We start from the raw sequence: 103,501 nt of genomic DNA, 5'->3' as shown, positions 1-103,501 counted from the left end.
GGCCCATTGCTCCAAAAAAGGCTGCAGACCCCTGAAGTAGGAGATAGCTAGTGTATTTTATAATCAGATTGGCTTATAACTCCTACATTCAGATAGAGCCCCCTATTTGTCACATCAACCCTTTCCCTTTCCTTTTATCTCATACATGTTAGCTCAGATCAGACTGCATCTGAACTCTTCATGTATCCTACCCACCCTGATCAAAGCCCAAATATTACTTAAAGTTTAAAAAGGAAACATCACCAAAGCCAACCTATACTGAATGAAAAAAACAAACAAACAAACAAAAAACTGGATAGTCTGCTCCTGAGAAACCTTTAAACAATCAGGATTAATTGTACAAAGAATCTTCTTCGCTGATAGGTTGCCAGTTCAAGACATAGGAATTGGAAATGAAAAAGGCTTGTGTCATTTAGTACCACCTCTCATTGTGGGTTTTGCTGCAGGATCATTCCTGCAGTATAAGTTAGTGCCTTTTCTAGTCCAACTTTAAAGGTTTCAATCAATGTGACACTTTTCCACAGCCTACTTCATGTCATTGCCAGAAAGCTTTTTTTGATGTTCAGCCTACATTTTCCCATTCTTAATTTCATCTCAATACTCCCAATTATACAGTATCAGTCCTCTCCTTCCTCATTTACTCCATTCAGGCAATTCCCCATTTAGGTCTTTATCTTGCAAGAAGCACAATTTGAATGAAATCAGTTTCATAGTAGTTTCATAGTAGCTAGGGTCAGGAGGGACCTGAACAGATCATCTAGCCTGACCCCCTGCCACAGGCAGGAATGAATGCTGGGTTCACAAGACAGTGTCTGTGCTGTGTCTGTCTGAAGGCTATGGCATCACCTGGGGGCACAGGGGTTTGGCTTGCACAGAATTTTTGCACAGCCTGAGTAGCCACTTAGGCAAATGCAAAAAAATGTAGCTCCCAATGTTCTCATTTACAAGTCCTTCTATTTTTTTATGTTTGTTGCCAATTTATCTCTACCTTATGTGCTTAAACCAGGGGTGTCAAATTATTCTGGCCCCATGGGCTGGATGATGGTTGCTGGGCCAATCTGCAGGCTGGACCAGGACCAATACCCTGCACAGTGCCCATGATGCTGAGTCCTGCCTACATGCCACATGCAGCATTCTCCAGCCCCAGGGCTTGCTATGCACACAGTATGAGGGACTAGCACAGGGTGTGCAAGCAGCCTGAGCCCCAGACCCCTTGTGCCACATACAGTCCTGGGTCCAGCCTGTCTGTCACCAGCAATGCATAGCCCCTGTCAGCTCTGCATGCTCATCAAGCCCTGCGGCTGGCACATGCTGCAGGCTGCAAGCAGGGCTGGACTGTCCAGGTGTCCTGTACAGGGGATCGGCAGGGGGGTGTGCACTGTGTGCAGCATCCAGCTGGATTAGCTCTGTGCACAGGCTCCCGCCCAGCCTGATCAAGCCCAGCCCTGGAGCCACTACCTAGGGCTGGTCCAGTGGAGCGCTGCATACAGTGCGTGCCCTGGACTGACATCTTGCACTGTGTGCAAGATGCAGGCCTGTTTGATATGGTACGCAGGCCGTATGTTTGACACCCCTGGCTTATATGGCGCTTGTTACCCTAGTACTTAGGCCTCTGAACTCTTCCCGATTTGTCAATATCTTTGGGCACATAGTATGTCAGAGATGTTTGCACCAGGGTACTACAGAGAAAGGTCAATTACCTCCATTATCTTTGACATGACACCTCTGTGTACACAGACCCAAACTGCACTGGATTCTGCTGATGCCAAAACTTGTATTACAAATAGAGGCATACTTTGCTTTTTTTCCAACTCCCTTAAGTCTTTCTCCTTTTACTGTCCCCTAGGTCAGTGGTTCCCAACCTTTTTTATACTGCATGGGAGCAGGACTGGGTGCAGGGAGCTGGCTGCCTCCTTCCGGGGCTGCCTCACTGCCTAGCTTTAACCCCGCATGTGACTGCCGATGATGGAAACTGCTCGCCTGGGCAGACAGATGGGGGTCCGACAAGAGTGCTCCTGCCATGACAGGCAGCCAACCGTACATAGCCTGGTACCGGGCCACGGCCCGATAGCTGAGAACCCTCTGCCCTACGTCTCTCCATCCCATTATTGTTGGGCTGCAATACTTTTCTCTCCAGGTGTACTGGCTTTCATTTTTCCAAGCTGATTCTCATTCTGTTGCTCAGTACTTATAAATCCAACCTCCCCTTCAGTGAAGTCCAAAGCTCACTGAAGTCAGTCAGTCTTTTTGATGCGAAGCCAACTAACTTCAGTTGGCTTTGCATCAGGCCCTAAACCTTTTCCATCACTTCTTTGTCCTTGCTGGCACTTGTCTTTCCTTTGAAATTACTCTGATTTGCAAATGTTCTCTCTCTCTCACACACACACACACACACACTTTTTGAGAACTTACAGAGGACAAGGCTCCCTAAAGACTGCACAAGCATTCTATCTTTTAAAAAAGGAGTAGCTCAGATCAGTCAGTCCAACTTTGCTACCTAGAAAGATTCTGGAACAAATTATTGTACAATGACTTTGTAAATAACTAGAATTCAAAACTGTATTGGCCAAATGACTGGGTAAAGGATCTGAAATCAACAAAATAAAATTCAGTAAAAAGAAGTTCAAAGTGCTACACTTGGGAAGAAATCAAACACACAAATAGAAAATGGGGCATAACTGATTACGTGGCATGACGGCAGAAAAGGGTCAGGGGTTTAAGTGAAGCACAAGCTAAATATCGGGGGAAAAAAGTGATGCTGGTGCTGACACTGCGAAAAAGAAAATCTTATTTTAGTATGTTTTAACAGCAGCGTTATATGTAAGACACAGGAGTCCATCACTCCATGATACTTGGTCCGAGCAGGGCCTCAGCAGGAGAACTGTCCAGTTTGAGGCACTGAACTTTAAGAAAGACGTGGACAAAATGGAGAGAATCCAGAAAACAATAATAATAACAGGTTTCAAAACCACAACCTAGGAGGAAATGCTGAAATATTGGGTTTGTTTAGTCTAAAAAGAGAAGATGGAGGGAGGGGGGAGGAGGATGGAAACAGACATAATACCAGTGTTCCAGCAGACAAAAGGTTGTTATAGCTAGAATGGTGATCATTTGTTCTCTCTGGACACTGGGAGAAGGCCAAGAAGAAATCACTTTAGCTTGACCCCAAAAATATTCAGGTTAGATATTAAGAAAAACTTCCCATCTCTTGAGTTCCACTAGAACAGGCAACTGAGGAACGTTACGGAGTCTCTTTTATTAGAGGTTAAGAACAAGTTAGATAAAGGTCTGTCAGGTTAGTCTATGTAACCTTGATCTTATCTCAGCGGATGATCTTTTGAGGTCCCCTTCAGCCCCTACATTTGTATGACTGTGTGTGGAGTTTATTGCATTATCTCTGATCTCTTGATTCAATAAATTAATATGCTGCTTTTTTAACAGTAGCTTAATTTTTGAAGCACAGTCCCTAAAACACTCACATGCAGAGCTGTCTCGGGGGGGGGGGGGAGGGGAGTCAATTGGGGGGACCACCCTGGGCCCCATGCTTTAGGGGGCCCCACAGACAGTGCTATACAGGCCCTGCCACAGCCAGCTCTGCCCCCCACCCCCCTCCTTGCACAGGCTGATATCCCGCACACCCCTAGGAATGACTCTGCTCACATGTGTAGTACTAAGGAGAAGACCCAAGAGAGGTGAAGATAAACAGCAGATAAAGGAACGTTTGTAAAGTTTGATCCTATAACACACGCACATAACAAAAAGGTAAGTTGGGGGTCATAAAGCATGCACATTGCATGAGAAAAGGAGTCAGTTTTGAATCTACCATGAACCCTGGAGGACCAGGGGAAAGGAGAAATATGTCCTGGCCCAGGCCTGTGCTGCTACATCCCCTAATGGTAGCAGAGTGGCACTGCCTATTGCCTTTCTCTTAGTACAGGGCTGGGCAATTAGTTGGGCTTGAGGGCCATTTAGGGAGTTTTAGTGAGCTGTTGCAAGCCGAAGGCCTGGGCCAGTCTCTATGGAGACCCCACCCACTCACTCTGCCCTATGCCCCTGGCGATGGGTATGGGGCAGATGGGCCAGGGTGTGAGCAGTGGGGCTGGCAGCAGTGGTGACACAGGCAGTGGCAGTTAGAAGGAACTGCACCAGGGCTGCAAGAAAGCTGAGTCTGGCCACCGCGCCACTCCAGCCTTCATGGTCCCTCACCTAGGACCAGCCACATGCACCATGGCCCAGGCTGCCCCCCAAGCTTGGGTTGGGCAGGGCTGAGGGACCCACTGTGGGTGGATAAAATCCCTTGCTGGCTGGATTTGACCCACGGGCCACATTTTTCCCGCCCCGTCTTAATGCCTACATTTTCAGGAAGGGGGATAGATAGTTATGCTTAGGCTGGTCCACGGTCATAAAGCCAACTTATTTTTTTTCCCTTACTCCCCTGTGCAGGATGCATGCCATCTGGCTTAAATGTTTGTCCTTGTTATGAGTGCAGTATTATTTAGCATTAGATTCTGCTGCCCTTCTTCATAGTGTCTAGCATCTAGTTTGGCAATAGTATACTAGACTTTATTAGGCCTCTTCCATAACAAGAATGAAGGTAGCAAAACCACCAGAATCTAGATCCAAAGAATAGATTATGCCTCCAGATCCAGCTCTGAGCGAGGACTGGTAGCAGTGTCCCAGAAGGCAATCCGATTCAAAGATACCCGCACAGGGTATTTTTCTTGGCTCCTCCTTCCACAGGAGTATTTGTTTGCTGGAAACCTATATCATTGGCGTATTGTTTTAATTCCCAGATGGCTCAACTACATTGACCAGTGCATGGAAAGGCAAACTCAAAGCTCCTCCTGCAGCCTGCCCTCCTCTCTTCAGCTGCTTCAAGGAAGGAATAATTGGCCTCCAGTATTTGTTTACCTTTGTGTGCACAGATCCAATGTCCAGCTACCTCCTTTAGGATATAATGCAAGCTCTTGTTCCTACCCATTGCACCCGCCTGCAAATGCATATTCCAAATCACAATCTAGCCCACAGTTAATGGATGAGGTAGCTATATTGTATTTGACTTTCATTAAGGCATGTGATACTATCTTATAAATCTTACTCTTGAAATTAGTTCAAGTAGGCTTGAATAGGAATTGTTATAAGGACTGGAAACTGGGTGAAGGACCGTAAACAACCAGTAATGACAGAGAGTACTGGACTGAGATGGGGGAGGATTTTCATGGGTTGTATTAGGTCTCATTTTATTTAACTTCCTCATTGATCTGGAAACAGGGTAAAGAGAACACTGGTAAGCTTATTATGCAACACTGAATTGGGAAGAACTGTACATACCTGGAAGCACAGAGAAATAATGAAAAAAGACCTGAGGTATGAATAAAAGCTCATTGAAGTCACAATGACATTAGCAGGCTTTGGATTGGGACCTTAAAGAGATTAGATAAGGGATGTTAAACTCATTTGCGTCTGTGTTCTAAATGAGTGTCATAGGGCCAGTTCAGAGGCTGGACTGGACCCACGGACTCCCCTTCCCTCCCATATCCCAGATCCAGCACCTGTGGTGCCTGCTCTGGGACCTGCACTGCATGCGTGCAGCACTCACCCTGGCTGGTCCAGGATTTGCATCATGTGCAAGGCCCTCCCTCAGCCAGTCTAGGACGTGCACTGCATACAGTGCTTGCTTCGGCCAGTCTGGGACCCATGGTACACAGACCAAAATAGTTGTTGTGCAGTATGTGGGTCAACTCAGATCCACAGGCATCACTAGGGGCCAAATGATGGGGCTCTGCATGATAGATATGTAGGAATACGACAATAGCATGAGGTCCAGTTTAGAAAAATAAATGTTAGTATACCGGGAGAATAATAATTTACAGCAATATCCAAAGGGAAAGAGAAATCTAAAAAGCAGATAAGAAACTGAAAGCTGATAAAATATGAGTTTGCTTTGTGATTTGGTGAAAAGGCCAGGGAAATTTGGGTCAACATGCACAAAAGAAGCATTTCACAGTAGGGTAACTAACACACAGTTCTTGTGTGACCACACCTGAAGCGTTTGGGGGGCGGGGCAGGGCACAAATTATCTGAAAAGCATTAACAAACTTCAAAGAAATGCAACAAAATTGGAGTTGGCAGAATCAGTTTACAAGGGGAAGTGTAAAATACAAAGCATCTCCGATGCGGCTAACAGAGAACTAATGGCGATACACGTAGAGGTGAGAGGCTTAAACTCGGAAAGTGAAAATCTGAAACAGGAATGCATGCAGAAACAGGAATCTTCGTGACTTGTGATACTTAAAATGAACCAGAAAAAACACTACAGAATGTAACAGGCAAGAATTTCTTATGATGATACCTTTTATTGGACCAACAGTATAACTGGGATAAAGTCAGACAAGCTTTTGAAGTCTGATCAGTACAAGCCAAGCACAGTATAGTGAAAAAAAGAGTGCTTGGCTTGTACTGGTCAGACCCAATCAAAAATATCTTTCATTTGAAAGCTTGTCTACTCTATTGCACAAGTATCAAACAGATTGGCCCACATCCTGGATCCACTGCATGTCCTGGACTGGCCAGAGTGGATGTAGTGCACAGTTGGATCAGGCTCTGGTTGCTCCAGGGCCATGCAGCACATCGCTGGAGCTGTCACCACTGCTACAGGGCTGCGCAGCAAGGCCCCGGAGCAGCCACTGCATGCTGCTCTGAGATTCAAGCTGGAGTGGGCACTGCATCTGGGGCCATCCAGCATGACCTGCATTGCTGCCTATGGGTCACTCTGGGATGCAAGAGCAGCCCCAGGGCTGGATCTTTGACAACCCTGCTCCAATAAAAGATACCACTCTAGGACACCCTTGCCTCTGGCATAGTTTCTGGACCATCATGGCTACACTGTCACTCCAACGCAACCGCAAAATGTAACACACATATCAACCCCGTCTGGAAGATATAAGAATATTGTAATCGGCGTTGACCGCCTCTTACCTCGATGCCACTGAATCACAGGCGTGGGAGTGGGGAGAAGACTCCTGATTTTCACCCAATGTTGTCTGAGGACTCAACAAATTGTTCAGCCTTTGAAGCGGCAGCACAGTCTGGTGGTCAGGGTACAGCTCAGGAGGCCCCATTTCTGCCACTGACTTCCTATGAGACCCGAGGCAGGTCTCTTGGCTTCGGTTTTCTACCTGTAAAATGGGGATAAGGCCCCTCTACACCTGAAGAGGATGCTGGACTAACTTCTTTATGCCACCCCAAGGGTGGATGTGCCACCCAGAGCCCCACCTCAGCTCGTACCCAAGGGCCGGGGGGTTTGGATTTGTTTTCATACATGCTTTGGGCTCTGGGGCCCCCTAGCACTGCAGGGCAGCAGGTATGCGGCCCAGGAGGCGTGTGCCCAGCCGGGCCCGCAGGCTGCGGTGTGCTGGGGCGCTCAGGGGCCTGGCACTGAGGGTGGACACTCGCCCTGCAGGGCGGGACACCGCATTAGGCCGGACCGACTTTGGCCTGCGGCTCAGGAGCCTCATCCTGCTCCTCTAGGCCGCCAGGACCAAGGCAGGAGCAAGGGCCGGGGCCGGGGCTGACAAGACGCTGGGGCCGGGGCCGGGACTGACAAGGCGCTGGCACTGGGGCCGGAGCCAGGGCCGTGCCCAGGAGCGGGGCAAACCCTGCCACCCACGCGCTCTACCTAGGCCGGGGAAAGGGGGCGGGGCTTTGGCCAATAGCGCAAAACCCTCCACGCGTCATTCTGGGTGCGCAGCTTGACCAACCAGCAGCGCCCGTTCGGCCCCGCCCCCTGGAGGGACGCGGGCCCCAGATTGGGCGGCCCTGCCTTGTTGCCGGAAGTGCGCGCCTCTGATTTCCGGAGCGTGGAGCCGGCTACGGCGCGGCATGTGAGTGTCCGTTTCCGGCCGGGGCGTCTTCCGGGTTCGGGGCACCATGAGCACCATGTTCGCCGACACGCTCCTCATCGTCTTCATCTCTGTGTGCACCGCGCTGCTGGCCGAGGGTGAGCGCGCTGCGCCGGGCCCTCCGTGCCGCGGCGCCCGCTGCTGCTCTGGCTCCGCGTTCCCCGGCTCTTTCCCGTCTCCGCTCCAGCAGGCCGGCGGGGCCCGGCGCCGAGCGGGAGTCAGGGCGCGTGACTAAGGCCGCTGCTACGTGTTACACTTACTGGGCCATTCGTGGGTCAGTTGTGCAGTAAATGCAGGCAGGTCACACGTGCAGATTACCATAAAAAGGACTGTTTGGCTATCCAAAGAGCCAACCAGCTGTAAAGTTAGTGCTTGAAAACGTGTAACAAGTCTAGAGCTGGCTTCTGTCCTGGTTTCATTGGAATGTGTAGCAGGTCCCCGGGGTGGAAAGGACGAGGTCCGAATACGTCACACCTTTTCAGGGACGCACAAGGCAGCAAGCGGGTGTTCCCTAGAGCAGCATTTCTCAACCTGTGGGTTATGACACACAAGTGCATCACAAGAATGTATGAAAGGGTGGCAGACAAACTTTTTAAAGTGGATTCTTCTTTAAAGGAGACATACCTGGGAAACTGTGGCTCTTCCCTTGCAGGCTGGTGGGGTTCCAGCCTGTGAGGTCTTGCTTAGGGCCCCCCATGTCCCACAGATATGGGGGGGGGGGGAGAGGGGCAGTAGGTCAGGAGTGTGGGGCATCAGCAGGGCCAGGGGGCTGTTTTCTACCTAATCTATTTACTGAGTTGGGGCTGGTCACTGATGTTTGCAGATGGGTCTTGGTACAAAAAAGGTTGAGAATCACTGCCCTAGATGCTCTGAGAGCCAGGGAACCAAGGCAAAGGATAGGTCCATTACGAAATGGGGAAGAAGCGTTCACAATAACAAAGACAGAGAAAGCAGAATTCAGTGTTTTCCTTGCTTCGCTCTTCCCACAGAAAGATAAATTGTGACCATACAGAATAAAAGTTAGTAAGAAGAAAGCTTGCATCCCAAAATAGGGAAAGAACAACATAAACACTCCTTAAGTAAATTTAGATGTGTTCAAGCCTGAAGAAATTCACTCTGTGTTTTGTAAGGAACTATTTGCAGTAAGCTGTGATCACTTTAGCAGCTGTTTTTGAAAACTCATGAAGGGATAGGAGTGTCCCAGAAAACTGGAGAAGAATGAATATAGTATCTGCCTCTTGAAAAAGATGTGGAAGATCTAGATCACTGAGTCCAGTTTAGATTGCTGGAGAGATTCTGGAACACATTGTCAGTCAATACATTTACAAATAGAGAGAAGATAAGATGACAGTATGCTGTGTCAAACACAGGTTGTGTCAAACTAATACTTTTTTTTGTGACTGGGTAACCGGTCTCGTGGATAAGTAGGATGCAGAAAATGTGATGCCTCTTATCTTCAGTAAGGCTTTTAAGACTTTCATGTAACATTCTCATAAGCAAACTGGGGGGATTCTGGTATAGATGGAATTGCTGTAGTGTGAGTGCACAGCTGTTTGAAAAAAATCACTATCAGAGTAGTTATCACTGGTTCACTATCAAACTGGGAAGATGTTTGATGTGGAGTCTGACAAGGGTTTGTCCTGCGTCCAGTTTTCAGTATTTTCATGTACGATTTGGAGGCTGGAATAGGACTACTCCTGTGCAATTTGAAAATGACAGGATGCAGGTGGGGGAATTGCAAGTATCTGGGAGGACAGGATCAGAATTCAAAATGACCCTGACAAATTGAAAAGATAGTTTAAAAATGGCAGGGTAGAATTAAATAAAAAGACTTCAAGTGGGGAAAAAGAAATCAAATGTACAAATGCAGAATGAGAAATAACTATCTTGTCTGAAGTATGACAGTAAAAGCTCTGTAAAATAGATTTCAAGATGAAATGAGTCAATATTGTGATGCATTTGCAAAAAAGGGGACTCTCATTTTGGACTGTATAAACAGGAGAATCCTATGTCCACACTTTGTTCTAAGAAAAGCATAGAGAAATGAAAGTTCAGAGGAAAACAATGTCAAGAGGTTTAGAAAACATAAGAGGACAGTTTTAAGGAACTGGGTTTCTCTTAATCTGGAGAGAAGAAAGGGTGGAATATAAATCTTCCAAAACGTAAAAGGTCACTATAGAAGAGGACTATGAGCAATTGTTCTACATAGGCTCTGGAGGAAGGAGAAAAGGAAGTTAATTTCATGTTAATATTAAGAAAAAAAACCCCTTTATAATAGTTTTGGTGAAGGACTGGAGCAGGTTGCCTATAAGTTGTGGAATCTCCTTTCTGGGAGGCATTAAGAGTACTTCAGACCAGTGGTGCTCAACCCATCTGCCCCTGCATGTTGAATGAGTAGCATGGGATCAGACCACGGGCTGGATCCTGTGCGTAGAGTTGGTTTGCAGGCTGGATACAGCGCAGGGTTGGTCTGTAGGTGTGACTTGGCGTGCCAGACCAGCCCTATGCACTAGATCCAGCTTCAGAGCTATCCTGCATGCTGACCCAGACCCTACACAGCAGATCCAGCTGTAAAACACCCCTGCATGCTGGTTCATGAGCCTGTCATTTGGTCCATGGGGCTCCCCATGACTGTTTAGGATTGCTGGGAGGTCTAGAAATTTGGCATCAGGGGAATAGTGTCATCACCCAGAGCTGTGGCAGTTAATACTGCCATCACTTCCCTGCCCCTCACAAAATTCCAGATCCGTAGGGATCTCCACAAGCTAGATCTGGCCCACAGGCCATGCCCCCCTGCTTTAGACAAATACCTGCAAGGTATGGCATAAGTATGATTGATTGTACAAGGTGCAAGGGGTAGGCTGGATGATCTGAGATCTCTTCCCTACATTTCTATATTTCTGTGCCCTAGAATTTATAATTATTTGTGTTGGTGTATTGTGAGGGAACTCTTAGCCTGTTTCAGTACTCCTTTTTGCAGTGAAAAGTGAAAACAGGAAATAAGAAGTTGCACACAACTCCCTGCTCCAAAAATGTAGAATTGAAAACAGGAGACGGGTGAATGTGGAGAGTCCGGGGAATATGGATAGATGGGGAGCAGAAAAAAAAGAGAGACTGTCTCAGTCAGCAGGATTGCCAGCAGTTTCACTGTGCCATCAGCTTAACTTTTAAGTTTTTGAAGGCATCGTAGCCAATGAAAGCTTAAAGGAGAACAGCTGAGTGGCTCCATGGTGGTTTACAGGATTCTATTTTACCCCATCGCAGTGTGCTTTTCATAGACTTCACCAAGTCATTGCAAATGTAACAGTCATTTGTATTTGTCTTGAGAGCATTTAACCTTCCTACTGATTTTGTGTGATTTTTTTTTTTTTCAGGTATAACATGGGTGCTAGTTTACAGAACAGACAAATACAAAAGACTAAAAGCTGAAGTGGAAAAACAGAGCAAAAAATGTAAGTGCTTTTTAAATCAATAATATGCTGCTGCTTATTTGCTCATCCTGTCCTGCTTCAGGAGCTTTCACATTAGGGTCTTCTTTCTGCAAGATGTTCCTGGTGTCCTTTTTGCTTCTAGGATTCTTCGCTTCACCCTAGAGTTCTTGGGAACCTAACAGCATGGGCAGTGTAGTTCTTTTCTGAGGGGAGGTAAACATCTTGATTCAGTTGAGACCAACATACAGAATTTGCACCAGTGTAAATGAAAAACCTGTTTTTAAATGGTTTGGAGAAGGCAGGATGGAGTGGCACCTTACAGATGCTTTGATTAATAGCCTCTGATGAAGTAAGCTATTGGTAGTGAAAGCTTACGCCTGCCTGAATTACTTAGTCTAGAAGGTGCCATTCTACCCTGCCTTCTGCCTGTCTTTAGACTAACATTGCTAAATACCTTTGTCTGCAAATGGATTCTAGTTATTCTGGTGCATCTTCTTTATCTAGAGTGGACTTGAAGGAACTAGGAAATGAATGGAGAGGTGACTCCAGTGCAGTAAGAGGGGGAAAGGAAATGAGTGATGGAAATGGAGGGGAGAAGAGAGCAAAGAATCATAAGACACAAAATAGAAGTTAATGGTGGGGAGCCAAAGCACTGAGTTAAGTGAGCTGAGCTTTCAAGCTTGGCCTATACATACTCCTATGCTAGTTCCCTCAGTAAGGGCTTGCTTCCACAGTGGATCTACTGCAGAATTCACACTCTGCCTTGCTTTGCAGAACCTTTCCTTTGTAGACAAAATCCTAGAGAAAGCAGAGTAGCCATGGATGAAATACGGTTCATGTCTGCCCCATGAGTGTTTTACAGGTGTGGAAAGGCAAAATGGGGACACAGATTAATCTAACAAAACTGTGTTTTTTGCTGGTATTGTTTATTCCAGGCCTCCCCTGTGTGAAGTAAGCCTTCAGTGGGCAGACCTGTTGATGTAACTGTCAAAACTAGGGGCTTCTCTTGCATTTCTATGGGGTTGCAGCTCTTTAGACCCCAGCTGATGGAGTTCTCCTGGCAGAAGTCTAGAGGGAGGGCATAGGCCCAGGACTGCAAGTTACCAAAGTAACTGTTATTCCAGCAGAAGATGAATGGTAATGTTTTAGGCAGTGGACAGATGTATAATTAAATGTTATTAAAGATGGGCCAGGGAGCAGTGATTTGCTGCTCAGAATGAATCATATGTCTGCTGAACTACTGTAACCATTTTGTCTGGCTGGTCTTACACTGGTATAAATGGAGTTAAACTGCTGTAATTTATACCTGTATAGGAACAGACAGATGAAAAATTTACATTGAATCAGTGAGGACTTTAGGTAAACAAATAGAATTATTTTGTTTCTCTGCACCGGTACTGGCTTGGATGCTGTGAGATAGGTAAGAAACTGGTATGAACTAATCTCTGATTACTCGAAAGTCTTAGAAAGACTTACAATATATCAAGGTTATCTCAAAGCTGTAGTAAAGTTGGGACACGCACGCAGGTGGAAACTAGTTGCTAATTTTGTAGTTATGATATCTAGAGGGAAATATGAGAACAAAATGCATGAGGTAAAATTTCAGAGTTGATTAGTGTTTGTTACAGATTATCTATGCATCCATTTAAAAAAGAACACTTGTGTGTTCCTAGCCAGGCAGTAGCCACTCTTGAATAGAGAATCTGTAAGATAGACTGCCCCGCCACTATTAATCTCCATATCCATACCAGGAAAAACCACACTGAAGATTAGTAAGTGCTCCTGCCAGAGTCTTATCAATCTCTTGTGGCTTGAGAAAACAAGTTGGACTTGCAGTATGTCTTAAAGGTAGAAAAAGTTGGCTATTATAATGCCTTCCTGAATCTTTCTCCATAAACATACTTGTGCTAAATGGCACAAGCCTGCCTCGGAACTGATCGTGCAGAGGTTGCAAGGTGTAAGTCTGGTAATGTGGCAGTGGTAAAGTTGCATGATCTTGGGGCATGGCTGCAATGACAACTTCAGTAGAAATAGTATTGTTCAGGGCTTTATATTCTCCCCATGGCCTTGCTGAGCAAACTTGCATAAGCTCCTGGCCTGTTCACCGGAGGAATAGTTGTTTTATGGATTAGTACACTTCACTTTTAACCCCTTCAGTACATTAGGAGCAGATGAATACATGTGCCTGGGTTGGTACTAGGGGTGCACCAATAGAAATTTTGGGGGCAAATATCGATAGCCGATTTTTAAGGAGGCATATCAGCCGATACTGATCCAATTTCCAATACAGCTATGTGCAGCTGGTAAGTCCATTGTGGTGGATGGGGAGGGGGGAGGGAAGGGTTGGAGGGGGCAGATCAAGGCCCCCTGCAGTGAGGGAGGGAGGGGATGGGGGCAGGTGCTGCTCCACCATGACAGGGCAGCATGTGGGATGGAGCTTATTGCGGGTGGGGGAGGGCAGCTCTTGCTGCTGCATACACCCCAGGAGGCCTGGGGGGTGTTGCCACTGGGATCTGTGTGCGGTGGGCTGCTGCTGTGGGCTGGAGCCAGGGTTGCGCTGAGCTCTTCTTGGAGGGGGCGGGTCTCAGAGCGAGGAGAGGGGCTGCAGCCACCCCCAAATTTTGCTGTAGCCCTGCTCCCAGTGCTGCTGCTGCTCACCTGATGCAGCCCCAGTTCTTCCTGGTGTGGGGATGGGGATGGGGCGTTGAGCTGGGGCTGTGCTGGGTGCACGGTGGTGGCAGCACTGGGATCAAGGCTCTGTCCCCTGCCCCGTCCTGGCTGGGCAGCCCCTTCCAACTCCCTCCTTCACCGCAGGGGTCCTTGATCTGCACCCTCCCCACATCCCTTCCCTCCCCCCTCCTCTTCTACCACAGTGGACTTACCAGCTGCATGCAGCTGTCTACGCTGCAGGGGTCTGCTCTTAGCTGCCTGCGTGCTGCGCTGTGGCTGCATGCATGCAGAGGCATTTATTGGCGAAATTATCAGTCCCATCAGGACAATTTCCGACGCAGCCAATTTTCTTTATCTCTGTACTGATCTGATATTGGACCAATGTATCAGTGCACCTCTAGTTGGTACTTCTTTGCAATACTGTATGATTGGCTTACAGGTTGCAACATTGTTTTCTGCTGCATGCCAACCCACCCTTCCAGTATTACAGATTTTTTGCCTCAGCTATCACCTGAATTAATGATTCTGACATTAAAATGGAGTTGATGTCTGAAATGTAAGTGAGATTTAAGTGAAATGTAAGTGAGAAATCTTTGGTGCCTAGGCTTCTAAAGCTGATTCTATAGAGCCAACCAGTGTCAATAATGGGGTTTATTGGTAAAGTAAAAATGCTAAGATATGCAAGGAACATGTATGTGATTCAAAATGGGCCCTTATTGCTCATTAGGCTACACCCCATGCTTTCATCAACCTATCTTAATATAGCAAAGTTGGCTAGATAAGCCTTAAACTAAAACTTGGCTTTTGCTTTCTGAGAATGTTGGGCAATTTGAATGCCTTCAAATTGTAGAGTTTTTCACCAAAGCTTTGGGATGTCTTTATATATGGATCAAGGGCAATAAGTTCCCTAAAATTTGACTAAATACATGTCCAAAACCTATATGCTACAATTACAATTCCATTTGTAGTTTGAAAAGCACAGTTGCTGGGTCACAGCATAAACTCATCAGGTCAGCTCTCAGCTTTGTGAACATCTGTTGACTTTGCCTGCAGCAATACTGCATGCTGCTTGCAGATGTCTGTGGAGTCTCCTGTCTAGGCTGGCTTTGTGGTGGCTGTCGTAACTAAATTTAGACTTGCCATTTATTGGATGCTGGGGGGGGGGGGGGGTGTACTTTAAGATTTTGGAAATGTTTCTGTCCTAATTGGAAGATGAACAAGAATGGAGCAGGTTGTGCCAGACTGCTGGGGCAGCACTTCAGCTGGGAATGCCTGCCTACAAAAAGGGGATATCAAAGAACACAGGCCACCCTGTATTCTACTTCCCACTGTAGATGGCTGGGGTCAGAGCTTACCTTGTAAAGCTCTTTTCATCACACTTGCTGAATCAAAAGTACAACTCATTATGACAAATCAGCCAAGGCTGTCGGAGCCAAAATGGTACTTGATCACTTGGTTAACAGTGTAATGAGCTTGTCTCTGGTCAGCTTTAAAGTCTGGGGTTTTGAAATTTCCCTGTCCCTCATCTAGGATCTGTGCTCACAATAGCTTCCTGGTCTTCACAGTCCTACTAACCACTAATGATAATTAGGTTATGTGATAGGTTAGATACTAACTACTACGGTGTCAGTATCGGCTTGCTTCCTTTCTCTTCCTGCCTCTATTCTTTTGGAGGTTTTGGTTGTATTTCCATCTGGGAAAGGAAAACAGTCAGTAACTTAATTCCATTGGTTATGTGAAAGTGATTCAGTGTTTTCCTTGCACTTTGCAGTGGAGAAGAAGAAGGAAACAATAACTGAATCAGCAGGCCGACAGCAAAAAAAGAAAATAGGTAAGAACTGTAGGAGATGTGTGATACTCCAGAAATGAAGATGGAGTATTGGCAAGACTGTGGTTTTGTTGTGGCAGTTATGGACATCTCAGAAACTGCACTTGGAAAAAACTGAAATCTTGTAAAATTGTATCTAATTTAGTAAATCATTTTATGTAGTTTAATTTACCCTACCCCGCATTGTGCATTCAGGTGGGAGATTGCATTGCCTGATAAGGAGTATAGTTCAGCCAGAGGTGTTCTCCTCTAAAAATGTGTCCAGTAACACTCTCAAACTGTAGCTTATGTGAGACAACACACCTCTGTAGGAAAATGAACTTGTAGGTTATTGCTCAGTTGTGAGGTTTGGCAGTGTACTGAAAACTACATGAGTTAGTAACTGTTCTGTAGTTGCTATTTAGCCCACAGTTCTGCTGTGAAATTCATTAATAATTATTGTACTAAAATTGTAGCATTATTCATAAGCATTCAATATAGGTGTTGCTATTATTTTACTTAACACTTTCCATTACAGCCCCCTGTATTTAAGAACTTTAGCACTTAAAAGACTCCCTTGGTGTAGCTACCCCACAAAAGAGCCATGCTGTAGAAGTCTTTTGTTCTGATGCTTTAGGGCAAAAATACCCACTGTGCTTGCACAGCCCATTTTCTCCAGGGTCTCTTCTTTCTTGCCCCTTCAACTTTTCTTGGTCTTTCCATCCATATTAAAGCTCCATATTCCCTGCTTGCCTAGACTGCTCTTCTAGATCTTTGTGGTATATCTGAGTGGAGCAAAGCTGGTAAGGGGATGTGGCATCAGAAGTAGATATGACAAAACATCATTGTTCCATTGGGTAATCTTGGCGTAACTTAAGGCAGCTCTTCTGAACAAGGGTAGCAAATAACTCCTCTAAAATTTTGATGTGGCCCATTTGTTGCATTATCAGATTCCAAAGCTTGGAGTTTGTGGTATCTTTCCTGGAAGGTTAAACAGTGTTCCAAAAAAAAAAAAAGAAGAAAATTCCAAAATGTTTTCTGTAACATGTTAATAGTGCATGTTTTACTTAAATATTCCAGAGAAAATTTAGGTGGAAGGTAGAGCTGATGGCACCTTACAGACTGAGTAGATCAGAGAGACATGAGCTTCTGTGGGCAACAAGCTGCTTTGTCAGATGCTAGAAATGGTGACAGAGAATGTAGTTCTTCTGTGAGGAGTTCTTGAGATGTTTCTGGAGTCCAATTCATTAAGCATGAACAGTAGGATTTTAATCATATGTAAGAGCAGCTCTCGGAGTAATTTAAAATTTGAAGTTGCCGTTAACACCTCCATGATAAAATCCTTGTTAACATAGTACATCTGTGGTTGGGACTGTTCCCGTAAATAATCTAATTAGGTTGACACTCCGTGAGATATGCAATACAGAGGTAATATTTATAGTTATGTTCATATATTGTGGGACCTTTTGTCTGAATCGGCAGTCTTGAAATTCTGCACATTGCCTTCAGAAGGGCTCAAGGTTTGACTCTAGCCTTCCCATGATTTTTTTTTTTAATGCCTGCTCTGCTGCATGTTGCTCTGATTGCCCGAAGCCAATTGTTCTTGAGTCTGTAATGTCTGCATACAGAGGCAGACTAGACTGTCTTAGAGCTGCTGTTGGCTTAAAGAGCAGGAAACCTGAGCTTTCTTGGAAGTGAAACCTCTCTGGTTTTTGGATTGGCGCGGCCTACAGTAACCTCTGTTCTTCATTACTTTTCAGAGAGGCAAGAAGAAAAACTGAAAAACAACAATAGGGACTTGTCTATGGTAAGAAAACTGTGAATTAAGGGCAGTTCCCAATTCCAAGAGCTGTAGGATGATTAATTGCCATCCAATGGAGTACAGATGGCCACTGTTCATAATTGCATGTCTGTATGGGTTGTACCTCTAACAACTGTGGGCTTTTGCATGGCCCATAGAATTCTGCACTAATTACCCCACTAAACCTGATGCATTCACTGCTTCCCACCTCTACTTCTTCATGGTGATTCCAGAATAGAATTGGTATTCATGACTTCCCTTTGTTCACCCAACTTTTCAGGTAAGCCCCAGGTTTTATTATTTTTTACCACAGTGCTGGCTATGCAGCCTCCTGCTTACCATAGATTTGATCACCTCTTGGTTAACAGGGTAATTTGAGTTCTTCCTTTTTCCCATAAGCCCTAAATGGTAGCTTTTTGCAACTAGATGTCTCTAATGACTGCTCACAATCTTAGGAGATGCCTTTACTTCTCAGAGAAGTTTTTTCTGATCTCACAGATACACTGAAAGGCTGAGATGAAGGATTGCTTTTTCTTCAGATCCTGAGGATGCTGCACTAAACCTTTTCTTGAGAAATTAAGCCCATGTTTCCTAACTGTGGGACTTCTCCCTTTTTAAAAAATGTCTAATCTTATTTCTCCCTCTGTAAACTGTTGGTAATGGATAGCTTTGACCTTTCTGGTTGCAGGTTCGAATGAAGTCCATGTTTGCAATTGGCTTTTGCTTTACTGCCCTGATGGGAATGTTCAACTCCATGTAAGTATCAACTCTTAGGGTCTTTAAAAAAAAAGCCTTTAAAGTAAACATGTTATCCTTTTTTTCTAATTTCTGCCTAGCTCCAAGATGGAGCTTTGCATGTAATTCTTCTCTCCAGGCCACATTTGCCAGCAATTTTAGTATGCTTGTTGCTCTAGAAAACATGAGCAGGATGAATTTCACTAGTTCAGAGTGGCCCAGCAGACATCAGATGGACTACGGTCACCTTGGGGCCATATCAGCTTCTCTGCAGGGTGGCTGAGGTGCCCAGGAAGTATTGTACCAGTTGCTTTACAGCTTTCTATGGGGATACAAGATGGGCTTTATCATTTCAAGATTTTGAAGGAAAATAATTGAAGACCTACAGGAGGGATGAAATGCTGCTTCATTTTAATCCTATCCTGCTGCAAGCTAAACTGGGTGAGACCTGTGTAGTACTTGATTGCAATAATTGCCCAACTCTATCGTTTTCTTATTTCTGAGCATCAATGTGCTGTTCAAATGTTTTAGCACCCCTTACGTATGGGCAGTTTCCCTGGATCCAGATAGTCCCATATTGGAAAAAATGACCTGGAATCAGAATTTATTTAAGGAAAAAAATAGTTCCAGCCCTCATGGTTACAGAAGAGCCTTGAATGTGAGCTCAGTCTTGAAACATGAATAGTATTCCAGAAGCTGCAAACAGCCCGAAACACTAGCTTTGAGATGCAAATAGATCAGTTGACTGCTAAATCTGTAGCCTAAAGAATAGAGGGCAATAGATAATTAAAGAAGTCATCAGTAAAAAAAACATCCAGGGAATAAGCTTATGCTGCATCCCCAAGCTGACTTTTGTTCCTTCTTGGGCACCCAAACATCCACCTTACTTACGAACAACCTCTTCGATGCAGAAGCCATTGTTCCCACAGTTCTATCTGAAGCAAAGTAATTAAAACGTGGGGCTAATTTAATAATGCCATTGCCATTGTGTTAATTCCATTATTCATTCTCTTAGTTACTTTAGTAGAACCTCAATTTCTAACTGGTCTGAAGAACTATTGGATATCCACCAGAGTGGTACAGACACAAGGAACCTTCTTGTGAAATTTGGTTCTAGTTTGTGAGATGTACTGGGCCTTGAGTCATCCCCATTTTAAGTGAAGCTGTGGGAGAGAAGAGATGCATCTTAAATGACTTGTCCAAGGTCGCATAGCAACTTCGTGACAGAATCCTAAGGCCTTGACTTAAGCTGTGCTTGAACCCATTACACACATCTTCCTGCTTCTCTCTTCTCTTACCTGCAGTAAATGGTACTTCATTTTCTGTGCCAGTGCTGACCCTTGGGCTCTCACAGTGAGGACTGTAACTTGTGGGATGTTCAAAGAACCACACTGAAAAAAAGTACTGTAGGAATGTACATGGGCGATTGGTGCCTCCTTACTCTAGGGCTCCCCCAGTGGCCAATTGCTGACTGGAGGTGGGGGAGCTCCCCCAGCCATTGATCGCTGACCTGGGGTGGAGGGCCTCCCCCAGCGGCCAATCACCGACCCCAGAAGTGCCACCGGAGCTTCTCAGGGGGCCACTGGCCAGTGCTCCCCATTCTCCGGCCAGTGAGGGCCAATTTCAGGGGGGGCATGTGCCCCCTCTATGCATTGCCTATGGGAATGTAGGTTAATTTAAAACTCTCTTAAAAAGGAGTTGATGTAGGCTGGTTAGTGTTCAGACTTTTTCATACATCTAGATAGTGTCAGATTATTTGCTTTGTACATTCTTATTTTTAATAGCTCAGTGCTAGAGCTAACTGTACATTTTTCTTGGTAGGACTACAAAACTACTGTTTCCCCCTTCCATCACCCCAGGGAAGACAACACTGGTTGATTCCCATCCATAGTGCTAATGCTACCAGTCAGGGGGTTGGCTTGTAGTACATTAATTGATTATTAATCATTCTGTCCCTCTCTGCTTGTTTGCTTGTGTCTTATCACCTCCCCCATATCACCATGCTGCCAGCTACAACTCCTTATTGGTTGTAGTGGCTTCTGCCACTGTCATCTTTTGTGCTTCTAATAATGCCCTTTGCTCAACACCCTTTATGATGTGATCCATAAATCCACTCTCCTTACCTGGCCATGGCACTTCCTAAGCTGCAAGTCAGCCCAGATGCCTATGCAAAGCTCTAGGAGACACTATACTTTTGGGAAGAGAGGGATGTAACTTCAGGGCAGGAACTCATCCCATAGTTGATAATGCCTGTCATATTATGGGTACTGTGGTACAAATGAGAGGAAATCTTCAATTTTTCCCTCTCCTAGTGTCCTGCTGCAGGTGAAATGTAGCCCAGTTGTGTGTATGCTAAAGTCTAGGCATAAATTCCAGCATCTAGAAAAGTTCTGCCAAGGACAGTCCTTTGTTGTGAGTTGGTTATAGGGCAATTTCAGCCTTGTTGCAGATTCAGGGACAGAATCAAGCCTATCATCCACTGACATAAAGGGGTGCAGTCTGCCCCTGCAGATTCTGTTGGGGTTTTTTTTGTGCTTGTACATCTGCATGAAGATGGCTTCAGATTTCTCTGCCATCAAATTTTAAAAGAAACACATTCCCTTAAAATGACTAGTTTAAACACAAAGGCACAAACTGACATAACATGCTGGTTTGCGGAGAGCATTGTTAAGTCATTTTATATAGGAGGACTCCAAGTCATGAGAGAGGTCACTGTTACTTAGCCTTCTTCATAGGTGTTCTGGATAAAGCAGCAGAAAGCAGAAAAAGACAGTAATTTGCACTTGGAAATGTCACCCCTGCCTCACTACTCCACCTTTCTCCCCTCTGCTTGAGACCAGGAGCTCAGCTTTACAGCTTTAGCTATCTTACAGCTTTATGGACGATAGCGATAGGGGTTCACTTGAACAGAGCATGGTATTTATACCTTCAGACATGTGCTACGTAGGCTGGGCTGGTTCCCTATGTGATAATTAATGCATATAAGAAATTCCATGGCCAAGTATTCGACTCCTCCAGAAAGCTCAGCAGGCAGTGTATTCAGAAAGCTGTACTTACTATGGTAACTAGCTACTCTTTGCTATTGAACATGGGATATGTAACAGTCCAGGGATGGGAGGGACGAGTATCAGGAAAGTTGGATTAAATGCTAAGAGTTGGGTTAAATATCACATTGAAGAGCAGCAGCTGAGTGGACAGTCATACAGAATAATCTCTTTGCAAGTTGTTGACTAGGAGTAAGGAGATCTACAGTTGCATATAGACCGGGGATCCTGACAGATGGGATGTGTGTTGAAGAAGTTTGCTGTGCTCTTTGATGCTGTCCTGCTACTAGCATCTCATTCTAGCCAATTCTGAATCCCCCCAGCTTTGCACTTTTCACCACTAGCTGATAATGTTCTCATTATAGCTTTTAAAACTTAGGTTATCTGCTTGAAGAGAGAGTAAGAACCTCAGCATACCACCTCTGAGATGCACTTCATTCTCACAGTGGCAATAACACATAATTCTAAAACACTAGGGGCCATTACCAGGAGATAAACATCCTTTCCTAGTCCTTCTGCCAAACCGCTTGTAGAATGTAAGCAAAATTGGCATGTGTTAAGGCCATAGCTGTGTGAATGCATCTCCACAGGAAAGAGTGCTCATTTAGGAGCTCTTGAAACCAAAAACACCTGTTAGAAAATCAGTGCACGAGGAGAAAATAACTTCAAATTTAGCACATGCTGATGAAGTATGATGCACATGTTTCCGCCTGAGGTAGGCTGGGTTGTCTGATTTGGGAGGGGTGTACAGCAACAGATTCTTGGCAGTCTAGCCACATTAAACTTTGCCTAGCTTTTTGGAATGTGGAATTGAAAACTTTCCAAAGAATGGAGTTTCAGAGGCATCTAGGAATATACTGTTTCCCCTGCTTCTGTAGGCTCTCTCCAAGACACTCTCACATATCCCTTTTGGTAACTGGCACACATAACAACTCTGGTAAAAGTAAAAAGTTGTTTTTTGGTTTGCTTTTGGCTGTGCCTCCATTTTCAAGATGCAAAATTTCATCAATTTACAGTAACTGCACTACAGTTGGCTGGTAGTTGTCCAGCTGTTGAGTTAAATGCTAGCATCTTTCTGGAGACAAATCTGCTTGATTTGGGTTTTAATAGCAGAAGTTGATACCTGAGGGTTTTGATTGCTAAATAAATCTATGATTTGCAAAGCCTTGGCTGGTTGAGCTGCAGTCCAGTCACTTATAAATCTACCTCCAGGAGGCACTATTTCTTTGTCATTCTAAAGCAACTTCTGACAGGCCTGCCTAGTCCATCAGATGGCTGATTGGCTGGCTGCTGTAATGCCAACCCTGTGGACATTGTGCATGCATTAGTCCTGTCTGTTAGTCTTTTTGGTTTGGTGTATATGGTGGTGGGTTTTGTCTTGGTAACCTTTTCCATTTAAGGTACTCATTCTGGTGTTCCAGTGTGAAGCCCTTCCCTAGACTGGGATATGTGATTGCCATCTCAAATCAAGTCCTCTGTTCTCTTTCAGATTTGATGGACGAGTGGTTGCAAAACTCCCCTTTATCCCTCTCTCCTACATTCAGGGTTTGTCCCACCGCAACCTGCTGGGGGAGGATTACACTGATTGCTCCTTCATCTTCCTTTATATACTCTGCACTATGTCTATCCGGCAGGTGAGTGTGCTGCACTGCTTCCTGTGAGTGAGGAATGGGTAAAGCTTTTTTCTATCACCTAGTAAGAAGTAGCAAGTGACTACAAGTGATCAGATTAGTGCTTATTGTGTCTTTGACCTTGAGTTGTTTGAGAGTTTTCATATTGGCCTCCAGTTGCTGTGGACTTTACCTAACAAGAAAATGTGGTTCAGGGAAGGGTAATATCATATGAAGTCTTATCGCACCCCATGAGGAGCACTTCGGGACACTTGAACCGAGCCAGAGAAAGTTGCTTAAGCCATAGTATCGCTTCTGTCCTAGGACCTTTGCAGATTGACAGGATCTGCCTTCAGCAGCAGACAGGGTGCAGACTTCACTGACTTCCAGGCCTGGAAAGGAAAAGGACTTATTAAAACATACCTCTGCAGTAATGTCAGAAAGGAAAAATACTTCCATTTTACATTTACTGTAAGATGTCTGAGTGCCCTAAAAGGCCAATCTGCATCCAAAATACAGCTAAAAATGAACAGTCTTGGGTCAAACCTGCATTTTGCTTGAGGTGCCTTATTCTGGCATTACCCTCTCTGGTGAGCTGAAAACATGCCTTTCCCATTAGAGTATAGTCTGTTCCCAGTTGGAGATGGATGGAGTCAATGCGCAAGGATGGTGGCTGTTGGGAAAAGTCATGCTAGACAATGTCAGGAGGGCACCATCCTGGACTGTGAATCCTCCACAAGCCCTTGCAGCCCCTTCAGGCACAAGGAGAAACATCAGTTTTGAAAATGGGAAGCGTTTCTTTGTGGTTTGGAAAACCCTGTGCTGCCTAAGGTGCTGATGCCAGCATTTCAGCAGCTGTGAGGCACTGAGGCAGGACTATGGGTGAAAAAGCAGTTAAACTGACAAAGAGCTGTGAGGTGTGACTGTAAGTATGAAGTGTTGGCAAAGACTGGTGGGGCTCAAAATGCTTTTGGAAATATATTTTGCTTGTCAGATTTCCTCTTGGGAATGAGGAGAGGTTAATAGATGATAGGGTTGGGTTGATATTGATGCACTTAGCTGCAAATAAACTGTCTGCTTCTCTATATTTATCTTTCCTCTTGCTTTGATTCACTTCCTGAATGCTTGCTGCTTATTTTTCCTTGACCTGCAGATCTCTTGCTTTTCCTGTGGAAGTGCCAAGGGACTTAGCCTTAAGCAGGTCAACAAAGGAAATGACTTGTGCCAGCTTCTGACAGAGGGGTCAGAATGGCCTTGGTGATGTGGCTTAATAATAGAAGGAAAGTTCCTTTATCCTTGAAACTCCTGTTAATGAATCCGGTTCTTGCCATTCTTTCCATAGCAAGAACCTGCATTGGATCCGATGTGCATCCAGTCCTACCCAGAGAAACAAGGCAAACAGGTTGGCTAAAGCCAGTACCTCCACAGACTCTTGTTACATGCTGCCAGCCATTGCAGTTCTCATCCAGTGTTTTTTTCCCAGCCCCAAACTGGGGCAGCAAGCACTGTGCTGAAAAGATTGAGTGGCTTGTTTAGGTTCTTTTGTAGTTTCTCTTTCATCCCCTGGGAGGCTTTTAGGCTGTTTCCTGCACTGATGGTCTAGCACAGGTGTTGGCAACGTTTTGGGGCCTGGAGAAGTAGGAGTGGAAAATGCTTCAACCTTAACTTGTAAGATGTTGGCTTGCCAGGCATGGGCACCTGGGGAGCCACAAGGAGTCCAATCCTTGTTGTAGCAGTGCAGCCTCGGCTCCTTCCCCAAGGAATGTGTGCCAAGCAAAATGCCTTGGCATGCCATGAGCTGGCATGCATGCTGCGGGTTGCCACCTCCTGGTTTAGCAGATAGCACAGTACAGTGGGGGAACTCTCTTTGCCATCAAACTGTTACACTGTAGATCTGTGCCTTTCTGTTTTGAAATCCATGTATTATTTGCTTGCAGCCCCTGGAGACTGTGAGCTATCAGAGCAAAACTAAACTGCGCTGACTGTAAGGCTGCTCTGCAGTAATAGGGTAATTTGGGGATTTTAGCTGCTAAACATCCCAAGGTGGCTGCTTTTTTTTTTTTTGTCCCCAAGAAAAATCCTTTTGTTAACTTCAGTCCTGTGCATTTCTGGCTTCTTGATTTGAAACAGTAGTAGAAGAATGAAATGAGTGGCTAGGAACAAAAAAGCTTTTATGAGAGGCGTTGAGGTGGTTGGCCCTGAACAAGCCTTCAGTATAAAATTACAGGAAGGGTCTTTCCTAAAGAAGGTGAATCCCTGCTAGCTTGTTGGGAATGCCTATGGCTTCCACACTGCCTTGGAGAGATGGTGTTTCAACTCAGTATCTTCTTAGGTTGCAGACTGTTAAGCCTATTTCTATCTTTGTAGAGCTGACATACTTGCATACTGTTCCCAGCACTGCATTAAGAGGTACCTGTTCCATTTTATATTCTAACATACATTGCTGAGCTGTATATAACATAGTTGAGTGCATTTGCTTTGTACATCTCAAAACAGATTGCACAGCTGTGTAAGTGTTGTTATCACAACCTTGTAGAGGGGAAAATGAAGCCTTGAAGGTGAAGGGGCTTGCTAGGGATTTGGCATTAGTTTGTGCTAGGAAAAGCAGTAGAATGTGTGAGACCCTGACAAAGCAGCTTGCCTCTTCTTTTAGGGGAGACTGTTAGCTTTGAACTAGGCCACCTTTTCAATTAGTGATGTTTGGAGATGGCTGCAAGGTGGGGCTGCCCTCATGCCTAATAGTGGGCTTCTGGGAGCTGCCTACTTTAATCTGCTAGGGTTGTTTCTGGCTTTATCACTATTAAAAGAAGCTTCAAATCACTACAGTACTTGGGAGTACCTATGGCTGGGAGGGGCATGGGAATTGGAGGAAGTAGAGAGATGGTTACCAAAGGTACCATGGGTATGTTTTCATGCTCAGGATCTTGGTGTTAGAGATGAGTTTCATAACCCAAGAAGACTCATTATGTACATTAAAGAAAATACTGGCAGGGTCAGGTCTTGAAGACCCTTGCTATTCCAGAGGAATGGAGAAGGGGTGGGGTAGGGAGGGTTTCTGGTGCCACTTCTGTGCAGCAGGTGAGAAGAGCAGCACTGCTCAAGGAGAGGACCAGGCAACAAGTAGAGAATCTGGTGAGTGTCTTCTCTGTTAAGGAGCTTCTCAGCTGAAGTTGTGACTGCACCCTGAAAGGAAGAAAACTGGGGAGACCAGGGTAGAAGGATCCTTGAATGTCCAGGGTAGCAGTGGCCTTGATAGGGACCTTCCAAAGATGTGGGGTCCCTGGAATTGACTGATTGGGAAGAAGTACAGTATCTCCCAGGTTCTTATGGGGGATATGTGGCAAAGAATGCTAGAGTTTGAACTCTGCTAGGTTTAACAGAAACACTGTTTTTGTGGAGTGGGCTGATCAAGTGTTGCAAATTCAAACAGACATTAGTTTGTGGTGGGGAGGGTGAGTAACAGCATAAGAATTCTTCACTGAAGTCTGTAGGATAATAGTCTTCAGGCACGTGGATGGTGATAAACACTTCAAGCACTGGCTGGAATCCTTGTTGTCTGTGACCTGGGGCCAACATCTCCTGAAGTATCCAACTTGCCATGAGTAACTTCCTTTGCGCTGTTCCCATCTCCCTTTGGCACGTAAATCCTGTCCGTAGTTCCTTCTGCCTTCCTGTTTGGAGAGAGGAGTCCTGCTGGGAGAGGCCTTTTAATGGTCCTTGAGCTGCTCTATCTGCTGGGAAAGTCTGCTGCTGAAATCAGTGTGATGAGGAATGTCAGGTTTACATCCTCTACTTCCCTCATCCCTTACCCAAGCAGTAAGAGCCTTCACCTGTACTGTTTGTGTGGAAACTAATAAACCTTTATTGCTCAGATGTTTGCCAGTTCTTAATTTCCTTTTCACACAAGCCTGAGCTGCAGATTAGGCCTTTTCACTCCAAGAGTGCTTTGTATGGGAGAGGGAGCCAGCTATTATTACCTTTGCAGACAGGGAAAGGAGAGAGAGAGAGTGAACTTTCCCACACATGGTCCTGATGATTGGGTAGGGAGCCCAGTTGTTGCCTCCTTTCTCTGAAGCCTCTTCAGGGTTTCAAGTAGAAGGCAGAAATGGCATCTGTTCTCTGGGCTATGCTTGTGAAGTGGAGAGAATTCAAAGAAACATAGACAGGCCAGTGGCTGTATTGCATGAACATGCAGTATCGTTCCTGGCTGCTGCCATGAGTGCTTCCCCATGGAGTCTTTCTTGCAGACCAAGCTTTTCTGTTCTGTGTTGTGGACACCCATTTGATCAGGCAGTCTGCATCCCTGGCTCCAACATCAGTGTTCAGGACCATCTTAGTTCTCAAGGTTGTTTGGTGAAAGCCATTTTGCATTTAGCATGCTGTTAGGTTCATTCCAGTTACGGAAAGAAGACTGGAAACTGGGAGTGAAGAAACCTTGGCTAGAGTAAACTAATTGTCAACTCAGTAAGCTCAGGTTTGCCTGCCTAAATGCCTGTTAGCACTCATCATCCCCACTCCCAGCAAAGTGTCTGAGCAGCTAGAACAGTGGTTCTCAACCTTTTTGATGCAAAACCACCTCAGAAAATGTCAACTCATAGTTTTCACCCATGTTTTGACAATGGAAAAATAATAGAGCAATTTTTCTGTTGCAGAGAATTTGGAAAGATGACAACAGGTCAGAATGTTTCTGACACTATGGATTCTGTTTGAAATCTCCCAGTTTGTCTTGTGAATCATGTTTGCACACCTAGCAGTGCTAACATTACACGCCACCCTGCAGCATCCTCTAATTGGGAATCAGAGCTAGGACATATGGGGTCAGTGCTGATGTTGACAAGAGTCAGGACACTGTACTACTTGGCTAAAAAGCTTGGCTCTTGACCTGTCATGCCTTTGATGCTTCAACCCCAGGATCCCAGGTAACTGTCAATGTATTCTGATTGTGAATCTGTAGCACCCCCTACTGTTATCTCTTTTAATAAAGCAGAGGCTTGTCAATCTCTTGTGCAGGGAGCTTGGTGAGAAGCAAACCACAAGAGGGAGCTTCTCTCAGCTAAATATCATTATTGTCTCTGTCCAGATACCTTGCTGCTAAGGTGACATAACACTTCTAAATGTGCCCCTTGTCCAGCTTTTGCCCCACCAAAGGATACGATTCAGGGGCTGTTGGTCTGCTTAAGGGGTCCTCAGCGTGTTGACTGTTAGTTAAAATACACAGTAGTTTACTTGTATTGCATTAAAAGTGCTTGTCATTAACAGGTGGTACAAAACTGATGATGTTCCCTTTCACCCTTTCCCCTCTCGTTCCACCCACTTCCTTTTCTTGTTGCTTATAACCAAAGGTCCTGGTTTTCTCTGATTTAAAAAAAAAAAATCCCCAATTTTCGGTTAAATAAAAGTAACCCTAAATCCACGTTTTTCCGTGATTAAAATGAAACACCACTAATATATAGACATATGTAGTGGTGTTTCAGTTTAATTATGGAAAAATGTGGATTTGGGGTTACTTTTTTTTTTAAACTGAAATTGGGGATTTTTTAAAATTGGAGAAAACCAGGACCTCTGCTTATAACATATTCATTTGTTTCTGGGCTGAACTTTTCTTTGAAGAGTCTTTGTCTCAAAGCAACTCCTAATTTTGGTGCGCAGAGTTGAGTTAGTAGCTCTGGTAGTGTGGTGGGGGATTCCCCATGAGTTTCATTTCTCAGCAGAAAAAGTCAGAATCTATCAGGTTCCTACCTGACAGACTTCTGAAAAGGCTCATCCCTCCTCCCAGCAGTCAGAGTTTCCTGAGCAGCTGGAATACATGGGGCTGAGCCATGGTATGGATGGGGGTGGGGGTGGGGATAGGGGAGGTTATGCAATCCTTTTGTTCTGTCTTGTTCTGTGCATGTTCAGGCATTCCTGTTTCTCCTTCGCTGCACTGAGGCAGCCCTTTGCTTCAGTCCATGCGCCTACCACAATCTGGTGTTGTGACTAAAGAAATTGAGTAGCTTTTCTTTAACAATGCTTTGCATAAAACCTTGAAACTTGGAGTTTTGCTGTAGGTCTTAAATGAATTTGTGGACGTAGTTTCTTGATACATTTTTTTCACCCTTCATGTTCCACAGACATGAGTGTGTTTGCATTGAACCAGGGTTTTCAAATACTTAAATGCAGCAGACAAGCAGAAATGCAGAAGAGGAAATTTCTTGTTACTAGGTTTCCATTTCTGCACTTTTTTTTCTTGTTTACATTACCCTGTTCCTGTCTGTGTCCTTAGTTCATACCCAGATTTCTGGTTTGAACCCAACAGCTTTTTCTGGTTGCCAAGTCACTGCCCCAGTTCTGATTGTGTTATGGACCTTTTCTTTCTGGTTTGCAGATCCTTAGGTGTGAGGAGACCTTCTCTTGACACTGGTTTCAGGAATGTGAAACAGTAAAGCAGGTCTGCTATTGTGCCTCTGAGCAGACACCTACATGTGCCTTAAAGTGGAATTGTAAAGAGAGTTTTGAAAGCTTAATGCATAGAAAACAAAATGTGCAATACCTACGGTCAGCAGCGAGAATCCTGTCCCTGCCCACTGGTTTAATGGGTTATACAGCTGAAGAGGGAACTGAACTGCAGTCCTAAATTGAAATGTTCCTTTAGCAATGAGAAGTTTGGTAGGGAAACACACTTCAGATTTGAGTGTTGCATAAGCAGACTTGACTGGCTGAGTTATATTGTTTCCTGGCCTTTTTGCCTGAATACAGGTATATCACACACCTTAAGCCAGGGGTGGGCAATTGTTTCGGCTGGAGGGCCACTTAATGAGTTTTGCTGAGCTGTTAAGGGCTGCAGTGTTAGCCCCACCCTTTGACAGGCCCCTGTGGTGACAGAGGGGCTGGGGCAGGGGCAGATGCTGCACAGCTGGGGCGGGATGGAGCCGTGGCTTGTCGAGCGGGGCATGGCTCTTGCTGTTGCGCACATCTCTAGGGGAGGCATGGAGGGCATGTACCCTGCAGATCTGTGCATGGTGTGAGGGCAGGCTGCTCACTGCACAGTCAGGGTCAGAGGCTGCCAGCCTCTTCCCGGCAGGGGGGTGTGGGCCCAGGCTGCGCTTGGGCGGGGCAGGTGCTGGCAGTGCTGAGAGGTGGGTTTACGGGGGGGGGAGGGGATACAGCCACCCCAAAATTTGCTGTAGCCCCCCACTCCTAGTGCTGCCATCACCTGCCCCAAGTGCAGCCTGGGCCCATGCCCCCCTGCCAGAAAGAGACTGGCGCAACCTCCGACCCTGAGCACGCAGTGGCAGTCCGCCCTCGTGCTGCACACAAATCGGGGTGTGCTCTGTGGCAGGAGTCACCCCCCCTCCCTCCTAGATGAGCTGCAGCTATGTCCTGTGGTCACCCCAGCTGTGCAGCTCCTGCCCCAGCCCCACTCCCTTCCCTCACTGCAGAGGCCTCAATCTGCCTCCCCCCTTCCCCCTTCTCCTTCTCCCTCACAGACTTACTGGCCAGACACTGCTCTTCACACTGCCAGGCTGCACTCCTGGCTGCTGCGGCTGCATGCATGCACATGGCACTCATTGGCGACCTTATCAGCCACATCAACCAAAAAAGGCTGATTGCCAGTAAAGTCAATTTTTCTTTTATCGGTTCCAATACAATATGGACCAGTGTATCAGTGCACCTCTAACTAAAAGTTAAACACCTACTATAACTTATTTTAATTTTATTACAAAAATTTTTTTTGTTGTGTTTGTGTACTGTATATAGAGATGATTGCAGAATAACTCAAAATCTTACTCTATGTTGTGTGTGGGGGTGTATGGGGTTGGAGGTGGATGTGTGTGTATGGTGGGGTGTGGAGTTTGTGAGGGGGTGTGGCTGTGTGTGGGAGGTCACATATGTTGAGGTAGGTGTATACGTGGGGGGGTTGTGGGGGCAGAGTGTGGGTTTGTGGGGTGTGAGGGAGGGTGGAGGGGTATGGGGGCCCCTACACACTCCCTCCTTCCCCCCCCCAGTGCACAGCGCCCACTGCCAGCAGCAGCAGGCAGGGGCACTCATAGCCTGTGCAGGCGCTGCCACCTGGTGACGCATGACTCCAGCCAGTGCTGCACATGGTGGCAAGGAGTGCAGCCAGACTGGCTCCCCTTTATCATGTGGTGCTCCCTGCGGTGCATCTGCAGCTCCCCGTGCCATCAAGGGAAGCCCTGTGCGATAGACCCAGCTGCCTTCCTTGCCCCCTGCTATGCAGGTCCTGGGACTCTGGGGGAAGTGGAGGGGGAGCCCTGCCCCCTGCTTCTCAGTGGAGTCCCGAGACCTGCACGACGGGGGTGGGGAAGGCAGCTGGCTCCATCATGCAGGGCTTCCCCCAGTGGTGTGCCAGTGCTGGAAGCTGCATGTGCACCACGGGGAGCCCTGCACAATAGAGGCAGGCTGGCCTGGCTAGAGTGGCAGCGCTTGCACAGACCCTGAACACTTGCCACCTGCTGCTGCCACCAGCAGCAGGGGCTTTGTGCCACGGGGGGGGGGGGGAGTCCCCACAATTCCCCACCCTCCCTCACACCCACACCCTGCCTACTCCACTCTCCTGCCAGTCCCATGCTCTGTGCTCCCGCCCAGCTACAGCTCCCCCTCCCTCCCCGCTTGCTGCCTCCCTACCTGTTGCTTGGAGCGAATGCTGCAGCAGAGAGATGGACCTGCTGGATGCCAGGGAAGCCAAGCAGGTCCCCCGGCAGCTGCAGCAATGGCAGCAGCAGCCCTTCCCAGAAGCTGTGCTGGCTGGGCCTAGTCCTTCTGTGGACAAGGGTGGGAGCCAGGCAAGGGGGCTGGGTGAGGTACAGTCGGTGGGTGCCCGTGGGCCAGATGAAATTGCCTGGTAGGACAGATCTGGTCCATGGGCCATATTTTGCCTGCCCCTGCCTTAAGTAAACGATGTGGGAAGATGGTGGGAAATCTCTGGTGTTGTTAATGAGTGTTGCCACTGTTCAGCCAGCTCTTTCAATCATATGACATTTTAGTAATATACATCTCTCTCTCTCTCTCTCTCTCTCTCTGCCCATTTACACAGAACATTCAGAAGATGCTTGGCCTTGCTCCTTCTCGAGCTGCCACAAAGCAGGCAGGGGGCTTCCTTGGCCCCCCTCCTCAGGCTGGGAAATTCTCTTAAAGGGCAGTTACGCAACTCACTGCAGTTCCTGTTGATCTCAACATCTAAACCAGACTGCCTTCGGTTTGTAACAAGATCAGATTCCACAGCTTGCTTTCTATGCAGCCAGAGTAACCTTTTGGATAGTTACTAGAACCACAGAAGCGTCTTGTACATCTGGAGTATTCTACAGACAGCTGCTTTTGACTATCAGCTTTGAATCAAGGGTCCGGGCAGATGTTTGTTTTGTGTGTCTGAGAAATAAATGGTTTGGGGATGGTGCGTTTTAAAATATAGTCACCTAGTCCTGTTACAGGAGCAGTGGACCGACTTTGCTTTAATAAAAGGCCTGCAAGAAACACAAGACTTTTTTGAATCTATAAATATGGAAGCTAACTCAGGATGATCAGAAATTAAAATAAACATCCTGGAAAGTTCTGGCTAGTTGTATTACAATAATGTCCCCATTCTGTTATGCGTTGTAGCCGGTCTGTCTGTTTTGAGTCCTTATGTGGGATTAATAGGTATGTTTAGTTCACAGTAATGCGGGGAGAATATGCAGAGTTTGGGCTGGAGTAGGTTTCCTCATTGGTCACAATTCCTGAAGGTGCAGTAAGCCAAACCACAGTGTCATGCTGCAGTTGGAGGTTTCTGGTATTGTGCCATTGAATATTCATTCACTCCATGGTTGCCCTGACTTGTTCAGGCTGGCACTGGTTCTTGTAGTGTTACAGTGCCTGCACTCCAGCTGCCTGCTGAGTTGGAATCTATTCAGTTTTAATCCTATCTTAAAACAAACTTGGCCTTTAAACTTACCTTGAGTGAGCTATTATTACATAACCTGATTTGTATGCTAGTGCTACCAACTGTGAATGTATCTGTTAGTGCCTTGGGGTTTGTTTGCACACATGGGGGAAGGCTGCTGTGCCACTTACTGCACTTCTGAACTAAGTGATGATCAGTTTGCATGTCTTGAAGGCTTCTAACTTCAGTCACCTTAGTCTTCAGATCTTGGTTCATTTCCTATGTTCCTTTTACATGGTTAAGTAGTTATCTTGTTTAGTTTTAAGAACTAGAGCTCAGTTTGCTGGGGGGTGAGGCAGATGGCAGAGGATAGACTTGAACATTGACCTGGAAGATACACTTTTTATCAGGTTGCAAAAAAATAGTTCCTGAATTGCTGAGAGGTGGAATGGCCTGAAGTAACATCGTTGCTGCACTGATGTGCCACACACACCCTAATTAAGAGAGGGGAGCACCTTGCACATACCTTGAACATTCCTCTTGTGTGTTTCATTGTAGTAATCTGTATGCTAACTGACCTACACTTGGTTACATAGTGTTGGTTCAAGTGAGATTTAAGATGGACAATATATGGCAATACATGTACCTCCATCTTTAAATACAGGGAGAATTATGAATTAACCTCTGTGCTTGCCTCTGCCGCGCCCCCCCCCCCCATTGAAGTATGTATGTCTAGAGATTTTGTTTATGATTGTTTGGTGCCACGTGTACCCAAGATAAACCCCTTAGAAAAAATATCATATTAAGGAATGTATTTGGACAGAACACAGTCCATCAGTAGTGTCAGTCTCTGCCAGAAATGACCCAAGCAGGGTGTGAGGCCTGGGGCAAAATGAGCCCATGCGGGGCCCCGCCCCCACTCCAATCCTATGGGCCCCGGACCTGAAGAAGCTGCCACCGCCATCGGCAACGGTGGGGAGGGGTAGCGAGTGGCTGGATGTGGAGCCGCCAGCCGCCCAGCTCCGCACTGCTGTTGCTCTGCCCAGCTCCATGGGGGCCCCCCAAAGTGTGGGGCTTGGGACAGTCGCCCCCTCCCTAGGGATGGCCCTGGTCTCTGCACGTCCACAAAGAACTTCTGTCTCCAGTAGGTAAGTAAGTTCATAGGTTCATAGATGTAGGGTTGGAAGGGACCTGAGCAGATCATCAAATCCAACCCCCTGCCTTGGGTAGGAATGAATACTGGGCTCATATGACCCCTGGTAAGTTTAAGCTCTTATGACCCCAGGTAGGTAATTATCAAGCTTCCTTTTAAAGACCCCTAAGGTAGGAGCCAGCACCACTTCCCTTGGAAGCTGGTTCCAGATCCTGGCCGCCCTGACTGTGAAGTAGTACCTCTTGATGTCTAGCCTGAACCTACTCTCAATCAACTTGTGGCTGTTATTCCTTGTTACTCCAGGAGGTGCTTGGGGGAACAGGGTCTCACCCATTCCCCTCTGGTCCCCCCTAGTAAGTTTATAGATGGCCACCAGGTCCCCTCTCAGCCTTCTCTTGTGAAGGCTGAACAGGTTCAGGTTCTGTAGCCTCTCCACGTAGGGTCTGCCCTGTTGCCCCCTGATCATGCGAGTGACCCTCCTCGGGACCCTCTTGATGCTGTTGACATCCCTCCTGAAGTGCAGCACCCAGAACCGGACGCAGTACTCCAACTGTGGCCTGACCAGTGTCACACAGAGGGGGAGGATCACCTCCTTGGACCTGCTCGTGATGCATCTGTGGATGCATGACAAGGTGCAGTTAGCCTTACTGATCACGTCCTCACAATGGCGGCCCATGTTCATTTTAGAATCGATAATGACTCCAAGATCTCTTTCGGCCACTGTGCTATCGAGAAGCGAGTTCCCCAGCCTATAGGTATACTGCTGGTTCTTACTGCCCAAGTGCAGTACCCTGCACTTGTCAGTATTGAATCCCATCCAATTCACATTCGCCCACCCCTGTAACCTGTGCTGGTCCAGATGTATCCTGTCCCTCCCTTCTAGGGTGCCCACCTTGCCCCAAATCTTGTGGTCATCAGCAAATTTGAACAGAACGCTTTTCACCCCCTCGTCCAAGTTGCTAATAAAGAAATTAAACAGTGCGGGCCCGAGGACCGAGCTCTGTGGGACTCCACTGCTCACATCCCTCCATGTTAAATATGACCCATCCATCACCACTGTCTGGGTGTGGCCCCCTAGCCAATTTGTGACCCATCTGACTGTGTAGGCATCAATGCTACAGTCACCTAGCTTTTTAATGAGAATGGGGTGGGAGACGGTGTCAAAGGCCTTCCTGAAGTCCAGAAAGACTATATCCACCGCAACACCTGTGTCCAGTGATTTTGTGACATGATCGTAGAAGGCAGTCAGGTTGGTCTGACAGGACCTGCCCCTAATGAACCCATGCTGGTTGCCCTTGAGCATCAGACCGCCTTCTGGTCCCTCACAGATGTGCTCCTGGATAATTTTCTCAAAGAACTTTCCCAGGACCAAAGTAAGACTAATGGACCTATAGTTGCCTGTGTCCTTCCTCCTCCCTTTTTGGAAAATGGGGACCACATTGGTTCTGGCACCTGGCCAGAGCACCACGAGTGCTCGTAAAGCCATGCCAGGGTCCCTGCAATGACTCCTGCCAATTCCCTCAGCACCCTGGGGTGGAGAGTGTCTGGCCCTGCTGATTTGAACATGTCCAGCCCCTCCCTAACTCGGTCCTCCCTGACCCTAGGCCTGGCGGAGTGTCTCTTGAGTCTGTCCTGAATCCCGGTGGGGGAGATGTCCCAGTCCCTGGGTACTTGTATTTAAGTAGCCTATGTAAAACACAAAAATCTCCCTCACTCACTACCACAAAACTATATCCGTGCTCATAGGAAAAATAATATGCAGTCAAATCTGACTACATTTGTATGGGTCATGAATGTGGTGGGATGTGCTTAAAGGAAACATGAAATTATAGTTTGGGATATATACTATAAGTGTGAGGGAGTTTCATGTTGGGCAGTTTCCCTTACCTGTGAGATGCAGGAGAGAGTTGGTTCCCTGTGCTGCAGGATATAGTACCCTAGAACAGTGTTTCTCAACCCATGGGTTGTGACCCAAAAGTGGGTTGCAAGAATATATGAAAGGGTTGCAAACAAACTTTAAAAATGGATTCTCTTTTAAAGAAGAAAAATGTGGGGAACAGTGGCTTTTCCCTTGCAGGCTGGCAGAGTTCCAGCTTGCGAGGGGGTGCTTGGACCTCCCCCTGTGCCCCACACATCCACCTCCTGCCGCATATGTGCAGGGGGTCGGGAGTGAGGGGCACTGGGTCAGGACTGGCCACTGATGTTTACAAATGAGTCCTGGTACAAAAAAAGGTTTACAACCACTGCCCTAGAGGCTATATCCTGCAGTTAGACACATTTCCCATGGAGTTCAGGGCCTTGTTTTACTGATCTAGAAACTACAAAATAAAGCCTTATTGGGCTTGTGCCATATAATTACTTAAAATGGAGTGACTACCATTTTGTTTTCATGTTTCCTTGGGTTAAAATTGTGTCATTTAAATATATTAAAGAAAACAAATCTGTCAGATTTCATAGATATTAGGGTCTGGAAGGGAACTCGCAAGATCATCGAGTCTGGCCATAGGCAGGAAGTCTGCTGGGTTCAAATGATCTCAGCAAGATATGCATTCAAACACCTTTTGAATGAGTCCAGAATGGGTGCTCGCACCACCTCTGGGGGGAGTCTGTTCCAGACCCTGGACACTCAGATTGTAAAGGAGCTTTTCCTTACGTCCAGTCTAAATTGGCTTTCCAGAAGTTTGTGGCCATTAGACCTTATCCCTTGGGGAGCCCTGAACATGCAGAAGAGCTTCCACGGGGTTGGAGTTCTGGCTTTGTCCTGCCTGTTTACGAAGTGCCACAATCTGTCTAAAATTTTCTACAGCAGTCGAGACAGTTAATGGCTGAATAGTACATAGTACACTGCAAACAGTTCAGCTGAATGGGGAGAGAAGGTGGAATGTCACAGTGGAACTTTTATCTTTATTCTTTTTTTGAAGGTTACCAGATCTGTTACGAGATTTTTAACCATTTCAAGTGTCCTTTTCTGCTGCTATTTTGAAATTTGGTACATGTATTTGTTGTAGACTAGTGGTACTCAAATGTTTGGTCCTGCAGGCCAGCTGAGCGCCATGGTACCAGTTTGTGGGCCGCTTCAGGCCCTGCCCTGCTTCTGCCTAACCCCAATCAGGCTCCACATGGGCTCTGCTGCCCCCATGCACCAGGATCAGGCCTTGTGGCCTCATGCTGCCCCTGTGTGCCAGGATTGGGCCCTTGGGACCTGCATGCTGACATTAGGCCCTGGCATTCCCCCTTCCAGCCCTGTGCACTGGGATAGGGCCCTAGGGCCCCATACTGCAAACTGTTGTATTGTGAGAAAGGGGAATCAGCATTGCTTAACTACCTTCAGCATCTGGGTACTCCAGTTGCATTGGCAAGCCCACAGAAAGGCCAGTAGTCTTATTCTGGATCACTTTCACTGAAAACCCTTTGAGATTCCAGATCTGTTCAGTTATTCTGATATTATAAAAGCCTAAGTCTGTCTGTCTGTCTGGCTGTAAGGCTTTATTCACACACTGGCTGACAGAAACAGGCAATCAGAGTGCTCCAAGCATGGGGTAGCTCCGCCATGATTCTGAAGCTGCACCGAGGGCTGGACAGAGGGTGGGGGAGCTGAGGCCAGCCTTGGCTCCCCTACCCCACTCCATGCAAAAGACAGAGCAGCGGCAGCATGGGGCGGTAGGTGGTGGCACTCCATCCCAACCCCCTCGCCCATCTCTGTCATTCTTGACAGGCAATTGGCTAGTTCCTTATATGCCCCACCAGTGGAAGCTGAAGCACTTGAACGTCCGTGCACTATTCAGAAAGTGCTGCCTTGCAGATTTGGTTCAGACCCTTGCTTACATCTTTGTTTTTGTTCAGTACAATGTTTTACTACAGCTGTATGACTTCACTGCTTGGTAATCATTTACTTTGTCATGGTTATGGGTCTCTGTTATGCACACTGATTCAAAACTGACCTAGAGGGTGGGGACAGGGCAGGAATGGAGAGTTATCCCTGGTGCTGGAATTTTTCTAATTTACATTTACTTGCATTTGTAAACAGGGGTGCCCAGTGCTCCTGCAAACCCAATACCTGCTTACATGCAGCAGCAACAATTGCTTGAAACATCTGCACATCCCCAAGTCTGTAGGGACTTGACATATGAAGCGAGACCTTGTGGACAGATAACTTCACAAAGCTATGCATTCCTGAGAGATCTCTGACCTGGTGGTCACAGTCTCCCTGTCTCTTCTGGTTTGGTAATGTTAGGAATGTGACCTTCCTACACAGCAAGCAGCCAGTACTAACAGAAGCAGCTGTTCTGTGTCTTGCAACCCTTTGTGAATATGAGCAACAGCCCCAGCCTCTTCTGATCCGTTGCCTTGGGATACTTTCTCTTAAAATGTCAGCTCCTGGAGTTGATTGCAGACAAATGTCTCTTTCCATCTCAAAGGGAAAAAAAAGGTGGATTGCCTTTGGGCTGTAAACAGGAAGCTGGGCAACAATGACCCAAGAAGATTGAGCATTTCAGAGAAGGCAAATTAAAAGCATGTAATTTATTATTTGCTATGTTATTTTTTAAAAAAGCTTAGGATACATTTGGAGCCTGACTTGTGTTTTATGAATGCTTGCAGTTGACAATACTGTATGCCACCTACCATGCCTGTCACGAACTGACCAACTTTCAGGGAGCAAAAGCTGAAATACAATTCCAGACTCTCCAAAGCCTCCTAGAAACTTACGTAGTCTCGATACTACTGGTTCCAGTTAGTACAGCTGCCTGTGCTGTAGCACTGCAGATGAGCTCATTAACTCCTTGACAAAGCAGAACTAAATTGCTTGGGTGCAGGTTTGTCTGAATCCAGCTTATTCTGGACATAAAACAAATGCATCCTGGAACTGGGGGCAGGGAAGTCTCAGCCAAATCAGGACTCATTCTCCACCCCTTATTCCCTCTCTCTCCCTCCACCCCTATGATTCAGAAGAAAATGCCTGTTTCTTTGAGGATACTGGAGCACAGCTCTGAAACTTGGAACTGTCCTGGAAAATTTCGGATGGTTGGTTGCTTCTCAAAGCTGCACTGATTGTAGATGCAGAAGTCCCTGGGAGACTAGTGTCAACATTGTCACCACATCTAGATAGCCCTTGGCTTGGAAAGTGCATTTGGTCTTTAGTGGTGTAGGTTGTAGCTGTGTTGGTCTAAGGACACAGGCAGACAAGCTTCTTTGGGTGAATCTGATACCTTCTATTAGACCAACTTAAATAGTTGGAAAAAACATTTTTAGCAAGCTTTCAGGTTTAAAAACCCTTTGTCAGGCTGAGGAAGTCTCTGCAGCTGGTGTCTATTCTTCCTGGTCTTTAGTGACAGCAGTAAAGTAGCTGCTAGCAAGGTTGCCTATAGTCCCTGCAAAATTATCAGTACAGTACCTGCCTGTTGGTGTAAAGCCCAAAGAAGAGTAAATCCCTAAAACTGCAGCTGTGTGGGTTGGAGCACTGAACAATATTCCTGAAAAGGCTGGGAGTTCAAATATCATTAAGAATTAAGAAAAGAAAGCTTAAGCCATAAAGGCACCAAGTACTATAAAAAGGTACGACTCCTTTTTCTTTGACTCCAACGTAGTGTTGGGAGCAGACAGGTTCCAGGGTGAATTTTGGTAGACCTTAGATGGATGCTTCCAAACAGCCTGAGCCAGGCAGAAGCCAAACTCTCCCATTTATTTCAATGCTACCTGAAGGCAACTCTTTTCTAAGAACATGCAAATTGCAACTGTCCCACAAGCTGTAGGCAGATGTGAACAGTTTTCACTCCCCCAACTTAAGGACACTGTTCTTTAAATGCAGAGTAAGGTGAAGAAAATGAGCCAAGTTTGTGGGCTGTCCTTTACCACCCATGTACCCTGCTGCTGACCACCTATCTGTATCTCCATGGATTTTGGAGAGGCTAGTTTTAAAATGTTTTCTCTGCTAAAGTTATGAAATTTAAAGAAGTAAATCTCATTGCAGATCTTATAATTTGTCAGTAGGAAAGTACAGACATGCATGCTTCCACCAGAGTTTTCCTAGCCACAAATGAGCCCTGCACCTTTCCCAAGGTGCACGTCCTATATGTGCATTAATGTGCTTTTTCTAAAGGAAGTACTAAATTCCAATGTGAGGTGCTAAATTAACACACATTATGCTGTGCTACTGCACCATAGTGCATTTGCAAAATTTTTTAGTGATGGTTAATGCGCAGTCACTTCTTTACGTGATATTTTAATGCACAGTAAAAGTCTACTGTGCATTAAGGCACAGGGACAGACATGCCCAAGTACCACTCTAATCTCCTTTCCCACACCTGATTTGCTGCTCTGCTTTCTGCTCCCTATCCCACGCTCCCTAACCAAGCTCCCACTCTGCCTTGTGCACCCCACCCTCTGTGTGATGTGCTGTCAGTCTGCGCCTGATCTGCCACGTTTGTCACGCACACATGCACGTGCTGCCCATGACACTTGTCCGGCAGGTTAGCCACCCCTGCGTTTGAGAAATAAAGAGTAGCGGCAGAGCAAACTTCGCTCTTGCACAAGAGGGAGTTTTATGTGCCAATTAGCGAGCGCGGTTCTGGAAGAAACCTGCACCCTCCAGCGGCAGCGCGCGGTTGGGCCAAATTGAACTGGCCTGCGGGAGCGGGAGCGGGCCCAGCCGCGCCGTCCAGGGGGCGCGGGCTAGAAACCCGCGCTCGCGTTGCTGCGCGTCTGTCTTCCGGCACGGACTTGTTGGCGGGCTGGCGCTGTGGGTAGCTGGACAGTTGTTTTGAGTGCGAATCATGTTGCACACGTAGCCCCTCTACGCTGGGGAAGTGGTGCGAGATACATATCTGCAAGGCCTCCCAGTCCGTAGCCGCGGCCTGCTCCTCCCCCGCCAGGCGCAGGGCTCTGGGCTTGAGGGGCCTCCCCCTGCGGCTTCACCCTTGCCCCAGAGGCAGAGGCTGGGGGGGGCGGTCTCAGTGCGCGCTGGGTGCCGCCGCCGGCTCCTCCTCCCTTATGCTGCCGCGGGCCCTGCTGCCCGGCCTGCGCCCAGGCCTCCTGCCCGCTGCCGCCGCCGCCGCAGCCATGAGCAGCGCCACGGGCACCTTCAGCCTGCAGCAGCCCCTCAACTACCGCGCGGGGGCCCGCGTGCAGCCCGCCGACGGCGGCCACAGCGAGGAGGTGCACGAGCCGGCCACAGGTACCGCCCGCGCCCGCTCCCTGCCCGCGGCAGCGTCCCGCCGGGCCACACGGCTCCCGCGCCGCCGGCGGGGCGCTCCGCAGCCCAGGCGAAGGGCTGCAGCCTCCCCGGGGGGCTTTTCCCTCTCGCGAAGGGCGCCCGCGGTCGGAAAGGCTTGAGAGCCGGTTTTCACCCGCTTTCCATTTGCAGACCCCTGGCAGAGTTGACAGTGAGGTGCAGACCCCTTTGAATTGTTGATTAATTTTGGAAATACGGGTTTGTAGAAGAAAAACTTCTTTAGCGTCCCCAGGGCCTGGAATAGACTCTCATCTCTCAAACCCTCGTCTCTCAAAGGTAGCTCAACTTGGGCACTTGACATCCCTAGCCATGTATGACCTTAGCAGACAACACTTTGCACTAATAGCAGAATGGCTGCGTGCAGACACAGCATGTCTGACAATGCAATGTTTTTAATAGCTAGCACTTGAGATCACGATCAAGAATGGTAGGTGCAGTCCTTCTAGTACCAACCTCTCCAGCAAAATTCTTGTAAGCCGAACGACTGTGAAAGCAAACCGGCGGGGAACTTTGTCAGATCTGGGTTTGGGAACAGCAAAAGTCACTGCCAGTACCAGTCTCTGGTGTTGGTATGGGACTGTTTCAAAAGGTTTATAAAAAGCTATAACTTTTTATAATCCCACCATTTAAATCACTCTAGCATCTCCAAAACAGCAACCAAAAAAGTTACCTGCAATCCTTTAGAATCAGTATGAGGAAGATAATTTGCAGATAAATATTTTTAATAAGATCCTGTGGCTGGTGCTTGAAACTTAGCAAACTTAACTTAATAACAAGGTTAATTAACGCTGCTAGGATAGATTGGATTCCTCATTGCTCAGAATCTCTGAATTGAGATCGGACGCCATTCTGAAAGGGAGGCTGTAGTTCAACCACGGGTTGCTGTGCCTGATGCCTGAATGTTTGGGTGAAGTTCTGTGGTCTTATTTTATTTAGGAGGTTACGCTATGGCATAATGGTCTCTGTTTCTCAGATCATAAAGGCATATGCAGAAGCAGTCAGAGACAAAATGAACTCTCAAAGGCTTTAAAGTATGAAGCTTGTTTATGCTTTTAAATACTTGCTGATAATGAAGCTGTTTGGCAGATGTCCTGGTAAGTAATCTTAGCAAGAGAAACTCCCCTCCCCATGAATTTGTCCATTTTCTCTTAGGTCGTGTGATAGGTAAGTTTCTCTGCTCTGGAGAGAAGGAGATAGATTTGGCTGTGCAGAGCGCAAAAGCTGCCTTTAAAATATGGAGTCAGAAATCAGGCATGGAACGGAGCAGAGTACTGCTGGAGGCGGCCAGGATTATCCGGGTATGTAGTGGATCTAGCTTCTTGTCTGTTGGAATGGTATGGTCTTGTCCTTGAATATTTTTCTTAGCTACTCCTTGAATGCTGCACAGTATATTTGCAGAGTCCGATGGCGATCTTTCTTTAATACTCCATGCATAATACCATTTTAAAGTCATCTTTGAACCTGGTATTGTTCAGGAAGGGCATCCAGTCTTATCATATAAATGGCTGCAGCCTTGTTCCTTCCAGTGATATGGGTTCACACTCCTGATTTGTTTAGAGTCCCTCCCCTCCCCTCCTCTCCTTCTTTTTTTTTTTTTTTTTTTTTAATGTTTCTATCCCTTGTAACTTATATCATTGTAAGTGTTGGAAGTCATCTTCTACTTGGAGAAGAGGTGTTTTAGCTGTTATTACTGCCTTTCCAACCGCATAGTGGGAAGGTTGCTATACTAGCACCTCCTGGGGTGAGCTAGTTGTCTGTCTGCTCTGCACATTGATGTCATTTACATTGGCTTACCAAACTGGCATAAGTTAAATTAATGTTAACATGTTTTGTGTCCAGGCTCTGAGTTTAGGTTTTGGGGTCATGTTGGTTATCTCTGTACTGCTGCTTTGACATATATCCGTATAACAAGTTTAATTTGGCTTGCCAGCGTAACAATCCACGTAAGCTTACTGAAAGTGAAATGTCACGGGTCACAAATTTCTAGTTTCCTCAGGCCAAGAAATGAGGCTGGCCTCCGTGTTATTTTGAAACTTAAGTTACATAACTACACAACTTCAAATTTAAATTGCATAATTGCCCTACACATGCTTCATAGCTGTGGAGTACAGTAACCTTTGATTGGACTGTGACTCATACTGGGGAAAACATGAGGTCCTTGGAACAGAAAAATCTTATTTGATTTGTTTTTTAGGCTTGTTTCTTCTGGATTTCAGAGGTACTTTCTTTCTTTTCCACTTCATAGTCCAGTTATCTTACCCTTGTACTAAAATAATTCTGTTTTCAGGGCAGGCTGATAAGAAGATGGTCCAGCTGAACCTAATTTTTTTTTTCCATATTTCTAGTTACTTTAGGTCCCTTCTGGGTTTATGTTCTTACTGTTTGCAATTTCTCTCTGTCCAGTTCTCTGAACCTCATTAATACTTACTCTCACTTATAACTAATTTTAATAATAGACAAATTTTAACAAAAGTGTGAAGCAAGAATAAAATGTTGGCAGACATCAGCAGTTTTCTGGTTAGAAAGCTTATGTTGTAGATGAGAATAGGCATTATTGATGGCATGGATTGTCTTCATCCGTTTTGAAAAGCAGCTAGCATGCTGTTGGTGGCATCACTGTGTCTCTGATATGTTATTTCTTTGCTCTACCTACAGGAACAGAGGGATGAAATTGCCAAGATGGAGACCATCAACAATGGGAAATCCATCTTTGAAGCCAGAGTGGATGTTGATATATCTTGGCAGTCCCTGGAGTATTATGCGGGGCTAGCAGGGTCTCTAGCAGGTGAGAGCTGTACTAATTCTTACTTACTGGAGCCTTGTTCATTTTCTGTAACTGGGAATTGTCACTGTAGTATACCAGGAGCCTATTGAGTTGGATCCTAATAAATCTTTGGCCTGTTAGAAAGTCCTGGACTGTTTGACTGGAATAGAATTTTGATTTCTTATCCAGGATATTGCAGTGTCCTATGGTGGTTGTTAGACATGGTGGGTAGGGGCCACAGCTCTGTTCCACTTACAATGTGGTTGACTACATGGATTCCACTAGGACTGCCTCTGATTTAGATTGGAGCAGAATTTGACCCAGGAAATAGTGACCAGATGGGCAAGATGCTGTCTCAACACGTAGCAAGACATTGTATGTGTGCTTCTCTGTTGCACTGTGGGAGAAACAATTGGCTATGCTGTCAGGGTTATGGGCTACTGCTGGGGCTGTTTCTTTCTTTCTTTTTTCTTTTTTTTCCCCAAGATGGCTGCCGACAGGGGAAGCCCTTCTGAGCTCCTGCAGCTCGGGTGCCTTTTGTGCGTTCCCTGCACTCCGTGCCCCCCTTTTCCTGTCCCCACCCCCCCAAAAACCTTGCCTCTACCCACCCTGTCCCTGGGGACACCCCCCCCCCCCCCCCCCCCCCGCTTCCTGAGCGGTTTTCCCCTGGGCTCTGGCAGCCTCGTTTGCCTCTGTCCCTCCCCCACCCCCGCCTGAGTTCTCCCTGTGATTCCTGCTGCCTCCCTCCCCCAGGGCCCCTTACCTTGATCTCTGCCATCTCCCCTTGCCTTCGGGTTTGCCCTGAGCCCCAGCAGGATTGCTCTGCCCCCCCTCAGGCCGATTTTTGGGGCGTTTTGAGCCCCCTCCCAGTCCCTGGCATCAGCCTGAGGCTTCCCCCCCCCCTCCCGGGAGAGAGTTAACCCTTTCCGGCCGGGATGCCTGCCAGCAGCCAAGGAGGATGGTGCATCCACCTCAGGTGCAGGACCCTCATCAAAGGGTGGGGTTGGGAGACCTGCCAAGCCCCCCTCCGCCCCTGCTCCATCCTGTCACAACCCAAAGTTGTGATTTTTTGTTTGTGTGCGTGCTTCGGTGCTGCTAAATTATTTCCCGCCAAATTTGTCGCTTTCTTTGCACGGTAGAGTTCTCTGCTGCTAGAGAGAACTCTGGTGCAGCGGGGGATTTCCTGCCGGATTGCAGCTTCTTTGCAGTGTGCATCTCTTTCTTGCACCGTAGTGATACACACTGTAAAGAAGTTCCCGCCATTTGTATTAGGATCCGCGCCATGTTATTGGCTGATTCCTAATTTAGGCACACGTGGCAGCTAGCAATTGGCTTGCTAGCCGTACAGAAGGCTTGGGTAGTTTCCGCCCAAGCCGGAGGAGGGAGGAAGAGAGAGAGATTCTGTGTGAAGATCTCCAAGCGCTGCGGACCCTCGCGGACCCGGCGCGCCTCCCCTAAGCAGGCAATAGAGGCAATAGAACCGAGCCTACGGAGCTTTCGCTTCTCGCCTCTCCCCGTCGCCGAGCGCAATCCTAGACATATCCCTTTCCTGTAACTTCGGACCCGCAGAGCCTAGCAAACTCCGGGGAAAACTTATCGGACCCGCGGAGCCTGAATAACTCCGGGGAAACTTTTCGAACCCAACTTAACAGGACCCGCGGAGCCTAGCAAACTCCGTGGGAGCAATCGATTTGTCAGAGTCCTCCAACGAGGGTTCAAGTGGGAGCTGTGCCTGGAAACCTGTCCAGCCTACACCAGTGCCATCTTTGGGTGTAAGTAAATAATCTTTTCAATCAACCATTATGCCTCCGTGACTAATTCTAACTCGCGTGCGCTAAACCGCCCCGCGGTTCTCTCCCGCCCCGCGTGCCCGGGCTGCCGGCCACAGCCCGTGTGCACCGAAGATGGGTCCGGTACGACCCCGGTTCGCTCCTGGCTTGTCCATGGCGGCCAGAAAGGGATCGGAATCACCGCTGCGCGTGGCGACGAGGGCGGGATCGGGGCCCGGCCCGCACACATCCGAGGGGCTTGACCCCTCTGGCAGTGGCATGCCACCCAGGGGGGGGCCTGGGACATCCTCCCAGGTTTCTCCCGCCCCTGTTGTGGCGGATGCCCCGCCCGGTGGAGGGGCTGGTGGGGGGTCCTCCCGGTCCCTTCCTGTCCCAGTTCCCCCCGGGGTGGCTGGTGTCTCAAGCGCTGGGGCCCCGTCAGGTGGAGCACCCGAGCCCCCCCCCCCCCCCCCCCCCCCCTCCACCCCTGCCCCAACCGAGGTGGTGGACCTGGAGGTGGCGACACCCAAGCAGCTTGGCCCGTCCCCTATGGGGGAGGTGCCAGCTACTCCCCAAAAAGCAAAGAACAAGAAGAAGAAAAAAGGAGCGTCTAAAGGAGCTCCTGCCCCTTCGGGGCCTGTCTTGGACAGCACCAGGGAAAAAGCAGCCAGGGAACCTGAGCCCGCTCTGCCTGCCCCCCCGGAAACCCTGCCACCTCCGGCCACGACTAAGGGTGTCCCAGAGACGTCTGGCAACCCCTCGCCCCCATCCCAGCCAGTGGGGCCTGTGAGCGGCAAGGCAGGGGGAGAGTGCCTGCCTCCCAAGCAGCAGCAGGCAGGAGGGACGGCAGAGAGTCTTGCCACCCCACCGCCCGCTCCCCTGCCTGCCGAGGCCGATGAGGAGGAGGAGATGGAGTGCCTGCCCTCTGAGCACCGCGAGCAGCCCCGGAAGTGGGACGACATCTGCTCCCCAAAGCGGATGGGGATCGATCTCCCCAAGACGGTCCTTGACCCAGATAGAGAGGGGGGCCTGCTAGGGAGCCTGGCCATTGAGGGCACTTTCACCGGTCTCACCGGGAAGTACCCTCCCAGGGTACAGCCCCGCCAGTTCTTGGTTGGCAGTATCCACCTCCTTCTGGAGAAACCCCCCTGGGTGGCCCCCAGCTATGGAGGTCTCCTCAACCTCTTGGACCAGACCAAGGGCCAGAGGAACGTGGCCGAGAGTATCCGGCAACGGTGCCTGGACCCCGCACAGTTTGCCCGTGCCGCGAGTGACGTGGCGAGGCTTATGCGCTGAGACCCGGGCACGCGTCAGCATGCCTTCTGGCTCGAGAAGCTGGTGACCCGGGTGAGGGAGGTGTGGGGCTGAGGCGGGCCCGCAGAATAGGGCAGGGCAACGCTAGGCCTTTCCCCTGTCTCCGCGGTTTTTCTGCCCGGCATCTGTCACCTTCTCTCCCACCGGTACCCTGCCTATCCTTCCTCCCTCTTCTCCTGTTCAATTGCCTCGCTCAACACCAATGGCTGCAGAGACCCGGTGAAGCGGACGGCCGTCCTGGAGGGCCTGCAGCAGAAGCGCCTGGCGATTGCCTTCCTCCAGGAGACGCACAGCGACGCGTACGTTCAAGCTGACTGGCACGCTGCCTGGAGAGGCCGCTTGTTCCTGAGCCATGGCACCAACCTCAGCGCAGGAGTGGCGACCCTCCTCCTGCTGCAGTTGCGGTACAACTCGGCGGTGGCACGAGAGGTTGTCCCCGGCCGGCTGCTGACCGTCCGCGTCGCCCTGGCACACCAGAGCCTGCTCCTCGTCAATGTCTACATGCCCACCGATGGGAGAGAGAGGGTCGCCTTCCTAGAGACCCTGGGCGACCTCCTGCATGACGCCAGCGAGAAGGACGACCTGCTTCTCGTGGGCGGGGACTTCAACTGTACCGTCAACGCGCTGCTAGACCAGACGGGGCCAGAACTGCACCTGCCTTCGGCCCGCAAGCTGCGGACCGTGCTGGAGGCAGCGGACCTCGTCGACGCCTGGCGGGTCCTCCATGCTGACGCACGACAGTACACCTGGGCAAAGATGAGCGCCAGCGGGCTCGCCATGACCTGCCTTGACCACCTCTACATCGGCCAGCACCACCTGCCGTTACTGCGTGGCAGCCGCATTGTTCCATTGGGCCTCTCAGACCATGCCTTGGTCTGCTGCGAGCTGAGCCTGCCTGGCAGAGCACACATGCGGGCCCCTTACTGGTGCCTCAACGTCAGCCTGCTGCAGGACACCCGCTTCAGGGACTGCTTCGCCCACCTCTGGAGGAGCTGGGAGGCAGCACGAACAGACTACCCCTCCTGGTGCCTGTGTTGGGACGTGGGGAAGGTCCAGATCTGGGCATTCTGCCAACAGCATAAGCAGCTGGCAGCAAGCGAGCTCCGCTGTGGCACCCAGGAGCTGGAGGAGGACGTAGCGGAGCTCGAGGCGGCCCTGCTCCGCGCGGGCAACAACACGGCACTCCTCGAGAGCCTCCGCTCCCGCAAGAAATGCCTGTGAGAGCTGATGAAGGGCGCGGTGCGCGGGTCCAGGCCCACTGCCAGGAGCTGGCAGAGGCCGACGCCCCAACCAACTTCTTCTTCGGCCTGGAGAGGTGGCGGGCCGCGGTGAAGATGCTGGACCACCTCAAGACCCCGGAGGGCCAGCTGCTCATGGACCCGGGCGAAGTGCAGGAGCATGCCGTCGCCTTCTACGGAGACTTGTTTGCGGCTGCGCCCGTCTGTCCGCCGGCCGCCCAGGAGCTGCATCGGAATCCGTCGCGCCTGGGCGCTTCGCAGGCCTAGGCCCTGGAGTGCGAACTCTCCCTGGCGGAGCTGGAGGCCGCGGTGGGGGGGCTCGCCTTGGGCAAGGCCCCGGGCCTGGATGGCCTGCCTGTGGAATTTTACAGAGCCTTCTGGCCCCTCCTCGGGCCCAGCCTCCTCTGCGTCTTCCGCAAGAGCCTCGCCGACGGGACCCTGCTGACCAGGTGCCGCTGGGCTGTGCTCACCCTGCTGCCCAAGAAGGGGGACCTCGGTTGCCTGCAGAACTGGTGGCCCGTCTCCCTCCTGTGCGCCGACTACAAGATCCTGGCCAAGGCACTGGCGAACCGTCTCCGCACTGTCATGGCCTCCGTCATTGGGCCCGAGCAGAGCTACTGCATGCCGGGCAGGACCATCCAGGACAACTTGTTCCTGCTGCATGACCTGCTCACGGCCGCGGAGCTTTTTGGCCTGGATGTCGGCGTGCTCTCCCTGGACTAGGAGAAAGCCTTCGACCGCATCGACCACCGGTACCTGCTCGGCACCCTCGAGGCCTTTGGCTTCGGGCCGCTCTTCACCGCGGCGCTCCGGGTCCTGTACCACGATGCCTCCGGCCTGCTCAAGGTGAACGGCACGCTGTGCTCCCCGTGCATCGTGGCATACGCCAGGGCTGCCCCTTGTCGGGCATGCTGTACGCCCTGGCCGTCGAACCACTGCTGCACGCTCTGCGACGTCGCCTGACCAGCCTCGCCCTGCCACCGGCGCCGGGCCCCGCCACCGGCCCCCCGCTCCAGCTGACGGCGTACGCGGACAATGTGACCGTCTTCCTGGGCAGCCGGGAGGATGTGCGGGCCCCGGTGGATTGCCAATGCGCCTACGAGCTCGCCGCCTCGGCCCCTATCAACTGGGGCAAGAGCGACGCCTTTTTGCTGGGGACGTGGGCCAGCACGCTGCCTCCGGACCTGCCAGGAGGCCTCGCATGGCGCCGGGAAGGCCTCCAAAGCCCTGGGGGTGTTCCTGGGGCCGCCGGCCTTTGCGGCCTGCAACTGGGAGGACCTGGCGGAGGGAGTGGAGGCCCGCCTGCAGCACTGGCACTGGTGCCTGCCTGTCCTCTCTTACCACGGCCGGGTCCTCGTCGCCGACAACCTGGCAGTGGCCACCCTGTGGCACCGCTGCGCGGTGCTGGACCCTCCGCTGGAGCTCCTGGAGAGACTGCAGCGGCTCCTGGTCGACTTCCTGTGGGACGGACGCCACTGGCTCCCCTGAGCTGCCCTCTACCTGCCCACTGGGGAAGGGGGCCAAGGCCTGATTGACCTGGCCAGCCAGGTGGCCGCCTACCAGTTGCAAGACCTCCAGCGGCTCCTGGACGCCGAAGGCCACCTCCCATGGCGGCAGCTGGCGTGCCAGTTCCTGCGGCAAGTGGGGGGCCTCAGCTTTGACCGGGAGCTGTTTCTGCTGGACCTCACTTTCCTGAACGGGGCAGTCCTTCCCCCGTTTTACCGCAGCATGGTGCGGGCCTGGCGGGCGGCCTTCCATCTCTGCCCCCAGGCCAGGTGCCTGCGGTTCCCGCACCTGCTTCGGGAGCCCCTGGTCTACAACCCGGCCCTGCAGCGTGTTGTGCCGAGCCTGGCCTCCGCCAGCGTTGTGGCAGCTCTCATCGAGGCGTGCACCATCCGCCTGGAGCACCTCCTGGACCCTGCTCGATCGGCGTGGCTGTCCCCCGAAGCCCTGGCTGCCTGGCTGGCGCTGCGCTCCGTCTGCATCACGGGCCGGCTTCTGAGGACCGTCAGGGGTGCCCTCCCGGCGGAAGCAGCGACCGTCCTGGAAGTCCATCTCCAGGCTCGCCGGACCCTCCCCGCCGCGGACGCTGCGCACGACGCCTTCCCACCGCTGCCCGTCATCCTAGAGGTACCCAGCGAGCTGGCCGAGCGGCCCAAGACACTGCTCAGGCTCCCGGTGCCACCCAGCAGCAATACAGGCTGCTCTTTTGGCACCCTGCCCCGCAAGGGCCTCTACATGTGGGTGGTGCACACCCGGCATGCCCAGGTGCTGGCCGGCCGCCCTGACACTGCGTGGCGGCGGCACCTGGCGCGGCCTGGGACCCCAGTGTGGCGCACGCTGTATAAGGCGCCCACCGCCAAGAAGACCGGTGACCTGCAGTGGCGGCTCATGCACGGCATCCTGGCCACCGGCACCTTTGTTCGCCACCTAGACCCGGCAGCCTCAGCAGCCTGCCCCTTCTGCCCGGGTGTGCCGGACAAGGACATTTTCCACGCGTTCCTCGACTGCCCCCGGCTGCAGCTGCTCTTTGCCACCCTGGGCATGCTGCTTTGGGCGCTGGGCCGGGACTTCTCCGAGGACGTCTACGTCCACTCCTTCCCCTACCAGGCGGCGGAGCGAGCCGTGGTCAGCCTGGCCAACTTCCTGCTGGGCCAGGCCAAGATGGCCACCCTGAAGAGCCGGCGAAACCGGCTCACCGGGACCGGGATGGTCGATGCCCTGCAGCTCTTCCGCCTGCTGGTGTGGGCCCGCCTCTAACTCGAGTTTGAGCACGCGGTCCTGCGGCGGACGGTGCCCACCTTCGAGGAACACTGGGCCCTCGAGGGGGTGCTCTGTCGAGTCGAGGCGGGGCACCTGCTCCTCGCCCTGTAACACCCCCGGCTGCTCCAGCTGCGGACATGTGTCCAGCGGGCCGAGGCCTTGGACTTTGCTTCACGCGGGTCGACCCCTGAGGCCCCCCCCATGGGTGTCCCCGCTGGCAGAAATGTAAATATGTAAATAGTCCTTTGCCTCGCTATGGTTTTTTAGTCTAGAGTGTACGGGCAGGCCTTGCAGGCTGTGAGCCCAGGACCATGTCCGTGAGGCCCAGGTGTTCGGGCCAACCTGTACATACTCTCTACTGGCCCCGATTTGTCACCCTCCCTGGAATAAACGCCTCTTAAAAGTCTTTTTCTTTCTTTTTTCTTTTCTTTTTTCTTTTCTTTCTAAGTGCTGGAGATCTTTTAATTTCTACCCAGAAAGACTGTTGACAGCAAGGTCAAAGGCATCTCTCTTTGCACTTGAAGCATAGTCCATGTAGTTTCCAGTTTTCTGGGTGTTCTGGGCATAAAAGCCTGTAGGGCCTTGTTTGTAGTCATGGCGCCCCATTGGAACAAGGATCTGGTGGTTGGCTCAGTGCTGAATTTAGCTGTACTGGTCAGTGCTGAATGTTGTCTGATGAAGTAGTCAAGGTCAGGATTATGTCGCTTCACTTGGGTGTTTCACAGTTGTTCAAAGACTGCAGCTCTGCATTACAGGGTTTTTATCTGGAACCTATCTGGTTTATACCTTTGGACAGAATTACTCAAGTCAACCCAGCCTTGAGATCTTATCGGGCAAGCCCATCTACAGAAACCACTACTCTGTTCCCTTTTGTTCCAACTCCGTAGATGCTTGTAACTCCCAGAACTGGGGCTTTCTCCTGATGATAACTGAGTGAGAGTCTGTTTGCTTGTAGCTGGATTTTTTATGAATGATTAACAGAATGGATCTTCACCCTTCATCTCGAGTTCTGGACTTGTGTTGAATACCCTGGAACAGTGACCTGCATCCTTATACAGTCTCACCTAGGATGTTCGTGGTTTGAGATCAGATTGGCAACACAGCGAAGATTTTTCTTAAGGGTCTCAAGGGTGTTGGGCAAGAATTGAACAAGGATGTGAAGCTGTACTAATCTAATCCAATGGCTCCATTACAGAGGCTTGAACTCAAACTAGGTTACCTTGTCCCAGAGATGCTGTAGTGTGAGAGAAGAAATTAGTTCGAGCCAGTGGTGTTACTTGCTGAGCTCTGCTGATCTAGGCTTTGCCACAGAGTCTTAAATACAGAGCTGGACAAGGATGAAGCTGGAGAAGAACAGTGATCATTTTCATCTGATACCTGCTCAAGTGTAGAGGTCCCAGCTGAGATCAGGACACCATTATACGAAGAGCTGCATGCACACATGCACGCACACGCACTCACACTCACTTCTGTGCCCACGTACTCTTGCTCTCTTTCCTAGTCAGGTCCTGCTGTGAGGAGCTTAATCTAAATAAAGAAGATTGGGAAAGGGAGTCTTCCCCTTCTCTACAGAGGGAGAATGAAAGCAGAGGAGGATGAGGGCTCTCTGCAGAAGATGGACAGGGTGTCTGGCAGAGGTGGAAATGAGATGGTCCCAGGAAATCTGGATTCACTGTCTTCATCAGAAGACCTGTTGTCATTGCTGGCACGATAGAAGGCAGCTAGTTGTGAAAGGGGCTATATGATGTAGGGCCTCTGACAGCAGGGGACTGGGCTTGATGACCAGGAGGGCACTGCCATTCCTGTGCTCCTATAACCAAGTCCAGTCAAATTCCTTGGAGTTCTAGGTACCTGGTGAAGTATGTCTTCAGGGTCCGTCTTCTGTGTATGAATCCCCTGCTGTTTTTCATGGCACTGTGGAGCTTTCACTCTGTGAGTTCACTAAAAAAATAGAATTGCTCTTGACTCGGGCACTTAGACTGTTTTGAGAAATCCCTTCGTGAGGCTAGTGGTCTCTAGTAACTTGTGTGTACTAGGGGTGCACCAATAAAGATTTTCTTGGCTGATACTGATGGCCGATTATTAACCAGCCATATTGGCCAATCCCAATAGCAATCTAATAGCTGATCTACAGGAATGCAGCCCAGCAGCTTGGGGAGCAGCATCCTGCCGGTAAGTCTATGGGGAGGAAGGGGCATGGGAGTGGGGCAGATAGAGGCCCCCACAGTGAGGGAGGGAGTGGGGCAGGGGCAGGTGCTGCTCAGCCAGGGCAGTGAATGTGCCCCTAGGGCCAGAATGGAGCTGTGGGCAGCTGGTCAGGAACGGTGGGGCAGTTCCCCGCCTCTGCATGCACCCCCCGGGTGAGGCATGGGGGGCGCCCCTGATTTGTGCACAGGGCAAGGGTGGGCTGCGGGCTCAGGCTGCGCCAGACTTTTCCTGCTGGGGGGACTGGGCCAGGCCTGCACTCAGGTCACACAGAGGCGGGGTGGTTTCAGCTGTGTGGGGTGGCTCTGGGGGGGCTCTGGGTAATTTTGGGGTGGCCAAAGCCCCCCAAGCCTCCTCACTGCTGCTGCCCATCCTGTGCAGCTGAGCCTACCTGGCCCCTGCCTGCTCTGAGCAAAGCCCTGGCCCAGCCCCCCTGCTGGGAAGAGGCTGGCTCAGCCCCTGTCCCTGAGCCCTCAGAGAGCAGCCTGCCTTTGCCCCACGCACAAATCTGGGGGGCATGTACCCCCCATGCCTCCCCTGGGGCTGCACACAGTGGTGGGGAGCCACACCCCTCCCTGCCCCCCCAGCAGCTCTGTCCCATGCCCCACCCTGTGGTTGCATTCGCTGCCCTGGCTAAGCAGTGCCTGCCCCTGGCCCACTCCCTCCCTCACCATGGGGGGTCTCAATCTGCCTCCCCATGCCCCTTCCCTCCCCGACACCCCTTCCCTCCTACATATCTACCAGCAGGAGGCTGCTCTTCAAGCTGCCAGGCTGCATTCGTGGTGCAGCTGCGCACATGCACTCGACATGAATCGGTGACATTATTGGCCAAAAAAAGCCAATGGCTGGTAATGTTAATTTTCCTGTTATTGGTGCCGATCCAATATGCGACTGAAAAAGGTGCATCTTCAGTATGCACCTTCAGTAAGCAGGGGGTAGGAGGGCTTTGTTATGTCCTGTATTAGCAAGGACATAGGACAGTGCACCAGGTGCTGCCTGATGGAGCTGCAAGGTGTTGTGCTTCATGCTTCCCTAACTTTCTGTTTGTTTTCATTTTCCTGCTCAGGTCAGCACATCCAGCTTCCTGGAGGGTGCTTTGCTTACACTAGAAGAGAGCCACTTGGGGTATGCGTTGGGATCGGAGCCTGGAACTACCCCTTTCAGATTGCCTGTTGGAAGTCTGCTCCAGCCTTGGCATGCGGTAATAGAGACCCCCGCCCTGTGTGTTTAGGTTTTTGAGGAGTGAGGGATCATAAGGTGAAGGAAAGATTGGGGATAAGTGTTTATGGCCTAGGAGTGCACTTGGTAACTAGTAAAGAAACTGATGGGCTCATAGGCAGGGATTGAAGACTGTGATTCTGGCATGGAGAGGAAGAAAACCAAGAAAAGGACTTGAGAAAGTCAGCAAATGGCAGCTGAGACAGAAGTGTGACAGGAAGGAATGCTGTTGCCTCAGACCAAGCAAGTAAGAGGTCATGCTAAATGGTGGTGTACAGAAGAAGGAAGAAATCAGTGCAAAATCTTTGCCCCAGTTCCTTCTTGGATTGCTTTCCAGTACCAGGTACCATACTGGCACAGGGTCACTGCTGAGAATGATGCAGTCTGTGTTGGCTGCCATGTTAATCATTTACTTCAAGTCTTTGATTTAGATCCTGCCCCTGCCCTTTCTGAATGCTTATTGAGATCAAGCTCTTTTCTTCTTCCATGTGGATGATCTGTCTAAATAATTTTCCCTTCCTACCTTCCAAGCTTTTCAAGTTTTAACCTCCCCCCTCCTATTTTTTTGGATTCTTGTAGGTAATGCCATGATCTACAAGCCCTCTCCCCTCACCCCTATATCAGCAGTGATGTTGGCAGAGATCTTCAGCAAAGCTGGCGTGCCCAAAGGGTTGTTCAATGTGGTGCAAGGTGGAGCTGCCACCGGCCAGTTTCTTTGCCATCACCCAGATGTGGCCAAGGTTTCTTTCACTGGGAGTGTGCCAACAGGCATCAAGGTAAAGACTCTTCAGCATTAGAGGAGGGTAAGAGGCTTGTAATTGTGCCTCTAATGTCAGATGATGCTCTGCAGGTCAAATCTTCCTGCAGGGTTTTGCATAAGCAGCCCACTGCCAAAGACATGGAAGGAGCATGACATGAAGCTACTCTTAGGGCACAAAACTGTTATGTAAAAGGCTGTGCTGAGTCTTCAGCACTAGGGCTGGTTTTAGGCAATAACTCTTCAAGGGTGTGCTCACAGGTTGAGGTTAAGCCTTCCTGTCCTCACATAGAGTGTAGCTAATGGATAAACATGGATGTTCCTGGAAATTTAATAAGGCTCCCTCAATCAGCCCCAAACTTGAATTAAATCTCTCTTCTCACCCCACGTCATGTAGCTGGAGAGGAGAAATTGATAGCCATTCCTACTCTTCAACACGTGTGTCGTCCCTGTGTCTGTGTCGTTGTCCGTGTCGTGTCTCCCTCCCCCCCCCCTTGTATGTTAGAGCTGGTTAGGAAACTTACAATGATTTTTGTGGAAAATGCAAAAATCTCTGATCTCACAGATCAACAAAGAAGGGCTATTTCAGTGAATTCATATAGCCATACTAATCACTCTGGGGCTTGTGGAAATCTTTACCTTGGGTAAGTTAGTCTGGGACTCAAGGATTTTCTTTTCCTTCCATTAGTGTGGGATACCCAAGTAGTCCCGTTTCCTTTGGCAGATGGGGACCTCACTCATACCCTTGGTTTGCAGTTACTGCCTGCCAGAACTAAACAAATCTGCTTCTTACAACCCTCCCTTTTTTCCCTGCCCCCCTCATGTCTTGCTGGTTTATCTAAAAAATCCATTCTCTCATTAGGTGGGGACCCAAGAAGTTGAGGGCAGTTGAGAGGTACACTAGCTCAGTACAGATGTGGCTGCTGCTTTTGGTATTAAGGATATTGCCACATTTATGTGCTTGTGCATCACCGTGAACTCTGGGCTAGCGATGCCCCTTCATGTGCAGTTCTGGTTGATGTTGTGTGCCTGGATCCTTCCTGCCTAATTCATTAGTTTTAAGTGTTTTAACTTACAGCATGGAAGATTTCCAGGAAGCCTGGTTCTCTTCAGGGATTTTTCTGTCATTTTAATCTACAGAAAGTATCCTGGAAATATGCCCAAGCTGGAATGAACACAAGTCCAGAAAAGCAATATCCAGCTTTCTGAATGACTTGTTTCTGTTGGAAAGGGCTTGTGTGTGGGGCCAAGTCTTGTCCCTCACCCCTTCTCTAAAAAGGGCGGGGGGGCAGGAGGGGAGTTCCTCCTTGCTCAACCCATACACTGTTCTCAGAGGTGGGTGTTTGTGGGTTTGCTTGGCCCCCCCTGTTGTAGCCCTTTGTCCGTTCCTCACCAACTTATCCTTTCCTTCTCTCCTTCTTTGTGTCAGATCATGGAGATGTCAGCCAAAGGAGTCAAACCAGTCACACTGGAGCTGGGGGGCAAATCCCCCCTCATCATCTTCTCTGATTGTGTCTTGGAGAATGCTGTGAAAGGAGCTCTGATGGCCAATTTCCTCACTCAGGGGGAGGTGCGTGCCTCTGTGGGGGTGGAAGCATTCACCTGTTCATTTCCTACTCATGGGATAAGCTTTGGGGAGGGGAGTAGGTAGAAAAGATTGAGGAGTTAGATTGCTCTCATTCCTATCTCCATCCTACAGATAATTCATAGTTGGTAGGGTCAGAAGGGACCTGAGCAGATCATCAAGTCCAAACCCCTGCCATGACAGGAAAGAGTACTGGGGTCAAACAACCCAGCAAGGTGTTCATCCAGCCTCCTTTTAAAGACCCCCAGGCTAGGAGCCAGCACCACTTCTCTTGGAAGTTGGTTCCAGATCCTAGCCGCCCTGACTGTGAAGTAGCACCTTTTGATATCTAGCCTGAATCTACCCTCTGCCAGCGTGTGACCATTATTTCTAGTCACTCTTGGGAGTGCTCGAGGGAACAGAGACTCCCTCAATGCCTGCTGGTCCCCTCTGACTAGTTTGTAAACGGCCACCAGGTCCCCTCTCAGCTTTCTCTTGTGGAGGCTAAACAGGTTCAGGTCCCATAGCCTCTCCTCGTAGGGCCTGCCCCGCTGCCCCCTGATCATGCAAGTGGCCCTCCTTTGGACCCTCTCCATGTTTTCCACATCCCTTCTGAAGTGCAGTGCCCAGAACTGGACACAGTACTCCAACTGTGGCCTGACCAGTGTCGCATAGAGGGGGAGGATCACCTCCTTGGACCTGCTTGAGATGCATCTGTGGATGCATAACAAGGTATGGTTGGCCTTCCTGACCGTGTCCTCACACTGTTGGCTCATGTTCATTTTGGCCTCAGTAATGACTCCAAGATCCTTTTCTGCCTCTGCACTGACAAGAAGGGAATTCCCCAGCCTGTAGGTATGCTGCTGGCTCTTCCTCCCCAGGTGCAGTACCTTGCACTTGTCAGTGTTGAAACCCATCCTGTTCTCATCTGCCCGCCCCTGTAACCTGTCCAGGTCTGATTTGCAGCCTATTCCTCCCTTCTAGCATGCCCACATCCCCCCCACATCTTAGTGTCATCTGTGAATTTGAACAGGGTGCTTTTTACCCCCTTGTTCAAGTCGCTGAGGAAGATGTTGAACAGTGCGGGCCCGAGGACCAAGCCCTGGGGAACCCCACTGCCCACATCCCTCCAGGTTGATAAGACCTATCCACCATCACCCTCTGGGCGCGGCCCTCCAGCCAGTTAGTGACCCATCTGACTGTGTAGGTATTGACGCCACAGTCTCCTAGTTTTTTAATGAGAATGGGGTGAGAGACAGTGTCGAAGGCCTTCCTAAAGTCCAGAAAGACTATGTCTACTGTGACACCTGCGTCTAAGGATTTTGTGACCTGGTCATAGAAGGCCACCAGGTTGGTCTGACAGGACCTGCCTCTAATGAACTCAGTGGACCCAATGAATAATGTCCCAGCGGACAGTGCCATCACATTTGCAAGTTACTTTTACTCTCGTTTCCTGCAACAAGGAACCTGCCTTAGACAGCAGCACGTGATGAAATGTGCCTGTGAAGCTATTCACTGGGTCTCGAGAGAGCCACCTGTTACTGTTGGCATATCACATGGGCTGCTAGTGGTGAAAATAATGCTAGAAGGCAAAGTTTGGGGTGGAATTGCTTGCTTCCGTGACACCTTTCAGTTCCACAGTCAGTTGCCACAGAAACTGTTTCTCAGGAGTGGAGCTGATATCACCGTGGGTTCATCTGCCTGGTATCTTACACAGACCAGCCATTCCCACTCTTTGCGCCTTGGGGTCTGAGCCATAGTGGAGCAGTCAGAGCAGATTGCTGTGGCTCCCCCTTGCAGTCTTTTTAAATTCTATTATCCTTCAAGTCTGCTGTAGCAAATCTGCAGTACTGCAAGGCTTTACTTGCTGACCTCATGCCAGATTCTGTAAGATGTACTTTACACACCTGCTGATGCAGGCTCCAGGAGCATGTTGGCTTTCTGTAGCTCCTGGCTGCATAATTACTAAATCGCTGTGGTGTCTCTTGATGGTGAGTCTAGGGTTTGAACAGCCAGCTTGGGTTATCTCATGCTTTTGGCTGTATATGCCTTCACCACTTGATGGTGCCAAGACTACTAAAAATCCTTGCTTGCAATATGCTTTGTGGTGAAAAAATGAATGGAGACAATAGCATGGTACCCATGTTGTGACAGCCCCAGAGTTGGGAGGGTTCCAGGGCTGTTACAACCTCTGTAATCAGTCACACTGACAGGAAACTGCAGTTTTACTACTGGCCTGTACAAGGGTGAGCCAGCAGGGGAAGAAGCCCAAATCTTTCAGATTCCTCCCAGTATAGGTGGGGAAAGATAGTTGGGGTGTTTTTTAACTTAGTAGCCACATTAGTAATTTTAGCAACCAGTTGCCGAATTCCATTTCTAGAAGATACCAATCTAAATGACACAGACGGTGGCTTGTGCTTGTCTGGTGCATGGGATAATATGCTGTATGGGAGGGCTGTAGTATGTTTTATACCCCTATGACCCCCAGAGAGCCTTATGCTGCATTGGATGTTCCCCCACTCCCAGGTTTGCTGCAATGGCACTCGAGTGTTTGTGCAGAGGGAGATCCTGGACACTTTCACAAAGGAAGTGGTGAAACGCACACAGAAGATTAAAATTGGAGACCCGCTTCTGGAGGACACAAGGATGGGGGCTCTCATTAGCCAGCCCCACTTGGAGCGAGTCCAGGGATTCATTAAGCAGGCGAAGGAGCAGGTGAGAGCACCGAACTGTCTTGGATTGAATGGCGTTTGTTTTAAAGTGTCTTGACCTTTGGAGGAAGGACTTCTACCTTCCTCTGCCGCTCTTGTAATAAACTAGTGGCATGCTTCTTCTTCCCCCTCCCTTCCCCTATGCCTTCTGAGGTAAAGCCCTTTTCTGCTGTAGCTGCACTGGTGTTCCTACTAGGGCTACATGTTTTAGGGATGACAAATGACATGATGACTAGACAGTGATTCTGAGATGTAGGACCTCAAAGTACTGCCCAGGGTTAGGGGATCATGGATTAATTTGCATTTTAATACACAAAGCTGAGATTCAAACTCCAGGCTTGGTTGACGTATTTATGGGATGCATATATAGATGTTGCAGAATCCGGGCATTTAATTTTAAAAAAATGTGCTCATGCTTGCAAAAAAAACAACCCTTTCAGATGTGAGAGGCTAACTGTTACAGTAACACATCGCAAAGTCAGCAGGTAGTACCTCTGGGAGTGGTGAAGTTCCCAGCCTCTTTTCTCTGAGTTAGTCATTGCTAGTGCTGTTTAATGGCTGATGTATTTAAACAAATAGAGTGGGAAATAGAATGAGTAAAGTCTGGACAGGGCAGAACAGAAGGTTGGTTAAGACAGGAAGTTGTTACATACAGGCCAGATTCCACCCTTGATCTTTGTGCAGGCTTCCTGTGGGTCCCACTGGGAGTTTTACTGTGGGTTGACTGAAAAAGTTTATCTAAATATGTACCATGGACCGAAATTAAGCTAAATTTGGCCTTCTACACATAGAAATCTGATAGGCCTTGGCTAAAGGTTAACTGTAGCTCTCTCTTTTTAATGTTAGGCCAGTAACAGATCATGTGAGCAGACTGAATTACAGCTCACTGGACTCTCAAGACAAAGCAGTGAGAAATACATTCTTCCTGCCAAGTGCCAAGTTCAGGACTCTGCATTAGCCTTTCTGCCTATTTACAAGGGGCTGCAGCTCCTGGCTGTACCAGACATGTTAGCAATATTAGTGCTGTTCTCCTGTTACATACAGAGCCCTGAACTTGGGTCTGAATATGAGCCCAAGCTCCTGAACAAGCTCTTAATAGGAAACAGCTAAACCACATTCATGCAGAATAAGGTCTCCTTATCCCTGGGAAGTTACTGATTCTGTAGCTAGAGTGACATGGTCTGGTCTCTAGCAGCTCTGAGAGTGTGTAGGGAGAGTAGTTTCTGGTCTCTTAGCCTCCTAAACAACCAGGAACTTCACTGTGGACCTCTTACCAAAATAGATTTGACTTTTTTGCCATTCCCTCCCTCCTGTAGGCTCATGGGGATGTTGGATTCCAAGATGCTCACTAAGTCAGTCTGGCTTTCGCCTCACTCTTAAATGCCCCATCAGGAGGCCAGATCCTGAGGAAGCATGAAGGCATGGCACAGGGATAATAATACAAGTGAGAGTGGTGAATTAAGTGACATGAATGTGTTGGTGCAGCTGTGGCTGCTGCTGGCTGACAGGTACATCAAGGCTCCATGCAGACTCTTGGATATGCCTGTTTACCTTCTGGTTTGGCTTATTTCCAGGGGGCAAAAGTGCTATGCGGTGGCAATCTGTATGTTCCAGATGATCCCAAACTGAAGAATGGATACTACATGCAACCCTGTGTTCTAGGTATGGTTTCTTATGTCCTTATTGGTACTATTTTATGAATAGGTTAATCCTAACAAAATCTCCTGTGTATCTGGTGATAGCTGGAACAGTCTGATAGCTGATTTCCAGGTAGCAATGTAGCTGTCAGCCCAGCCTAACCTCTGAGTATTTAAGCCACTTCCTGGATGGGTTCTGCAGCCCACACTGATGTAGCTTGTACTTGTGCTAGGTTAAAATTAGCTCAGGGTTGTCTACACAAGTGGTATTACACTCCTTGAGTGCAATGCATATATGTATTCTGAAGAGTACAACCATTAGAGCACTCAAGCTGCATAGGAACATGCCAGATTAAATTAGTGACATAGGTGCCTAACAATAGACAGCATCTCAGGTTTCAGAGGGAGATGAATAAAACCCCCAGAAAGGACAACTAAAAGACAGTCTGTTCAGAAGGTGACATTTTCACCCCTAATCTGGGCAATTAGTGGTTGCTTTACTTTAGAAGCCTGAATGTTGATACCCACTTGAGAAGATGTAGCCAAGTAGTGTGGCTGTTCAAAAAGGTCACTCCTTCTTTATTTTTGTGTTCTTTGAATATTTTTGAGCATCTTACTTTCCTGTCTAGTGACAGTGAGTGCTTCAGGCAAATCACAGACAATATTTTAAAAAAAATATTGCTTTCTTCTTTTTTTTTTTTTTTTAAATGGAGAAGCTCCCCTGATGGTACTGAGTGCCCAATCTTCTCTTCACTGTTTGTTTGGTACACCTTTTCATTGTTTCTCTTACTCGCCCCCTCTTTTAACTGAATAGCTCCCTCTTCTGTTTCTTGCTTTCTAATGCAATTAGACTTTGTGTCTGCTGTTGGTTTTGTGTAGGGATGGCCTGTTCTGACTAGTGGAGGGTACACTTTTCATACAATGTAGCAGTATTTTCATTATCTTATCCTGTTCTTTATACTTCTTAGCATCTTGCTTCACTGCTGGCCATTGCATGCAGAATAGATTCTCTGAGCTGCCCCCAGTGGTGCCTGAAGGGAGGAGGGTGGGTAATTCAGACTATCCTTTTTAACTTGCCTTCACTATCCACTTGCCCAATTTTACTTAGAAAATTCTTGAAGCTCTTTGCAACACCTGATTAACTTACTGTTCCCTAGTAGACTTTAAAGTGAGGAACCGGAAACATGAACAGCTGCTGAGGGCTTTGAATAGTGGGGTATATACCTGTTCCTTCTCTTATGAGGACAGAACCAGAATCAAAGTGTAGTCTGGTGAGGATTGATCTTTACGCCTCAAACCTCCAAGAGTTAGGACGTAATAAAGTTGAACAGCATTCAAGCTTGCAACCCTCAATTTGTTAATATATCTTATTACTGATTGGCAGTGCCCTCCTACACCCCTTTAGCCCTTGGCCTCTCACACACACTTACACCAATACCTTTTCAATACTGGCCTGCACATGCAGGGAGTATTGTCCTGAGTAATGGTTTTAGGTTAAAGTTCAGTGCAAGAGTGGACTTTCATAGGACACAATGGATGGTGGTTTTCTAGACGGAAGGGATGCAGCCTTTTTGCTCAGTTGGTGTTTAGCAGAATGACTAATCAGAAGATGGTACAAAAGCAAATGCCTGTACTGCACTGAAGACTGCACCTACCATGATCCCTTTCCACTCTGCATTGTGCTCCACACCTTCTAGTTTGGCTAGTAGAATGTCACTTAACAGTTCTTCAGTCAACACAGCAGGTTATGGTGGGGCAGTACAGAGAGTTCCCCTCTACAGATGCTTTCACTGAAATCTAATGTTTTGCAGGGAACTGCAGAGATGACATGACCTGTGTGAAAGAGGAGATCTTTGGACCTGTAATGTCTATCCTACCATTTGACACTGAGGAGGAAGCTGTAGAGAGAGCCAATAACACCCCATTTGGGCTCGCAGGTGGTGTCTTCACCAGGTACAGATAGGGAGCAGTGTCAGTTGTAGAAATGGACTAGTGGTAAAGGAAGCCATTTCCTGAATCAGTTACCTTCAGGGCTTGGTGTTCCACTTAGAGTGCACAGTCTGAGCCACAAGTGGCTTTCTGTAATAGAGCTACATGGAGCAGTATGGTGGTTCCATTCATGCTTTATCCTATTTTTTATGGCACTGTCATTTGTATTGTAATTGAATCTAAAAGGTTCAGTCATGATTGGGGCCCCACCATATTAGGCATTTTGTAAACCGGTAGGGAAGAGCTCCTGCTTCAGAGAACCTGCAGTGTAAAAGAACATGTCTAACAAGAAATGTATCTTGGCAGAAGTGCAGGCCTTGTAAGTAATAAGGCAATTTCTTTCCAGTTTGCCCTTAACATAACAACCCACCTCCCAGCTGTCACTTGAATGTCTTCAGTCCTTGCTCAGCCTGAGTATTCTCTTTCCTTGCCATGAGAAGATGGTTGGCTTCCTTTGGGGGGGGGGGGGGGGAAGCAGATGATGAGCCAGAGATGGCCCTTGGTGGTTTCTCTGTGGTGGAAGGATGGAGACAGGTGGCCCATGTAGCCCCAGCTTGCTGCCCTGGTCTAGTAGCTATAGGTCAAGTACAACCCATGAGCAAAGACTGGGTGCTGTGTGTTAAGAATCCCAAAACACTGCATGCTGGTTGGGGGCTAAATCTGCATTCTCTTCTCTATACGGTATGTGTGGATATGGGGAAGGAAATGGCTGCCTGTGGGACTCAAGCACCCAGCTCTTGAGCTGTGTGCAGAGGTGTGGGGAGTTGGCATAAGAAGGGATGGCTCTTGCTGAACTGCTGCTATCTCCTGCAGGGATATTCAGCGGGCTCACAGGGTGGTAGCTGCTCTCCAGGCTGGTATGTGCTTCATTAATAACTACAACATCAGCCCAGTGGAGCTGCCATTTGGAGGATACAAGATGTCAGGTGAGCTTTGTTTTGGCTTCTTTAAAACCTGCAGAGATAAGAATGTTGGTGATAGGATGGAGTAGTATCCATCATTATAGGTTGAGGTAGATAGGATATCTCTGCTCTGCCCTTGGGAAGCCAAAAGTGCCTGGTTACTACTGTTCTGAGGGCTCAGCAATAGATTTCACAGTACCCCAGTTACATGTGAATGGAGAGACTAGCAAGTGGGCTGTAAATTTGCAAGCAGAAGCAGCAAGGGACATGTAAAATATATAGCATGGCTCCCAGGTCAGAACTGCCCTCAGCTAATCTTTATTGTAGGGTAATTTGAAATGCTGTTAATGCAGGAATGCTGCCCTGTTCCCTTCAGGGCCAGGGAGGGGCTTGGTGTTCTGATCCCTTGGCTGGTTACAAGGATTTGTTCTAGGGAGATGAGTAAACTCCATCCACTGCCAGCACACCTATTTATCTCACCCTTGGATCTTGCATTTGTCCTTCACAGGGTTTGGCAGAGAGAATGGCAAAGCAGCAATGGAGTATTACTCGCAGCTGAAAACTGTCTGTGTGGAGATGGGGGATGTGGAGTCTGTATTCTAATGGCCTCAGGCCTTGCTGGGATGCAGCCGACCCTTCTCATCTGTCAGCCAGAGACCTGCAGTAATTTTTACATAGTAGTAATAAAAATGCCCTGAATATCAAGTAATAAGTGCCAAGGGGGGGGGGGGGGAGTGGGGAAATATGTTGCAGTCCCACAAGCAATGGGGACTTAGGCTTCTGGGTATGTCACTCTTCACTGTCTGCAGGGGAGACTGACACATACAATGTCACATGATTCAATACCAGCTCATATTGAAGCATTCATACTACACAAAAGGGCTATAACCATAAGAGTTCCTGATTGAGTACTGGAATGGGCCTGGGCCCTTTTCTGTATGGTGTGGCTGAGGTGAGAGAAGACAGTGTCTGCTACACCCCAAACTCGTTCTCTTCTGTTTGGGCTCACTTTAAAAAAGTGTTACTGCAATTAATGCACACAGACATTTAATGGTAGAAGAATTGTCCCAGGAGCAGTAGATACAGAGTGGGCTGTAAGTTCTACTTCTATTTCCTGTATTAAGCTCTCTTAGCTTGACAAGGCTAGAGGCTTCACACCAGGTTTTGAACCTAAGCTGGCTGTTGCTATGTGCATTGGTCACTTGAAGAGGACTGACACCATCCAGCACATGTGTAGTAAGGGTAGTGTTTAATGATGCCAAGCAGCTATGAGATGCTGCTACATCACCTCCATCAGAATGAATATTGGTGCCGAGTTGTTTGACACCCCCATGTTCCCCTCCCTTCCCCGTCTGCTCAAGTAGCTTGCTTATTGCTGTTTATATACTTTTAGAAATCACTGTAAAACAAGTGTCTAACTCCTTATTGAGGAAGCAAGTAAAATTTCAGACACAGCTTTTAGACTTATTTTGTGCAAGTATAGGAGACACCTGAAGGCATTTTCTTTGCCCTCTAAGGCAAAGGCAGGGTCAATGTTAAAGGCATCTTCTGCAAGACATACTTCTAGTACTAGCTGGAACTGTCCAGAAAATGTGGAGAAGGTCTGTGTTAGAATTACTGGCTGCCTTAACCTATGAATCAGAAAACTGCTTGGATTCATTATGGGCGTGTTTCATCCTGTTATCAAAGTCAGGGTTTGCCTAGCTGGCATTTCAGGAGTTAACTCAAAAGCAAATCTCACCCACAGCAGACCTGCTGTCCAGATTACAGAGTGTAAATAAAGTCTCAGTTGCCAGCAGGATCTTTTAAAACAAAGCAATGATCGCAAATTTAAAGAAGTAAAACTGCGGAGGGTAGAGTACAGTAAGCTTCTCACCAGAGCTGGCTGGCTCTCTTCTCTTAGCAGGTGATAACTAACTTGATTCTAATGCTTTCTATTGTCTAAAATAGAATACAATTGCTGCAGGAATTCAGATCAAACTATACAACCAGAGGAAGTGATGAGAAAAGCTTAAAAGGTAGCCAGAGTTTGTGCAGCTGAAGAGGTGAACCAGACAAAGGTAGTAACACCAAGGAGTTATTTGGAGTGCTGCATACACTTACGTAGGAAGAAAGGTATAAATGTAAATTCTCAATTTAAGATGACAGAACTTCTGCATAAGGCCTCTGTTTTTAAATTTTGGCATAGGCTTCAGCTCATGTATAAGATGCATAACTGGATGAGCTGAAATGGTATAGGGCAGAGATGTTAAACATACAGTTTATGGGCTGGATGTCATGCAGAGTTCCTAGAGGGGCCAGGAATTCAGGGGCAGGCCTGCTGCTGAAATCCAGGATGCAGAACCCTGTTGAGGATGTGTGTGGGCAGCAGGGGGCAAGCAATGGCTATGTTAACTGCCACATCCAGATCTGGCCTGCATGGAGCCCCACAGTCTGGATCTGGCCTTGAGGGCCAAGTGAGTTTGACACCCCTGGTACAGGGAAGATATCTAAGGAAACCAGTTCTAGGTTGTCATCTATTGAGGGCATAAAGCCTTTTCAATAAAGAGTAACTCTGAAGGTGCTTCTAAAAAGTTAGTAATGTACTTAAGAAAGAGAGAATTTATGTTCTCCAAGGCACGTGTATTCTGGTCCTTGCTGCCTCCTCTGTACTTGGAATTGGGAAGAATTCGCTTTGAAGACTGCAGGGCAAGACAGCACTTGGGTGCAAAGCCCTGGCACCTCCTCCAATGGAGAATGAGTTGTCACTTGCAAACAGGGTAACAATACTACCAAAGTTGTGATTTCATGTCATGGGCAGGAGGGGAGCGGAGGACTCAAGTTCTCTTTCAGCTGTGTGCACCAGCTAAGTGAGACCCACTAGCTGGCACTCAGTTCCAGCTGCCAGAAGCAAAGGCTTAAGCTTTATCTGGGAACCAGAACAAGGCATTGATGCAGTGCAAAGCAGTCAACTTATCTGCATTCCTAAGTGAAAGCATTTGGCTAATGCTCTTCTAGGCATGAAAAGATGGTCCTGCTTGCTGGGGAAAGATTCAGTTTTCTCCACACCAGTCTAAGGAGTAGCTAGTGCTTGTGGTAGCATGTTGTTTGCATTATCTTCCTAGCACACAGGAGGAAGTATGGTGCAATAAAGAGCCCTGAGTGCTAGCCATATATACAAGAGAAGCTCCTCCCCATATCACTAGCCAGATATTCCTTTACAAGTGCCATTTCAGTTTTACTCACCTTTTAGAAGAGTCCTGAATTGACCCCTTTGTGTCTTATTTAAGAGAAGAAACAGCAGCCATGGTGGAAATTAAGGATTGTATTACTGGAACTGCTCCCCACCCCACCAAAAAAAAAGGTAAACATCAGATTTTCCAGGGAGAGCACAGGTATCTGCAGGTCAGTTACTCAGTGGCAACCCAGCCGAGGTGCTGAAGGGCTGAATACAGAGCGTTTCCCACCAATCCAATAAGTGCGATTGAACCAATGCCTCCTCGTCTTCTCTTTTTGGGATCTATAGAGAAGACAATATGTGCTTACTTAATGAAACAGCATCATCCTGCTTTCTAGTTTGGATTGTCTGCTCCCTAATCCACAGCACTAACCTGAGCAGAGCAGTGAAGTTTATAATTAACATTTTAGGAAGAGGACAGTGTTTAGATTGGGGCAGCTTGCTAGAGTGACTTTAGTCTAAGCTATGCAATTTATCCCCTCTTGGAAGAAGCCACAAAGTTTTGATGGGACATTATGATTAGAAGCATGTAGCTGAGGTTTTTGTTGCATTAAGACCTCAGCCGTGCTGCCAGGCAGCTTGGTTTCCCTTCCATGATACAAGCCAAGTCCTGAGTTCAGGGTTCTGTGTTTCCTCTGCTCTAGCAAACAGGCCTGACAGCTGAATTACAGCTGCATACTTAATGCTACTACAAGTAGTAGCAGTTTTCCTTGGGGGAATCTGAACTAGGCAGGCATATAGGGGATGGAATAATTTTAGGTAGCACTTGCCCTGTGGACAGTACACAGAATGTCTCTACTTCAGGGTCTTGTGGCTTCTGCGTTACTACAAAAGTTTTGTCATTCTTTCTCCAACCACTCATGCCAGTCATTTAAGGAATGATCTGGTGCAGAACTAGCTTGGCAGGCTAAATACTTCATATACAACAGGGGAGAGGCTGGCATATCATAGTACTGCCTGAATAGCTGCTTTGGAAAAAAACAATCTGCAAATAAGCTCTCACCCTGGGATGGGAATCCTTGTCCTCATCATCACCAATGACTTGCAAGGCCATCTCCCAGTAGAGAAAAAAACTGGGAGGTTAGCATTGAGGTTGTAGGGTGCAGAACTCAAGTTTCAAATGAAGTCAGTACTTTGATGGAAAGCACTGTCAGGCCAGTGGGCATTCAGTCTAAAGACTCACCTCCTGTGTAATAGCCATAGGCATACAGTATTCTCCCAATGATCCAGGCATGGCCAAGCCCAACAGCAACACGCTGGAGATAAACAAGGAAGATTAAGGATTTTAGAGCTTGGAAAACTGACTCACTGCTGTTTATCCACTTTCACTTGGCTAGTTTGATACACAAACACTCCCTTTCCCCTTTTTTCAACTCTTATTTCCATTCCTGGTAGCAGAAAACTCCACAATTTTTTTGGCTTTTTTTAAAATGGAAAAGTTATGGAGGTGTGTTTAGGGAAAAAGGCTTCTTTCCCTTCTGCCCCTCAATTTTATGGTGAACCGCTTTGTAGTACTGCACATATTACAGACCACCCGAGACTAAAGCTCAAAGCATGCAAGGTGGAAACTAAAGCTAAAACAGGGCAGCTTAGTCCTTTTTCATTTGTTTCTGCATATTGTGTGGTCAGGCATTTAGCAGGACCATGTGACAGTAAAATCCTACCCCCTTTTACTCTATAAGCCTAGCATATGACAGACAGTGTTAATCTCATAAAAATATAAAGATAGGTAAAATGCAACATGGGGAACCCTATAACCCCACTATTTTAGACCCAACCTATGGATAGTACTTACTGGGTGATACGCTCCACCTGTAGCTAGAAAGAATAGGAAGGCGGGGTAAACTTCCAACCTGAAAATGAAACACAGAAGTTTACACTTGGACTGAAGTTTCTACTAGTTTCTGAAGAGATCATTGTGAAAACTTAGCCTGGAAGCCTGCCTCATCTTGCCCCACATTAGCAAAATTGAAAAAAGTCTAGATTATAGAAACCACAAGGAAGGTGGTGAACTGCTCACAAGAAGATTTGAAGTCCAGCCTTTAGCTGCCCCTATATTACCAGGGGAGGGGAGGAAAGGTCTGCCATGTGGAGCCAGAGGGAGGTACAATGCAGTCTCACTGTGTACAGATTTGGGAAACCTGGAGATTGCAGAGGCACTGCCCAGGTTCATCACTCCATTCACTGTATGCCCTGAGGTTCCCTTTTAGAGGCACTGCCAAATGCTAATCACTATTAATAAGCTAGGGAAAGAGCTCCTTCTAACACGCACCAGTCATGCTGTGTTGGCAGTCTCATCACTCCTGGCTGGTAATCAACAAGCCATGCATTCTCTGGGACATTCAGACACCCAGCACAGCAAGATTCACACCCAAGGCAATGACATACTTCTGGAAACACAGGTCCTTTGCCAGAGGCAAACTAGCGGGGTCTATGACACACCACCACAGTCCCCTCCATAAGGATGGCTTACAGTCTGGCCTTGGCTGCAAAAACAAGCCTCTGCAGTATTAGGCAGAATGAAGGCCCTCCACTGACTTGCCTACTAAAATTGTACTGTAACATAATGCATAATTCTTTTCAGGAAACAAACCCAGACATAAAATGTTTAGCAGCAGCAAATCCCAGTTTGTAAACAGCAAGTGCTCACAAGCCAGCACTTGGCCTACATTAGCATGCAATACTCACGTGTTCTGGTGTGCACGCTGGATGCAGTTGAAGATATGTCCATTATCAGGATCTGTGCTATACATGATTGGATACTGTTAAAGACACCAGAGGTTAGCAAAGAGGCACTTTCACATCTTTTTGCTCTAATGTCATTCTCCACTACTCTGGGCATGCTTCTGTATTCCCCAAGTTAATGTTCCCAAAAAGACAATCCTATTTATTTTTTTCTTTTGACAAGACCATCCAGCTGTCTCAGGTTTTGAGGAGTCTAAACCAAGGTGTACCACATTAATTTCCCTCAAGAATATGCTAAAAAACATATTTCAAGCTCCTTGTTGCACTGACTTAACAGCGCGCAGAAGCCAGGGTACAAAATCAACACCTGCCACATGTTTCAGCAATTGCTACTAGCTACAAAAAAATAACATACACCCCCGCCCTTTGTTAAACCCATCCTTTAGCTCTGCTCAACCCAGTCGTGGCTGGTTCTCTCCGCAATCCCTCTGAATGGCAGGAGGCAACAAATGCTTTCCCTGAAACACCACGGGGTTCAGAGCTATGTGCACTCATGATGCTCTTTGTTTACCCACAAACATGGTGTTTGTGTGGGTATTTCACCCATGAGCATCTACTCTGAATATAAGCCTGCTAAGCTCTGGTCTCAACTCATGCACGACACTGAATTCAATGCCTATTGCTTTTACTCATTTACAATAAAAACATTCCCTTGCCCTTACAAGGTTAGCGCTAAGGTAGAGTACTTGTACCTGCTACTCCATGTCACAAGACCAGTTTAGCACCTCAGAGACCCTAAACTAGGTGTGTAGGAACTGCCATCATAGGATATCCATAGGGCCTGACCCAGGCCTCAGTGCTAACAGCATGAGCCCTTATCATTTGAGCTAGAGAGGTCAACTCAACTGAACTGTCATCCTCCATACACCAGTCACTACAAGAACATGCATCACTATATGTTACCCGGGCAAAATTAGCACCCCACAGCCATCCAGATATTGCTATAGCCATGGTACACACCCACTGATCCACCCTCAATCTTCTATGGCTGAGAGCTTTGTAACACTAGTTCCCAAGTCTCTCAGATACACACCTGGGGGAAGGGCTTACATCAGGGGTGGGCAAAATGCGGCCCGGAGGCCAGATGTGGCCCACCAGGCCATTCTATCTGGCCCACAGGGCCCCTAAAAAATTTAGGAAATTAATATTAATCTGCCCTGGGCTGCCCTCAATGGCTTGCTGAAACTCAGTAAGCGGCCCTCTGCCCAAAATAATTGCCCATCCCTGGCTTACATAGTAAGTATTTGAGTGGTTACAGCTGCCTCCAAATAGGGAAGGCTTCACATGCTAATGGCCTGACTCACTCACAGGGCCAGCCACCACCCATCCAATTAGCCCTATTCTCCTGTAAATAGGATTCAAAGATGAATTGGGAGATGAAAGGCACTTTGAAAAAAAAGATTCTTTGTGGGATTTACCTTTAAAAATCTTTCTACTTTAACTTATGCATTCCTTTCCCCTTCTTTTTAAAGTTCCTGGAAGATCAGTTCACTTTTTCCTGTCCCAAATCCATCTTTCCCACAGAAAACCTACATTTCCTGGTTGCTGGGAACAGCATGTACTGACAGGCAAGACTGCTTGGTTTCTTGCCTGTCAGCGTCTCCAAGTCTGGAGCTTCCTGCTAAAACGCACCCCTTTCATTCCCAAGCAGGTAATGCTTCACTGACCCTACTCCACAGAGATTCAGCTCGAAAAAGTAAAAGATAAAAAGAGCATAGTAAAATGCCAACTACATGGTGGGGGAGGTGTTGCCAGGCTACCAGAAACACTGTATTCTACAGAATTCTGTATTCTGTATGCTACAGAAGTCTCTGTTACAAGCTCCATTCTAGATTTTAGATTACTGGAAATCTGTAGATTTTGCAGCTTGCTAGATTGGTGGGGCTTGGTTAGCACACAGCAGCAGACCCAACTCCATCCTACCACCCCAACCTAATCTTACACCACCTTGCTGTCACCTCCCATGCTTTGTCTTGCACAGGAAAGCAGCAAAGTAACTGGCACAGAGAACAGGATGCTTGTCACCTGCTCCAGGAAGGGAAACAACATTCAGATACATCCATGTGGGCATAGTAAAGGGCTGCATGCCACTTCTCCCTCCCAGCAGCACTGACTAGGGCAAAGTCAGGGCAGTCATCAGGTTAGAACCCAAACACCCCAGCATGTCAGGCTCATAGGAAGGACAAGAGCATAACTAGTACTGCAATACCAAGCTAGTTAGAGCTCTGGCCAGTTCTGAATTTCTGCTGCATAGTTTTGAGTTACTTCCCTCATTCTCTTCTCCCTTTTCGGGTATGAATGGACATCTTCTTTGGAGTGGGATCAACCATGCCAGAAGTTATGGCACAGCTGCACTACTTCGCTGACATCTACAGATGTCACTAGGGTTGCTGTCCTGCAGGGTCAGGCTCCTGTTGCACACAGGGCTTCAGGGGTCCAATCCTGTGTGACAACAGCTTTGGGTACCATGCCCTGACTTGGGACACACATCTGTAAGCAAGGGAGGCTGCACAGTGGTTCTTCCACTTGTAGACACATGCCTGGGAATCCCCTGCAGGAGAATTCCCATGCCAAGCAATAAGCAAACAGATGTCTTCCCCTTTAAGGCACCACAAACTCCACCTTTATTATGGCAACATTTTTTTCAGCACCTGGAGCCAGACAAGGGGCTAGGACATTTGTTTGCTTGCAATCTGTGCCTCCATAAAATTTGTTTATGGTGGCACAAAGGTGAAATCTGTGTGTACTTTTAAGAGTCACTGGATAAGACTGCTGTTGTCTTGGCTTATGCTAGGGCTCAAACGAGGGACTTCCCAGGTACAATCATGAGTTTCTACAGCTTGGGTTAGAGCCAGGCTCTCTAGCTAAGAGCTGTAACAAACCCATATAGCACAGAACACTGCAAAAGCCTTTACCACAAAGCCACCATTAAACAGGACGTGGTTCTATGGAGAAAGCTCCTCAGGACCTGGTGAGGTACAAAGATACAGAGCTGAATACTGCAGCCACCTGATGCTACCCAACAACCTCTGATGTACAGTACATACTAAAATCCAGAGAAATAAACTCCAACATGCACATGGTCTTCAAAATTTGAGCTTTCCCCTAATTTCCACTGCTTCTACCTTTCCAAGCCAAATTGGCTTCTTTGCTTGAGAAAAACTAGTAGAGGAGCTCTTAGTGCCTTGGGGGCAGGCCTACCCATGGCTCCCACTCACCTCTATATTGTACTTCTTGCGAGCCTTCGCCACATTCACTGCAAGGTGTGTGATCAAGACAAAACTAGCAGCACCAGTCAGGACCACGTAGCCATATTCCTTGGAAAGGACCACCATCTTGGCACTGCAAGAGAGAAAAATTGTTATGGTCCTGTGGCAGGACTGAGAAATCCACAAGAAAGAATGTATATCAGGTGTACAATTAACCCTCTGCTAGTATGAAGAATGGGAAGCGTAGCAAGAATGGATAAAAATCCTTCCAGGATGGGGGCTTGGGCAGCTGAAGGAAAGAACAGTGAATCACAGGGCTGTCACCTCTAGTTGCTTACTGAATTCCAGGCCAAGCTGTTCAGCACAAAATGAAATGAATTGGCTCTTGGTTCAGTTCTCATTAGGTGTGCATACTACACAATCACCACTGTCAGAACAGCCCCACATTAGCACTCACAGGGGTCAAGGATGGGCCTGGAGACTGCAGATCCCTGGAAATGATCCTTTTGATCACTTTACATGAGGTGCTCTTGGATGGATGCATCCCTGGCAGCAGTGAAATTTGCATGACTAGCTCTATTCAGATGTATTAGTTCTATTGCTGATGCTGCCCCAAATATGGAATTGGGGTGTGTGGTCTAGCTCCCACTGAACACAGTGGTAAGATTACAACCAACTTTAGTGGAATTGGATTAGACCAGAAGCCATTGGCATCTGCTGGAAAGTTGCGGGACATTTAACCCTAACAGACTGCCTTCAAAAAGGGCTTTTGTCCCATGTCTGGCCACAGCAGGATGTGACACCACATGCTGGCATACAGCACAAGAATTAGTGGAAGGCTCTTCTCACTTTGACAAATGTATCTATTTAGTAAAAAAGTGAAAACAAAACTTTGGACTAGAAAGGCAGCAAAACGTGTAATAATCTTATTGCCAGAAGCTGGTGAGCACTAAAGAGAGCTGGCCTGGACCCACATGATTAAACAGAAAGCCCCCAGAAACAGAAATCTTTGGTTCTCTTCTCCAGTAGGTCTGGTAAATACCAAGCTCTTGCAGACACATTAAGAACCAACAATGCGTCCTCATGCATGATACCGAAACCTGCAAATTTCATAGACATTTGGGCTGGAAGGGATCCCGGAGGATCATTCAGTCCAGCCTCCTGCCCCATGGGCAGGAAGTCAGCAGGGATCATAGGATCTCAGCAAGATAAGCATCCAAGTGCGTCTTGAAGGCGTTCAAAGTGGGTGCTTGAACCACCTCTGGCAGCAGTCTATTCCAGACCTCGGGGGCTTGGACAGTAAACAAGTTCTTATGTCCAGCCTGAATCGGTCATGGTGGAGTGTGACTGTTTGATCTTGTCATCCCTTGGGGTGCTCTGGTGAATAGATGCTCCCCCAGATCCTGATGAGCACCCCTGATAAACTTATAGGTGGCCACCAGATCACCCCTGAGCCTGCACTTTTCTAGACTGAATCAGAGTCCCATGCCTCTCAGCCTCTCATCATAAGGTCTGTTTTCCTGACCTCTGATCGTGCGTGTGGCTCTCTGCACTCTCAAGCTTCTCCACATCCTTTTTGAATTGTGGAGCCCAAAACTGGACGCAGTACTCCAGCTGCAGCCTCACCAAGGCCGAGTACAATGGGAGAATGACGTCCCGGGATTTGCTTGAGAAGCATCTATGGATGCAAACCAGCGTTTTGCTCACTTTACTAGCCGCAGCATCACACTGAAGGCTCATGTTCATCTTGTGGTCAATCATGACCCCCAAGTCCCTTTCATTCATAGTGCTAACCAGCATAGCACTGCTGAGCCTATAAGCATGCTGCAGGTTTTTCCTCCCAAGGTGGAGAACCTTGCATTTTTTGGTGTTGAACACCATCAGGTTTTCATCTGCCCATTTCATGAGCCTGTCAAGATCTGCCTGGATTGCCCTCCTGTCCTCAGGTGTGGATGCTTTACCTCAGAGTTTGGTGTCATCGGCAAACTTGGCCCGCCCGGTTCTGACACCAATGTCCACATCATTGATGAAGATGTTAAACAGTATAGGCCCTAGGACAGAGCCTTGAGGGACCCCACTGGTGACCGCACACCAAGACTATTGGCTTCCGTCAACCACCACCCTCTGGGTCCTACTGCGGAGCCAATTCCCCAGCCAGCAGATCGTGGTGAGGTCAAGGCTGCAGTTTTGCCAAGAGGTGATCATGGGATAACAGATTGAAGGCTTTTTTGAAGTCAAGATATACGACATCAATCTCTTCCCCTGTGTCCAGGTGATAGGTCACCTGGTCGTAAAAGGAAACGAGATTGGTCAAGCAAGACCTACCTGCAACAAACCCACGTTGGGTATCCCTCAGGATATTGCTGTCAGCTAGTCTGTTAAGGATGGCCTCTTTGATGATCTTTTCCAAGACCTTCCCCAGGATAGAGGTCAGGCTGATGGGCCTGTAGTTTGCCGGACCTACTTTCCTCCCTTTCTTGAAGATAGGCACGACATTGGCCTTCTTCCAATCTTCGGGCACTTCACCAGAGCACCAAGAGTTCTCAAAGATCCGTGCCAGGGGCTGAGCTATGATGCTTGCCAGCTCCCTGAGTACCCTTGGGTGTAAACCATCAGGGCTGGTTGACTTGAAGGTGTCCAGCCTGTCAAAATGCCCTCCATCGAAGCTGACCACGTGAAGGAACAAGGAATCTCCCTCTCCCAGGTTTCCCTCACCCACAGTGGGCAGGGGCATCCTATGGGACTGGTGAAAAACTGACGCAAAGTACCCATTAAGCAAGTTTGCTTTTACATGGGCATCGGTTGTCAGTTGTCCCACCTGGTTTAGCAGGGGTCCAACGTTGCCCTGGCTTTTCCTCCAGCTCCCCACATATCTAAAAAAGGAGTTTTTATTGTCCTTGATATTTGTAACTAGCTGGAGTTTCATCACAGCCTTGGCTTTGCTCTGGTCCAGACCTGCAGAGAGCAAACCAGGAGAGTATTCCTTCTTGGTGGTGGTTCCAGTCCTTCATCCTTTGTAGGTCTTTCTTTTAAGATGCAGGAGGTTTGCCAGTTCCCTGGAAAGGCAAGGGGGCTGCTGTGCCCTTTTGCTGCCTTTCCTCCGAGACGGGATGGACTTCGCTTGTGCATCCAGGATTGCTTCCTTGAGGAGCAACCACTCATCCTGAACTCCCCTCCCCTTTGGGTTGTGGCCCTTTAGGGCCTCATTGACAAGCCTCCTGAGCTTGTCAAAGTCAGCTTTCCTGAAGTAAAGGACTTCCATATTACTGACTGACTTGCCAGCTTTATGGCTCATGGTCACCATCACCCAGCTTCCCTTCAATTGTTAGGTCACTGATTAGGTCATCCCCGGTTCCCAGTACGAGGTCGAGCAGCGTCTTCTCTCTCGTCAGCCCGTAGACTTCCTGCATCAGATAGCAGTCATCCACGTACGAGAGAAAGTTTTGCGATCGCTCAGATTTGGCTAAGCGCTCCTCCCACGAGATGTCTGGGTAGTTAAAGTTTCTCATGACAATCATGTACCGGGAGCGCGCGGCCTCAGCTAATTCCTTGGCAAACTCCTGGTGAAGGTCTTGACCCTTGGTAGGGGGTCTGTAGTAGACTCCCACCATAGTATCCCCTGTGCCGTGTTCCCCACGGATTTTAACCCAGAGGGTCTCAAGTCACCCACTGTGGATGCCAATGTCAGCTTGCAGGGACGTGTAGTTTTCCTTGACATAGAGAGCTACACCTCTGCCCCTTTTGTCCACTCGATCCCTCCTGTACAGGGTATAGCAGTCTATATCCATGGTCCAGTCATGGGTGGAGTCCCACTAGGTCTCCGTTATCCCTATGACATCATAGTTATTTGCGTTTAGCAGGAGGACAAGTTCCTCCTGTTTATTCCCCAAGATCCTGGTATTTGTGTGTAGGCACACAAGTGTCCCCTTGGGGGCCCTAGCCTTGGCTACAGATTGTTGCAGGGCTGGGGCAGGGGTGGGATCCCTTAAATGCCTTGACCTGCTGGCTTTGCAAGGGTTGCTCACCAGGCCAGCAGTAGCAGTAGTCCCCTATCCCCTGGCAGGCTTAGTTTAAAGCCCAGTGGAGCAGGTCAGCCAGTCTGGCTGAGAAGAGTCTCCTCCCCAGCGGAGAGAGGTAGAGGCCATCATAGTTTCATAGTAGTTAGGGGTCAGAAGGGACCTGAATAGATCATCTAGTCTAACCCCCTGCCACTGGTTGGAGCACACGCTGGGATCACGTGACCCCAGACAGGTGTTCATCCAACCGCTTTTTGAATTTACCCAAGGTAGAAGCGAGGACCACTTCCCTAGGAAGTTGGTTCCAGATCTTAGCTACCCTGACAGTGAAATAATGCCTCCTAATCTCTAACCTGAACCTATTCTCTAGCATCTTCTGGCCATTGTTCCTCATCACCCCAGGTGCTGCTGGGGGGAATAGGGCCCTTCCCATTTGCTGCTGATCTCCCTCTTGTTTTACAGTGCATGAGTTTGTAGGCAGCCACCAAATCCCCACTCAGCCTCCGCTTGCTGAGGCTGAACAGGTTCAGGTCCCTCAGCCTCTCCTCATAGGGCCTGCCCTGTTGCCCTCCAACCAAGCAGGTGGCCCTCCTCTGAACCCTCTCAAGGCAGGCCACATCCTTCTTAAAGTGCAGTGTCCAGAACTGGACGTAGTACTCCAGTTGAGGCCACACCAATGTTGCATAGACGGGGAGTATCACCTCTCTGGACTGGCTTGAGATGCATCTTTGGATGCATGACAAGGTGAGGTTGGCTTTGCTGGCTACGGTCTGGCATTGGCGGCTCATGTTCATCTTGGAGTCAATGACTCCAAGATCCCTTTCCACCTCTGTGCTCACAAGGGGGGAGCTCCCCAGCTTGTATGTACGCTGTGGATTCCTTCTCTCCAGGTGCAGCACCCTGCATTTATCTACATTGAACCCCATCCTATTACCATCCGCTCACTTCTGTAGTCTGTCTAAGTCTAATTGCAGCCTCTCTCCCTTCGAGTGTGCCTACCTCTCCCCACACCTTGGTGTCGTAGGCAAACTTGGACAATGTGTTTGCCCCCCCCCATCCAAGTCGCTGATGAAGAATCCCTTCCCAGCAACTATTAAATGAGCGTTAATAGTTCAGTTCTCCCCCAGCCCCACCACAGAGATAAAGCTCTCTCCATTTTATGGGACCAAGACTAACCCAGCTGATCCTTACTTCCTCCTGGTGGCTTTACTGCTGCATAATACTCTTGCATCCTACAATGCCATGGCAACAGATCCTGTCCTGTGCTGGAGCAACACATTACCTTTTGGAACTTGCACATACTGCCTACTATCGCAATGGTGCCTGCACACCTGAGCAGTGGAGAGGAAATCCATAAGGGAGCAGAGAGTTTTGTTTCACACTTACAAGGGATTATTACAAATAGCAAGGAAAAGAGCAAGGTGAGGTAACAGCTGCTTTTTGCCACAGGAAGCCTTGCAAGGAGTTGCTTTAAGCATTTACAACACTTTAGAAATTAAGAAACAAAGCTGTGAGCACCAGCAGTAACCATTCATTATAAAGGCTACCATACCGTATTACTTAGACTGTCTATAAATGATCAGCATTTTGCATTACAGCAAGACAGATCCCTGGCCCTAAGAACAAATTAAGGGTTATTTTTTAAAATAAGTTCAGGGCAGACTTCCCCAAGTCCTAACAGTGAGCACTGTTCTTCCAGTTCACAGACAGGACATTTCCTTCCATGTACAGGCCTCAGAGCAATCTGCCTTTGTAACCTGAAGACTAGGTCATGAGAAGTTACAGCTCTATATGAGTCTAACCTTGAGAACTTCTCACAGACTGCCACTACTGCAGCACGTAACAGCTTTCTCAGATGAGGACTTACAACTTACTTGCTCGATAAACAGCCAGTGGGAAGCAAGATTGAAGGCCTTCTGTTTAAAAAAATCTGCACAGCATAACACCAACCTATCTAGAGGAGTCCTTGTGACAGGAGCTGCGAAGTTGGAGTTGTGGAGCATCTCAGGTCAATGAGGCACAGCCATCACAGCAGTCCTGAAATGCCATCCCCTTTCACATGCACTAGAACCACTTTGCACAGAGCCCAAAGCAAGGCTGCAGGTTTCACTTCCCTGTTGAGGAGCTTTTTTAGTGACTGTAGGGGAGGAGCTCACCCTTCCTGTAAGTTCCAGAAAATGCACACAACTTGCCTATTAAGAACAATTGTTTAAGATGGTGTCATCTCTACCCCACCACCACAAGACAGCATGTTTTATACAACCAAAATTACCATCTCAATTTCAGCTCTCCGGAAGGACTTCATGTGTACTTGGCAAAAGCGGTGCCTGTTTTGAGTCCAACATAACCAAAGACAGTAGCCAAAGGAAGGAGCTTTTAAAGATTACACCAGAAGATTAAAACCCACTCAGATTCCCAAACAATTCCTACTGAAGTCAGCGGGACTATGCCTACATTAAGAAATTTAACAGAAGAATTCCCACCTGCCCCAAACCTGGATTAGCACCAATCTAAGCATGTGCATAGACAAGACTGATTTTACCACATTGTTAAGCCTGCTGAACAAGTTCAAGCGGGACTGACTGCAGGGACCTGTGACTACATAAGTGGTTCTCAACCAGGGTGCCACAAGGTCCCCTAAGGGATTCCATGGTGCCAGTGATCAGGTAAAACTGCCCTGTGTGCTCCTCCTGTGTTAGGGCTTTTTAATCTAAAGCAGCCTAAAGCAGTAAAGCTACTTCCCTATGCTCCTCCTGGAAACAGGCTGACATAAAACTGTCCCATTCACTTCTGTTTTAAAGGAGGAGCTTGTTGGGGGTGGGGGGACTGACCAGGAAGGGTACAGTATGAGATAGCTTTGCTGCCTGCTTTAGGCTGATTAGAGAGCCCTGATGTGCCGGAGGAACATGTGCACGTACCACAGCCCTTCCTGGGCTGGCTGTGCAGCAGGCATGGGGCAGTTGTATCTGAAGGCAGTAAAACCTGGTTGAGAAGCACTGAGGTAACCTGAGGAAGTACCAACAGTAGTCCTCATGCTGCCACATTCAAAAAACAGTAGTGGTACACTATTATCACTGCAGCTGGACTGGTAGGATTTTTCATTGAGCAAGACTCACAATTCTCTGTTGACTAACTGAAGTTGAATGGGGCTTCACATTACTTGTCCTTACATCTGTCTGACATCTGCATGGTATATGGCCTAAATGAATGGTTCTTAACCCTTTTAAACTCAAGGTTCTTCTCAGAAAATGCCAGTTCTTAGCTTTCACTTGCATCTTGACTACATAAAAATAATATCATAATTTTTCTTCTGCAAAGATCTCAGAAAGCCCACAGCACGTCAGAATGTTTTTCACATCAGAGATTCCCATCTGAAATCTGTGGATGTATCCCCTTAATTATATACATATTTGCACACTTAACAGCACTAGCATTGTGTGGCACTCTGGTTAAGAATCACTGGGCTACATGCAAAAGTTGCCAGTGATTCTTTGCTTCAGGCATGATTTTAAAGTAAGAGTCATTTTAAAATCTTGTCTAGAAAATCAAGTTTGATTAGAAAATATGCAGCAGCATTCTGTGCTAATTATCTCCAACCAGAGATCTGAAAAGCAGAGAACACAAGTACTAAACATACAAGGAACAGAAGCTAGTAAATGGCTATTAAGATAGGTCACAGATAAAAAGCAATCAGGAATGCCTAGTAAACTAACTGCAATAAAACAACATGCATTTTAAGTAGACCAATGCAAGGTCAGACATTTAAGAATGAAGACAACATGTAGCACAGGATGGAAACTGTACTCCAAAGAGCAACAGCTCTGGAAAGAAACATGGGATCATTGCAGAAATATGGTAGTAAAGAGCTAACGTGATTCTCAGATATAAGGGATACAGAAGACCAGACTGGCACTGTTACTTTTCCATAGGTTAGTTATGAACCAACCTTGGAACGCCGGGTTCAATTCTGGTGTCCTCACTCAAAAAAAGAAGGAAAAAAAAGAAAGGAGGAGGGGACGATGACAGGCTGCCAAGAAGAGCTACAAACGCAGTTCAAGAGCTGGCAGGTAGAAGGTACGTCCACACAGTGCAAGACAGCCCTGTGCAAAGCTTCAAATAGTACAGCCATATATGAGCATAATACTTCACTTGGGCTAATTAACTGTTGAAAAGCCATAGCAACAAAAACACTTTTTGCACATGAGTTACATTTACACTGGTAGGGTTTGCCAGTAAATCTATACCTTATGCTATCTATCACAGAGATAAGGCCTGAATATGTTTTGGGCCTGGTATTCACTAAATAGGTGTTGATCAGTAGAGGGATGAAGGAAATGACTAAGCAAGGAGGTGTACTTAAGTGCTCCAAAGCATTTAAGTAGACAGGTGTGTAAATACTGATTGCAACAGGTAGAAAAGTCTCCACAATTGTCTCTGCAGGTACAGCCCAACTTCTGTCCCAGTTACATAAATGTACAGAGTGCAAAACAACCTCCATACCTAGGCATTGTAATACTGCTATAGATTTTGCAAGTCTAGCTTCCTATCCCATCCTGGCTGAGCAGTGCTGGGGACACTTCTGCTAATTCTTTAAGGATTGATGATTTTTTTTCCCAGTGGCTGACTGTGCAGAGGTAACCTGTTAATTTATCAATAGGAACAAAAAAAAAAAAAAAAAAAAAAAATCAGTTACAGTGCACCAAGTCAAAGCTTAAATATTTACAAACAACCTTTATAACCAAATAGCACGACATTATTCATGCTTTTATATTAGCAGTAATGAAAGCACACTTCAGTTGAAGCAAAGGCTAGAAGTTGCAACAGAATGGTTGTTATAAGCAAGAAGCATGATTAATAATAAGTAGTAGGGAGAGTCTAATAGACTATTGTGAAACCAGACAAGTAATTCAAATTCAACAGGACTTCAACTTTCATCTTGTTCTGACTTGTGTATATCATTCAGATCTCTTATCTTGCAGCATTTCAACTACTTTTGACCACAATTACACCAACTCCAAGCCATACCAGTATCCACCGAGAGAAAACTGGGTTTATTTTACCTAAGTTGCTCGCTTTCAGGGCTTACCTTGCACAAAGATGTTATTCTGGAATACAGAAGGGTGTAAACTGAAAGAGCTGTAGTTGTTCTGGAATGAGAGCTATAGCAGAACAGCAATTCTGGGATACCTGTGTTAGTTTTCCTAGGAATATAAGCCCTTAGACTCTTAGAGATTATTCAAGTTGGAACAACTTGAGCTCGAAGGACTAAAGAGGGTGCAAGCAGTAATGCCTTCTGAAGCTCAAAGGTCTCTAAACAGCTCAATCGGCAACAAATATCAAGAATAAAGAAAAAAACCCTAGATTGTAATTCTAGCATAGATAACATTCTGAGGTAAAGCAGGAGCCTTGTTTCCGTATTTGGCAGAAAAGTGCCCAGTTCTGTGGTGGTGTTTTATAGACATAAATATGAAACAATATTTAGCCCTTCTGGAGGGCAAGCCAGGAATGCTTCCATAGTAGTTTACAAATATTAGTAAACCCACCCTAAACACTTTGCTAGCTATGAACATCATCACTAAAACCCAAAGGGGTCACATGCATTACCATCTAAGCATCATAAAGCTCTGTTGGACTCTTCAGCTTTAAAACAGCCTCTAGCTTCCAAAATACCTACAGTGCCTCAGTCACACTCACATGCATGGCCCCTGGTTCAGACAGGAAGGAATACGATACATGGCTATAACATTTTTTTACCTATTAGTAATAGTACATGATATATTTTGGATTGAGGGGATCCCAAAGAGCAGCATACTCTGGAGGCAGCTGACAAGGCTGTAAGGCAAAGGGTGTGGAGAACAAATGAACTTGTGAAATCACATGAGCTGAGAGAGTGGAAAGCTGACCACCTGAAAAGGAAATTGAGACTGTTCAAAAGTCACTGGTTTGTTTGTTTTTGATAACCCGAATGACTAACATTGTGAATCAAGGCTGTCACACGGCTGCCAGCTTTGCCCCTTCAGTTAAAGTATCAGAGGTCATAATCATGGCCTTGAGGCCAAGCAAACCATGGAGGGAAAAAAAAAATAAATCAGACTAGATATTTTTGATACTGCCGTGGAAAAAAAAAAAGAATCTTACAGGCCTTTTTATGCATCGTATACTTTCTGTCCCCACCCCTCCCAAACAACCTGTTTTTCAGGTGGCCTTTTCAGATCACTTTTTAGGTCAAGCTCCTGAGGTATGCACTTTTGCTTCTCATTCAGCTCTAACCTACATTGAAGAGGACACTCCTAGAAGGAAAACGGGAATGCTAGATACAGGCTGAAAGAAATACCACCCCAGCTAAGAAGCCTGAGAAGTCAACTTTGTTTCACAATTCAGGACAGATTTTTAAATATATATTTCAACATGCCAATGACTTCAGGGAAAGCAAGGCCAACATAAACCAATCCAGCTCCCAGAGGTTTCCTGCCAACAGTTCACCAAGCAGAGGCAGGGACTGCATGCATCCATGGGCAGATCTAGACTTTTGGAAAGTGGGGTGCAGATGGGGAGAGGTGCCTCGTCACATGTAACACAACATGCATTTTTCTCCAGTTCAAAAGAAACTTGAAGTGTTACTCAAAGGCTAGGAGCCCAGAGCTGGGTTGTTCTGCTTAAGCACAAGCAAATATAACTTTACTGAGATGAGTTGCAGTCCACAGGGCTGTGAAACCAGCTTCATGGAATCACAGAAATTGAGGGTCAGAAGAGCCCGCAGGAGGTCATGTCTAGTCCAACCCCCTGCTCAAAGCAGGACCAGCCCCAACTAGATCATCCCAGCCAAAGCTTTGTCTACCTGGTCTTAAAAACCTCCAAGGGTGAAGGCTGCACCACCTCTCTGGGTAACCTGTTCAGCGCTTTACTACCCTCCTAGCCAGCAAGTCTTTTCCTAATATCAAACCTAAGCCTCCCTTTCTGCAACTTGAGCCCGTTGCTCCTTGTTCTGTCATCTGCCCGCGCTGAAAACAGGCCGGCTCCATCCTCCTTGCAACCCCCTGGACGGAGTTGAAGGCTGCTGTTAATCCCCGCTCGGTCTCCTCGTCCGCAGGCTGAACAAGCCCAGTCCCCTCAGCCTGTCCTCACAAGCCATGTGCCCCAGCCCTGCCCTCCGCACGTTGTCCGCCGCGCAGCCTGTCTGCGAGCCGAGCCGAGCCGAGCCGCGCTGGGCTGGCGGGCGGGCGGTGGCAGCACAGGGCTGGGCTGGGCTGGGCTGGGCTGGCCCGGCCCGGCCCGGCCCGTGCGGCGGAGGGGCGCTAAACCCCGCGGGGTGGCGAGCTCGGCTGCCCCCCGCCCCGCCCCGCCCCGCCCCCGGCCTTGCTGCTCAGGCAGCCAGGGCCGCGGGGCTCCCTGCGGCCTAGGGTCCCCCCGGGCCGGCCCGGCCCGGATGGCAGCACGTGCGGCACCCCCGCGCCACGACCCCGCCGCCGCTCCCGGACAGCACACGGCGGCGGGCTGGCGAGCAGAGCTCGGGGCAGCCGCCGCCGCCGCCGCCGCTCGGGCAGGGGCAGGGGCAGGGGCAGCCCCCCGCGGCCCGGCACAGCCTTAACCCCCTCCGCGCCGGCCCGAGGGTGGCCCAAGGGCACCCACTCACCCGCCCAGGACGCGAAGCCGATACCCGGCACCTCCACTGAGCCCGGCACGCACTGAGCGCCGGCACCGCCTCCGCCCCGCCCCGCCCCGCCATCGCGGCGGCACCCACAGCCCCGCGCCGCGCCGCGCCCCGCGGGCACCGACACCGACCCCGCTCGCCAGCGCCGCACCCCGCACGACAGCCTCTGCGGGTTCCGTGACGGCCCGCACCCCTATAACCAGCGTGGCACCCCACAAATCACTGCGACACCCCAAGCAGCACCCTTACACCCCCCCCCCGACTGCTCTAACCAGGGCAACACCTCCCAGGCAGCACCCTTCTCAATCACTATTATACCCCACCTAACAAGTGTGATACACCCCCTCCTCCCCATTATCAGTGTCACGCACACAGCTCCCTCCATCTTTGCTGTGATAGGTCCATGCATACAGCGTCCCCTGCAATCATCGACCACCCTCTGTGCGCAGGGCTCCTTCAGATAACTGTAATTTCCTCAGAAAGATCCCCCCTTCCCTCAGTCACAGAGACACTACCCCTTACAGTGTCTCTTACAGGCACCAACACAACCCCCCCACCCCCCAAATGTTCATTTGGCTGCAGGTAATACTGAAGGGCTTCATGGACAACATGTTGCCTGTGAATTTCAGTGACTTAGGGGATGCTGTGCTCCTCCTGATCAGCACTGTACTGGACTGTGGATCTGTAACTCTAGCCAAGAAAGCAGGGGTCAGAATACCTACCCCAAAGGAAAGTAGATAAATAATGGAGTGACAGGACAGTGATGAAGATTATGGATATCATTTAAGGCATTTTTGGTAATAGAGAGTTTTCCTTCTTTGCGGCATTAAACTTCCTCTGTTCTGCCTGGGTTTCATGCTGCACATCTACAGCAGCCTCAGCCATTGTATTTCTGGGTCTCTGCCACAGCTCAACAATGGTTTTCATTTTAAACGAGATGCAGAAGTTTCCTTTCACAACCATGAAGCGTGTGGCCAGCATATCACAGTGTGTGACTTCTATCTGTCTTGAAGACTTCCTGGGTGCTAGTCATTGGGTGTCCTATTACATCTCCCTCTGTAGGGAGATCGGCCATGGAGAAGTTCTCAGTGAGCTCACTTGCCATCTGGGCTGGGAACTCTACCCATATTTCTTAGCCTGCTGCCAAAAGAAAATCTGTAACCTTTAGATATAGCATTTATTTCTAGTCAATCTGTAAAAATTCTGCATGCATGAGATACCCAGACTGTCAAATTTGATTGCGGAAGTTTTTAGAAAATGTTGCCTACAGCTTTTATATCTTGCATTCTGAAACGTCTTATAAAGAAGGGGATCATGTACTTTTAAATCCTATCTATTTTCTGTCAAGCTGAATGAGTTTGTCTATGATAAAAATGTACCCAGCCTGATGACTCTCTTCATCACTAGTAGATGGGTTTTTCTTCCTCTTCCTGACATGACCAAGAACACTTTTAAGTACCATTTATAAGATGTCTTCAGAAGTCTTGATAAATGTTCATCAAAGGTATATGTGAATATGTTCCTAGGGGGAAATGGCTGGGTGGAATGGAATTTGGAGTCCTATGAATGTACATAGGATATCTTTCACCTTGAACCAGAACATTATGACTAGTCAAAACCATCATATGTGATTTCATAATTAGTCACTAGTGATTTTGGAATTCTCTATTTTGGGGTGCCCAATTTGAGACACTTCAAAGGGCCTATTTTCAATATATATATATATATTTAAATTAGGCCTGTTTAAGATGTCTTAAAATGGATGCCCAAAAATGGAGGTCCTCAAAATCACTCTTGAAAACTAAGATCCAGACAGTTTTCCCAACATTCATCTGAAGTGTTGTTTGCATTTTTAGGACTGGTTTTATTCTATTACAGTGTGTGCAGTTCATCATAGTGCATTGTCTCTCCTGTCTGTGGAATTAAATTTAAGATCCTTTTGTATTAGTTTCAGGCAAAGACTCAATAGCCAGTTTTACATTCTATCTAAACAAATGCCTGCATCCAGTTCCTGTGAGATGATGTGTATTTGGACCAGGCTTGCTGAAGTATTCTCCTGTTTGTCCTTTTTCTTCAACAGATGCAGCCGACATCAGATCAAGAAGCCAGTGTTTCACACATGGAATTGATGCACTCATTCAATGTAAGATGATTCTTCTCTTGGCAATTAGCTGTGCTAGTGATACAGAGGATCTTATTTCTATACATTTCACATCTATTATGCTCTGTATGCATAACTCTGGAGTATTTGGTATCACAACACCCATTATTTCCAAGAGTACTTTAATTGCATGTAACCAATATTTTTGAACATTAACAACATTCTAGCTGTACTGTGGCATCTGAGTTTAGAGTTTGTGGGCTGGATTTTCTGGTTCTCTAAGATCTCAAGCAATGTGAAGTGGTCGTAAACCAGCCAAAAATGCCCAAGGGACTTCTGCTGGCAGAGTGCTCTGCAGATTAACTCTGCCATCTTGTAAACTGACAACCCCTCACCTTATCTTAGGTAGGAGACATGCTGTGGGGAGGGGAGCAAAATTCAAGCTGAGGATTCAGAACCTTTTCTCTTTAAAGCTCTAATTCAGCAAACACTTCAATTTGGGCTTAACTTTACTATTAACTTTGTTATATGTTTTACATTAGGAGTTACAGAGGCTCTTCCAAGATATTTCCAAGAAGTAGCTAGATAGGCATCTCTCTGGGATAGTTTAGGAATAGCATCTGTGGAGATGGTTGAACCAAATGATCCTTGAGGTCCCTTCCAACTAGGATTTTACTCAAGTGTTTGAGGTTAAACTTTGAAGTGCTTTGCTGGATCAGGGCCTTCATCCCGAGTTGTTGAGAAAATGACTGCAAAGGTCTTCATCAGGTCTGTGGGTCTACAGGGTTTCTTCACAATTTAGTAGGCCACCTCTGATTTCTAAGGAGCAGTTGTCTGATGGTGATGGGTTTTGTTTGATAGTGAAAGCTCTCTTGGGCCTTCTCTACATGAGAAAGCTGTACTGAGGGTATGTGCATATGAACAATTTGCTACAGGCTAAAAGGGGGAGAGCTTCACCATGTCACCTGCTCTTTGGTAGGTGCCTGCCCATGTGTGTGAAGTGGGTACATCATAGTTCAGCTTTTATCCACTGTGGGATACGTGTACATATGAGCAGTTATTGCTGAGCAGTTGACACACAGAGGAAAGCTCTGTTCCCCTCTTTCCCCTGCAGTAAATTGTATGTCCATATCATTAGAAGTATGATTTCAAACCAATTTAATTATACCAGGAAAAATGTCGTGTGGACATTTGATTCTGATTTTTCAGCTATAGAGGTCATTCTGCATAAAACTGCATCAAACATTTGGCTGCTTCACCTGTAGTATCATTTTGGGTATAATTTGTGTATCTTTTACTGATGGTATGTGTATGTAGGGCTCTATGGGGCAGAGGCCCTAGATAAAATTTTCAGAAACAGGAACTTAAATTTTGGTGGCTAAATCTATATTTAGGCTCCTAAGTAAATGATGAGATTTTCCACAATTCTAAGTGATGAGCAACTCCCACTGACTTCAGCTGGAGCTGCTGGGTGCTTGGCATTTTTGAAAATCAAGAATTTAGTTTAAAAGCCTAAACATGAACTTAGGAGCCTGGCTTTAGGCTTCTATTCCGAATATCTTTGTTCATGATTTTTTTTACATGTTCAGCAAGGTGCCTCAGCACTCTGGGGCATGCCGTAAATAATGAATAATATTAGCCTGGCTGGTTAGCATCAAATAATCTGCCAATATTCCAAGCCCAGGTGGTCAAAGGACTTTTGGAGAAAATAAAGAGAAAGGAAAAAATTCCCCAAAAGACAGTGAAACTGGAGTACAAGGATTTTGTATTCTTGTATTCTTATATTTCAGTTTACAAAAATCACATCTGGAGAGGGAGGTGAGGTTGGGAAAGGGAGAAAGGGACCAAAGTAAATGTACAGCTAGCAGAGGCTTTCACAAGGACTTCAAAGGTCAGTTATAAGTGGATGCCTCTTCCTCTTCCTCTTCATCTGCATCGTCTTCCCCTGTAGCTGTGTGGAATTCATATAACACTGCACAAATGCCAGCCAGCCAGGCTGCAAGAGTGCCAGCAGAGAATATGCAGAAGCCAACTAGACCCAGGAAGATATAGTCCCACTGGTATAAGTGGGTGAGACATATGTAGTGGAGTTGTGTCTCCACATCAGGCACTGGCCAGCCACGTAGCTCTGATGGGCTGTAGCAGGAGATGTTCTCAGCATCTGCAGAAGAAACACAGGAGCAACACTCTCTTGTCTGTGCCTTGAGTAATAGTAAATAAGAGCCCAGAGGCAAATTAGAAAAATAAATGAGTTTTCTAAAGAGCTAGACTGAAAAAAACAGAAAACTTTCTCTAAACTGGCAGAGACATCTCTCCCTGAACTTGCCAATAGGGATGCCAGTGACAGTCAGATCACCAGAATCGTTTCCCAGGCCTTGCCTACATAGGAAAGTTTAACCAGTTACACCAATATAATGATATAGATACACCATTATAGCTCCCCTGCTATAGCTTCCTGAGTGGGTGCTCTTAGGGTATAGGCAGACTAAATAGTCACTGTGAGGTAAGGGACAAAGATTTGCTATACATCAGATGGTCTGAAATAATTGTTCTTAACCCCCAAGTGGAAACTAAACTGTAGAAGCTTAAACCCCAATGCAGTAACTAGCATGTCCATCCATACCCACAGAGAGGTACGCTGATACTGGAATAAAAGAGCCAACCCTTAAGTTCGATGTACACTACAGATTTTTGCTGACACAACTACATTGGCTAGGGACTATGAAAGGGTCACACCCACAGGTCAAACTAGCTTTGCTGGCAAAATCCTCAATGTGGATACAACTATAGAGCTTCAGCTAGCTTAGCTAATGTTGTTTGGAAAGTTAACTGGTGTTAACTGTGCTGGCAGAAAAGCTCTAGGTGCTGGTATATGCCTTATCTCCAGTTGGGAGCAGAGCTGACATAGCTATGCTGGCGTACTTATAGTATTAACACACGGGCAGGCAATTATTTTGGGAGAAGGGCCGCTTACTGAGTTTTGGCAAGCCATCGAGGGCTGCATGACAGGCAGCCCAGGGCAGATAAATATTAATTTTCTAAATTTTTTAGGGGCCCTGTGGGCCAGATAGAATGGCCTGGTGGGCTGCATCCAGCCCCTGGGCCACATTTTGCCCACCCCTATATTAACAGCTCTTAGCTGATACCAGAATATCTTCCCCTACAGATGCTCTATGGCTGATCATACACAGAAAACATGACTCAGTATTTAGCAGATTCCGAAGGCCTATTTTTTTAGACCAGCTCTTTCATAGCATAGGCGCCCCATACAAGTTTGTAAAAGGCAATGGTTCTTAGGGCCAATACAAGATAGGAGGGGAATACTGATAAATGATGGAGAAAGGAAAGGGTCACAACCTTAACTTCTGAGAGAGAGAATTTCAGAATGGGAAGCAAGCAGGTAAGGCTAGCTCATCATCATATTCAGCTTGATTAAAATAATACTGCTTTAGGTGTACTATTAATATATGCCAGAAAAAAGCCAACTCCCCCCCTTCATTCAAGGACTGTAAGTTTGGAAAGGAAAGTGTTCTTTTCAAGTTTATCCATTATCCAGCACAATAGAGCTGCCATCCAAATGAGGGGTCTGACTTTATAGAAATAAAGCATAACAGGAGTATTTACTGCTAACATCAAGTCAGGTTTGTTGGGTTTCAGGGTATCAGATGCTTGGTACTCAGAAAATGAGACAACTGACTGATATACTTTTTAGTTTCTGTCTGTGGCTCCATGATTCAACTAATGAACACCAGGCAAACTCTGGTCAAGGGAATTACTACTTTCCTAATGGACTTCTTCTGTATTCAGTATCACAGTAGCATCTAAGCCTTAAAAACAGGTGCAAATGCTTTTTTTTCAATAGTGACTGGAAAGACTTGGGGCCCATGTGTCTGAAGTGCCGAACATAGGAAATATCATTATCATCAGTTTTGAAAATGTTGGCATAAGCAAGCTGCCAGGCTTGAGACAACAAGTCTGTAAATAGACCATTAGCTTGATTAGCAAAGGGTTTTTTGTATTTGTCTGTAATGGCCCGGGACAGACACCAGTTCTCTCACATGCCAAAGGAATGCATTAGCCTCACAATCCTACTGCTGTACCCAACCTTTTAAAATTGTGGCCCAGATCATTGTTATTTCCCCTGTTTCTGCTGCATGTTCCACACCCAGAATCAGAATCCCTTGGGACCCCATGGGTCAAGAATGCTGAAACTTTGTTTGTATCAGGAAAAAGAAAAGCACCATAATGCAAATACATTAATAGATTCAAGTGACACTTTGTTAAACCCAGTTATGCCTTTGCTGTAGAAAAGGGTAATTAACATTAGCTGTTGGTGGCTAATGGTAGGAAGACCTTGGGGGTAACTAGAGAAGTCAACACACTTTTAAACAAGTCCATTCTATCTTAAGTTAGCATCTGTAAGAAGGAGCCAGAGGCTCCTGTTACTTTAAGGTAGAGACTATAACATATAAGGTCTAAAGGCAGGAGCAGGCAGCTAGGGAGCTAAAGGGCTGCAAATAACTACCTGGCACCATGCTGCAGAGCAATAGAGCAGTAGAATAGAGATCCAGGTAGTTAGAAGGGAAACAACTCTAGCTGAGCCAGAAGACCAGCAGGAAGGTGCTCAGTAGGCCTAGGGGGCACACCTGTGACCAGTCAGGGGAACATGTGTGGCCAGTGAGAAGGAATTGCTCAGGGAATATAGACCTGGGTCTCTGAGGCATAGGAATTAGGGCTGCTCTTTGAACTCTATGGAGTGAAGTGCTTCTGTTAGTCTAAGCTGCTAGGGAGCAAATGCTGTAGGCCTGAAGGTACCTTATGAGCTAGGAGAGACAGAGATAATGTGAGGGGAGGGTGTTTTTGAGCTGTTTGATGACTCAAAGGGCCCTTGCAAGTTTCATTTGAAGCAGGTTGCTGGTATTTTGGTTTCAGTTTATACAGAGGACTGGGTTGTGGCTATAGGGGTGGATAGGAAGCCACATAACGGAGTGCCTAGAACACTCTAGGTGTCCAGCCTTGCTAAGGGGTCGGGGGAGTGAACTGTGTTAGGACCAAGGTTTGACCACAAGCAAGATGCTGGCAGGCTGAGACCTCTGAAGCTGGGTCGGAGCGAGCAGGCTTAGGTTAGAAGTTTGTAGCCTGTTGGCTGCTCTGGATAAGGCCAAAAGGGCTAACGTCCATATGGGCTGGTGAAGCACAAGACCTGCAAGACATGGGTGTAGGCATGATGGAGGTTGGAAGCTATGATGAATGCCCCTAAGGCAACTTAATGCTTGAGGACTGGTGCCAGCTGGGCATAAAGTGGAGTGGACTGAGGCTTACTCCAGGGCCCTTGGGGCAGCCTCCCTAAGGACTGTAACTTCCATCAGTGTGTGACAAGTCAGGCAGAAAAGGGAGGGTACCCTGAGGCCCCTGAGAGTGGCCTAGCTATTCCTGTCCTAGGGGACATCACAACCATCTTTTGAGGGCCAGATCCTGCTACATAAACACTTGTGAACTGATATGTTGTCCAACATGATGCATTTGCAACGTGTGCAAGGAGATGGTGAATTAAGTAACAGTGACTCTGACTTCTGGAAATGTAGACAGTAGCTGCTATTTTCATGAATATTCCCTACCTGGCACTTACAGGGTGCAACTGGGACACAACCTCCCCCCCCCTCCCCCCGTGTGCCAATTCTGCAACTATGCTATGGTTGTCTTCATGCAACTGTCCCTAATAACAAAGAAAGCTAGGCATAATAATAAATGTACTTCTATTTTTGGATCTGGATTAAATTCTGGATGAGCTCAAGCATCCTCAAACTTGGGATATATCAGTTCTTCAACTAGATCCAAACACTAGAACTTGGTCTCAGCTCTGTATACTTGTTGAAGCTTAGTTATAATTATAAAAGGCTAGTATGTTGTTTGTTTGGTGGTGTTTTGTTTTGTTTTTTTTAAACCCAGTATGAGTGGGTGTGAAACTGGGCTCTCTGCTTTGCCCCTAGACTGCAGATACCCTCCATTCCCCTTTCTCCAGTGGAATAGCTTCATACCATGAAATATCCATCTTATCTTTGTCATCTTGTCTGTCTGTGGCAGTGGCTAACATAAACAGGGAGCTTCTTATTTCCTTGCATACTAGAAAACAGGTGATCTTTGTCCAAGGCACTCAGCCCAGATACGTTTACATGCAGCATTAAAATTTAATTGCAGTTCTCGCACAAGACCTGAGGAATCACAAAGTCTCCTGTTTGTTTTACACACAGTGTGTTGCTGGAAGGTAGCAAAGCCTGACAGAAGCAAATTAGAGCTGCCTTGGCTGGCTCATAACCCTTCGGTCCTTTCTTTTAATGGCTCATTCTCCCCGTCTACCACCTAGGAGCAGCATCCATGATGCTGAAAGGGAAACTTGGTCCTCCATACTTTTACCAGAAACTGCTCCTTCTCTTTCCGAGAATGTCTCCAATACACACATCCAACGCACATATGCAATCTAGTTGGAGAGAGGGATTGACCGCAAGTTCTCAGAGCAGTAGCACAGGGATCTGAGCACTCAGCCAGTCATCATCTACAACCTTGTACAGTAATGCCCATGCTTTCTTTCACTCCTCCTCTGCCATCCATGGTATTTTGTATACAAGTATTATTCTTTAACAGCTCCATAGTTGTCTATAGCCCTATGTTCAAATAAAAAGTAGTTTCTTTCTCCAAAAAAGTTTACAGAAGACATAGCTGGGGTACTCAAATAACCTGTGTTTTGCCCTATGGGAATACTTGCCTCTGACCTTCTTTCTTTCCTTCTCCTCCTCCTCTTCCTTTGTTCACTGCAGGTTTTAGCCTAACTTTTTTTTGCACGAATCATTTCTTGTTTGGTAGTGTCCTAAATACTGTGGATTATTTAGGATCAACTCTTTTATTTTTAGGCTTGGGAATGACTTTCAGGTATAGAAAATCCAGTGTACCTTTCAGTCAATTCTGAGATATACTATTCTAAGAAATTAATTGGTGTCTGTTCTGCCCTGTTAATAATCATCAGCTTCCACCCAACTATAGAATCCTCTGATGCAGAAAGAAAACAGCTAGATTTTGATATTCCTGCTGACATAAGAAAAGTATTCTTCTGGAAGGCACAGTTACCCAGAATGGCTCTTAAACAAGGGGTTTTGCATTTTTTTAGGTTAGTGGGACTTAAACACATGCTCATGTTTTTCTTGTTTGGGGGCTCTTTTGTAAAATATGTCAATTTGTGCTAGAATCCTTCCAAAAGAGAGAGAACCATACAGAACCCTACAATGTTAATTGCATGGAGAGACTTCACATTGTTTTACACGGTGCGTTTCTCTTCTCACTTAGGGTCTGATCCAAAGTCCACTGAAGTCAGTAAAAGAAAGCTCATTTAATCCTGTGAGCTTTTGATCATGGCATTAATACTGTATATTATATAAAATGTATCTGCTTTTAGCAATATAAGGAATAAGAGAGAAGGGTTGTGATAATGGTGGGTGTGAATGACTGCAGGAATAGTGTGTGCCTATTCCAGCAGAACAGCTCCTTGATGTTAAGGAAAATATTGCATTACCTATACTTCCCATGTAACAGAAATGAGCCTACGTGGAATCATAGCCCCACTGAAATCAGTAGCAAAACACCCATTGACTTCAATAAGGGCAAAATCTCATCCATAGCATCCTATCCCAATGAGGGTCCAGAAGGAAAATGAGCTGATTTGGTTTCAGCCACTTGTCTGTTTGTGCATAGAACAATTTGGTCATACAATGGCCCAAGTGAGCCTCTTTATTCAGCGACACCCAGATATGGAATAACACTGGTTCCTACAGGTTATGGTACAGCTACACTGGGAATACAGCGGGGAGCTTAGGATTGGAGTGTGGCAGGGTAAAGGATGAGTTGTGTTGGAAAAGGTGTGAGAGGCACTAAGGCTATAGAAATGGTCTATCATTCATTTTCACTCGGAGTTCTTAAACATAAAACAATATAATGCCACCAGTCAAGAAACTATACTATAGAAGGCGACCTAGAAAAGTCAGGACATTCAGAGTAGTAGCTTTGCTTATGCAGAAAGTGCTGCCTATGGCTAAGTGCAGCAGGATAGACATATGACACTGAACTTGATCACAGACCTCTACAATTTTCATTAACAATGGACTCAACTGAAGCTAAAGGCAGAATTTTACTCAAGTCATCATCTGCTTGTTTCTTATCATTTAAAAATAGTTGTTGATGGTGTGTGTATGTGTGCACTTGTGTGTATACAGCAGTGTGTTTGCAGCATATGTACTCTTGTATGTGTTTGTGGGTTGTATATTGTGACACTCAAAAGGCCAGATCCACAGCTGATGTTAGTTCATATAGTTCCATTAACTTCAATGGACTTATGCTAATTTACACTAAGTATCTGGCCCAGAATGCACAAGAATAATAGTGACACAATAGAGAAAACAGAAGGCTCTACTCACTTCCACCCAAACCTTAGGATGCATGGGCTGAAGGATGTCTAAGCTCACAAAACCCTCACCTGGGAAATTAAGGCCGCTCTCTTTTATCCAGATACTGAATTCCAAGAAAGAGCAGCTACAGTTCCAAGGGTTTCCACTTAGACCCAGGGACTTCAGATTGGCCAGATCACTGACAGTGCTGGTATCCAAGAAAGTTAAGCCTGTTCGGCTCACATCCAGGTGCCTCAGCCAGCTGTTATTGGCAAAGGAATCCTTCTCAATTTCCACCAAATTTGGGTTGTCTGAGAGTTTCAGCACCACCAGGTTGGTGAGTTGAGAGAAACTGGTAAAAGTGACACGCGTGAGGTTGTTGGCGCTCAGGTCCAAGTAAACAAGCTTGACGACACTGATGAAGGTAAAACCCAGGTCTTCCCCAATGTGGTTCTCCCTGCAGTCCAGATAGACCAAGTCAGTTAGGAAGTTCAGCTCCACGGAGGGCAGATAGGAGATGTTGTTGGTAGCCAGAATTAGCTGCCTTGTGTCCAGTGGTATGGTCAGGGGGTACTCCTGCAGCTGCCTTCCTGTGCAGTTCACTTCCAGGTACTGACAAGTGCAGTTTGGTGGACAGCTCAGGACCTTGGATGCCAATCCTATTCCAAAAATAAACACCAGCCTCAGGGACCTGGGGCTATTAGAAGAGGACATGATATGATACCTCCGCTGCTGTGCTTCCTCTGTGCTGTTTCAGCTCTTCAGAGAATGCTGCAATGAGAGGCTCCGAAGAGCTGCAAAGCAGAAGCCCTGTGCAAGCAATTTTTTCATCACAATAAAAACAGAAGAAGAGTTGAGCTGCAGGGCTGCTTGGAAGCTCTTTGTATCCCTTGCTCACGCAGCTCCCTGGCAGGTTGCCTACTTGCAAGCTTAGACTGAACTCAGCCCCTTTCTACACTTGAAAGTAAAGAGGAGCTGCTTGAACATCTGCATGTCACACTGGTTGCCAGTTGACACCTTTGTGACGTCAGCAATTTGCAAAGGCACCCTGGCTTGAGAGCGAGCTATTCTAACCTATCCAGCCCTGCAGATGCCTGCGTGTGTGTGTGTGTGTGTGTACAAGCATGCGCATCTTGTGAGCACAAAACTCTGTGTGTGTCTGTTTTAGAAAGGTATATTGCTCAATGGGAAGAGGTGCACATATATGCTGTGCCCATGTGTAAAAATATGTGTTCACATACTGATGGTACACAGTATACAGTGCTTATAGGCATTCATTTGCATTGATAGAACAAACATTTATAAGATGCTTTTGTGTTAGTATGTGGGTTAGTTTGGGTTCCTTTCATTAGCTAAACATATAATACAAAGGAGGCTTTCACATGCATTTTCATTTAGGGTGAAATTTTGAGAAATGGCTAGACTTTCTAACCTGACTTGTACTATAAATCCTTTATATGATGAGCTTTTTTTTCTTTAGGCAACCTACATTGTCATGTAGGCTATAAACACTGTGGAATTGGAACAGCACCTACCATAATGGGGCCCAACCTGGTTGTGACCTTTAGATTGCAGTAGCTCTTTTATATACATTCAATGCACAAAGTAGACAGCGTTCACTTAATAAGCAGATATTCAGGATTTTTGTTTTCTTTTCCTTGTCTAATATGTGGTCTTAAGCCTTATTTGCTGAACACTCTTAATGGATTATTAACTTCCTTCGATTTTTTTTCTACAGTGCTCATCATTATGTAACATCTCGGTGCTTCACAGAAAATTCAGTTTAGCTTCATAACACTGCTCTGAAGTGAGAATGTGCTATTATCCCAATTTAATAGTTAAGAAACTGAGGCACTAAGATTTAGGTCAAAATTACTAATTCTGAGTTTGAGACGCCAAGGCCCTGACTGTTTAGAACATGTAGCATGACATACCATTTTATCTGGTTAAAGCTGTTTGCAGCTGTGAATGTTTAGCCTGTCTGGTCTGTAAATTGGACTGCAGGATCTCAAGCCAGGCATCCAGAAAACAAGAATTAGTGAGCAACAGATTTACATGACTAGTTTAAGAGACTTGACTAGCACCACACAAAAAACTCTGTTGCAAAAGCAGGAGTAGAACCCACTTTTCCAGGACAGCTTTGAACTTGCTTTAACCATGATGAGACCATTCTTTTTCTTGCTACAACATCCCTCCTTATTCACTACACACCTTTTAATTTCTGTAACAAATGAAGCAGGGGTCCTCCAGAATTGTTTCATGTTATTTTGTGAGTTACTGACATGCAGCAGGGCTGGGCCAGCTCTAACCATTCTGTGAATGTCTTTGAGAAGTGGACACCAATGTGCATGGGACATTTTGTCCCTAATGACATGCAGAGGCTGTTGTAGGTAGATAAAATGTTGCTTTATCTGATGAATTATGTATCCATGTAAGTGTGCCTTCCCAGGCTAGCTACTGTGGGTTAATGGACTGTCAATGTAGTAGACTGCGTAGATTGCTTCCTCTGTTGTTCTACTTCACTAAAATCTTTTTACAAATGGATTTAGCAGGCAAAAGTCATGGTTTCAAACAAGAGGGAGCATTATTAAACTAAAAAATATGAATCACCTAACAAGTCTATGATCAGACCTGTTGACTGCAAACAATATATTAAGTATTTTTTGAAACACCAAAACATTATACAAACCAAACTGAAGATAATAATAAACCTAACCAAATCAAGGCAGACCAAAGCACAAAGCAAGCAATATAAACAAACTAATGTGCACTTGAGGAAATCCCACAGGACCAGTGGAGAATGTGGATAGCATCAATGATCATATCTGCTTCCTACCCTCTTGTTTTCTTTTCCTTTCCTGCCTGTTCTTGCTTACAATGTACAGGGCAGATAGAAGCATGGAGTGAGTGTAGGTTGCTTGTTCCTTCCAGGGCTGTTACCTTCACTTTCTGAAACTTGTAAGTAAGGATTTTGAGTGGAGAGGTTTGTGTGTGCCCAAGAACAAGACCCAGCACTATGCAGGGACCTGGAGAGAGACTTCCATCTGTGGGGGTTTACATCTATTCAGCACCCCTGTGCATAGGTTCTGCAACAGGTCAAGATCTTTCTCCTCCCAAATGCACATTCCCACCTCTCGCTGCTCTATTTGGTTGTATTTCCAATGCAGCTCTATAAGGAGGAGGTGCTTATCTTTCTGCCCTCTGGTTCAATGACTTGTGCTCAGGATGGGAGCATGGTGGCTGTATCTCAGACCTGGAAATGCCAGCAGTGGCAGAAACAGGCCACCCATTTTGGGATCTTTTGAAAATATCAAAATAATGGAATCTCACCATGTGCCATCCACTGTGCAGCCTTTTGGGTGTGTTGTCCTTACTGATTTCTGAGGCCCACAGGCCAAGAGGAAATAGGGTTGATACAGCTGCTGACATAGATGAGAGTGTAGCAACCAGGCTTCCTTAGGACCTGAGGCAGGCGTAGAAGACAACACAATGGATGCAAAGTCAGAGGCTGCTGGTGTTCAGTTATATCCAGTTTTGGAGAGATGCTGAGCAGCTGTGTAAGGCAGAGAGCTTGGGGAGCACTGATGAAACATTCTTGTCCATCCCAGTCCTAACTCTGTGCCTGAAGCTAGCTAGGGTACAGCAGAGGATTCTAGCTGGGTATATTTACAGTTACTCCAGCACCCTCAGCAAGGCAGATGGGAGTGTCAAAATGGACACCAAAAAAGCAATGACCAGAGCAATAAGCCAGAAGCAGATGTGAGCAACAACACAGGAGATGGTGGTGCAGCAATACAGCATAGAACAGTGCACTCCAGCTACCTGCCTGGTGTCTGTGAGCATTGGTGAGACTCACTCAGCATTTCTTGCATTTTAAATTCTTGTTTTTTATTACTGATGCCATATATATTTTGCAACATATTAATTACTTCAGCTGCCTTAAATCTATGTTAAAGATATTTTTTGTGGGAATGTGAAATATGAACAGATTTTTAAAAATAAAAACCTTTCTGGATGGTTACGTGTTCCTGTATCTGTAGAGGTGTGTCCTAAATTCTACCTCGCACTCCCAAGCTGCCCTCTAACACTCCCTTGCTGGTGGGATAGGTTTGTGGAACCTGTGTCTTATCTGTGCAATCTTGTCCATGTTTTATGTCAGTGGGTATGATGAATAAGAGCTTCCTATTTCCTTCCCAGATGGAAGAGAGGTTATCTTGGTCCAGGATGCTCAGCTTGGGTATGTTTACACATAACATTAAAATTTAAATACAGTTCTCACTCCAGACCCAGAGAAACACAAAACCTCCTGTCTGTTTCACACACACGTTGCTGGACTAACAAAGCCTAACAAAGAAGAGAGAGTGACCTTAGCTGTTCTATAAACCCTTTTGACTCATTCTGCTGTGAGCAGCAGCCATCTGGATATGCAGGCTCCCTTCCTAGTTCTAATAGGGCATGTCTACGTGAGACATTTACTGCACAGTAAACTTCTTGGCATCTACCTGTGTGCCCCTATTTGGCGGGAGTAAATTAATTTACTCTGCAGCAGGATAGTACTTGTAAAAAAAACCTCTACAGTAGCTCATGTGTAGATGCTGGAGGGGCTGTCTGGGACATGAGGGTGCTTTGCTGTGGGGGCTGCCTGCTGGCTAGCCCTGCACTGAAGCACCCTTTTGCCCCAGCCAGTCCCTCTGTAGCATGCTGAAATGGGGGAAAACAGCCCCAGGCTGGCAGGCTGACCACTAGGGCCCCCTGCCAGTCAGGGCTCCTCCACCCTGGCTCAATATGCTGCAATCCCAGGTGAATGTGAAGGTATGCGCCTAGCAGCAAGAAGCTCCAGAGCATATTGCTGTGCATTAATAGGCACGTGTAGATGTACCCACAGAGGCTGCTGCTTCTCCTCTGCCTCCAACTGAGAATGACTCCAAAAAACAATAATATCTGTGATTTTAGTATGGGGCATTGACTTCTCAACCAAAAATACAGGTTTTTTTTTATTAAGTACAAATAACCAAAGCCTCCAGGTTCTATAGGTGTAGGGAGGAATACGAGCCCTATTGACTCAGTAATCTGTTGTAACCTTATCTTTTTCTTATCTGTACTAATATTTATGGTTTCTTCCACTCCCAGGCTTTGCTTCCAATTTCAATGTGATTGTAACAACTATACACAGCTTCATAGTTGTGCCTAGCTCTTACAAGTAAATAAAGGAACAGCCTGCTGCCCCGTGCATGTGCGTGAGAGAGAGAGAGAAAGATTTGTATATTGCCTGCGTGCATGTGTTAGTTTTGTTTCTTTTTCTTTGGTAAATAAGACTAGACAAAGGAGGGTCTCATATTTTCACTCAGGATAAATTTGTTGTAGACATCAGAATGACTTAAGAGCCCCAGTTCTATCTTGTAAAGCACAAAAAAATGAGGGTGAAAAACAATTTGAACCAACAATCAATGGAAATGGTGGATACTCCATCTTTTGGAGTCTATAAATCTAGATAAGATGCCTTGCTGGGAGACATTCGTTGGACCCAGGGAAGAGGGAAACTGGATGAGGTATGGTAGGAAGAGTGAGATTGGATGAAAAGGCCAGAAACAGAAATTATAACTAGGAGCCTGCATGGGAAGGGGAGAAACAGATCACACAAGGAGTTGAAAGGGGTGACTTTAGGAGTGCTTAGTCAGGGAAATTTGGCTTGGGATGAGAAGCCTGAGGAGTGAAGACAGGGACAAGGAGTCGGGGCTGGGGAAGAAACAAAACTTAGGAGCAGGTTGGTTCTGGTAGAAGGTATCAAGATGGGGGATAATGGGCAGAAGAATCTATGCCTCCCTTCCTCCTAAATCTGGGATGGTACCCCAGACTCCTGGGTCTCAGTATTTCCCCATAGTCCATAAACATCTATGAAGCCCCCTCGCAAAGTGGCCTACTTCTGTGTAGTCCTATTTATACTCTGAGTAACTCCATAAACTCAAATGACAGAGATCTGCATTGTGGATCCAAAATTTGCTCCCCCAATGGTTGGCTGCTGTGGACACTGCTGCTGGCATTTACAGGTGGTCACTGCTTGATATCCCCCCGTCCCAAAATGGGCACCTGCGAGTGGTCCCCGCTTGGTCCACCCTCGCCACTGACGTCACCATGGCTGCCTGCAGGAGATCCCTGATTGCCACCACCGTGTCCCCGCTGCTGCCACCTGCGGGTGGTCACCATGCCCTCCAGCCTCAGAAGGCACGAGTAGTTTATGTTTGTGTGGTAGAAACTTTAAGCAGCAGAAACTGTTGTTATCATATTTCCTCACTTACAATGTTTTTTGGGGGAAAAGGTGTATGTGGTATGCAAAAAAAATATGGTATTAAAAGATAGGAAATAGCGGAATGAAGGTTTTCCCCTGTGCATATATATTATTACACTGTCTTTAATACATGATCCCATACAATAGAGAAACAGCTTCTAAGTAGCTAGGGACCACACCTTGTGTGGGCCATGTAAGCAAGGGCCCCATGTGACATGGGCCACAGTAGTAAAAGCCAAGGGTCCTTTGGGCTGTCGCTGTGTAAGCACTCTTCCCCCAGCCCTAGCTGCACTGTGTGTGAACAGGGCCCCCTATAATGCTCCAACAAGTGGAGGCCACTCTCACTGTTCCACTGTGTGCATGTATAATCCCTGCTCAGCTCAGTGTGCAGGCTCCGGTGCTGCACCATGCTGCAGGCTCCTCCAGTACCATGGACTCTGCCACATTGGGCCATGCCATGTTGCCCCCTGGGGCAGGTGCAGGAAGCCAAAGTCAGAGGGAAAGCCTAGAGAACCCATCTGCTGCTGCAACTGGAGCAATAGGGGGAGCAGCAGAGTAACCCCTCACAGGCTGCATAAAACCCAAAGGCTGCCAGTTGGACAGTCCTGCCTTATTATTTTTCACAGGATTTCAAGCCTAGGCAACTCACTGGAAAAACCCTCTTGTACCTGACTGGCACCAGCCCTTGGAGGGACAGGAAGTAACTCCCAGAATAGATTCTGTTTTTGACAACAGATTGATAACTTTACCTAAGCCAGACAAGTCCTCAGCCCTTATAAGGAGAAAATACCAAGAGGATATTCCTATGGGAAGTTGCATTCACCAGGAATAAATGTCCCCAAAACCTAAATATGCACATTATTGCTCTCTGACCTGATTCATTGCTCAAGTAGCTGTTGCCAGACCATGCAGAGCATGAGCCAACCCCTTGCTTCATTCACTGATGCTTGTGTGTTCTGTGAACTCGATAGAGGGCTGGGATCTGAGTCCTGTCGCTTGCAAATTGATCTGTTGAGTCTCTAGCTGATTATACCTACTCTTTAGATCAAACCCCTCTATTACTCTTCTTGTTCAGTCCAACCATTTGTTTTCTGTCTCTCTCAACATTCAAACCACATTTCCCAAAGGATAACCACTTGTTTTCTACCCTGTCTCCTGGGCCAGCTCCTGGTCCAGCATCTCCTATATGACTGCCAGTCAATGTCTCCTTTTGTTTTTGTAGGAAAAGCTGCTGCTTACAATGAAGTTTAAGTTAACAGGAAATCTACCTGAAGTCTTTGTTTAGGAGTGACACTTTTCCCCAGTAGAAATCTGTTGGCCAGCCTCTTGTGGCTGTGCTGGCAGTGCCAAGAGGACCTCTGGAAGGTGGTGACTTCTCATTTCTAGCTGATTACAGTTCTTGAGAACCATTCTGTGCCATTCACAGGGTCACTATGGGAAAGGCCAAAAGACCAATATGAAGAGGGTTTCCAAAAAGATGAAAAGATGTTTCTTTTTTTCTCTTTTCCCCTCTCTGTCTCCTCTTTCCTGTCCTGTCCTGTCCTGTCCTGATCTGACCTGACCTTTCCATTCCTTTCATGATCTATCCTTCTCTGACCTTCCCTCCTCTCTTTTCTCTGTGGTAAGGAGATTAGGAAAATAGGCCAGCCAACAAGAACCTTTACTGCAGAAAATGCCATGTCTGGAGTGACAGGGGCAGTGTATGGGGAAAGGGTCTCTGTAAAGGAGAGCACAGAAGGAATTCTTACCTGTAGGAGCTAGAGAAAATGTGGGAAAT

At 47.4% G+C, this 103,501-nt stretch overlaps 4 protein-coding genes across 9 annotated transcripts; 2 read left to right on the top strand and 2 right to left on the bottom strand.

Moving 5' to 3' along the window:
* The first annotated feature begins 7,866 nt into the window (after nucleotides 1-7,866).
* On the top strand, nucleotides 7,867-32,548 carry TMCO1 (transmembrane and coiled-coil domains 1). 2 transcript variants are annotated; one of them, XR_009462429.1, is made up of 8 exons: nucleotides 7,867-7,999; nucleotides 11,276-11,353; nucleotides 15,774-15,833; nucleotides 17,570-17,616; nucleotides 18,299-18,366; nucleotides 22,879-23,023; nucleotides 27,652-27,918; nucleotides 32,034-32,120. XR_009462429.1 is itself a non-coding variant. In XM_006272931.4 (7 exons), exons 1-7 carry the CDS (start codon nucleotides 7,930-7,932, stop codon nucleotides 32,130-32,132), a joined length of 567 nt encoding a protein of 188 aa, XP_006272993.1. In that variant the 5' UTR covers nucleotides 7,873-7,929; the 3' UTR covers nucleotides 32,133-32,548. The 2 variants fall into 2 exon arrangements, 1 of the variants encoding a protein (XP_006272993.1); XM_006272931.4 differs by lacking the exon at nucleotides 27,652-27,918 and having other exon boundaries at nucleotides 7,873-7,999; nucleotides 32,034-32,548.
* An 8,432-nt stretch (nucleotides 32,549-40,980) lies between these two features.
* Nucleotides 40,981-65,522, top strand: ALDH9A1 (aldehyde dehydrogenase 9 family member A1). 2 transcript variants are annotated; one of them, XM_006272955.4, is made up of 11 exons: nucleotides 40,984-41,179; nucleotides 42,389-42,534; nucleotides 43,892-44,021; nucleotides 54,356-54,490; nucleotides 55,087-55,283; nucleotides 56,694-56,834; nucleotides 59,355-59,543; nucleotides 61,114-61,201; nucleotides 62,988-63,129; nucleotides 63,979-64,091; nucleotides 64,576-65,522. In XM_006272955.4, exons 1-11 carry the CDS (start codon nucleotides 40,996-40,998, stop codon nucleotides 64,668-64,670), a joined length of 1,560 nt encoding a protein of 519 aa, XP_006273017.1. In that variant the 5' UTR covers nucleotides 40,984-40,995; the 3' UTR covers nucleotides 64,671-65,522. The 2 variants fall into 2 exon arrangements, with proteins under 2 accessions (XP_059584301.1, XP_006273017.1); XM_059728318.1 differs by lacking the exon at nucleotides 54,356-54,490 and having other exon boundaries at nucleotides 40,981-41,179.
* A 1,834-nt stretch (nucleotides 65,523-67,356) lies between these two features.
* Nucleotides 67,357-84,988, bottom strand: MGST3 (microsomal glutathione S-transferase 3). Of its 4 annotated transcripts, none has more exons than XM_014596004.3 (6): nucleotides 84,888-84,988; nucleotides 73,248-73,371; nucleotides 69,973-70,046; nucleotides 69,080-69,137; nucleotides 68,468-68,540; nucleotides 67,357-67,566 (listed from the first exon to the last, which is right to left on the bottom strand). In XM_014596004.3, exons 2-6 carry the CDS (start codon nucleotides 73,362-73,364, stop codon nucleotides 67,457-67,459), a joined length of 432 nt encoding a protein of 143 aa, XP_014451490.1. In that variant the 5' UTR covers nucleotides 73,365-73,371; nucleotides 84,888-84,988; the 3' UTR covers nucleotides 67,357-67,456. The 4 variants fall into 4 exon arrangements, with proteins under 4 accessions (XP_014451490.1, XP_019355811.1, XP_019355812.1 ...); XM_019500266.1 differs by lacking the exon at nucleotides 84,888-84,988 and adding an exon at nucleotides 83,009-83,033; XM_019500267.2 differs by lacking the exon at nucleotides 84,888-84,988 and adding an exon at nucleotides 82,341-82,456.
* Nucleotides 84,989-88,759: 3,771 nt separating this feature from the next.
* LRRC52 (leucine rich repeat containing 52) lies at nucleotides 88,760-96,361 on the bottom strand. Its single transcript, XM_006272954.3, has 2 exons — nucleotides 95,528-96,361; nucleotides 88,760-89,167 (listed from the first exon to the last, which is right to left on the bottom strand). Exons 1-2 carry the CDS (start codon nucleotides 96,150-96,152, stop codon nucleotides 88,899-88,901), a joined length of 894 nt encoding a protein of 297 aa, XP_006273016.1. The 5' UTR covers nucleotides 96,153-96,361; the 3' UTR covers nucleotides 88,760-88,898.
* Nucleotides 96,362-103,501: the final 7,140 nt, after the last annotated feature.

The sequence above is a fragment of the Alligator mississippiensis genome, chromosome 5 (assembly GCF_030867095.1).
Source record: "Alligator mississippiensis isolate rAllMis1 chromosome 5, rAllMis1, whole genome shotgun sequence".
Taxonomy (NCBI): domain Eukaryota; kingdom Metazoa; phylum Chordata; order Crocodylia; family Alligatoridae; genus Alligator; species Alligator mississippiensis.
The sequence above is the reverse complement of the archived record's forward strand: the minus strand, read 5'-3'. Positions and strand labels throughout refer to the sequence as shown.

Excerpts from the sequence above, each read along its gene's own strand:
- TMCO1 (XM_006272931.4), top strand. The coding sequence starts at position 7,930 with ATGAGCACCATGTTCGCCGACACGCTCCTCATCGTCTTCATCTCTGTG. Across the intron at positions 11,354-15,773 it reads GGAAAAACAGAGCAAAAAAT|TGGAGAAGAAGAAGGAAACA; the intron begins GTAAGTGCTTTT and ends TGCACTTTGCAG. Across the intron at positions 15,834-17,569 it reads ACAGCAAAAAAAGAAAATAG|AGAGGCAAGAAGAAAAACTG; the intron begins GTAAGAACTGTA and ends ATTACTTTTCAG.
- ALDH9A1 (XM_006272955.4), top strand. The coding sequence starts at position 40,996 with ATGCTGCCGCGGGCCCTGCTGCCCGGCCTGCGCCCAGGCCTCCTGCCC. Across the intron at positions 54,491-55,086 it reads TGCTCCAGCCTTGGCATGCG|GTAATGCCATGATCTACAAG; the intron begins GTAATAGAGACC and ends GGATTCTTGTAG. Across the intron at positions 63,130-63,978 it reads GCAGGTGGTGTCTTCACCAG|GGATATTCAGCGGGCTCACA; the intron begins GTACAGATAGGG and ends TATCTCCTGCAG.
- MGST3 (XM_006272930.4), bottom strand. Across the intron at positions 69,138-69,972 it reads CAGCGTGCACACCAGAACAC|GTTGGAAGTTTACCCCGCCT; the intron begins GTGAGTATTGCA and ends TTTCATTTTCAG. Across the intron at positions 68,541-69,079 it reads CAGGTGGAGCGTATCACCCA|CGTGTTGCTGTTGGGCTTGG; the intron begins GTAAGTACTATC and ends GTTTATCTCCAG.
- LRRC52 (XM_006272954.3), bottom strand. The coding sequence starts at position 96,152 with ATGTCCTCTTCTAATAGCCCCAGGTCCCTGAGGCTGGTGTTTATTTTT. Across the intron at positions 89,168-95,527 it reads GAGCGGCCTTAATTTCCCAG|ATGCTGAGAACATCTCCTGC; the intron begins GTGAGGGTTTTG and ends TTTCTTCTGCAG.